The sequence below is a fragment of the Astyanax mexicanus genome, chromosome 2, assembly GCF_023375975.1.
Source record: "Astyanax mexicanus isolate ESR-SI-001 chromosome 2, AstMex3_surface, whole genome shotgun sequence".
Classification (NCBI taxonomy): Eukaryota; Metazoa; Chordata; class Actinopteri; order Characiformes; family Acestrorhamphidae; genus Astyanax; species Astyanax mexicanus.
Genome location: NC_064409.1, coordinates 38,172,948 through 38,317,126, shown reverse-complemented (window position 1 = coordinate 38,317,126; position 144,179 = coordinate 38,172,948). Strand labels below are relative to the sequence as shown.

At 38.4% G+C, this 144,179-nt stretch overlaps 3 protein-coding genes across 10 annotated transcripts; 2 read left to right on the top strand and 1 right to left on the bottom strand.

Moving 5' to 3' along the window:
• Window positions 1–40,235: 40,235 nt before the first annotated feature.
• Window positions 40,236–49,832, top strand: slc38a2 (solute carrier family 38 member 2). 2 transcript variants are annotated; one of them, XM_007237947.4, is made up of 16 exons: window positions 40,236–40,575; window positions 41,931–42,065; window positions 42,227–42,305; window positions 42,418–42,533; window positions 43,922–43,995; window positions 44,093–44,185; window positions 44,469–44,544; window positions 45,063–45,145; window positions 45,269–45,327; window positions 45,654–45,779; window positions 45,894–45,973; window positions 46,152–46,252; window positions 46,738–46,862; window positions 47,090–47,234; window positions 47,391–47,488; window positions 47,833–49,832. In XM_007237947.4, the coding sequence occupies exons 2-16, from the start codon at window positions 41,932–41,934 to the stop codon at window positions 47,944–47,946; spliced, it is 1,503 nt and encodes a 500-aa protein (XP_007238009.2). In that variant the 5' UTR covers window positions 40,236–40,575; window position 41,931; the 3' UTR covers window positions 47,947–49,832. The 2 variants fall into 2 exon arrangements, with proteins under 2 accessions (XP_007238009.2, XP_007238008.2); XM_007237946.4 differs by having other exon boundaries at window positions 42,224–42,305.
• A 9,087-nt stretch (window positions 49,833–58,919) lies between these two features.
• On the top strand, window positions 58,920–75,354 carry scaf11 (SR-related CTD-associated factor 11). 4 transcript variants are annotated; one of them, XM_049475166.1, is made up of 16 exons: window positions 58,921–59,110; window positions 63,443–63,505; window positions 66,224–66,369; window positions 66,659–66,736; window positions 66,836–66,909; window positions 67,026–67,093; window positions 67,217–67,251; window positions 67,375–67,475; window positions 67,711–67,821; window positions 68,008–68,105; window positions 68,227–68,816; window positions 68,847–70,911; window positions 71,156–71,472; window positions 71,644–71,814; window positions 71,897–72,016; window positions 74,296–75,354. In XM_049475166.1, exons 2-16 carry the CDS (start codon window positions 63,484–63,486, stop codon window positions 74,404–74,406), a joined length of 4,107 nt encoding a protein of 1,368 aa, XP_049331123.1. In that variant the 5' UTR covers window positions 58,921–59,110; window positions 63,443–63,483; the 3' UTR covers window positions 74,407–75,354. The 4 variants fall into 4 exon arrangements, with proteins under 4 accessions (XP_015458140.3, XP_049331123.1, XP_049331124.1 ...); XM_049475167.1 differs by having other exon boundaries at window positions 68,227–68,846; window positions 68,877–70,911; XM_015602654.3 differs by having other exon boundaries at window positions 58,920–59,110; window positions 68,227–70,911; window positions 71,900–72,016.
• Window positions 75,355–80,065: 4,711 nt separating this feature from the next.
• On the bottom strand, window positions 80,066–111,451 carry arid2 (AT rich interactive domain 2 (ARID, RFX-like)). 4 transcript variants are annotated; one of them, XM_015602656.3, is made up of 21 exons: window positions 110,350–111,451; window positions 110,130–110,223; window positions 109,236–109,333; window positions 100,175–100,308; window positions 95,505–95,723; window positions 95,293–95,360; window positions 95,140–95,209; window positions 94,801–95,069; window positions 94,456–94,552; window positions 93,955–94,164; window positions 93,209–93,373; window positions 92,006–92,081; window positions 91,052–91,186; window positions 90,705–90,919; window positions 88,101–90,592; window positions 86,993–87,156; window positions 85,280–85,418; window positions 84,288–84,370; window positions 83,459–83,585; window positions 82,807–82,898; window positions 80,066–81,635 (listed from the first exon to the last, which is right to left on the bottom strand). In XM_015602656.3, the coding sequence occupies exons 1-21, from the start codon at window positions 110,439–110,441 to the stop codon at window positions 81,524–81,526; spliced, it is 5,151 nt and encodes a 1,716-aa protein (XP_015458142.3). In that variant the 5' UTR covers window positions 110,442–111,451; the 3' UTR covers window positions 80,066–81,523. The 4 variants fall into 4 exon arrangements, with proteins under 4 accessions (XP_015458142.3, XP_007238010.3, XP_007238012.3 ...); XM_007237948.4 differs by having other exon boundaries at window positions 86,993–87,159; window positions 110,350–111,450; XM_007237950.4 differs by having other exon boundaries at window positions 94,801–95,051; window positions 110,350–111,450.
• Window positions 111,452–144,179: the final 32,728 nt, after the last annotated feature.

The window sequence follows — 144,179 nt, the reverse complement described above, 5'->3', positions numbered from 1 at the left end:
CCAGCAAACTGCATCAACAATGAACGTGGACGCCGCAGGTTCAACTACAATCTTTTTAATGCGATATGCAGTGCAGATGTCCCTGTAGTAAGTGGCGCTCTGCAGCGAGAGTGACGATCACTACATATGCCACAATCAGCAGCTGAGCTAGGATTATTTAGTAACTGTAGTAATACTGTGGTAATAAATCAGGTTAAACTGCATCTGAATAGCTTGAACCTGAGCAGTATATTTTCTAGTTGGGTCAGACTAAGGTCAGATCATGTTGTCATTACAAATAAACTGCGGAGCGTATTGGAACTGGGCCAAGACCACATCCTCAAATCAGAGTGCAATTACTGATTTCACACTCGCCCAAAAGAACAACACTATGAGCACAAACAAACCACTTTAGTCCACGAGTCCACTTTAACTGGACCTAATAGTGCTGGTGTGTATAACACCTAAAAAGCCCTGTTATCTGTGAATAAATTAATACTGCTCTAAAAATAAAAGAGGCAACAAAATATCACTCAAACAATGCAACAGAAAAAGCCTGTGGTGTCCTAAAGACAAGGCCGGCTATATTGCATCCAAGACAATATATAAGTCATGGCGACTCAAAACAGATGGATTTCAAATGAGTGAAAATCAAAGCAAGGTCCATATAAGAGTAAGAGAGAAAGACATAGAGAGAGAGAGAGAGAGAGAGAGAGAGAGAGAGAGATCAAAATAAGAAAAAACATACATGGCCTCAGCACACTTCCCACCATGACATGTTTGCACATACACAGCTGGTTATATAAAGCTTGTATGCAGGCACCCCAGTTGATCCTCTTCCACAGTCTCTGTACATCTACTGGAAATCTCTTGTTCTTGATAAACATAAACATATACAGATCTGAAAAAAAAGACCACTTCAGTTTCTGAATCAGTTTCTCTGATGTTGCTATTTATAGGTAAATGTTTGAGTAATATGAACATTGTTTTATTCTTTAAACTACGGAAAACATTTCTCCTACATTGTCATTTAGAGTGTTTATTTGCAGAAAATGTATATCATGGTGTAATTCACAAAGAAAGAAATGTTAAAACTTGATTAAATCATCGTGATTAAAATTGATAACAAAATTATAAAAAAAAAAATATTCAAAGTAATTTCAAAGCGTGTCTGTTGGTCCATGTATCATAAAACGTCGTACAACATAAAGAGCAGGCCTTTGGAAACCTAATTAAAAGATCCGTAATTTGAAGTTCATTATTTATTCAACAGAATTTATCAGCCCTGTGGTATTTAAGGTTTCCAGTAATAGAACCAATTCACTTAGTCTTGGTTGGATGGGTCTGGATATGGCAGTTACTTTGAATATGAGCTTAGGATCCAAATAAAAGAGAGACTGAAAGATTTAGTTTTTAGTGTAGTTTATTACTTTCTTGTTCGAATCGTTCCCAACAGCATAATACTTACATGCTGTGATGGCTCAGCAGTGAGAGCATCAGGATAATGATAACAGGGCTGTGGGTAAAATACCCATGTTTGGCAGGCTACCACCCCATTTTGGGAATTCCTTCTGTGTGTCCAACACAAGTACACTTGGTGAATATGGTTGTCGTGTCTTGTCTTGCTTTGTCTTGCTCCCCTCCAACATCCAAGGGCCCCAGTAATTGTCAGCGAAGCTCATCCACTCCCAGTGCCTTGCAACTCTTGACTTTTCCTACTACCTCTTGATTTTGGCTGGAGAAATAAATTCTTAAGCCATCAAAAAAAAAACACATGGTTATTGGGTTTGGAAGTTTCTTCAAGCATCTGACAATATCATTAATCAAGTTTGGGGATTCACTACCCCTACTGTGTACGTTACTCCCCTCTTGAACTTTTGCCAATGCCAAAGATACCCCCTGTTTTATCTTACAAACTCCATTAGCAGAAGAAGAAGTGTTCCAAGCCAGCCAAGCTCAAAAAGACTCTGTCATTTGCTTCAAAAGCCTCTTCATTCTGAGTTTCCACCAGTGGCTTCTTTGGTTGCCACTAACAGGCACCAACATACTTTTGACCACAGCAGTCTTCCGTCAGCCTCACCTAGTGGGCCCATACTTGTTTGGGCCGACCAGGTCTGTGTTTTTTCCCTCCCTGACTCAATTCACCACCAGATAGTGATCATTTGACAGCTCAGCACCCAATTGTCTTAAACTGGGTGTTTGAGACATATGGCTGTAGGTCACATGACAGAAGTTCTGATCAATTTAATCATTGACTTTTACCCCAAAGGTGCTCTGTTAACAAGTACACTTCTGAAGAACAATGTGTTTTAACATGGTGTTTGACAAACCATGAGAAACCAGCACAAAAGTCCAAAAACATCCCACTTAGATTAAGATCAGGCAGGCCATTCTCTACAATTACTCATCTCCAGGTTTTCCAGTCATTGCCCACGTGAGCATTTGAGTCCCTCAGCAGAACATCAAGTGATTAGATGTAGAATTGTGCATCTGCTCACATATTTGTATGTGGCTCTTTCCTTTCATGTATTATCTTCTCTCTACATATTTTGTTCATTTACTTTTCATCACTCCTGTCATCATGTTCACCCTGTCTCCTAGTGAAAAGGGGAATTATTATAACAGAAGCAGAAAATTATTCACTCTTAGTTGTAGTTTAAGCTTTTCCAATAGTTCTAATATTGGTTTTAACTCTCTGTGCAGGTCAGTGTTTAACACCCATACAGCCAGATTCACCTCAGGCCTGCCTCCTTTGGCAGACTTTACCAGAAGCCTTACAGCTTCCGATGACCTAGCCGTAATGATCTTTACATCACTAAGGCCTTTCCATCCACAACTAGGCCCCAATACAGAGATAAAGTAGCACAAGGCTTACTTAAGCACTATTTACACATGCATGATAACGCAGAGGATTTCCAGATATTGCCTGGAGGAGTTGTATGTGTATATGCAAATTTCATTTAATTTCACAGTGCGTCATATCAGCCCTCCTGAACACTTCACTAGTTGTGTTCCAAAGTTGAGACTGTATCCTAGGTGGGCTGCATTTCTCATCTGCTTGGTCTTTTAAGGTTGTTCCAAATAAAAAAAAAACTCTTATATACAGCTAAGAAATACAGCAGAGGTTCACAGTAATTTGAAGGACGCGACTGATGTATCCTTCGCAGCCCTCAGTTGCCCAAAATTCACTGTGCAGATTCAACATACAAGGGAAAAAAGAAAAACAGTACCAAGAGAATTGGGCACAAATGGAGGAAAACAAACACTTTGGTGCATTTTTGATTTATCAATTATCATTTATTTATGTGAAATTTGAATGTGACATCACCACAAAGGCTCATTAGACTCTTACGCCCGATCTGATTTCCTCGGGTTGCTATACAGTACTAGTCCAGAGTTTGGACACATCTTAAATTAGTTTTTTTTTCTTTATTTAAACATATTCGGCATTGAAGATTAATAATAAAGTCATCCGAACTATGAAGAAAACAAACCAGAATATGTTTTATACTTATTTTTGTTTTGGTTATTTAAACTATATACCTCTTACTTAGATGACAGCTTTGCACATCTTGGCTGAATTTTCTCAGTCAGTTTTATGAGGTAGAGTCACCAGGAATTGCTTTCAGTTAACAGCTGTGCTGAACTTGTCAGGAGTTAATTATTTGAATCTCTTATTATTTGAATCTCTCTTGTTTAAAAGCATCAGTTGTAAAGTTGTGAAGAGGTAGAGTTTGTAAACAGTGAACAGCTCTATTTGAGTAATGTTCTAATCCATATTATGGCAAGGACTGTTAAACTAAGTAAAGACAAAAATATTTTTAGAAATGAAGGTCAGTCACAAGTATCATCAAACACGTCCAGTTGATGCTCGTATCAAATTCAAAGCTCTTACAATCGCCTACAAGGTGATACAGAACAGCTCCTTCCTACCTGCACTCGCTCCTGAAGACTTACGCCACCTCCCGGCCGCTGCGCTCCTCCAATGAACGTCGCCTCGCTTTACCAAACACTCACACAAAGAAAACCAGACTGCTCTCATACAGAGTTCCCCAATGGTGGAACAAACTACCTTCCGCTACCAGATCAGGAGAATCTCTCACTATCTTTAAGAGACTCCTGAAGACAGAGCTCTTCAAAGAGCACTTACTCTCTTAACACCTCTAACACTCTAACACCCTCACTCCTCTATCCTATTATTTCCCTTCGACCACAAGAAACCACAAGTTAACAGCACCCCAGATAAGAGCCACCTAAACGTTTTAAAGAGTATTTCGCTTTGTTTACACTTTGAAATTGAATTGAGGAGGTGTGAAAGTTTCCAAAATAGCTCCAAATAATGTTCCTTTTAAATGTATCTACCATTCACCACTTTTTTGTTCATAAATAAACTAAATTTTAGGTATTAATTTGTGTGTATAGAACACACCTGAGCAGCTGGAACATTGAAGTGAACTGAGACGGCTTTTGGGCTGAAGTTCAGGGCAGTTAGTGGTGGATGCATGAAGCCGAGCCCCCCATAGCTGAGGTGAATATTAAAGTGAAGGGAGGAGATAAGATGGAGTAGAGTGAGGAGGGTTGGCCAATAAACACGTAAGTTACATACTTAACTTTAGTTACAATCCTCATTCTACAAATTTATTTTTCATGATTTAATTACATTAGTTGTAAACGCCTACAATAACTGTTTCCATTGGGTGGAAATCGGGGCTCAAAACAGGACAACGTTCTTCAACAGCTGTTGATTTGTCTATTGATGGTATAGAAACAAACACGTGAAATATGTGGGTCAGGGCTTTCAGCTCAGACTAGTTTACTGTGTATTCCAGCACTCATCAGGGTCACATAGTCAGGTGTGCGCTCTCTGTCCTCTTACTGGGGAAGACGTGCGGTCCCTGACGGAGCCGAAGTCCAGCTGTTCGCCCACACACTGCCTCTGTCTCTCTAGCTTTCTCTCTTCCCCTTCTACACGCTCTCCATGGAGTTCACATCAACCCTGGAGTTAGCAACAACGTGTCAGAAGCATCAGCCGGGCGTTAGAGCAGCCAGACTGTACGGTGAGGCCTCCACCACTGTGCTGACCTCCTGCTGCGTACTGTAATACACTGACCCAGACCCTCGCTGCCCTGCTGCTCGGGCCCCGCCGAGATCCGCCAGAGGCCCGTCTCAGAGGAAGCCTCGCTGAGTTCTCGCTCTTCCATAAACAAGCAGAGCACAGAAACACGATCCTTCAGTACACACCAGCTCAGCTGATCCTGTACTGACCCTGTCCTGCTCCGGTTCTCAGCCAGTTCTGACCACCGGTTTCCTGCACATCCCGCCCCTAATGAGCTGTTTACAGCTGTGATGCTGATTTTATAGAGGAGCAATCTACCAGTTTTATTTCAGTCTTTGAGACAGTGGCGGCTCCAGCCAAATCTCTGACGGGGAGGCAAATATTATAATGATATAATTATATGTGAACCTGTTCAATAGGTACATTAACAGCTATATACTGTATTTTTCACACTATAAGGCAGACCGGATTAAAAGGCGCACTCTCAATGAACGTCCATTTTCTGGTCAATTTTCATTCTATTTCCAATGTGGACCAGATTATAAAGCGCATTATGCGACACTAGTAAGAAACAGGGGTGTGGCCATGGTTCCCTTCTAATTCAGCAGGTCTCGCCGCTGCGTGGTGGTGGTGGGGTAACTAAGTTAAGTAAAGCTAAGCTAAGTAAACAAAACTGTATTTCTAAAAAAAAATAAAAATGTATTGAAGTTCAAATGAGCTGGATGTTAATCTACACAGATTTCTGAAAACTGTTTACAGTAATCTTCGATTTCCAGATTTCCACTAAGGCTGGGAGCGACAGTATTAGCATTAGCTGTATTAGCTAGTAGGGCGACATTAGCTAGTGGTTGGCCCCGCGTAGCTTGTTAAAACATGGTAAACATGCAGGCTACGGTTTGATATACTCGCCTTTGAACAACAAAAGGGCTAATACGGTTAGCGGCTAATGCTTCTATATTGATCCAGCATTGCTAGCCGGGGTTAGCAGCTGGGAACAGTCTGATAATACTCACCTCTGACACGGGAAAGAGCTAGCGCTTGGAACAGTTAGCAATTAATGCTAATACTGCTCCAGTCTTAGCGCTGAAGAACTAAATTGAAACTCCTGTATAACACTGTACTTCAGCAGACTGGCTTTACTGCTCCTTACAACCTGACCGGTAAAATTCATATAAAAAGTGCGCTGGAGGTAGCCTGGTGGCCACTGTGTTTATTTCGCTGTATAGACACAGGCAGGTTAGCTGTGCAATGCTAGATAACTGGATGAATGTGAAATCAGTTTAAGTCCTGATTTAAGTCAGAAAGAAACCTTAATATGTGTGACAGGTCTACTCCGCTCGGGTGTGGCAAGTGCAGCGAGGTACCTAGTAACCTTGGCAACAAAACTTGGCAATTCTAAAAAAAATGGGTTCACATGGAAGTTAACATTTGAGCAATGTGGGGCGATTTTTAAATCACCTAAAATCACCATAAAAGAGGCAGTTCTGCAGGGAATGCAATTCTGCGCTGATTGGTTTAGGTAATTTAGAGGCAGGACTGTCTGTCCAGAACAGTCACAGCTAGTTTAAAACTGGTTGAACTTGCTAGAAACATTTTCCTCCTTCTCACCCTTTGCTGGGGCGTCGTCCAATCGGCCTAATGAAGAAACCGTCACTGCTTTGAGATGTAAACAAAGTCATTCAGGCTATTTTTTTAGATTGTGTTAAGAATGTCTTAACTGATAGGGGAAGTGTTCAGTGTGTTGCTCACACAATTGTGTGTTCAGGAATGCTTTCAGGGAAACGAGTGCAGAGTGTTTTTTGGAAAAAGGTTAATCCCAGTGTAATCTACAGACTCTTAACAGTAGTGGTGACAGAAGTGGAACCAGAGACAATAATGTTTATACTGCAAATATATTCAAATAAGCTTTTGTTTTTAATGTTTGTGAGGGCAAAAGTGGTGAATTTTTGGGCAGAAATTTGCCTTAATCTTATAGATATCACTATTGTTCTTGAAACATATTTTATGGGGGAAAAAACTTTTCTTATTTATAGTTAAACTTCTTTTCAGGTGTTAGGAACAATATTTGTGTAACAATGTGTGGTATATTTTACAGCCACTAAACTCTTTAGATATATTTTTCCTATTAGTATTAATATAAAAAGAAATTTTTCCTAGAGCAGACAATATTACCTAAAACACATCAATCTTTCAAGTATGTATTTTTTTAACTTAAGTTAAGTATGATATAATCAAATGTTGGCTAGCAACATTTTTCAGAAATTAAGTACAAATAAATTGGAAAAACTCTTTATGGATAGAGCAAACTGATTTGTCTTTTTATTACATATTTTATATAATTATTATTATGTTTATTTTTACTACTACTACTTTTAAATCCTTTTTTATTAACTTAACTACACATGTTTATACCATTTATTTCCTTATTCTGTGCTCCATTTTATGTATAAAAACAATAGCATACAGAAATAAAGCTACTATTTCTAAAAGTTATTATCTATAGAAAGTTCCAGCTACAACACTGGTTATTCTGTCTTGTTTGACTGGTTATTCCAAGCTCACTCATACATAGACAATGTAGATAAGTTTCTGCTTTTTCTGTGCAGTGTATTATATACTGTACCAGTCAAAAGTGTGGACACACCTCTTCTCATTCCTGTGTTTTTTTCTTCCGTTTTATGATTTCTTTCATTGTAAATTTGAAATTGAAGACATTAAAGCTATACAGGAACACATGCAGAATTATTTTATAAACACAAGTTGTTAAAAAATCCAGAATATGTTTTATAGCTTTGAGGACAGATTTGCACTTTTTTCTTAGTGTCATTATGAGGCAGAGTTCCGTTTTTTGCTGTGGTCCATCTCCTTCCTATTTACCCTGTTGGGTTTAGGTCAGGGGATTGTGGAAGCCAAAACTTTTTTGGCAAAAGTTTTTATTATATAATTCCATGTGTAGAAACATTTGCAGGAAATAAATTACAAAAAAAAAATAAAAGGAAAATGGTAAATGAGAAAGTGTGTCCAAACTTTTAACTGGTACTTTACACTTACCTTGTCTTCACTGACCATGCAAAACAGGGTCATTTTGCTGGTTCTGGGAGCTCAGTGTTTGTTATTTGTTGTGTGCATGTTATGTATGAGTGTTTATGTATAAGATAAAGAGTTACTATAGTCACAGTAAAGCATCAGAAATGTAAGAGTGTAGGAAATGAGTAATGCCTTTAACCTCCCCACACTGGCACTGGACTCTGGCCACCACCCACATGGTCACTGGCTTTTTATCAAAGTGATGAGGTTCTGACACAGGGAGCAAAAGTGGTGCAATACTCCACTGTTCTCAGTATCCTTGAAAAAGTAGCCTTGAAAAAGTGACATAATGTATTTATGATGTTTATATAAACTCAGTTAAAACGCAATAAAAGTGTTTAGCCTGCACTTTCAGAAAATGAACCGCGTTTCACAGAATCAGAGGAGTCAAGTAACAACATATAAACACTTTGTTATGTTACTTAAGTTTTGGTTATCTATACTTTACTGGAGTCATTCTTTTACAGATTACTTTTACAGATTACTAATTATTTAATTTTTCTACTCTTTTTATTTAAAAAATAGCCTTGTTATTCCTATTTCATTTCAGCTCGTTTTCATTCAAAAAAAACAATCCAGATAAATCTCTTTACCAGGATACAGTAAACTTGATTGTGGTTGGATGAGAAGTATATAAACTCTATTGGTTTACACTCAATCCTTCACACCTGCACACGACACATCACACTCCAGCAGGAACAGAGCAGACGTATGTAGCCTAGTATGAAGTTGATCCATACAGAGACTGAAGAGAACTCGAGACAAATGTCCCAACTATGCTTTTTAAATATATTTGCATTGTACTAAAATGCATTCACTTCAACAGGGAGCCTAGTGCATCCCAAATTTTTTTAACATTAACATTTTAATATAATATTATAGGACCCTGTGGTTCAATTTTGTCATTAAGGGCATTCCTAAATTTCCTTTGGGATAAATAAAGTATCTATCTATCTATCTATCTATCTATCTATCTATCTATCTATCTATCTATCTATCTATCTATCTATCTATCTATCTATCTATCTATCTATCTATCTATCTATCTATGTTTTCCTTTACATTACTTTATACTGTAAGTAGTTTTATAACCAGTACTTTTAGACTTTTACTTGGGTAAACAAATTAACTTCTCCAGAAGTATTTAAACCCTAGTATCAATACTTCTACCTGAGTAATGAAAGTGAATACTTTGGAAACCTTTGCATAGAAAATATTTACAGGAACAACAAAAAGAAAAAAAAAAAGCAGAGGAAAAACATAGTAAAATTTGATTTGTAGTAATTCTACACAAAACCTCATAAATGCAAACAATAACCAAATCAGTCTTTCCTATATCTATGCGGGAGTCTCCTACACCTCTCCGCAGGAATTTTAAACTAATCTTCCTCAGATTTGATGGCTACCTCCTACCACCTTCACTTTTTTGAGATCTCTCCACAGGATTTAGATCTGGACTCATTGCTAATCACTTCTGAACTCCAGGGCTTTCTCTTAATCCATTACTGGGCTTCTCTTAAGTTCTACTTTGGGTCATTGTCCTGGATGACCGATGACCTCTGATGAAAACCCAGTTTTCTGCGCTAAGCTCTACATTAAACCTACAGTAACAGGGGGCGCCGAGTGGTCCAGCAGTCTAAAGCGCTGCCACTATGAGCAGGAGGTCGCAGGTTCAAACCCCCATCAAGCTGCCGGCGCTCAGAGGGAGCAAAATTGGCCCTGCTCCCTCTGGGTGGGTAAATAGCGCTCTCTCTCCACATCACTCCTACGGTGATGTCTGCAGCACGGGGCATCTGTGAGCTGATGTACCGGAACCGAGTCACTGCGCTTTCCTCCGAGTGACCTGCTCGGCAATGCTGCATCAGCAGCAGCTCGAAAAGAAGCGGTGGCTGACTTCACATGTATCGGAGGAAGCATGTGTTAGTCTTCACTCTCCTGGTGTGTTGGGGCATCACTAGTGATAGGGGGAGCCCTAGTGAGTGGGTTGGGTAATTGGCCTTGTAAATTGGGGAGAAAATGGGGAAAAATGTTAAATAAAATAAAATAAAAAAATAAAAAAATAAAAACCTACAGTAACAGCAAAGCAACCTCAAAACCTAGTTGAAGCTCCAACATGTTTCACCATAAAGACTGTATTTTTGGGGGAGACTCCAGTCTTGTGTTTTTTTTTTTCTTTGTGTGAACAGTAGGGTCATCCTGAACCATATTGTTCCATTTCATTTAGAAATGCGACAGACAGAGCGAGCACACAGTGTTCCTTGTGTCTGCAGGTTGGCTCAAAATTGCTCACCTTGTTGGAATCCTCTATCAGCTTTTCTCTTCCATCCACATCCAGGGAGGTCAGGTGCAGTGCCATTTGCTGTAACATTCTTAAGACGTTGCACAGAGTGGATACAGACACAATAATATTAGGGCCTCTAGAGACCCAGCCTTGATTTTTTGGTTAGTAGAACATTTTCTGAATGTTACAGTTAATGTTCTTAAATGTTCACACTTCTAACAACAGCATCTGTCTCTTGATTATTACCAGATGCTTCCTGATCTGGATCTGGATCTAAGTGGGAAAAGGAACCGTACCCTGTGAAACGGGTCCACTTCGGTCACCTCCGCTTGGGTGTGGTACCTATAGTAACCCTAGCAACCTAATTACAGTTAACATTCTTAGAACTTTCAATCTGTTTTTTTCTGGATGCTCTTAGAATGTTTTTAATGTAATGTAAACTTTCTGGTTATATCACTGCAACATCAGTGTTTAAATTTTAGTTTTTGGAATGTTACTTTTAACATTTCCATAATGTTAGTATTCATCAACATGTTAGGAATGTTATGTAAGAAACGTTCTAATAATGATTACGGTCACACAGTTTTAGAGCATTCCTAAAACATTATTTCTAAAGCATTACAGGCTAACCTTCCCGTAACCTTTTCAAAGCATCGCTAAATGTTAAACATTCTCTTTTAGGTGGAGATGGACTTTGGGAAAATTGGGCACTATTTTTTCACAATTTTGGTTTTCATATTCTTGGGCAACTCATTGCTCTTCCTTCTTTTGTCTTTTATCAGTGTTATACATAGACACAAAAAGTGGTGGGGGGGTTCATTGTAGTTTTATGTGAATGTGTTGGGTGTGTGGTGAGTGGGGTGGGGTTCAGCTTTGTCTCTGTGTGTTGAGGAGTCTGACTGCCTGGTGGATGAAGCTGTTGCAGAGTCTAGTAGTGGAGGCTCGGATGCTCATGTATCTTCTGCCGGACGGCATCAGAGTGAAGAGTCTGTGTGAGGGATGGGTAGGGTCGTCCACAATGCTGGTGGCTTTGCGGATGCAGCGTGTTTTGTAGATCTCGGTGATGGAGGGTAGAGAGATTCTGATGATCTTCTCGGCTGTCCTCACTATCCGCTGTAGGCTCTTGCGATCTGAGATGTTGCAGTTCCCAAGGTTGAGTCAATCTTCATTAAACTGATTAAATTTGATGAAGTTTGAGTTTTATATTGCTGACGCCTGTAACTTGCCACAAAATCAAATTTAAGAAACATCATATGATTGGAATTCAGTAATTTATTACAGACCATTTCTAGAGCTCTGTGTAGAATAATATCAGATTTGAATGTGTCTTCTTTTTTGTGTTGCTCCAGTGAAAACTAAATAAAACACATGAATACCACAGCAACTGTAACTGAACTGTAACTGAAAAAGATGCAGGGTTGCCAATACATTTTTTTTTTACAAAGACTTGTAGCACATATGTAATCCCAGTATAATACCTCGACTGTGTTGCATGGTCTAAGCCTGCCTTTAGGAAGGAATTCTGAACTCAGTGGCTGCTGTCCACTGTGAAGTTGGAATGGAAAAAACTCCATCCAGTTTGCACTCCTTAATCACTTCAGAAATGCCCCCACATGAAGGTCATATATTTCCTCCCAGTGTGGGAGTCTAAGCTTTTTTGTTTCTTCACTAAAACCACGATTAAACCTAAACACTTGATTTAAAAAGGAATATATGTATCTAATATTTAAACAAATCTACTGAAAGACATTTTCAGGACAATAAAGCAGATCATGTGAGTGATGGTGCAACACTGGCCAGCGCCCTCGTGGCAAAGTGATGTAAATTATTGGAGTTCAAGCAAAGGCTGATAGTGGGTGCCAGATATATTGGCACCTCACTCCGTTTCCAGAATTGTGCGGCATTTAACATTATTCTATCCACAAAGTCACATGTGTAGTGGGAATTCAGTACATCATAGAAGGTAAAAATTCACATCTACAGTACATTCAATGCAGGAGACCCAACAGGTCCCACAGGTCCCACAGGTCAGTGCAGCTTTCAATTTGATTCAACAGGAGATGGTTACAGTCATAGACACAATACTAGTTCCTGTCCTGACAAGTGACATGTAAGTATATATACTGTAGTACTGTGCAACTAAAGGAACCACCAAAATGATAAAAATAGTTCCTCGCTTGAGTAAATGGTTCTTTAGTTCAACTAAAAAAAAAGTTAATTGAGTTCAAGGTGTACCATACACAGAGCAATTTAATGACACACCCACACTATTCAGCCCAACATGCTTGTGTGAGGAGGTACGAAACCGGAACACCCGGATAAACCCACGCTGACATGAGCAGAACACATGAATCTTCTTTATTGTAACTGTTATTAACTTGGTTCCACACAGCATCAAATATGAATACACTATAGTTATGAATCAAATAACCATACACTGCAGAATCCATGTAAAAAGAGTGCTTTTTAAGGAAACATTTAAAAAAAGCATTCTACACGGTCCTGAAGGTTTCCACTAGTCTCATGGGTCAACCAACTTTTATTTGTGCTAAACAGAAATTAAAAATGTGGTTCAAACTGTACACCAACCAGTCATTACATTACATACACCACTGACAGGTACAAACATTGATTATCTTTATCTACAGTGGCCTCTATCAAATGGTGGGATATACCAATCTTTATTTCTTTATTTACTTTATTTCCTACATTGTGGATTAATATTACCAACATCAAAACAATTAAGGGACACATATGGAATTACGTAGAAAACAAAAAAGTGTTTTTCCTCCTCAATTCCCTGATCTAAACCCAACTGAGATGGTGAATTGAGGTGATTTGGGATGAGCTAGAGCTTCACAGCATGAAGTAAAAGCAGCAACTATTGTTCAGCACCTCCAGGAACTCCTTCCAGACGCTGAGAAAACTATTCCAGATGACCCTCCCTCATGAAGACCCTGAGATTAAAATACCAAGAGTGTACAGATCTGTCATGAAAGCTAAATGTGGTACTTAGAATCTAATCTAGAATTTAAAGATCATGTAAACAGGTTTTGTTCACAAAATAATTCCACATGTGTTCATGTATAGTTTTAATATAGTCATCAATATTAAACTTACAATGTAGTACTTACAATGTAAGGGATCTGAGGAATTACTGAGGATCAGGAACCCAAGCAGCAGCTGTGCATTGTATGTGTGTTATCTATAGCAAGGCCAACACTGTGCCAGGCTAATCAGGAGGGAGTAGATTTTCCTCTTAAGGCAACCCTGAGGACAAACCAAAGCAACTTGTGTCTAATGGCAAATGCCCATGCATGAGTTTTAATCCTTAAAAAAGGGGGGTTTATTAAAGAGAATCTTATCATCAGTTCTCACTACTATGGCAGATACAGCAGCTGGAAACACACTCTAGCTACTGAACAAGTAATCCTAATCAAATTCTTATTAAATTCTGAAATTCTGAGTGCTGGGTCACTTTAATAAATGGAGAATAGTTGAACAAAGACTACTTTCATGTTTAGCGCATGTTCTGTTCCTCCAGAAAGTGCTATAAAGGGCTTTTTTTCTGATAAATCTATTACTTTTCAACTATATCATCATTTTTAAGGCCTGGAAACACATGCTGAAGTTAATATTACCCCATTTGTTCTCTCTGATAAGTGATGAAGGCAGTCTAATAATAATTACCCTGATTGCACCATCGAGGGGGCAGTGGCCAACACCATGGAGGTGTGGGTTCACCAAAGCTTACTTTCAGGAGGCTTCTAGACTGGATTGTTGTTCGGCAGCAGCTGGGTCACTGACATCCTAGGACACACTTTATTACCAAATCAACATTTACCCAGCGATGCATCAAGGCCAGAACACTGTCACCACCAGCACCCTTCAGGTCAGCGGTCAACAACTGTAACAGAGAAAAACGTGGCTGGAAAGCCTACATTCTTCTACAAAGAGGCTTCAGACAGGATTCCTTAGGGTGGTCCTGTGTGGAGGAACTTTAAAGAAGGGTACCTGCTGAAGATGATAACCTTAGCAAAAGTGTCCAGGGCCATGCTTTCCTCAGATGATTTATTTATTACAAATTATTAAGATGTATTAATCAATAAATTATTATTTATGTATAACAAATCTGTATATTTATTTTCAAAGCATCTTAGTAGCTCATTCTAAAGAGCCAAATCTTTTTGTGAAGCTTACATCATATTTTATATCTAACTGTTCTCCAACTACCTGCCATTCCCAAAGCCCCCTAAATAAAATATAATTTCTGCCCCTTAAATGTAAAAAATGTCATTTTTATATTCAATTTAAAAACATTGGTAAAAAGGCATAAAACCTCAATTATAAAATGCCAGTGTTTGGTGCATTCTGGTGTGAATGGGAGAGACAGAAGTGCTTTTAGCGCCAGGCCTGACAGTGCCTAAAATTTGCTTTCAAAAATACTTAAAAAAAAAAAGGTAAAGTATGTTCATTGCAGGCTTTAATTATGTAAATAATTAAATATTCACATTCACATTAAAATATATTTCCATTGTATTATCAAGGTTTGTAAAGTTGTAGTGTGACATTTGATAGGCATGTTTAAACAGAATGACGATTTACATTTAGAGTATCATTTTTGCCATTTTAATATTACATAATGTTAATCAAATATTATGATCTAAATTTGCTTAGCTTAGTTTTAACACAGTAACCTTGCTATTTTTAGCTTAACATTTTCTCAAATGTATTACTTAAATCATAATACCATTAACCAGAGCTCTGTCTCAAGGGTTCTGATGTTAGCCAAAGAGCTAACCAAAGCTAACATTCAATTATGCCAAGCACGACACTCAGCCAGTGCTAACTTTACTTTGGGGAAATGATTTTGTTAGTCTAGTGAGAGATAATGAGGGAAAATGACAAAGTTATTTTTGAAGGTTATGATTTGAAAACATCCAGGGCTTGAGCCCCATAAGTCCCAGCCCCACTTCGCCAATGCTATACCTCTGACTCAAACCATAAACATAATCATAATTTTCTTTCCATTGATAAGCATGGCTTGTTCAAGGGTGCACAATGATAACAGCCGCTGGTTTATCACTTCTTTGTCGTGAAACAGAATACGCAGACTCATGACTAGAACAAAATGTAAAAATAAACAAAAACAACATTGCACCATTTATTACTCCGACAATATATTAACAAAGTTTATGGAGTTCAAGAGGTTATGTTTTCACACACTGACTGTAAGTGAGTTAAACTTGTTATTTTAATCATCATTACCCACTGTACTCACTGTAAAGCAAATTCAAAGTTTCCAAACATCATTGAATTGAACTAAATCTAGTGGAGGTTTAGTAATGATTATGATGCAACATAAGAGAGATTGCTGACAGATTAAATACGGAAGTTAATGTGCCAAATTTTCACATTGTAAAGCTGCCCACTGTTTAAAAATGCCACCATCAATGCACCTTTCTAAACAGATGTCCTGATTGTTGACTTATCCTTTTAATACAAATTATTTGACCGGAGAAAAACGTGTTTAAAAGTGTTTGCATATAAAAAATACTTGCGTATGTATGATATTATACACACAAACAGGCAAGTCATAGGATAGCAGTGAGTATATTGATCATGAAATGTTACTTCAGGTCAACGGCCTGGGAAGGCCCACACCTGTTGATGACGTCCACAGAGTAGACGGGCCAAAAGATTGTTCACTGGAAACAAGGTGCACAAGGAGACAGAAGTGTGGCGAGCAAATCATATTTGCTAAGGCCTGAACTCCTCCCTCCACAACCAGGTCCAGCATTACCCTCTGGTTTGGGAACTGCAACATCTCAGGTCCTACAGCAGACAGTAAGGACAGCTGAGAAGATCAATGGAATCTCTCTACCCTCAATCACAAACATCTACACCACCAGCATTGTGAATGATCCCAGCCATCCCTCACACATAGCCTTTGACTGATGCTGTCTGAGGTGAACTTTAACTTCAACCTAATATATTTATCCAATCAGAGAGCAGCTGTTTGCCTGATGTGTCCTCAGTGCAGTATCAAACGTTTTAGAGAAACTAATTATTGTGGTTTCAGGCTTCCCTGTCCTTTATGATCTATCTCTGCTGATTTACAGGAACTGTGATCAGCGTAGGAGAGCGTGGAGAAAGGCTGCTAAAATAGTTGGGGTATCTAGTAGGTTTTACAATGATTAATATATAATTTTATTTAAATGGAAAAGTTTGCTTTTGTTACCCTGTATGCTGCTCACTAGACAGTGTTATGTTTAGCTCAATCACACCTTTATATTTATGAATATACATTCAATTTTATTTATTGGTTTATAGGAAATAAAGCTTGTATAAAACCAATTCCTATTTATTAAAAAAGATTTAATTGGACAACACAGGGAACGCCTTTGCAATGCCCACGTGCGACCAGTTGGAGAGGGGGCAGTGTGTTCATGTGCGTTGATGTGACAGAGCAGTGTAAATGCACTGTTAGACTCTACATGGATTTTACAGTTGTGATTATAGAAGCAGTCTATTTTTCAGTCTATTCTTTAAAATACAATCAATATAACGCTAGATATTTGTTTGGTAGAAGAAAAAAGTGTAGATTCAATGTCCTCAGCTTGGCAACCCAAGTGAGCTTTGTGTCTGTGGATGGGACTGCTGTAGCCATTTCACACACTCACTCTCATTTCCTACTGATTTCTCCTTTAAGCATAAATAATGCTAGTAAAGCATTAGTTTATTCCATGGATTGCCGATCTCTGAAGTCACAGTGTGCACATGCATTTGAAAAGACTCCAAGCTGTCTCTTTACAGAGTGAAGAGACCGAAGAAGTACCAGTTCTGCAACAGCAGTGGCACAGATTAAAAACAAAAATTGCAGTGGAAGCAAACAAGCATCAAAACATTTTGAAGGGTGTGTTGTAAACAGTGTGTAAACCTGTTGTGTACATTACCTGAAACCTCACACTCCCTACTCCTCCCTGCTCAAACATTAGCATGATCCATATAAACATGCTACGCTGACATGACTCAGCAAGTCACTGGCCAGGAGTGAATTACGTACTAAATGCTGACTCACTCTGAGTAACTGTACTTCAGGGAGTTCCTCTGAGGACAGAGGCCTGTGAGCATCTGTTTACACACAGTACTCTGCTCAGTCACCACCACACACACCAGCTAGAACCATGACATGTTTCTGATTCTGGGGAGGAGCACAAAGACAGGTATCTGCTAAATGTTTGTAGATCCAACACCTTATGTTTTATGTTCAACATGTATCTCTTCACTATTGCCTAAAAGTTCATGTCTGCACAGGGATAGTATATTATGACAGGGTGGGATGAAATGACTGGATGATACATGCTGTTGCATGTTCCTTTAAGTGGAAACACAGAATCATTCCCACTTTGCGTAATCAGATAATATCGATATCTGAAATTACACGTTCAGTGAATATGTGCTTTTTAATTATCAGTGAGTAATAAAGTGTTCAATGATTGTCTTTCAGGAATGATGTTTGTATTAGAGTGATGTGATTATCATCATGAATGGCTGAGATGTTAAGTGTAGTATATGAGTCATTGTTTAGGTCAGTTACTATTCTGACTTTTAACCTAGTTGCGTAATTGAACACACCCTTCCACTCCTGATATCTGCTCCTGTAGCTCAGAGGGTTAAGGCCCTTGCCAAATCCTTAACCAGTGTTCTTAACCAGTGTTCTATGACTCAGTGTTCTATTGCCTAAAATAGTTCATTTTCTCCAAATGCAAAATAAATAGTTAAGTGATTTTAGACTGGGTATGACAAACACATATTGTGTTTATAGAGGAGACTATAATTACTGTTACGAATGGGGAAGGGATGGACGTAAGTGCAGATATATAACTTTATTAAACCAACAAGATAAAATAAAACAGTAAACAAAACACGGGTAACGCAAAAAACTTACAAAAAAACAAGGCTCTCTCCAGTCTTTTGATATCTATCTGCTTTCTGCTCCACATATTTGATTACAGATTTTTGAGATGAAGCTTATAGTATGAATAGTCCAAAGGTTTGATATTCTATTCATTTTGCTCTCTTTGCTCACACCTTCTACCTTTCTTTCAGATTGCCTTTGATGGAATCATGGATGGATTTGTAGCCTTTCCTTATCACTGTATACAGCCTACATGTTTAGCCTCTTGAGCTAAAACAATGTTTTGTTTTTATTTTCAATAATTAGTAATATTGTTAACTTTAAATTATTTCTCCTGTTCAGGAATTTTACAGTGTGTTTTATTGCTCAGTGTTCTTGGGTTCCTTGAACGGCACTTACAGATAAAATTATATTAATTTTATAATCAAAGCCAAAGCTTTAAAATGTGCTTACTTCAACTGAAGCACTGTACTTATGACTAAACACAACATGCTTAAGCACTTTACTAAACTACAAGGAAGAAACAGAACCAACATGACTCATTCAAAACCGGAAAGTAAAAAACTTGATGATTTAGTGTCACATTTGAATTGAGTAAAAAGTGCTAGATGCAAATGCAGGGTCTGGGTACAATTTCTGCTTGGGTTTTATATAAATCCAGCTTCCAGCATATTTCAAATAGAGTGGTACCAATAATTAGCAGGTTGCTAATGCAGAGAACAGGGGCTTGGAGGAGAGCAAGATGGTGCATCTGGTAAAAGGAGTTCCAGCCACTTGAAGCTTCACCTCCTCTATTGGCCAAACCCTGTGGACAGTTCTGCCATCAGTAGACCACTGTAACAGCTGAACTTGCCAGTATTTGTGCAGTAAATTGCCCAGTTCATGACTCACCCACTGTACTTCTCCATTGGACTGAGGTTGATATTCTGAGGTCAGACTTATTCTGAACCCCACCTTTTAAGTGAAAGCACTTTAATACAAATATGTACACTGCAGACACCAGTCAGCCATTATACCAAAAGGCCTACGGTAAATAAAACTTCAATAACATGGAACGTTGCGAGAATCCCTTTACATAAACCAACAATGCCGGGAAAATTTAATTCCATATTCCAGACAATGGATATGCAGGATCAGAGTCTAGCTGGAGTAGGTTTTGGCATGAATTTGCCTATGGGAGCATTATAGAGCTCTTCATGAGTGAGTGCACATACACACAGAAATACATGAAGGTATGGATGATCCTGTGGATAAATGTGGTAAAACATGTTTTTAGCATGGTGACAGCATTCTGTGTTCTCTCATTCCACCAAAGTTTCAAAGATTTTTAGGAGGGATAAGGAGGGAGTCTGCAACAGAGCTAAAGTACATTGTGATACCCTTTGAACTGATCACACATCCCGGAGATGTAACATGCTGCTGACAAAACGATTTCTTTGCTTTACTATAGAATTCATACTCTTGTTACTGAGTTGAAATAAATATAATCAATTTCTAGAATTATGGATTTACCCAGAATGTCCATAAACATTTGGGAGCATTAAAGAGACCAAATGGCATAACCAGGTATTCAAAGTAGCCCCATGTTGTGGACGTCCACAAGTTTCCTTCTTAATACATATGTTTACACTATGGAGATCAGGTGGGTAAAGACAAAGGAGATAAAAGCAATTTAAAGGATGTTGGTGCAAAAGGAACTGCAGCTGGTGGTATTTAACCAAACAGGTATTCTGTGGTACCTTAGTTCTTATCTTTAAAATCTCAGTGAGGTTGTGGCATTCTGGAGAAATAGGTGCTTTGGGTGGTAGGAAGCTCTTAATTGATGAGACGGAAAAATATATCTTAGTACATGGGATAAAACTTATACTCAGACCAAGCTGTGATATCTAATGTATGGTAGCGTTTCCAACTAGTTTAGGATCAAGAAGATCTGTTGCCAGTGTGCTTCTTTATCTATAATGTTCCTGAGCTGTGAATGCTAAAAAATATAGATAGACAAGAGTAACAGAAACAGGACATTATTTCTTATCCAAAAAAAAACAACTTTAAAGCAGGGGTCGGCAATAGGCAATAATAATAAAAATAATAAAATAAAATGCTTCTCTTCTCATTTTTTCCCTTATTCTTGGGCTTCCTATCTCCTTATAGGGGTGTTTTCTCCCGACTTTGTCCCAATTCACTAGCCAGGGCAGAAGTAGTGTATTGGACCACGACCCTGGCGACACGGGTTCGGTGCGTAAGGAGCTGTGTGTTTATTTTTTTTCTTCTATCAACTGTTCTGCAATGGGGTTCAACAACCCCTGGGCTGGAGAGCTACTAGTCTGTAGCACCATGTCTTTGGGCATAACAATTCTCAATCAATGGGACATTAATCAATAAAATTGTCATCTTTTGTACCATAGTACAAATATGATTCCCTCTATTGACTTCTTCATCTCCCTATGTATTCCAAAGGCATGCTCTTATGGTGGGGACATTTGATTTGATATCTGATTAGCCATGGTAGGATTTCAAGGCTTTTTACTTCTCAATGTGCATGACCCTTGATAGCTTTTTACCTAAGTCTTTTCTTTGGGGGCATTGGCCTATGGTCGACGTTTTTCTGTCCATAATTCATTTTACTCATTAAAATCAATCTAAACTTAGCACATTTTCATACTCACCACACACAAATATATGTCAACACCATCTCAGAATGCTGTGAAGGTCCACTACTCTAAGCTTCTAAACTGAAAGCAGAAGCATTTCTGAATGGAGAAGTGATCAAATATTGTGTTTAATTGTACCAGTGTGCTGGAATGACAATCCCTGCTAAGCTTTACGTCTTTAAGTAATTACGTCACATGCACAGCCTCTAAAAGAGGACCCGGCTTAGTTTTACTGAACGAGACTGGCTGGTGGAGCAATGGAGACTTCAGAAGGGCTCATTTATCCATAGTAAAAACAAAGAAACAAAGGAGTGAAGCAAGCTCTGAAGCCAAAAAGGAAACCAGAATTAATATCAGATTGGCGATTGAACAGTGGAGAAAGCGTTGTGACTGCTCTTTCTGACTGAATAAAACCTGGAATCGGATACTTATTTGAGTTTACTTCTGTGGAGCACAGGGCATTGTCATTTATGCTACACCAAAAGACTGAAACAAAATACGTAATTACTCACTCATTTGTCTCAAGCGGTTTCAGTGGATATGGGATTTTGCGGTATGTGACTGAGGCTCAATCCAGTCTTTAGTATCATTGTCAAATTCCAGTCTATGAGGGAATCATTACATAACTGTCCAATTGAACCCAGGCCACTCGACCAGACGTCTGGTGCCAGCGCCAAGCCAGTGCCATGCCAACAGTGAGCGAATAGTTATACTCTGACATTTCTTACTATCTTTTTATCTCTGTTGGCCTGGACAGTAAATATATTATTTAACAATGGCACAATTCAGAGCTGCACTGCACACTGTTTCTTGATAATAAGTTAGTTATATAGGCCTTTGCAATATTGATATCTCAGAGGTTTGCAATATGTTAATTAGCTGCCTTGGTTATCAGAGGTTTTTGTTGTTATTGTTTGCTGTGAGCTTCTTCATCCAACCACAGATGTACCGATCAGTAGCAGTGCAAGGATTGTCGTTTTGGGGACACAACAAATTTGCAGGTGGCTCAAATCTCAAATTTCACTCAGACAAGGGAACACAGGCTACCAAAAAGTGTGCATAAAACATAACACCAAAAAACTGCAGCAGGACACAGATATAGTTTCTCTTGCTTTGCTCACAAAAGCCACAGTGACTTGCATTAATTTAATTTGCTTGTGATTTCTGCCATACACACCTTCATTGTGATTATGCTGTGGTTATGTTTGGAGAACTGTGTCTCCTGTTTGTGTGATGTTCTAAAGCACCTAATTAGTTGTGCTTAAGACAAAATCGAATTTTTATTATTGTGTCTATCCTCAAATATATCTCCCCAGTGCAGATCATATTGTTGTAGCTATGGTACTCGATCAACTCATAAATACCAGTACCAGCCTAATGAGGCTCAAAGCTTAAGGGCCCTATCATTGCAATGCACTTTGCTACCTTACACCTTCTCAACAGTCTATTTAGCATTAAAAATAGTGTTGGATTTTAGAAATAAATCTACGCCAATGAGTGTGGTGTTCTGGAATTGAGGTGCGTTCAGCTAAATTTCTATCATGTTTCTATCTTGGCGGCAGGAAACATAGGTGTACCACTGACTGACTAAAACCCTGACAACAGTCAACAGTCAGCCTTCAATGCCTATCATAGCTACCAAGGTGCATGAGGTACTGCTCAGTGAGTGTACCAGTCTGTTGCTTATACACACACGGATGGGCTTCAATGCGCAAATCCAGCTTTTACATCAACAATAAACAGAACACAAAATAAAATAACACTGCTGTTTCCATAAGTTACCTGCTCACACACCTTCTCAGCGTGAACAAGCTGGTCAGTTCCCTCTTCTGAGACTCACAAAAGCGATGGGCTGTTAAGATATCAACGGGCCAAAGTCAGAGCCCACCAGGCTCTTAAAGGGAATTACAAGTGAAGCACTGAGTGATTTCTTTCCCGTTACACCCCTGAGATTGTTCTGTGAGTATATTGATGAACTCATGCTCACTTATGTGGTCCATAACCCATAAATAACTTTGCACACCCTTCTTTATACCTGTGATCAACAGCTGCATTTCAATTTCCAAGTTGCATTCGAGGAAGGACTGGTCCTTAGCAGATTTGTCCTGTGACTCATTTTCAGCAGTAGCCTGTAAATCACACATATGGAACAGTCTATTATGTGAATGTAATGTAATGATATTGGAGTGCAAAACTCTTTTCTTAATCTCTTCCAAATATTTAATTTTTAAATAGTTTTAAAACGATTAAAAAATCAACTCTGCTGAATTTTTGGCCAGTTTTTGTGGTGGCTTTTTTCCCTTTGTGTTGTACATGCACAGTAAAGGGAAATAAAACTACTTTATTATGTCAGAAAACTCCTATATTACTTTAACCAAAATGCATATGTCGAATAACTTTTGTCTCAATCTGCCTACACTGCCTGTCACATTTCAGAATAGTTATTCAGGTAAAAAAAATCTGGGTAAACCTCAGTAAAAATCACTTTCTCAGTATTTTTCAGTTTATACATTTTTACAATACACCAGTGAAGTTATAAATACATAATGCAGATGATTTGCAACCAAACTTATTGCCATTTACCAGTGCTGTAACCGTACTTGTGGTCATACTATATTGTCACAGTACAGATATCACATTTTAGTGAATGCAGTCCAACTGAAAAAAAGCAATTGATAAAGCTGAACAGAGATTGATGAACATAATGCAGAACCAAAGTTTACCAAAAAAAATCTGTCAGTGATGAGCAAGGAAACCTTGGATTTATATTGTATTGTGAAAAACAGATTTACAGGCATGTTTTTCTTTATTCTTTATGACTCACTGTTATTATTATTTTTTTCAATTAAATTGAAACATCTAAAAAAAGGAAAGAAAAAGAATTTGATCGATTGATGAAAAGAAACCAAATTAGTATTAGATGGATGGATGGATTTAGGAAATTTATTATCTTTTATTCAGATGTTTTGCTGCGCTATACCAAACTGTGTCCACATCATGGAGAGAGCCAAACTATAAAAGTTGTATAGTGTCTCACTGCTACCATCCACTCATGTCAGAACTATCTCACACCACAAAGTAACACCACTCAGTACAAAGAGGTTGCTGAGTTCTTGTTTTTTTTAGACCAAAGTCACGGTCGGAGATCTCAGTTTGAACATTTGAAACATATCCATCCAGCTTCTCACATTCAGGTGTAAAATTAAAACACCTCCCTTTAGTAACTGACAAGCCCTTCTCGTGCTGACTCACATCATCCACTCCAACAGGTGTCCTATGGTGTCTTAGCTACAAATATGTCAAAAATCTTCACATTCTTTACTCAGGTAGAAATATAGATACTAGGAGTAAAATACTTGTAGGCCTGTAGAATTTGAAGTATGAACTCAAGCTTTACAGTTATGTTAGTGTGTAAGGGGAAAAAAGCCATTGAGAAAAAGCTTAGCCTATACATATATAAAGAGGTTATATTGAAACAGTCTTCTAGTAGAGTCTTTGGCGTAGGCCCCGTCATCGGCCCAAGACTTAATACATCTGGACTCTGCAGATCCTGTCGTACGTTGGAGACAGGGGCGGAGCCAACCCCCGGGCAACCAAACGGGACCAACCTGGAGGCGGTGGGGAAGGAGGAGGGTAAGAACGACCATCAGCGTCTGAAAGGCAGCAAAGGTACTGAATGAGTGATCTTATTTAAAGGCAGAGGGAACAGCTGATTGGATAGGTAATTAGGTGACGTAGCATTGGAGTCTTTAGTAGAACTTTCGCTGCGCTTTCATTTGGGACATTTCGCTTCTGCTATGTTCTTGCTGAAATGTGTAGGCATGATGTGTGCAGGTATAATGGTATATGCTTATAATTCTCATACAACCACAATCAGATTCATTCTATCTGGATGGAGAGATTTATCTGGATAGAGTTTTTTTTTTTAATGAAGAGAAGCTGAAATCAAAACAAGCTGAAATTGAATATTTCATCTATTTTTAAAATGTAAGGAATCGAAAGTACAGATAATTGTGTGAAAATATAAGATATTATATAAAATATTTCACGCCAGTAAAATATAAATAATCAAAATTTATACTTAAGTAACATGACAAAGTATTTGTACTTAATTATGTGACATATCTTGAATACTGTTGCACTTGACGGCTTTTTTCGCTGAATTAAAAAAAAAATATGAACCCTAACAATTTAACTGAGTTGCAGTGACCAGTCTGAAAACCACAGCTCTTAAAAAGAGGCAGTTACTCAAAATGATATGTCATAAAGAAGATCGATGTGGGATATCGCTGCTCTCAAATTTGGAATGAGGTGCTTAACTACAAAGAGCCGTGATTATAGGCTAGGCTCCACCATGAACAAGAACAAAAGGCAACAGGTCCTACAATAGGACACTCTGATGCTGTAATAAGCGATTCATACACATATATACACATAAGCAATTGAATATAAGTGAATATGTGTTCATGATATGACCAAACAAACGTAGTAAATAAACATAGTGATTATACCTGTATCACTTCAGTCTCTAAAACTCTCTGGTTTCCTTTGTCAGAGAGGAGCTGCGCTCTTTGCTTTTATCTGTTTTCATCTTGCTGGTGTTTTGAACTGACTTCTTCGTGATGTTAAAGCTTCTGGACACGGAGTAAAGTGGATCCAGGTTTGTGTCAGATCAGTGCAGCGCGATCACTACCAGCATAAACCTCTGATCTGGGCTTTCGGGTCTTTAGCCTAAATTATTGGAGAGAAAGAGACAGAGAAAGAGCTCCTCCTTCTATCCTAAATAATAGGCTTAGAGACAGAGGAACGCATCTCTGAAATTTGCTTCACATGTTTGTGTTTTTATTAGTACCTTTGCAAAAAGGCAAGACATTTATTTTATTGATTAATTTATTTCATAGCAGATAGAATGTTTTGTTTGGTTAAAATACATTTTATTTGCATTTACATCCATTCCTGCATATCAGGCCTGCACTGCATTCCAAAAAAAAAAAAAAACATTTACTGAATCAGAATTTACGGGAGAGCATTTTACAATTTGTTATACTTTTCTCATCATTACAACAGCAAGGACACACTAATACACCCTTAATCAAGCAGTGCGCGGTCAACGACTCGTCTATAGATGGATAAAAAAGGGCACTTAGCCTTTTGTGGATTGTGCATTTGTATCAAAAAATTATTTACATCACGTGTTTACAAGCAAATAATTTATTTACCCTTAATACTAGCCATCAACTGCCCCTGAGTTTTTATTTGCATTTTTCATAGTGCTGTTATGTTTGGTGTTTTGAGTTTTATCTAAGTGTATGCCTTGAGTGCAAAATCAAGCTACTAGACAAAATATATATTTTTTCATCTTCACCACGGGTACCAATCATTGGGCTTGAAAGGTCAGCAGTCTGTGACATTGTGGGACCTTGAGGATCGTCCCAATGTAAACCCAAACTGCACTGTTAAGAAAAAGCAAAGAAAAAAGTGCTGAGAGATAGGCTCTCTGTCACGCTGTGAAAGTGACCTTGGAAAAAACATGACGGAGCATGGAAATATTCACTGCTCTTTTAAAGAGCAAGAACAAATCAGTAGAGTGTATTTTTGATCCCCAAGTCTTCAATAAACTCATGTCTACTGCAAGTGATATATGGGAGCTCATGTGTTATTGGCCATTTTGAAGATGATATGAATATGATCATCAGTGTCCACCACAGATATACAGTAATTATATTTAGCTAGATTGTTAATGACTGTAAATGAAATGAATGTACATCTTCCAAACACCACTGTAATCCTGATTCTGAGTTTATTCTTATTATGTGTACTTTCAAACCATAATGATTTTACTACAGCTTAAATATATGAGGGGAGTGCTCTCATTTTACCACTTGTTCTGAGTTTGTTTTGGATCTCTCTATTCTGTTTGAAATGTATGTTGGTGAAAGCACCTGGACGACTCTACTTTTAATCACTTCTCTCATTTTGAACCTCATGGTTTGTATTTTAGGCCAAATGGATCTAAAACAGAAGAATAAAAACTAACACACTTTAGTTTCTGTGCTGGCAGATGCTGCATCTACTAAGACGACATTCTAGTGCAGTCAGGACTTAAGTAGTAGCAGTTTTTATCAGCTACTTTTAAACTTATTTTATTTAACAATAAATTGTGCACTCCAGCCACCTCTAGGAACGCTTTCAAGAATCTTGGGCACCATGAAATTATACTGACATGCCAAATGTCACAGAAAAGGAACTGGTGTCGTGTCATTGTGGACTGTGGAAAGTACAAACATTCAAACTGTTGAATATCCCACCTCCATTCACTGCCAGCATTCTGAAATACAGTGCTTTTAGCCAGTGCTCCCAATAGGATTACAATGCTAATAGGGGCACAGTGTTTCCCATGCAAAGAAATCACTATTTTTTTACACCATTAACAAGCTCAAAGTAGCTCCACACTTCATTGGAATTTTAAACGAGGCACTAAGAACTCTGAAAGCGCACAGGTAGTTTATTCATCTTCATATTCTTTTTAAAAATGCAGTCATGTTAAGTCGACTGACAAATATGAACAAATAAATAGGATAAGGAAACCGATTGCAAAATGAATTTGGTAGAAATGCATGATTATTATAGAGATATTTTTCAGCAACAGCTGGAGTTTATGCCTGAGAGCGTCCTCAAGACAAAGTGTTTTTTAATGAACTTTTTTAGTGCCTCGTTTTAAATATCAGGGCTCTCAAAATTCTACCAATAAAGTGTGGAGCTACTTTGAGCTTGGTAATGGTGTATAAATAGTGATTTTTGCATGTGCAATGCTATATAAGTCTGTTGGGAGCATCAGCTAAAAGCGCTGTATTTTAGAATGTTTGGGGTAAACGAAGGTGGGATATTTGACAAAAGTTCGTACTCATTATCATGTTTCACTACACCCCAAGTTCATTTCACACCAGACTTCCCCTTTAACACTGCGGTGAGCTGCGTTGAAAATTGTTTGTGTGGCGACTTCCTGGGTTTAATTCTGTCTCTTCTCTGCACAGACGATTCTAGCCTGATGTTGCATGTCAAGATCATTATCAAGCACTAAGCCACACTAAAGCTGCTAAAAACCTGAAAGAAATGCCTGATGTCAGCTAATTGAGGAGTAAAATATGAACAACTTTTCTCTCTCTGACTCCCTGTTTACTTTCTTTGCAATGTCTGGGATCAGATTTTTCTATTAAATGCACCCTGGTGCTTCAATCTCAACTTGCAGTGCACTGCTTACACAGTTCACACCTTTTTTAAAAAAATAAACCATTTCATGTAAATAAAAGGGAGGTTCATATCAAGAAATGTGGAATCTTTTTGTGAAACAAAAGAAATACAATATTTAAATAAAATATTTTATGATTTATGAAAGTTTACTAGTATAATGTTTATTTTTTTTATAGTGTTTAATAGTTTTAAATATTAAAAAACATACTTTTGGAATTGTCCTAACATCCCCTCATAATGCACCTCTGCTATCTCAAATCTTCCAGCAATTATCTGTGGTAAAAATCTCATTTACAAATGTGAAAGTTCTTTCAGATTCTTTATGATATGATGATAATTTCAGATCAAAGCTAGCACACTAGTTTGTATATCATATACTTGATTTTATAATTAAAAATTTCTATTCTAGAAATTCCATTTGGGTTAGCTGAACTGTGAGTGAGCAAAAATCACGTGTTTTCATACAAAATAATAGAATTTTTATTGTTCTGACGTGGCAGCATTCCATAATAGAGAGCTGGACTTTTAAAGGAATGTTATTTTTCCTGTTTGAGCTCTCAGGGTTGGCAGAGTGAGTCTCTGCAGGAGCGACATCACTTCCCCTCACATCATGCTGTTGATGGTAAATGACCATGCACAGGAAATAGCTGCTGCTTTTATAACTGACTTCCTGCTGACATCATGTGACCTGTTTGGTGTTTATCGGCCATCATGTTGTGCAGCATGTACAGACGAGTTCTGTGGAATTTAAAAGACAGTGGTCTTTAAACTCTGGCTGAGAAAGACATGCATTTATGTTATTTAAGTGAGCACCAACTTTTCACAAACATATAAGCTGAAGCCAAAGTGTAAATGTGCAAGTATATGGATTGATTAGTTTTAATAAATAAAATATATACAATTTAGCATAAATATGGTGAATTAAGGGTGATTGCGACATGAAACCAAATGGGACAGTTTAGGTATGCAAACTAACAAACATTTTAGCTGAGTCCTAGCTGTGAAACCACAAAATCATAATGAACATGATTATTATTCAGAGCCATTAAGTTGCAAATAATACAATAATAATAAAACAAATCACCAAATTTGATTTCAATATTTAACACCAATTAAGTAGTTGATTAGTGGTCTGTTAAACTAACATTAATGATCATTTTTTTGTAATTTTTTTACAAAATGTTTTACAATTTACACGGCCAATTACCCAACCCACTCATTTGGACTCCCCCCATCACTAGTGATGCCCCAACACACCAGGAGGGTGAAGACCAGCACACGCCTCCTCCAATACATGTAAAGTCAGTCACTTTTTGAACTGCTGCTGATGCAGCATTGCCGAATAGCATCACAGCACACTCGGAGGAATGTGCAGCGACTCATTTCTGATACATCAGCTCACAGACGTCTTGTGCTGATCAACATCACCCTTTGGAGTGATGTGGGGAGAGTGCGCCATCTACCCACCCCGAGAGAGCAAGGCCAATTGTGCTCTCTCAGGACTCTGGTAGTCCTTGTTTATTTAATACCTGGAAAAAAATATGTTAAAAATAGATGCCCCAGTTTGATTCCAAGTTAGTGACAAAATAAGGCTGTTTTTTTTACTTTTTAGAGGCACTCGTGTCAGACTCCAAGTCATGTGACTCGAGTTAATACATCTGTCATTTGTCAATCGGTCATTTGTTTGGCAATTTCTCTTTCATCTAGAAAGTTCTAAACTGTCCCAATTGCCCTTAATTCACCCTGTGTGATTTTTTTTAATACTGTTCCTCTGTCATCATTACTCTCACCATCTGCTGACATCAAAGTCTACTGGTTGTGTTTGACTGGAACCAGGCCAGAGTACAGCGTGTCTGTGGTCCTCCTGTTGAGGCTCCTGTCTGGGGGCTTGATTACAGTGTATTTGTCTGCTTCTATCTCATCTACATTAATCCTGCTGCTCTTTACCGGCTCAGCCCCTCACTCTGCTCCCGCGGCGCCCACTCCACTGTCCGCGATGAACCCCTCTTACACACACAAAGTCAGCGGGTTCATACGCTCTGCATCCAGGCTGCCCCTATATGAAAATCTTTCATGGAAAGTTTTGGAGAAGATCTGAGGGTGTGGCCTTCTCTCCCTCACCCTGATCTCCTCATGTGTCCGTGGCTCCTGGAATGTGGCACTAAAACCACTTTCCCACCAGTAAGCGGATTACAACCCTAAAGCTTCATATCAAAAGATGCTCATGCCCATCTCTGTTCCCACCAGCTAACTTCAGCCCCTCAGACGGAAAATCTGTGAGATCCAAGGCCCCCAACAGTGAAAAAATTTATACATTGACTTAACTTGATTTAACTGTCTGTATCCTTTTTTACACTAATTAAAGATATTACATTGGCACAGCTTTGATTTCAGTTCAGTATATTTTGATAGTACTTGTGTTGGTGTGGTTTCAAGTTGGGACAGTATGAAAAATGGTAATGCAATATTTAAACAGTAAATTGTATCTTACATTTACTTTGCAAACAGAATAAGCGAATATCTTTATTGTGTTGTCTCCAGTCAAATAAATTTATTAAAGGCAGTGTATGTTGTCTTAAGATCTTAATGTAATTTTTCTGCTTTAATACTGCATCACAGAAGAAGTATAAAATACTGAAATACTGATTCATCTGACCACAATACACATTTATATGATGTGATGGTCAATCCCATGCCTCTGAGCCCCAAAAGAATTAAGGCCAATTCTGGAATTGGTTAACATAAGGATTCTTTTATGCACAGTGTCAATTCAAAGGGGGTTTGTGAATTTAATACCATATTTTTGTGCTAAACAAAGTTTTGCCAAGGTAATTCCATGCTATACTATGATTTTATCAGCTATCATGATGGTTTTGTTACAATGCAATTGTAGATCTCAGGTGTTGTCTCAGTCTCAAGCACTAAAATTCCTTAAAAACGCTGCACTAATATTATATGTACACTCTTTGAGAAACATGTTTTAAATGTTTTTAAACATTTTAATAATCTATAATAATTGCTCCTCAAAGACTCAGTATTTCATAGCTTTTATCTTTTTACCAAATTATGAATCACCTATTGACATCTGTTTGAAACCACGTAATACTAGTTTATTTTTTAAATGTTTTGTAGGTTGCAAATGTTGACCGGACAAAATATGAAATATTTCTGCAATCTGTCTGCAATCAACTAATAGTTTGTGTAAACATAGAAGTTGCAATTGGTACTCATTTAAATGTGGTGGACAGCTTTTGCTCATGGATTTTTTTCCTTTAATTATATTTTATTGATTTATTGTTTGTGTGTACTAATGTATCTACCTGTATTATAATTAACATATTTGATACTGTATGTGTTTTATTTATCTTCTCTCCAAGAGAGAATTGTAAAATTTGGGGAAAAAAGTAGGGATTTCCAAACCATCACAATTTTTTTCTGATTTGGGTTGGTAGAAAATATATACGTTTGAATTAAGAAAGTTTAGTACTTTTTTTGCTGACACCAAACAGCTTTGAAATCATGTCACAGCTTTGATGTTAAATGACTCACCGTTGTTTCCGGAAAACTAAAGCAAAAACAATGACAATAAATTATAAAGGTCCTGTTGTTGACTCTTACAAAGAGTTTAATTGGTTCAATAGAGCATCAAAAATGTCTAATAACCCTTTTTCAGATACAGACTTAAGCAATGTTTAAACATCCTTGTAGTGAACAAAACTAATCAAACTATAAATAAAATTTTAGCAAACCTGGAAGAAATCACAGGTTTCATGCATTTTCTTTAGCAACTGAAAGTATTTTGTTTTTTGGATTTTCTTTTTCCAGTATTTTCTGCAGAAGGCTTTAAGGTCCAAGATATTCTAGGGTGGTGTTGTTTGTTCAGCTTGTTTAGGTCAGGGGAGTCTGTGGGATATTCCAAAAGCCTCAGTTTGTGTCGCTTTAGAAAACCCATAATAGATTTTGAGGTGTAGTTTTTGGATCATTACCTGTTGTAAAAGCCGCCATCTTTTAAGTTTTAGCGTTTTTTGGAGAGGGTTTGATATTTGCATCCAGTATTTGTTGACATTGATCGAATTCATTCATCCATCCCCTTGTTAAGTATTGCCAATGCCACTTTTTTAACAAACAATAATAGCGCCTCCACCATGCTTCACAGTTGGGATTTTTTTTAATGTGGAATGTGATTCTGTTTTCCCCAAAACATAAATATGCTGGTTGTTGCCTTTATCTTATCTGTCTTCTGTAAATGTTCTGTAGCATACTTGAAACATTAGGTTTTCTAATATGGTTGCCATATTAGATATGGTTTCCATGTAGATTATGTTTGCAAAGCTGCAGTGTAGAACAGTGCACCGACATCTAGCCTAAGATTACCTTTCATGCAGGTTTATAGCAGTCATGTGGGTTTGTTATGATGATCTGAGACGTTTGTGGTCTTCCAAACCACACCTAAACCCCCACAGTTCCCCAGAATTTATATTCACAAACTAAAAATGTTTGGCCAGTATCGGTAGACCTAAAATAAATGTGTATGTTCTAAAATAATCAAAACTTAAATCAACACTATGCTTTTCAAATTAAAATTAAGCAAAATTCTAATTTAATGAATAATAATTTGTTCATATGGAAATGAACTTCTCTCGCCTATATTGAGTCTTTTGGTGTACCAGACTACTCTAAACTCAGATTTACAGCACATAATGTATGTCTGTGCAAAATATATAGGCTACCGGATATGTGTGTGTGTGTGTGTGTGTGTGTGTGAGTTCTCACTTTCTTTGTGTATAGTACTGAGTGACTGATAGCGATCTGTTCAGTGTGTGACTGACTGTCACTTCCTTCCCTCTTGTGACATGTTTGTCTTTCAGTCTGATGGTGATTCTCCTCTAAGTTCAGCAGGCACAGCAGCACCCACACAGGTTTCCCAATGGCCCCATATACTGACAGAAAATGTTCTGATGCAACTTGTTGGGGTAATTACTATTTGCCTACTTAGTGCAGTGCATAGCCAATTAATCTCCCCAATACCTGCTCTGCTCATACAGAACATTCACCCTGACATTTACTCAGTGATGAACCGTGACTACCAGAGCTAGACCTTTAATTTGTTCTATTTATTGGCACAGTAAGTCTGTGCTAAGCTTATGATTGTGCCTGATAAAATACAACTAGTTCCAGGTAAAATACTGAAATGTGATGCTTGTAAAATACATTACTTATTTTTTTTCTTGCAAGAGATATTAACATACAGTTTATTACTGTATTTTTTACACTATAAGATGCGCTAGATTATAAGACATAATAAGTCAATAAACAAAATAAGTCAATAAACATATTTTTTCTGGTCTGTTTTCATACACAAGGTGCACCGGATTATAAGGCACATTTTATGCGACACTAGTAACTAGTAGTAGGAAGAGGTAGGGTGTTTTTTTTCCTAAATTCAGCAGGTTAAATAAGTTAAATAAACAAAACTGTAATTATTAAAAAAAACAAAAAAACATTTCAGACGAGTCAAACAAGTCAAACAAGGGCTGGATATACTAAAACTGTTTATTTTGAACTTTTTAATATTAATTCACAATGTAGTAAATTATACAAATAAAGAACAAATATTAATGTGTTGTCATGAGCATTAAAATAAGTAAGGGGTCATTTTCCTAAACCGGGATTAAGCCTAGTCTTACAATACACAGAATTCTGAGCATCTTTGAGCAGATTTGGAAATAACCATTCATGTGTAAGTTGTGAGGTGTTATCTTGTGAGTGAAGGCACAGTGGGCAGCGCAGCCGGTGGTAATGATCGTGACCAGATCATTCAATGCACGAGACCCATTTCAATGCAATTTTTCCTCCAATTTATTTACTTGTAAAAATATTGTGCTGAGGCAAAATATTTGATTCATATAGAAAGGAACTGCACATTTGAATTACATTCTGGTTCTAATTCATAGAATCAGACAGTGTAATACTGACTGAAACTACTGTTCCCAGAATCCACCACACAGAGCTGCACATGGAAAGATTTAAAGTAATACAAAGTACAATGAGAAAAAAAAAAGTTGGACCACATCGGCCGGATCTGCTGACTTTAATACCTTCCCATGACTTTAAGACCAAAGACACGCTTTACCTAGAATTTAATAGAGGTTTGAAGAAGATTGAGTTAAAGCACACCAGCAAATACTCAGAAAGACAGTGGGTGTGTGTTTAATTTACTGTTATTAGAGTGTAATAATGTACAGGATCTGAGGCTGTGCAGAGTTCCCATGGTTCAGGTCATGGCTGCAGTTTGCAGGCCTCCAGGCCGCTGTTTGTTTAATACAGGGAAGATAGAAAAAGGTTATATAATGTCAGGCATGAGGCCAGGGGAAGATGAGATGCCCTGGGCCTGACGCAGTGGGAGACAAGGTGGAGATTCACACTCTCACAGACCTTTGGACTAGAAGAATGATTAAACACACACAGTTTCTTTATTTTATTTTCTTTTTCGTGTACAAGACAGTCTAATCAGGTTTCACTCTTTTGCGTCTTTGAAATTCTAACCATTGCCTGTTCTGTCTTGGTTTGATATTATGTAGCCTTGCTGTGGCAAAAATGGGAAAAAGTCATTTTAAATGTGTTTTTTGATCCACAAATATAGAAAATGTAATAAATGCATTTAGGCCATGTTTTAGAAAAGATATTTTTAACCTAATAAAAACACAGGTACACCTCATACTCTCAAAGCATGTAAACCCCTGCTCGTTATGCGAAAAAATCAACTTTTACATCAACAGTAAACAGAATATAAAACAAGGACACTGCTGCATATCCTTTTGAGTGTAACAAGTGGGGGTGTACACATGCTGAATGTGCCTGGCGTACCTGCATTGCCAAGATAGCAATGAACATCTGACTGTTGACTGTTGTCAGGGTTCAAATCAGTCAGTGGCCTACCTGTGTCTTCTGTTGCCAAGGTAACAATACACCAGAAATGTACCTGAACACAAATGAAGCTTATTCTTTGCTACGTAAGCAACGCTGGCACAAAACTGTTAATGGGGTGTAAGATGCGCCTTGCATAGGGTGTAAGATAGTACCCTTAAAGTGATTCAATGTAAAATATTTTGCTATAGCAATAATAACCAAATAAAAAGAACAGAAAACAACAAAGAGTAAAAAAACATAAAAAACATAAAAAAAAGATAAGACATTTACAGCCTGTTGATTGAGGTATTATCTCAATAAACTGGACCTAAGATAAGTACCACTTTTGACATGTCGTAAACTGAAAATGACGACATTAACAGGGTTTAACATTTGCAGAATCAAATTATTAAGATTAAATGTATTATATTCTATTGTTTGGCACTTGATGCAGAGTAGGCTACAGCATAGGTCAGAGATGAATACAAAAACATTCTTAGCTTTTAATGATTTAATAATTAAAGTTAGAGTAAAGTTGGAGTATATCTGTGTATCCATTACTGCTAGAATGTTTCCACAATAAGTAAAGAGCAGCTGCTGTGTGACTGACAGTAAAGAAATGTTATTGCTTTGAAACCACATGCAAACTAAACTTTCATTACAACACATATATTAAAGTGTGTTGTATTCTGGTGTTTAAAGAAGGAACTGTAATTATGTCACCACAAGGAATGCAAAGTGGTGTTTACCGAACCTCAAAATACAGGTTTTAATTCACTTTTTACATTATTTCAATGTACCATAGACATCAAGCCCTCTGAGATATAGCTGTAGCTGGTTTGCATTTTCCCCGTATGCAAGCCCCATATGTGCCAAAGAATATGCATTTGGGTGCATATTCAGTACATTTTACAGCTGCTAATTCCAAAGAAAGCAGCTGTCTTTCCTGATTTGTGAGTGCTTATTACCTTTATCACATGACCTGAAGCTTTAACTGTAACTGATGAACAGACAAGCAAGTACAAAACACAGAACCATTCAATAAACACAGAAATATGTACGCGTGTTCTTACGTTCTGAGTTAGTTACAGTTTAGGAGACTTGCCGCACGGCCCTAGCATTGAACACTAAATGTAGTTCGGGTGCTGGAGCTAGGCAGTCCAACTGTTGTAATGTTCCTGATCCTGACTAAACAGTTAAACTGCATCATACCTTGTCGAGTGCCTTATTCCCCACACCTCCACCATCGCACGCAGCGGCAGGCCCACATATCCACGCCGGACAAGCGGCAAGCGCAGCGGCCAGGTGAGCCGACCCTCCCCGATAGCAGGTGGCTAATGCTAGCGGCAGAGCGAGTGCGATAACAAGAGAAAAACACAACAGTATTACAAAATATTCAGTACTTATTCTTAATACTCAATACTAAAAAAAAATGAAGTATCTCCCATGGATTACTCAGTAACTATTTAATACTTAGTAACATAACTTACTTAGTACCTATCAGTAAGTAAACAGTGTCAACTATGAACACAATTCTACTATGAATTATTCAGTAACATATGAATTGTTAAGAAACTACTAGAAGTTATTCATTAAATTATGAATTATTATTAGTTTTGTAATATAATTGTAAATCAAGTTTTTTTAAATACTCTCTAATATTTTCTAGGGAATATTAATAACATACAGTCACACTGATATAATACAGTAAAAGCAAGAAAGGGAACTGCCTGAAACTACAGGAGTTCCTTGGAACAGGGGTTTATAGAAACACGAAACACACATTTGTTCTGCTGGGCCTGTTTAATGCCCTCAACAGAAAGTGTGAATCATCATAAATATGCATGATATTTCGTTTTGAATTTAGTTTACAGCTAAGCATTTCAGTGTTCTTATAATGTGTTTTTCTTTCAAATAATTACAAAAATCTGTACAGTAATTTCTATCCAACAGATCTCTCTGTCTTCTCTTACAGTCCTTTCAGTCTTTCAGCTGCACAACACGCACTTTAGTTTCACTTTACATGCATGACAGCTTTTTTAACAGGAAGAGGTAAATGCAAATATATCTGGCTATCTAACCTCTGACACACACACCACACGATGCAAGTCCAGCAGCATCACGACAAATGCTTCAAATGGCTTCCATGTGAAGTGCTTTCTAAACACAGTGTGCAGTGAAAGGCCTTCTGATTTTACAAAAAGGAGTTTTTATAGATGTGTTACACCTTTCAGTGTAAAAGTGTTTAAATGTCTAAAAAGGCTCTTGTTTAGTGTTGGAAATGAACTTGAGTTACATTTTGTGTGTGTACAGGATTTGCAGTTCCTGTACTAACAGAGCTGATGAAAATGACCTTTCTAGTGTACCATTCATATCAGAACCCTATCACCAAATTGGCATTATCAGAGGAAACATATTATTTATTTTAAAGCTTTTGAACTAGAAGTAGCACATAACTTTCGCTCACGCTAAAAACTCCAAAACAGCTTTTGTAGTTCTCTGTTGTGGTGCTGTGGCTTTTTTGAATTCCACTAAACAAAGAAATCATAGTATTTTTTAAAATATGTTTAACGCTGTTGTTCTTAAAGCTGATATTTAACTTCTTTAATCACATTGTCAGTTGCCTGCAATTAAGACTTAATATTAGACTATATAAACTGTCCCATATTCTGCAAAAATCATATTATGTGGCATCTACACTGCAAAACTGAAAACTTAAAAAACATACTTAATGTGGTAAAAATCTATTAAACTGGGTTTATTCTGTTCAAATGAATTCCTTGTACTAAATATATTTCACTTGAGGCATTAAAGCATTGAAGAGTTGAATTAACTCAGTTCAACTTTTTGTAGGTTTTTTTAGGTTTAATGAATAAGCCACTTTTTTTGTTTTTACAGTGTATATTTCATATTTATGTCCCATATTTATTGAAAACAAAAAAAAAATACTGTTCTATTGTCACTAAAAATATTTACAATAACTAATCATGCACATCTTCTCCCCATCAGGTCCATGTTGTGAACACAGCATGCTAAATATTTCCAGGGAAGAGACAGAGGTCCATTCACTTTTTTTCACACACTGTAGAGGCAGAAAAAAAGTTTGTGTTGATCCAGGTCTACGTATGGAGTCAGTGCGCAGCCTGGGGCCCCTGGCCCAGTTCAATAGGTCAGACATTCTCTCTGTGGCTCCTCTATTGTCCCCTGAGCCACGCTGCCCTGCCTGGCCTGTGAACTGACGCAGGGCATGAAAGCCAGCAGTAGCCCTTAAGCCTTGTGTAATGCAGGCCTGAGCAGAGTCCCCCTCTGTGCGCCACCACTTCCAGCGGGTGGATTTGGGCTCAGGCAGCGAGTGAGGTTGGCTCTCTGTCTGGAGGTGCTCACGCGAATGATACGTTTAAACAAAAGGAAAACCAGGTCAAACTCAACCTCGCTGACTCCCCTGGTCCATTTCTCCCAGCGGGCCACATGCGACAAGCGGCATACATACACATCCAAACACATTTAAACACACATGTCAGAATCAGTTCATGCACAGCCTTCAGTGAAATTCCCCAACCCAACTTTAGTCCTCTAGTCCACCTGATTCAGATCCAGAAGGGCTTAATGAATACAGGGCAGGTAAACAGCAGTACCGCAGCTAAAAAAAACTCTGGCAAAGAAAGCATAAATACCTGTGCAAACTATAAAGTAGACATTAACACTCAGGGCTTGGCAGCAGTTAACGTCTTAACATCTTTTAATAACAGATGAAAACATTAGTCTGATTTGCCTAGCTTTACCCTCTTAGTCTCAACTCCCAAACATAGACATTAATTTGCTCTATGCTGTTTTCAACACTAGATACCTTTAGCTAAACTCATCACGATGATTCTGCTTTTAGGAATTTCCTGCAGAGTCTATTCACTGTTCTAGTTAACTCCTCCTCTCCCTCCCCCTCCAAACCCCTTCCTCGCTCCCTCCTTCCCTCCCATATCTGATGAGGGGCTGACTTATAAAGTTTTAATCTGGACGTCTGACAATTCAATTCATCACGTGAGCTCAGCTATGAATGTATGTGTTAATCTATGTTGATCTTAATACTTCATGAGATTACCTCAGTAATGCAACACAGGCTTATTTAGATCATGTGGGATTGGGTGTGAATGAGAATTCCTTTGATGATGTACAGGCTGTGCGTGGTTTAAAATTGGTCTTGAACGTACTCTCCTCCTGAAAAACATTCCTATGAGACTATTTAAAGTTTCTGACGCTTTTAGTGTATAATAATGGTTTAGAATCGTCCCTAAAGGTGTTTTGAGTTTCTCTGATGAGGTGAACACAATGTAGATTTTTCAAATGGTAAAACATACCCAGCAAAAATATGGTCTTCAACATTGTCACAATGCTGAAATGCCCTGGAATGTTTTCAAATATATGATGTGTCCCTCACATTAAAAAAATGAAGAATGGAGCATGATCAGAATTTATGTTTTAAAAAGCAATGTTATGTACTGATAAGGTTTGTGATAATGTTGTGACTAAGTTGCAGGGCAAAATTAAATGCGTAACATTTTTACAACATTGTAGCAACATTGTAAGAAGGTAGATAACATTGTAACAATAATAATTAAGCTGGTTTAAGACAGATTTGTTGGTTTTCTTACGATTTTTAATTCTAATGGTTCTCAGTGGTGGCAAATACATACAACAAGGTGTGAAGAAATAAGTAGCGAGGGTTTGATCCGATTTTGGATCACTTTTGGGAATGTTGGGAGTCTGTGAGGGTGTTTGGTTCTTATTAAAACAATAGGACTCATCAAACAATAGGAAATAAAACAATAGTACAATCAACAGTACCATCAAATGAACCAGGTTGTGGTCGAAAGTCACTAGGAGACACTGTCCCATTTTAATCTGATCCAGGATTAGTTAAGTTAAATTTCACTGAATTCTGTTATACAGCTGGTGAGAGCTGATCTCAGATCAGCACCTTTACTCTGAGATCTTAGCGAGGCCCAGTGTTTGTATACAAAGCTACGTCAGTGCCGGGGGCGGGGCGAGCGCGGAGACTCCTCCCCCTCCCCCCTAACGGCCGGACCTGAAGCTGATGCAACCTCCTGAATATAAACCGGAGCCGGTTACTCACCATCTTACTGACTGACTGCGGACCAGGAGCACAGTGTTATACCATCTCTCTGTATTTCTGCCCGTCTGGCCTGTTTTAATCTTTCTGTCGTGTCGTGTTTTTTATTTATTGTATTCGTGGTTTTCGGTTAGAGCTGTAGAAACGGTTATTTTATTCAGTTTCGAGCTGCTGCTGGTGTGATAAAGGATAAATCCCATTAATTTCTCCACTGATTCCTGGAACTGAACAGAGGACGAAGAAGCGCGTAACCAGATATATTTCACAACCGCGAGCGAAGAACCCGCGAGGACCAGGGTTTTAGATCCAGTTTCAGAGGTAAGACTAAAGCCTTTACTCACTTCCCCTCTGGTGGAGCTGGGAAACCACAACCTGGTTAAACAAAAACTCAAGATAAATTAGTAACTATAGTTTACCTGGCGTTTTCTGGCTTTTTTTGTGTGAGACATAGCTATTGTAAATACTAATATATTAAACCAGCTAAAATGCTAACCTAACTAGCGCTAGTTTAGTTAAGCTGTCCTAGTTAGCTAACCTTAGTTAATTGGTTTTAAGGTGGGGGCGCATTCCAGTCTCATCTCAGACCGCACTGACTCCATTAAACACTGATATTCCATCTTATACAAGATTTAAGAAACAGAACCAAATATACTTTTACGCTTATATATGCATTTTAAAGTTTTTTTTTTTTTTTTTTTAATATTGATACATTTTGTGTTGAATATCCATCCGCCTCGTCTAGCTTCAAACGAAACCGGCTGAGCCGCAGATCGCAGGTCTCAGATCAGCTCTCTGAGATGAATTAATTAATGATTAGAGCGGCGGCTGCTGGTGCCGCAGTCTCCTGACGTCCTCTTACATAAAATTTGGAAATAAAGGTTAAATAAAACGTATGTTAGGTAAATAAAGGTGCTCGGTAGGGGGTTTAAATGCTGATTTATCGTTTGAGCGCGCTCCCTCCACAGTTGTGGTTTTTCTTCTTTGGGCGGGGAAAGGCTCAGTGATGATGCTGCTGCGCAAACGGGGCCTGGATTCACTCATGCCTTTGTTTCCGGTAATCTCTCGCTCTCTAGCTCTATGAATTATTACATTATTACCATATTAAATCGTGTTGTGTTATATGACAAAAAACATTTAACCCTTTTTTGTCCTGAGAGAATTCTCTATCTATCTTTATGGTATATATTAACCTGACTGACATCTCAAATACAGTGCAAAGTGTGTAGTTAATATATATTAACACATATTTACACATATAACGCGTGTGTTATTAGGCTATAGAATGAGTTTTATGTTATGGGGGCGTGTGTGTGACTGTGTGAGCAGGGCTGAGTGTGACTGGTCAGTTATTCTGAGACACACGCGGGGCTGTGTGTGTATTTGGTCAGCCTGCTGTCTGCTGCTGTAGCCGGCTCGGAAATTTCCACTGCTCGGCTGCGTGACGTAGACTCCCTGCCCCCCCTCCTCCCTCACCAAACAGGCGCGGCAAGTCACGTGACCTGATCCTTGAAGCAGCGTTGCTGTGTATCGATCACCCCTCCATCTCTCCCTCCCTCTGCCTGAGGGCTAGACAGACAGTGGATGAGTGTGATTGCTGCTACTGCTGCTGCTGTACAATAAATTAATGGTTGGTTGCTGATTTGTTTTGTTCTCTTCCTGCTGGGATTTTACAGAATGAGCAAAACCCCTGGCCAACCAGAGATGAGTCGCTTCAATATTTCACCAGATGAAGACAGCAGCTGCAGTTCCAACAGCAACGATTACCAGGGTTATCAAGATTGCACTGGCAAGAAAGGCCCCATCGGCAGGTACTTAACTATTTTAAAGCATTTTTCACTGGAAACCAAACTGAGGTGTGACAACAGTCTTTTCCACACTGTGCTGCACCTCTCTCGAATGCCAAGTATTGAATTATTCATGCAAGCATGCAGTCAAATAACGAACAAAATTTTTGTTCCTCTAATAGCAGTCAGTATGCGGACATGGACGCAGAGAATCAGAACTTCCTCCCACATTATGCAGCAAAGAAGAAATATGAAGAAGAATATGTAAGTATCGCATCCAGTAAGACTATCAGTGTGTTAAGTTCCTTATGTTTAGAAATTTGTTTAATTTATTTGAAGGTTTTAATTAATTTTTTTTCTCTTATGTGCCTTTTAGCACCCTGGCACAGCCTCCTTCGGGATGTCTGTATTTAACCTGGGCAATGCCATCATGGGCAGTGGAATCCTGGGCCTGTCGTATGCCATGGCTAACACTGGGATCGCCTTGTTTGTGTGAGTACCCTTTCAGATTGATAGAGGTGTGTGTGTTGGCTGACATTAAGGCAGTGCTTTTCCAGCTGGAGTCTTATGTCTGAAATTCGAATGGGGTGAATGCTAGTACAGCTTAATTTAATACCAGATTTGCAGCACAGATCCCAGCCATTCCTGAAGGCTGCAGAGCTTTACTGTTCCGAATAGTCTCGTGGTGACATCATGCTAATCTTTAAATTGGTTGTGAAAGTCAGCTTTAGCTTTTTGGAAATTGTATTTTGCTATTTTTTCTTATTTGCCTGTGTCATGTGATATATTTCACTTTATGCTATGCTTAATAGAATGTGGTGTTAATTAGGGCTGTTAATGAATGCTGCAGCTTGCCCCAGTTTCATAGCTTTTCAGAGTTCAGCTTGAATGTGAGCAGCTTATCTTCATTAGTTGACTTAGCTTAAGAAGAGTGAAAGAGTGTGTGGCACTCCTGGAACATAGCCATACCTTAATGTGTGTTTACAAACAGTTGTATTCTTTTGTGAGTGAGTGTGTGTGTGTAATGAGGCAGCGAGAGTGTGTTTAAAGCTCGCACGCCGAGTCACTTGCAGGCAGGCCAAGCCTCTTAGTGATCACGCTAATACCCCTGTAGACAGGCCAGGGCTTCCGCTGGTTATATAAAGGGCGTGGGTGTGCTTTTTGACATTTGACGTGCATCTTGACGGCATTAACTGAACAGTGATTGTTGAATGGGCTGTCTGAAATGAACTGAGATATTATTGACAGATTGAACTATTGACAGGGTAAATTATATATTTTTTTCTCATGAAAATATAATGTAAACTCAGTATCTCCTGTAAATGTGATGCATTCAAATATTAAAAACCAGTACATGAACTGTGCCCTGTATTAATAGTGAAGGTCATGTAGGTATTGGAATCAGACATGGGCTTGAGACCGAGAACAGATTAGTCCTTGAAGCTTATTCACCATATAATCTCTAATCAAATCTCAGATGCCTGAGTATGTTGGATGCATGTTTAAAACGTGATAGCAGTGAGAAGGTGGATGATAATCCAGCTGTAATAGGGTTATTGTGACTGGCTCAGACATGTTCGCTAGTGCAGTGTAGGATTGTGACGATTGAGCTTTCACCTTTTCGCCTCTCGTCTGCTGCGGGTGTCTCATAACCACACTGCACCTTTCTCACACACACACACACACACACACACACAAAACAGCAGCATGTGCCTACTCATCAAGCTTCCTGGAAATGGTGCATTCGCTTCATTTTAGCCCATTCAGAGAACTCAGCTGCCCTTGGCAATAAATAACAACAGTAATATGAGTGACACAGCAACATGAGCTTAATAATTTATACTGTGTTTCTCTGCTCTCTCTCTCTCTCTCTTCACTAGTATTCTGCTTGTAGCCGTGTCCATCTTCTCCCTCTACTCTGTTCATCTGCTGCTCAAGACTGCCAATGAAGGAGGTCAGCAACAAATCCTTTATCCTCAGTTTTGGTTTTGGAGCAATTATATCCCATCCGATTGTGAAGTTTTAATGGTGTATTTCTTTTCCATTTTTAGGTTCTTTGGTCTATGAGCAGTTGGGCTACAAGGCTTTTGGCATGCCAGGAAAGCTGGCAGCATCTTGCTCCATCACCATGCAGAACATTGGAGGTAAAACAACAGAGTTTCCACTATGTCTGCTATAATTTATGCATGAGTTGTGATACAAACAGTCGTTGTGTAATATTTAATTAATATTTAATATTAACATTAATAAGGATTATATGTGACTTTGTTGTTGTGATCTAAATTAATATTTGAATACCCTACTATTCATTTTAGTGAATAGTAGTTCACTAAACAGTTTTTTTCTAATAATTTCTAGCAGTCTAAAAAAAACTCTTTAGTGTGATTTAGTGTGAACTAAATTGGTATTTTTTTGCTTCTGTTCCAGCCATGTCCAGCTACCTCTATATTGTGAAGTACGAGTTACCAATAGTCATCAAAGCATTTGTTGAAAACAGTGATGGGTAAGATACTCAGCATTACTATTTTATTATCTGACTGTAAGAGGAAGTCTGTATAAACATTTTCTGCAGGGCTCCTTTCGTAGCACATGCCTTTTGTGCGTTGCTGTTGCAGTACACTTCCGTAATTATTGGTTGCCCTGAGTGCTTTTTGGGGTGAAGTGTTCCATTGTACTGCAGGCAGGCTGGAAGGAGATGTATTTCGAGTGCTCAGTCAAAGAGGCCTTTTTAGAAAGCCTTGTGCCGCACAGAGCTGCAACTTGCGATGACCTAATGCATGAAAGCTATCTCATGAAACATTCAGAACTCCCAGTTAATTCAATTCGGCCTGCCATCTCCGAGTGCACTGCATGTTCTCGCTTTGGTAAACAGATTCAGCTCACTGGTTAAGGGCGATTTGTAGATAGGAGCATTCATGTTAATAAATGATTGTGTTTGAGATGAGTTTTGTGCTTTAATATCAACCCAGATGGTTAAGTCCTGTAAACACTCATCATGTTTTTATTCATGTTTTCTTTCAGGATGTGGTACACTAATGGAGACTATCTGGTGATGCTTGTGTCTCTCATCATTATTTTACCTTTGTCGCTGCTAAAAAATCTGGGTAAGTGTTTTTTTTTTTTTTTAGCATTACAGGGAAGATTCAGGGAATGTGCTACGTGGGTTTAAACTGAAATGAAAATAAGCTAACATTGTATTTTAACCTGTATTTTAAATCTTACCACAGGCTACCTCGGATACACAAGTGGATTTTCGTTACTGTGCATGGTCTTCTTCGTAATTGTGGTAAGTTTATAAACAACTTTACATCTCATTTATTCATTTTTTCATGTTTCTCAATCATGAAATCCATAGAGACTGTTAAAACATTAAATGTTAATGTGCATAGCAGATACAAAGAACTGGAAAACAAAAGAACTGTTGAAATGTTCGGCTGTTTTGAATGAGCTCAGACAGCTGATTTACATCTGTTTTAGCTGGGACCAATGAGATTGTATACATGTTCAGAGGTTTTAAAGATGGAAATGAGATGGCCACAGTTGTAGTTGTTGTAACAGCCTTTGTTCATAAAAGTACTTGAGCACTCAGACTAACTGGTTTTTGTTCTTCAGGTGATCTACAAGACCTTCCAGATCCCCTGCCCGCTGCCCAACGACATCATCAACATGACACTGAACCACACAGTGGCACACAACAGCTCAGTCTGCACACCCAAATACTTTGTCTTCAATTCACAGGTATATACCCTTACAGGGATCACTGCCTATCTGTTGTCTGGAAAAGCATTGTCTATGACTTCCCAACTTTTGATTTTAATGTTTAACTATGATTTTTGTATCTCTTTTCTCCAGACCGTGTATGCTGTTCCCATTCTCACCTTCGCTTTTGTGTGTCACCCTGCCATTTTGCCCATGTACGAGGAGCTCAAAGAGTAAGTGCACTTAAACCCTCTGGAAGAAGAAAAATACGTTTGATTGTAGAGAGGATGTGCATAAGCAATCATAGGGTGGACAAATGACTAAAAAAGTGTGTAGTATAGATTTTAAAGTTGAGTATATTCACATGTCCACAATATATATGATTTTCTAAGTGTCTGTCTTTCTCCACAGTCGTTCTCGCAAGAAGATGCAGGGTGTAGCCAATGTGTCATTTCTGGCGATGTTCATCATGTACCTGCTGGCTGCTCTCTTTGGATACCTGACCTTCAATGGTGAGCTCATGATAACCATTTTAAACACCCCGAACTTTCTCTTAAAAATCAGAAAAACACATTTTGGTAAAAATTACAGTTAAAAACACTAAGCATTTTAGAATCAGCCAGATCCTCCAGTTTTAGCAGATCAAAGGGTACTAAATGCTCGCTACATCCACTGGGCTGAGCTCCAGAACCTCTTATGTAAGGTTTGGGTTTGGGAAAGAAAAAAGCCTGCACAGCTGTCCCCTGTGCTGTTTGTCATGGCAGGAACATAACATCACATGTTTGCAGATGTTTTTGACCTGCTTTCATGAGCTGGAAAAAGCTTGCGCAAACAAGGACCCCCCGCCTATTCTCTCCTCCCAGTATAGAATTCAGTTGTGTAAGACTCAGAGCAGAATATTTGAATAGTGAAACGTGTAACTGGAGATGCTATTTCAGGCCAAGGTTGCTTCTAATCATCTGATCATGAATAATGAACTGTTGTTTGTCTTTTGCAGATGCCGTCGAGTCTGAGCTTCTGCACACATATTCCAAGGTTTACAAATTTGATGTCGTGCTGCTGATTGTGCGTCTGGCTGTGTTGACTGCCGTCACTCTTACTGTCCCTGTGGTTCTTTTTCCTGTGAGTATGACTACTTACAATCTACACACTAACAGACATATCAACATACATAGCCACATCTTACCAACTAGGTACTAAAGCATCAACAGGAAGAAAGAAATCTGTGTAAAATTAAAAACTCAGGGAGTGGACACTAGTTAGAATTATGCAAAAATATGCTTGATGCACAAAAGCTGATGTGACTCACAGAAGTCTAAAACAAAGAAATCTTTTCTCTGGTGTTTCAGATCCGTACCTCAGTCAACCAGCTGCTGTGTGCTTCTAAAGAGTTCAGCTGGATCCGACACACCATCATCACTGTCATCCTGCTGGCCTGCGTCAACGTGCTTGTCATCTTTGTCCCCACCATCAGGGATATCTTTGGATTTATTGGTAAGTTTACATCTAGAGCACACCCACAGTGCATTGTTAGTTTACAGCAACAATGACAGATCCCCAACTGTTTCAGTTGTGGAATAAATCTAATCTGTCCTTAGAAGACAAATCTGAATCACACTAGAGTCATTAAGTGATCTTTTTCTTTTAAAGGTGCTTCTGCTGCTGCTATGCTGATCTTCATCCTGCCCTCTGCTTTCTACATCAAGTTAGTGAAGAAGGAGCCTATGATGTCTGTCCAGAAGATTGGGGTAAGAAAAATATAATGTAATCTCCCTAAAGATAATTAACATGACAAGATGAATGTTCTTTGTAATTACAGTGTGTCAGTCTGGAGAAGTTCATATAATTTCCACACAATTTAAATGTAGTTTGTCCAATCAAACATTTAGGAGAGTAAAATTTTAAGAAAGTAGCAAGTTGATAACAAAGAAATCGGAGGTGTTCAAGCATTTAGCTTGTATGGAAAAAGCCAGAAATCAATGTTACGTTATCTGTAAGACCTTTAAAGGGTGTGTTAAGTTTGCTCGGTATGCTTGTTGACGTCATTAAATAGGATGTTGGATTAAACCCGTCTTCTTTGTGTGTATTACAGGCATGCGTGTTCCTTGCCAGTGGATTCCTTGTCATGTTTGGTTCCATGACTCTGATTGTCCTGGACTGGATTCACAATGCTGGTGCTTCAGAGGCCCATGGTGACGGTCACTGAGGGGTGTGGTCCCAGCTCAAGCGGCAGGCAGGCAGGTTGCTGCCTCTGTCCAGCCCGTCAATACTGAGATCACTAAAACTGCAAAAACTGAATGAAAAAAAAAATGCTCTCTTTCCAGCTCAGAGCAAAGACCTACATACCATTCTGAGAGAATGTGCTGAACTTTGTACAGTATGCTGTTAGGCCACAAAGATGGTGATTTTTCTTATTTTTATGTTGCTGTGATCAGTTTTTCAGTTGTGTTCTGCTCTTCTGATCGTTTTTTTATTCATTTTTTTTATTTCATTTAAAAAATTTTTGTAGTTCTGGTGCAGTTGAAACACATTGTTTCACGCGATTGTTTCACAGGAACTGTGAGCGTCTTGCAGTTGAAATATCAGCTCAGCACGAGATTGCTTCACAGCGTTCAGGTTTAGCTATTCTGTCTTGCAACCAAAACCCGACCAGCTCCGAGCCGCAACACACAAAGCAGTGGCAACAAGAACTCGCTTTACTTAAGGCTACGGGCCTTAGCTTTTGACTTGTCTTTTTACCTTTGCCAAAAACTATTTCCTACTGGTTTGTATATTTAAAAGCACTTAATATTCAGCACACACGTGAACGTCGTCAGCTCAAAACATTACTACACTGCTTTGAGAGTATTTGTTAAAATGCCATTTTGACTGTACTGCTTTTAGTGAACTTGTAAAAAACTTGCTTAGACTTGCTACTAACAAACAAAAGAAAACGCTTATTCATAGTTGTTGTTCACCCGAGGTCATGGTTAGTGAAACAGCCGAATGAACTTACTGTAACACACTGTAATCTTATTTGAGAACTAGGCAACATCTTTTTAACAGCAATAACTTCTTTGCTCAAAAGGCAAGACTGAAAGTTTGATCGCTGTCCTTCTATCTGTTAGAAGGAGCACCAAAGTTTTTCTTTAGGAAAGAATGCAATTTTATTTTGACCACATACAGTGGTTGCTCAGTATTAATGAGCCATACAATATTGTGTATGCTTTTTGATGGCAGAGCCTCATGTTGCTGAAAAACAAACGGTACAATAAGACTTCCCAGAGGAGTGGAGAAAGGGGAAGAGGTTTTCAGTGTTTGTACGACTTGACTTGCCATCTGTGTTAGCCATCGGCAGCTTAATGTTACTTTGCTCGTTCACCTGGGATAAGTGAGATTTATGGATAAGAGCAGAGAAGGAAAAAGGACAAGAGAACTGATAAGACATCCGTCACGTCCACTGGTCAGTCTGTCACGAGCCCTTTGAGTGAAATGGTTGCCTGGGTGCAGCCTTCACATACACACTAGTAAAACCTCACTGTGCTTCCAATCGCTAACCTCATATGTCATCTAAGATGTTATTGTCCAACACTTATTTATGGAAGAACATCAATGTAATTTAATCTATTTTACTATATTTATATATTGTAAATATTTGTATATACCAACCAGTTGAAGTGTGTGTATATATATATATATATATGCGTTTTTTTGTTTTGTTTTTTGGTCAGTTTTGCTCAGTATATGGCAACTATGAAATCAACTGTTGAACTGAGTAGTCTTGTACATGTATTGCCCACTGGTTTGGGGTATGGACTTTCTGTTGATCAGTGATAGGCTTTCCTCCACTACTGGCTGGAAGTGAGTGTGCATTCGGAGGGGTTTCCTGAAGAGAGCACAAGAGATGGTCCCCCCCACCCCCCAGCTTTAGCAACTTGTGGGTTGGCTGTGGCGCACATTTCCTTTACACTACTACTAGACTGATGTAGTTCAACAAAAGAGGGCTAAGAGAACGACCCTCGAGGCCAAATCCTACAAGTGCTACACTCTTGTTTCAATGAAACACTATGTATATCCTGTAATTAATGATCATTAAAGTATAATGATAACCCAGCCTGAGTCTGCTTTGTCTCTTTTGTTTTATGGAAACTCGACAAGCTGAGATAACACACGGCTCCTCACTGTGTAAACATTGTAAAGCTACAGTCTCAGGGAACCAGATGGCTGAAGAAAAAATGCTTCTCACAGGAATTCAAAATAACCCGGCTGAAGTCTGGTCCTTTATCACTTTGGACAACACTCACATGAATACTGAGTTATTCCCATCTTGGAGCTGCATTCATTGGCCTATACAATTTACACTGAATAGTTAATTGCATTGGGACACTTGATTATTTATTGTTTGCTCTGAATTTAAAGGTATTAAAAATGGTTTATCTGGTACTTTTAAATGTACTGTTCTGGGACAGTAGTTTAGAACATTGCTGTAAGGATTTAATTGCATTGAGTGAGCAGAGTTTTAATGATTAACTCCCCAATTCATGCCTTAATTGTGGGATGGAGCACCATCATTCCAGAGAACATAGTTTAACAGCTTCAAGCTTAAGAGGACTTTGTACCCCACCAGCCCACCACACCAGTACATTAATGTTTAGTCCTAATTAATTTACAATATTTTCCTACAGGGACTGGATATGATGTCTATCTGTGTCAGCACTGGTTGCAAATTAAAGTAGTTGAATGCATTTATTAGAAGGGGTGCCCACAAACATTTGGACATGTGTAGTTAGACTGTGTCTAACAAAGAACAAAAAGGTACATTTACTCTGAGCTGTATTTTTTATGTTGTGTAATTTCACTCATATAACTACACGCCCTTCAAATGTGAGGAAATCATGAGTTTAAATCCCAGCAAGAGCTCAGTGCTCTATTTTTAAAGGCCTCCCAGTCTGAGGACGTCAAATGATGGGGGCATTGTAACCTGGAGAAGGGAATAGGAATAAACTGTACAGAAATTGGAAAGTATAACACAGACTTAAACTGTTCCAAGATTTAGTGGCAGTTCATTTACTAATATTTTTGAGGTTCAACTTAAAATGTATTGCTGACTTTGATCAGTGTTGTGATCAGTGGAAAGAGGTGAGATACGATATAAGTGGTGGAACATTCTCAGCACAGCAGTGACATGTGTATCAGTAGGTATTAGGATCAGTAGCATTGCCGGGGTTTTGACGCTATGTACAATTCCAGCACACTGTATTAGACACACCTTGAAAGGTGACACATCAATTCTAGGAAATGACAATGAGGTGTTGAAAGATCTCTTGTAGCACCCAGTGCTGGGTACACTTTCCTGCAGCATTCCATTTACCTTGGATGCCGGATGTTAGAGCTTGGAATGATGTCACACCTCAGTTGAATGTGTTCCTGTTCTTCCAATATGAGCTATCATTGTTAGCACTGTCCCAAGTTAATATTTATAGCGATACCAGTTGATAACAACTGTTGATAACAGGATTACGTTTATTCAAACAGCATGAAACATTTAGTAGAAACAAGCAGTTGGACAGTACTGTGTATATGACTGACTTAATGACATACAAATAGATAATAAGTGATAATAAACTGTATAATACCACTGCTTTTACTGCTGTTGATATAGGGGCAGCCATCTTGGATTCTGAACATGAGGTTGATGAGGCTCTCCTGAAATATGGGAGCATTCCAGTTCAAATTTCCTACTTAGAACTAGGAAATCTGATATTAGTGCTCAAATGAAACACAACATTAGAACTTTCTAACACCCAAATATAATATAATATAGTAATATCTGGTCATTAGTGGTACTGGGGTGGCCAGTTTGCACTGATGGATGTTGGGGTAACAGGGGGCTGTTGACTTGTAGGGTACCCTAACAACATGCTCATGTGCCTAGCCAACATGCTAATGTGGGGTTCACATGGATAAAAACTGTACACGTGTTTTTTATTGGCACCCAGGTGGGCTTCCCAAATTGGCCCTTTCAATAAAGATTACAGAATGTTGTCTATAAATGTGGATGTTTTAAATTTATTTGAACAATTCTTGAGACCTACAACAGAAAGAAAAGGGCTTTAATAAAAGAGGAACAAATTTGGTTACATAAAACTATTAGTTGAAATTGTTTCAACAAATGTTTTTACTGTGGTTTCATAAAAAAACTTTTAAAACAACAGTTTAATGTGATTCGCTCTTTGTTGTATTGTTTGGTTCTGTATTTGACATTTATGGATCTATCCTGGTTCCGTCACTGACCCTGATTGGTCCCATTACTTACAGTGATTTACAAAAGTATTTATACCCCTTGAACTGTTTTACATTTTGTCACCTTACAACCACAAATGTAAATGTATTTAACTGATATTTTAAGTGATGAAAGAACACAAAACACATAATTGTAAAATGGAAAGAAAATGAAACATGGTTTTCAAAATTCTGATGTCACTTAATTACTTGATAGAGTCCAGCTGGTTGTAATTTAGTCTCAGTATAAATACAGATGCTCTGTGAAGGCCTCAGTGGTTTGTTAGAGAGCACTAATGAACATGAAGACCAAGAAACTCACCAGACCGTTCAAATTCATCATCTAAAAATGGAAAAAATATTCTACAACTGCAATCCTACCAAGACATGGAGGTTTACCCAAACAGATCAAGCAAGGAAAGCATTAATCACAGAAGCAGCCAAATGGTCCATGGTCACTCTGGAGGAGCTGCACTCTACAAATCTGGCCATTATGTAAGAGTGACAAGACTTAAATCATTGTTAAAGGGAAAAACATAAGTGTTGTTTGCAGTTTGCCACAAGCTATGTAGGGACACAGCAAACATGTGAACATGAGATGAGACCAAATTAAACCTTTGGCCTAAATGGAAAACTCTATGTGTGGTGGAAATTTAGAACTGCTCATCATCCTGAACACACCATCCCTTGCTTTTCTTCCGCAGGGACAGAGAAGCTGGTCAGAATTGATGATTCAAGACTTGAGATTCACCTTCCAGCAAGACAACAACCCTAAACATACAGCCAGACCTACAGAAGAAAGGTTTTGATAAAATAATATTAATGTGTTAGAATGGCCAGGTCAAAGTTCTGACCTAAATCCCATTAAGCATCTGTGGCAAGACATGAAAATTGCTGTTTACAGACGGCCTCCATCCATCCTGGCTGAGAAGAATGGGCAAATATCTCAGTCTGTAGATGTGCGAAGCTGGTAGAGATATACCCCTTGCAGCTGTAATTGCAGTGAAAAGTGGCTCTACTAAGTATTGACATAAAGGGGCGTATACTTTTGCACTTTTCCAGTTTAAAATTTAATTAAAAATTTGAAATAATTTTTGTTCCACTTCACAATTATGTGCTACGTTTTTTACGTTGTGTCTATTACTTAAAATCTCAATAAAACACAATTAAGTTTGTGGTTGTAAGATGATAAAATGTGCCACTGTACACAGCACGTTAAAAAGTGAATGTCAAATAAAAGAAGCTGCTCATGAGCCAGGATGTTCTGGTTTGAGGCAGTGTCTTTTACTGAGAGTGAGTTTCAGTGTGTTTTCACTTTCTCTGCCGTACCAATTTTGAAATTCGTCACTGCGGTTAGGGCAGCCAACCCAGGCCAGGAATGGCAGACGTGATGACATTTTTGATGAAGGCTTTATAAAACCATACTGGTCTGGTCTGGTTTGTTGAGCAGCTAATAGCCTAGAGGAATGTAAACAGATCCACCGTAGCAGGAGTGACGTTAGGGTGTGTTTTTGATGATGTTGCCAGGAGATAATTAGCATTTCCGCTCTCTGAGCCTGGTTCAGTTCTGGTATGAGAACAATGTCTACTCTAGTGCTTGTAAGAACGTGGGTGATGCTCATAAAACTAGACTAAGCTTTGTCTGTAAAAGTTTTAGCCACTATTATTTGCAGTTACACTGTAAGAACAGTAAATTGCTCGCTATCAATGTGGTATTTTATGTGTCTCTTTATTCATTTGTGCTTCACAGATTTATTTCCACAATGTGTCAGGTGAAACAGTGTATGATTTTCCTCAATTCAACATAGTAAATATCAAAGTAAATTAAAGAAAAGAAATAGAAATTTGTTTTAATGTGTGGCCTTCTTTGCCTTTTTTTCACATAATGCACCACAAAGAAGAAAAAAAAAAACAGGTACAACTTGAGACTGTCATATATTGATGTTAATAAGTTTGGAAACCTTTAAATTTAGTGTTTGTTCTGCATTGTAGATTAATACTAAAGTCATCTAAACTATGAAGTAAAACATATGGACTTGTTTATTAAAAAGTGTTACATAAACCAAATTATGTTTTTTATTTTAGATTCTTTAAAATAGCACCTCTTGCTTAGATGACAGTTTTGCACATCTTGGCATTTTACTTAAATTTCTTGTTCTCTTAACGTGTTTGAGAGCATCAGCTCTGGTGTGAAGAAGTAGAGTTGATATACAGATAATAGAGCTATTTGATTACTGTTCTAATTCATATTATGCCAAGAACTACAAGAACTAGTAGTAAAGAAAGTAAAGAAAAAAAAATACTTAAAGAAATAAAAGTTAGTCAATCTGAATAATCTGACTAAGTGGCTAAAATAATCAATACAATCATTATGTGTTCCTTTGTATGTAATTTAAATACATTAATAAAAACTACTGGCAGTAAACACTGACATAAAAAATGCATTTGTTAGCTATCCTTTAGAGATTTTTTTTAAAAATATATTTTTTCCTAATTGGTTGATAATATTTAGCTTAAAATACACATTTTATTTGTGTCCCTGGGTTTTTACTCATTCCTGTTACCGTTACACATTACACCATCTGACAAATCTGGAACATTCTACAAGTCACATCTACAACAGGAAGTTACATCAGTTGGCTCTTCAGAAGATCACACGAAGACCAAAATTAAAGTTCCCTCATATGTTTTTTCTGTATATTTGATTTTATTGTAACTCTGACTGAGGATGTCAATTCAACATTATTATTATTACTAATATTTTTTGTCATAAATATCAATTATTTGAACATGCAGTCAACCATTTCTTTAAAATAAAGACTTTCTTGAAGGAAAATAAAAGGAATTAGTGGACTTGCTTTTAAACATGCTTTTTAAATGTCCTATGAGTATTCAGCTTAGAAACCTTGTAAAAAAATTAATTAAAGCTGCCTGAGGTTGCCTCAGAATTGAAAAAAGATTTTTAAAAAAAGTTTCATTTGAAAGAGTTACAACAAGAAAATAGCATCCATTCAGTGGAATGGCCCATATACATATATATACACTCACTGATGGTCAAAGGTTTTAGAAGCATATGTCAGCACATTTTTAAATAAAGAACTTCTAATAATAATAATAATAATAATAATAATAATAATAATAATAATAATAATAATAATAATAATAATAATTAATAAATCATAATAAAGACTGTAAGTGAAACTAACATCCCTATTTTTATTATTTTATTTTTTATTATTATTATTGCCATATTTTATTATTATGTAATTATTATGTATACAATGGAAAAGTGTATATATGTCAGTGTGTTAAATTCACTTAATAAATAGAAACCAAAATGTGCAAACAAAAATTTAAGCTTGTTTCCTGTTCAGTACTTGTTAAATGGTGTACTTAGAAAAAATACTGTACATTTCTCGCAATTAGTCTGAAGTCTCTATAAAACTGTTCTAAAATGAGAAGTATCATTAAGCTGTGTGAGTCGGTCAGCTGATCCTGCTCATTTTTAACCTGAACATAAGAGCCCCCTGCTGTCATAAAGTCATAATGCTAAAAGGGGAAAATCTTGTTTCCTAATTATTCTCATTTATTTAAGCAGAGTATAAATACAGCACCTAATTGTTATTAAGGTAGAATTTTACTATTAAAACTAACTGAACTAAACAATAAATAATATAACATTTACAACAAAGACACAGCTTTTTGGAAGCAAATACATAACGGCATAAATTAATTAATTTAACCAAGATAGTTTATTAAATACTACTAGTAACACAATAATTACAAATTATGAATTGATGTTTAGCCAAATTAGTGAGCAACTTACCTACTCATAAATGGTGGTAATGTCTCATTGAACACATTTACAATGTGACATTTAAAAAATGTATTTTCTATTTATAGAAATCTTTCTGCCATTTTACACATCACATAATAAAAATTTGTTTATTGATTTTCAGTGACAGGAGCCAATCAGATTATAATAAATAATTACAATTACATTTGTTTTAATTTGTCTTTACAGATTTTTTTGGACAGAGAAATACTTCATATACTGAAGAAAAGTATACTCATGAATCAATAAAGTATCTATCTATCTATGTATGAAAAAGTAAACTCAGGAATCCTTTCCACAAGCAAACTGGCCAATGTTCTACCTCCCTCACAAGCAACCACCTCACAATTTACACAGGTGTGGAAATTACAAAGCTGCCCCCACTTTGTGATCAATTTATATCATGCTTTTCCTTGACTTGGCATGTTGCTGAATGCCAAACATCAAAAGGTGCATATTATGGGGGGAAAAATGAATGGTGTCTTAATTGAAATGGCCTAACATGGCATCACATGAACTAACAAGTGAAAGGAATATACTGACACTATATATAGTGTGACACCAACATTTATCTGGACAGCTGGGTCACACTGGTGCTGTCAGGTAATCGCATCATCTGCACCAAGCTCCCAGACCTGCAGACACTACAGCAAGTAGTGATGGAGGCCAAGAAGAATATGAAGAACCATAACCATTCCAACAATGGATTCTTCTCTCTGCTGCAGTCAGGGATGAGCTTTCACTCCCTGAAGTCAAACACAGAGATTATTGGAGGATACGTGCATTTTAAAGGACTATGCACAGGTCATTTAATAATAGTAAAGCTTTTTTTTCCTACCCTATTATACACTATACACAAAAATATTGGGACACTGCTTATTTATTGTTTCTTTCAAAATAAAGGGTCTTAAAAATATCCTGTATTTTTTGGAGTAACTGTCTCTACAGTCCAGGGGAGGTTTTCTGCTAGAATTAAAAGCACTGCTAAGAGGACTGTATGCATTCAGTCACCAGAGTCTTAGTGAGGTGAAAGGTTCACGTTTTTCTTCTTCATAGAGTCCTATTCTACTACTATTACTTCTCACTATAGAAGTTTTGTGCAGGCATTTGCGCATATGTGTCAGCACTGGATGCAACTTTAAGTAGCTAAATAGATTAATTAGAAGATGTGTCCACAAACTACATCCGTATAGCTTTGATTATTATGTCACCAGACAGTTATCTGCATTTATATACATAGATTATAAGCATTTCTATACCATTTGTACCATATATGACTATATATGTGATTTAGTTTAATTTAACACCAATGTTTACTTCTATAGCTGCCACACATTTTATTTGGGTCAATGACGTATAAGGATTTTCAACATGCCAATTTTAAAATACAAAAAATAAGAGTATCTGTTGCAATTGTTCAAAAATGTTAAATGTTGTGAATACATAAACTCATATTAAAATTTTAGATTGAGTGATTTTAATGTATTTTCATTAAAAAGAATTGGCCTTGGCCTTACAAAATGTCATGTGGTGCGACTGTGATTCATGTTAAATTGAATACATTTCATTAATACACTTTATTTTTGTTTTACAAATTCCCACTAATATAAAGTGTCTAGAAATAAAGTATATGCAGCATTTTTTAGTTTTTGTAATTAATGATCTCAATTGTGTTCTCTAGTGTCAAGTTTGTGAACCCCTTAGATTTTTCTATTTTTTTTGCATAAATATGGCCTAAAACATCATCAGATTTTTAAACATGTCAAACAATACCATTTACAATATTACATATTTGTAAATGGTAAAAGTATGTGAACCTTTGCTTTCAGTATCTTGTATGACCCATACTAAACTAAACTAAACTAAACTAAATGTTTCTGGTAATTGCTGATCAGTATACAGAACAGGTTCAATTCCGGGATGTTGGTGGGAAAGTCCTGTCATTTCCCATTAGAATTCTCCAATATAATTCAGAATTCATGGTTCCATCAATGAAGGCAAGCTGTTGTGTCTTAGATGTAGCAAAACAGGCCCAAACTATGATACTGCCACCGTGTTTTATAGATGAGATAAGATCCTTGTGCTGAAATCCAAACATTATGCTTTTTATTTAAACCAAAAAGTTATATCCACATGTCCACATGATCTTTAGCAAACTGCAGATGAGCAGCAACATTTTTCTTGTAACCCTGCCCTGCACACAATTAGTGCTCTCCTGATGGTCAACCCACATTAGCCAGTGTGAGAGAGGCCTAATTGCTGAAGTTACACTGGGTTCCTTTGAGACCTCCCTGACTGTTACACCCCTTGCTCTTGGAATGATCTTTGTTGGTCACCCACTCCTGGGGAGGGCAACAATGATCTTGATTTCCCCATTTGTACAGAATCTGTCTGTATGTGGATTGGTCCAAACTCTTTAAAGATGGTTTTGTAACCTTTTCCAGCCTGATGAGCATCAACAACCTGAGGTCCTGTCCCTGTTCTTTAAATAAGACAGTGTTTTTACTTACACCTGTTTGCCATCCCATTAAAATAAAAAATCACCTGACTATAATTTCACTTTCAAACTGCTAATCCTAGAGGTTCACACACAGTGCCTGTCAGAACAGGAGATTTTTATGGCATCTGGCTATATTTATATAATATTTTATTAATATTATAGCGCCACCCTGAAACAAGCCCCCAGCCAGGTTTAGGATTGGCCAGATAAGAATCCAAAAACCAGACCCAGTTTTTACAGCTAATCAGTACCACACCCCCAGCTACAGAAGTTTTGTATGTTGTCATATGATGTGTGAATTTGTAAAATATTCTTTTAAAATTGTTACATTCCCTCTGGCTTTATTTATTTTTATTTGTTCGTTAAATTTTATTTAGTTTTTTATTTAGCCGTTTCTGCCTTTTATTTATATAAAATCGTATTTTAGTGTGTGAATCAAAAAAATATGTAAAAGCCTTAATAATAAAAATTAACAATAACAACAACAGAAACCCGTAAGGGTCATACCGGTCCTGGCGTGATGACGCACCGCTCTCCCGTGGCCCCCCGCTGCGGCCTGCAGCGCCCCCCGCGGCGGAGGCGCGCAGCTACAGCTACCTGACCCACATGTGGCTGTAGGAAGGTTTTAAACCCGGAGCCGCTGACCGCTCTGTCCCGCGCGCTGAGGTGGACGCTGGTCCGGTGTAGCGGGTTGTATGCTGCTGTAACGGAGCCGGGCCGCTGCTGGAGCTGCACGGTGACCGGCGGGTCCTGAGGCGGAGGAGAGCTACCGAGGTAAGACGCACCGAGCGAGCGGGAGCTGCTGCTACTGCTGGAGCTGCTGACGCGGAGGCGCCGCTGCTGCTGCGAGCACACGGACTCGGAGAGCCACCTCTGAAGTTAGCGAGCTAAGCTGGCTAACTCACTCTAACCTGGGGCGGCCGAGGCCCGCTATAACCGCCGCGGCTCTCCGGTCCCGGCTGCGCGGACCGCGAACCTGCGGGTTAACTTACCGCCGAGTGACACCCGCTCCCGCACTGAGCCTCACACCGAGCCCGGTCGGCCAACACACAGCCCGCAGAACCCGCACTCAGCCCGTTCACCAGCGCAGGCCGACGCGCTTTAGCCGACTGAGTTAGCATTAGCCGCTATCCCGCTCCACACACACACAGGGCTAAGCTAAGCTACATGTCGGAGTTTCCTCCGGGACTTTCCGCAGTGTGAGACAGATTCCGCGGGCTCTGCTGTGAGACCGCTGTCGGTAATCTGTCGGTATTGCCGTTACAGCGCGTTTAGCTTAGCCGGGCTCGTCTCGCTGCGGAGCGGGCTGTTTAGCTATAGCCGCAGCTAGCGGAGCTCGCGGTGCGGTCTGGGCCTACCCGCCGAGGTAAAAGGTCATGTTGATATGTGGCAGGAGGTGCAAAGACTAAACACGACTCCGGGATTCAAATAGCTAAAAATGTACTGCTAAACTTACAATAAACAGGAAAAATACTTATAATAAAATAAACACTGTGAGCTCAGACAGTCTGCCCTGTAATCATCACAATAATCACCATCAGAGAGGCTCGTACTGCGGGTTAAACACACTCTCATCCAGCTCAGCTCAGTGTGTCTGGGACTCTAGATTGTTTAAACAAATAAATCACATCACTTATAATAAGAACCAGAGCTAGGCAGTATTGACAAAAATATTTTAAAATGACATTTAAAATATTCATTTCAAATAATTATTTATGCAGAATACAGTGACTTCTATTATATTTCTGTTGCACATCATCCATTTAAACAGGATTTCTGTCTTTTTCTTCATTTATTAAAAAAAAACTGAATTGGTGTGCTTATTTATTTACCTATAAGTTTATGCTTGTAGTGTAAATATAAGGAATAATAAGAAAAAAAATAAACTATTGTATACATTGTTCAAATTGCAAATATAATAAAATGTCCATTCTATTCTCTAAACAGTATAGCAAATAAAGTGCTTTGTAAACATTCAGTGGGCAATATGTATAACATGACAAAATGCATTCTGTCTGCAATGGCAGAAGAGTGAAAAATTAATGAAGTGAAAGAAATTTAGGAAGTGTCAAATGTTTCATTTCGCTGATGTCAGATGAGGGATTTGTTTCTGCCCATGTCTTAAGTAAATTATATGACAAACATACATATATATGTATATATATATATATATATATATATATATATATATATATATATATATATATATATATGCAAACTTCATGATTTAACACATTTTTTTTGAAACATGACACAAAGCACTTCCCATTAATGGTAATTCCAAATCACATCAGTCAAAAAGTTAATTAAATAATAAATAATGATAGTTTCAGTTACTAGTCAAGAGATATTTTGTCCCACTGTTAGTCACGTGGTGCTTTCTGGACCAAATCTGATTTCAATACATTTTTGCACATTTTTTAAAAATAATGTATTATTGTGTTCTTCAAATAAATGTTTTCAAAAAGTTGCTTTTACACCTACTTTAGTTGCTCACTCTCCAAATACTCTCCAAACTACATCCAAGTGTATATGAACTCTAACTCTAACTGCTTCTACTTCTGCTGTTGCTATTCACATGAATATATTAGACCTGTGTGGATGTATAATGACTTTTAACATTTCATTTAAAAGCTGTCTGACCAGTGAGGATGGCCCCCTCTCATATGTGAGCCTTGGTTTCTTCCACCTCCAGCTCAGAGTTTTTCCATGCCTCTGCGCTCACTGGGGGTTCTGTATTGTATGTTAAATACTAAAATCCACTTTTTCATGTTCTTTGTGAAATACTATAGGTCTCTTTGAGTTGTATATGATGCTGCATATGAAACTGGGTCTAAGCCTCCACTGTCTGCAGTAGCTAGTAAAAGAAAATCCTCGGAAATACGAGTTGATCAGAGAGATGTTGGTGTCTATGTCAACCAGTGAGTTCATGGCCTCTCCCACCTCGGCTCAAGACCGCCCACAGACGGAGCTTACAGCAGCTAGTTAGCGTTAGCTATCGTGTGTAACTATAGGTTTGAATCAGATCTCTTGAAGATTCCACGTTTTACTGAGACCATAAATGTACACTATAGAAGCACAGTTTGACAAGGTAGCACAATTTGACAGGACACTGATCAAAGCAGGCACAGTACGCATCAGATTTTATGATATAAAGCTGACTCTGGGGCTTTGATGTGGTGAAACTGTCCAAACACAGAGTCTCTAAGTCTGAGGTAAGAATTTAGTAGCCGCCAGAGTTGTCTGGGCTCTGCTTGCGACGTTGATAACATTTCACGTCTGTAGGGAGAGAGAGCGCTGTCTGGGCTGGACTTGAGGTGATAATAAAGTTTCTCAGCCATGGGGCTGCTGGAGTCTGAGGTTAAGTGAAGTTTAAGGTTTAACTTTACTTAACACTCAGAGTGCTGTATCTTTTATAACTAAGGCTGTATCTCTGAAAACATTTTGTCCTTTGAGTTTTAGAGCTGTAAAAATTGACTGTGGGGAAGGCTGGTAGGTGTTCTATGCTGTAAAAATCAGAGGCAATATATTTGCATGTAGTGCTCGATGATATGGCCAAAATTTAGATCACGATATATACCTTAATTTCGGTCGATAAGATATAATTTCGAAATCAATATAAATATTTACATTTATAAATGGAGTGAAATCTGTACCTACAACTGTACCTACAAAAATATAATTTAAGTCTTCGAAGCCTCCTCTCACAAAAACTATATAATACTTTAGAAAAAAAAAGTAAAATCAATGCTTACTTTTATTTGCATATAGCAAAATAAAAACATGACATCCCTGTCAAACATAAACCTATTAACATATTACTAATATAAAGTACTTTGAATTACAACAGAGGCTTCTTTTGTTAACACATTTAACAAATCAAAACAAAAGTGCTTCAACAATTATAAAGAATGCAAAAAGCCTTCATATACATAAAGGGAACATGATATCCCTGTCAAATAAACAAACCTACATGCTTTATCAACTATAAATAAGTTAGTTACAACATAAACTACAAAATCGCTTCAGCCAGAATAAGGAAAATATTGTATGTGGTGGAACTGCTTGAGTTGGATTATATGTATTACCGCTTCTGGTCGACTCCACTCTCCGGCACAATTTGGAGCAAACTGAAATTTGTCAGACCTTTTTAAAAGCCGAACAATTTCCACAACACAGAATTAATCCTCTCTAAACTATGTATTCTGCTTCTGCTTATGGAAGCTTCAGGTGCACTCATTCCACATCTAAAATGTTCTGCGCTGAACCCGAGCCTAACCGAGGAACTCAGGCCCCAAGTTCCGCTTGGTTAGGGTCGGTTTGACTTCATCTCTGGACATTTTAGATGTGGAGTGGACCCAAGCCTAGCCTAGCCTATCTGGCTACGAGCCTGTGTGATTGTCATCACGCACTGACATAGCCCCGGCTACGGAGGCTGATTGTGTTCAGCTCTGCAGAGAAATGACGCCAGTAAAAACGCCTGTCTGTGTCAGATTCTGTAAATAATACATATTGATATAGCACAAAAATGATATCACCATTATTAAAACATTTTATATAGCGATAAATACTGATATCAGATTATTGTCCAGGCCTATTTGCATGTATGAATATAACTGCATGGCGCACATGCTCACAAAGTAAAGTTGGATTCTGACAGAGAGGCAAAGCAACTTGAAAATTATAATATTCTACAAATCAATTAATATGAAGTACAGAGAGATGCAGCTCACGTAGCTGATGACACCAGCATGTAGTAAATTTGGACCTGGGTGTGGATTCTGGTTCAGACTTTCAGGTGTAAAAAAATGACCTAAATATTTACAGTGTATTAAAGGCTTCAGCCATGGCGCAGACTCTGGTCCGGAATTTCAGGTGGGAAAATGCCGTCTTCATTGACAGTGCAGTGCATGGTAATATATCCCACATGTTAGTACAGTAACTTCCATGGCATGTGGCAACAGTCTTAGGACTCTATACTAGTTCCTATCCTTTAACGTGTCATGTAGGTGTATAATTTATGGCTTAGTCTGGAATTAAAAATAAAGATATTGTGACTATAAAGTTAATGTCTGCTCTTTTTATTTTTATTTGGTATCATTACAGAGCAAACTGAGCCTGGGAGCAGCTAACACACTGAGCCAAAGATGCCCACAGGATCCAAAAATGGTAAGTTTGTTGACCTTTTTATTATGAAAGAGACCCAGAAAACCCAGCAGTTCTAAAGCAATGTTCTTATCTATATTAGATCATTTCACACTCAGAACCAGGTACATTATTGGTAAAATATTTTTAGATAAAATTAGAACATTGTGTTGTTCAGACTCCAGCATTTTGCTGGTTGCATGTTCTTGCCATTAGTCCTATTGAAGTAGTTTTTACCTCTAACAGATAAACTATTTATACATTAAAGGAGAACTCTGGTGTAAAATGGACTTTTGCTGTAGTAAAACATGATAAAGTACTTAGCTTTGATGAATAGCACACCTCCGTTCTCCCACAGCGTTCCGAGATCCAGAAATTTTAACAGTTTGTCCAAACACCCATCAGACTGGGTGATACGGGCCATAATTTGCCCCATTAAATCACTTTTTTCACCGTTATCCAGCTTAAAGTAGCTCCACACCTCCTTGCTGAAATCTGGAGAGCCCTGACATTTAAAACGAGGCGTTAATAACTTTAAAAGTGCACAAGAAGCTTATTAAAAAGCTCTGTTTACATCCTATAAGTGTATTTTACACTGGAGTGTACACTGAGTAACAGGTTAAATTGCAGTTATTCCTTCAAACATTTAAACTATTTTACAGATTAAATCACTGAGTTACAGGTTAATCTACAGTTAAACCTTTTGGACAGCTGCCTAATGCGTGCCAGCAGGGTTTAGCTTAGCATGCCAGCGGGGGTTAGTTAAGCGCGGCAGCCGCGTTTGGTACACAGAAATCGAGCTAACACGTTTATCCTAACAGCTGAATTGGCTACGGTCTAAAATGTACTAGATAGATAAACACATGCATATTTCTTGTGGAAATACATAAGAAAATGACTAACGTTTGTACAGAAACTCCCCCACACTGCTGACTCCTGAGCCCCGTCACTCATGCTCCAACCATGCTTAAGGCCCAGATCAGACTACACTATTTTTTTGTACAAAAGCACTACCATCACACAAAGGGCTTCTGTAGCCATGATGGTCTGATTCTATGCTTCTTTCCTGCGATGACCTACGAACTCATGCGAGGACACGGACAATGATTGGTCGCTGACTAAAATGTAGTGTTGCCAGTCCCCCGAGAACAACACAAAACGAAGATAACTGCTTAATCTGACATGGTGAACATCATCAAGAGAGACAAAAATGTTGTGCAGTCTGAGCTTGGCATAACTGATCACCCCAGCCAGAGGGCAGTGTTTTAAAAAAAAATAAAAAGGATAGTCCTACTAGATAAAATGAGAGATGTTTTCATATGTTGTAAAATTCTAAGGATCTTTCTTGGTTTATATAAATCGATATCACATCATTCAAATGAAGGTCGATTTGGGTCGAAAATTGTTAGTGTTCCTGTAATGGTGGACCTGTGAACGTTAACACTAGCCAAGCCAAGTGAGAGGCCTTCAGTTGCTTAGAAGTTACCCTGGGGTCCTTTGTGGCCTTGCTGACAATTACAAGCCTTGTTTTAGGAGCAATGTTTGTTGGTCCACCCCAAAGATAGTGGTCTTGAAGTTCCACCATTTGTACATAATCTGTCTGACTGTGGATGGGTGGAGTTTAAACTCTTTTTAGAGATGGTTTTGTAACCTTTCCAGCCTGATGAGCATCAACAACCCCCATGATACAATTGAATAAATGTTTTTTGTGAAGAGCAGCCTTTGATAGAATCCTGTTCTTTAAATAGAACTGGCTCTGCCTACTGACACCTGATTGTCATTTTATTGATTGAAAACACCTGATTAATTTCACCTTCAAATTAACTGCCAATTTTAGAGGTTTAAATACTTTTACCACTCACTCAATATATATATAATTGGTTCATTTTTCTTAAAAAATAAATGACCAAGTATATATATTTTTTCTCATTTGTTTAACTGGGTTCTCTTTATCTACTTTGTCTGTAGATCTGATGTTATTTAATTTATGCATAAAAATAAAACATTCTGAACAAACTTTCACACACCATTATGCACCACTGTACCTTAGTCACATGCTAATAGTTGCCAGTGTTTACATTTTGGAAAACTTTAATTGGTTTGCAGCTCAAGGGTTTTTGAATGAAGACTATGATAAAAGAGCAATATGAAATCTTTTTGCAATCACATAACTTTTTTATGTGTTAATGTTTTCTCCAAGAGCTAATTGGCCAAAGTTTGTTATTGAGTAATTCATCTGTGCATTACTCATTTAAATAAGACTGTTTAGGATGAGCTGTTCCTCAAATTCAAACATATTCTCAGAAGACAAATTATAGTAATGCATGAATGTGTCCAGGCGTGAATTAGGAATGTTTTTATCTAACATTTAGAAAAAAGGACATGGATATTTGCAGCTGTTCAACATATTTTTTGCTGAGACTGACCCAATAACACTGACATCTACAAATTAATCCTTGTAGACATTGAAATAGTTGCTTTATTAGTCAGCTGTATTTTTAGACAGGAGCCATCAGATGCAAAAAAATGTTCCAAAATGAATATTGAAGGGTTTCTGATTGTGTGGTTTACTGTATTGGTTGTGTTATGTCTGATGTAGGAAATGGTTCCTTTCCATGTTTTTTTTTTTTTTGTTTTTTTTCCTTCGGAGATCAGTATGCCTTATTAATCATATGATATTATGAATAGAAAAGAACATTGAAGCTGTGGAGAGCTTTAACCTGCTGTACTGTGCCTTGTTAGGTGTGCAGGGCGTAGACAATGGGTCAGAAGATGAGGAAAACCAGCGCTGTCCTATTTGTCTGAACACCCCCAGCCCTTCAGAGCGAGCTGTGCCTGATGGCTGCAGCCACTTCTACTGTTTTAACTGCATCCTGCGCTGGGCTCAGGTCTGTCTCACTCATAAAAGCGTACAGCATCTGTTTATAAAGGTTACATTAAATGCAGTTAGCAGGAAATTGGAGTATGATTAGTTGGGCACCTTGTACATGATGATAATAAAATTGGAAGTATGGGCACAGATGTTCTATCTGTGGTTGCCTGCATCCAGCTCTAGTTAGCATAAAGTAAATGTAAAAAGCAAGATGTTTAGGTATAGTGTTTCTGTATTGCTTCATTTCTCACTACAAAGCAAATGATCAGTCTTTTGCTGCTCTTACTATGTCTGATGTGGCGCAGATGGTGCAAGTCTGCCCAGTGGACCGGAGGCCATTTAGCGCAATCTGCAAGCAGAACCCTTTGCTGGGTTACATCAAGGTCAGGCATGGTCCTTTGTGTACATCTCTGTCTCTACCAAAGAGTTCCTTTCATTTTTAGTGCTTTTTATGACCCAATGGGACTGTGCTGTTTTTACAGATCCCTGTGAACACACCAAGCAAAGTAAACACTGATGTATGCAACAACAAAGAAACAGTGAAGGCGTTCTTAAAGTAAGTCATTTTTTGTGGGATTTATTCATGTTTTTCTTTTGTGCTGCTGTGTGCCTTAACTTATGCACACAACTGTCCTTTTGTAGAGTAATCCTGCATAATTATTGATTTTACAGGGAGGAGACAACAGAAACAGATGTAAATTACCGGAAAAGACCCCTTCCTGAACTGAAATGTCAAAGACGTATGTACCAGTTTTAATTCAGTGGCAGTTTATTGTATTTCCATTGTTCTTATGAAATATTTAATTAAATATACTACAAGTATGTTTGCTTCAATTTGTTATTTTGTGTTTTATTTCCAACAGGTGAAACTGATTGTTTGGCCCAGAAGAAGAAAAAGGTTTGTTATGCTCATGATTGTGATATTTTCTTTTTTTTCTTATTCTTTTTCTTCCCCCAGTTTAATGGTATTTCTGTTCACAAACACATGTTGCTAAATAGCCCTGTTTTGTTCCCTCTACAGGTGAGAAGAGAAACATGCCGCTCACAGCTGCTTTCTTCACAAACTCAGCCTGGGCTGTCAGTCCAGCAGGGGGAGACACTCGGCATGCTGACCCACGTTGTGTAAGTGGCTCATGAAACGTTTTCAGTGACAGCGGCAGTGCTTCTGTGGCAGTGGCTACAAAGATATTTTTTGTTTAATTACGCAAAAAAAATCTATAACCAGTTTGAGGTGCATAGAAATAATTTGGGACTAAAATGTGAAAGACAAACTGTTTGTGTATTTTATGCTTAATTTGGTTTTACAGAATCAGTTATAAATAGTGTGATAATAGTTGCTGCTGATCTTGTTGTGCAGCACAGAGTCTGTAGATCCTGAGGAGGAACCAGTAGATGAGGAATGGAGACAGTGTCGGAGAAATGTGGCGGAAAACCAGTGGTTGCCTTCATCTACACACATGACAACAAGGTGGTCAATCATTCAGGGTTTTTTTTTGTGAGGCTTCACATTGATGGGGTCATTAGTTCACCGAAGTTTAGTATTATACTTTTGTAATTAATGGATGTTTATTGATGTTTATGTAATTTTGCATTTACTTTACTTGTTTACAGTTAATATCGAATTACTAACCTTTGTATTGTTTTCTGAAATTAGCATTCTTTCCAGACGCTGTCCTCGTGCTCCTGTTCTTCCTCAGACACCCCAGTTTACACAGTCACTCTCACCATGTCCACTGAGATCTGGATTTTCTGGTGAGTACATTAAAACCTGATATATTTCCTGCACATCACTGCAGAGCAGAAGCGGTCACTTAATTTTACTAAGCTGTTTAGTAACATTGAGGCTAATTTGTTATTTGCTTTGTATTTCCAGTTCTTTATGGAAAGGCTTGTGCGGTAACGTGCCCCAAAGGTGAGGGTAGAAAGAGCACCCGAGGGTCTGCATCCAAAAACTCTGTGAGTCAAGAACAGAACGTTACATCTCGCCGCTCTTCCAGGCGTAGAAAAAGTGGGAATGAGGAACCAGTATCCACTAAGCCTCAGCATTTGGACTCTGACTCTTCCTCGCCTGCTGGCAGTGCATCAAGTGACATGCGTGCTTCTACAAGCAAAGGAAGGCAGGCTGGGAAGCAGAAACCTGGTAACAGAAGGAAAGGGGGTGCAAAAAAGAAGACTGCCCGAAAGACATTGGTGGAAAGTGAAGATGAGGGCAATGAGGAAGAACCAGAAGCTGGACAGGGGAGTCAGGAAGAAATGGGAATTGATATGGAGGAGTCAACACAGGAATTGAGGACAGATGGGGAGGCAAAAGAAGAGAGGGAAACAGATGAAGAGGCTAAAGAAAATCACGACACAGATGATGACACAGATGATGAGACAAATGCAGATCAGGGGACACATGATGCAAAAGCTGATGAGGGGACAGATGAAGAGGCAAGGGAAGATCAGGGGACAGATGAGGAGGCAAAGGAAGATCAGGGGACAGATGAGGAGGCAAAGGAAGATCAGGGGACAGATGATGAGGTAAACGCTGATCATGGGACAGATGATGAGGCCAACGAAGATCAGAGAACAGATGAAGACGCAAAATCTGATCATGGGACAGATGTGGAGGCACATGCAGATCTGGAGTCTGAGGAGGGGGAAAAAGTAGATACAGAGTCTGATGAGGAGGCACATGCAGATCCAGATGAGGAGGCACATGCAGATCCGGAGTCTGATGAGGAGGAAAAAGCAGATCAGAGTCCATATCAAAAAGATGTAGGTGTTGATATGGATGCAAGTTTAAGTTCTGTAGATTCTGATGGAAGTGCACCTAAAATGGACACTGAAGAGTGTGAACAAGCTTCCCCTCTCAGTGAAAAACAGCAAGATGAAGAAATGGAGGAAGATGACACACTCAAGACAGAGGACAATCAGGCTTGTTTTCAAGAGAGGTTGGATTCTTCTGATGATGATGAATCTGAGGAAGAGCCAGCAGCGCCTGAGGGAGAACAGTCTATTGAAAAGAAAAAGCAACTGTCTCCTCCCTGTGCAGAGCAGGTAAAAGTAGAGGGTACTACTGACACCTCTGCCATTTCAACTGTCCAACCTCAGGATACTGCAGCAGAGATATCTTTAGACAAGACAACTGATGATGACAGAATAACAGAATCTGAAACTCCAGTTGAGGCTGATGAGTGTAAAAGTGAAACAAGTGAAGTCTCCAAGCCACCTGTGTCTAACAGCAGCTCACCTCAACATACAAGTGAAAACTCTTTGCCAAAAGACTCTGATGACCTTGCTGTGAATCTGGGGACAAAGCCAGATGAATCCCTGGGTGCCAGTGGTCATCAGGATAACACTGAATCCATTCCTATGGATTGTGACTCACCTGGCTCAGATGATGCTTCTCTTCCTTTTGAGACAGTCTCTGAGAATAATAGTGCTGTTCCTGCACCAGAGATCTCTTCTGTTAATCAGATCCCCAGTCAGGAGGGAGAGCAGAAGAGCAAGGAGCAGGAGCCTAGCTCTGACTCTTCAAAAGACCAGAGATCCTCGGACAGGAGAGAAAGAAGCCACCGAAAGTCTCGTTTCCACTCACCCACAACCACCTGGTCCCCTAAGAGGGAATCAAGAGGGGAGGGATCAAGAAGATCCCGGTCAAGGGATCGAGATCGTGACCGGGATCGAGATCGTGATCGCAGTCGTAATGCTGGGTCACCGTCCAGGGGTCGAGGCCGTGATCATGAAGAGGAGCGCGGCAGCTCCAGGCGGAACCGCAGTAGAGACAGACGAAGCAGGAGGCGTTCTCGCAGTCGTTCTAGAAGCCGCTCGAGGTCACGCTCGAGATCAAGGAACAGGCAGAACCGAAGAAGTCCTTCTCCAGAACGTAATGATCAAGGAGGGCAGTCGCCACGAAAGAGAGACTCTTGGGGAGGCGAAAGCTGGCGAGGTGCACGCAACGCCCGCAACTCTAGCTGGAGGAACAATCCAGAGAGACAGAATCACTTTTCATCAAGAGAGGGTTTCAACTCTTCAGGCAATGGCAGCTTTCATGAAACATCACCAGACAGAGGTCAGTCAGATGTTCCATCCTGGGTGAAGGAAAGGTCGTGGGGAGCTGGTGATGGCAGGCAGCGTGAACAGGAGAATTTGGATGACGCTCCTGCAGACTCTTGGCCTCGTGGTGGCTGGGGTTCTGAACGCGGCCGTGGTGGAGGTGGTCGTGGTCGGGGTGGGCAGCAGCGGCCCTTTGGTATGCAAGGGGAGCCTGGAGCAGATAACTGGCGGCAGCAGCGTAACTCTTTCTCAGGGACGACAAATAACGCAGGGAGTGACTCCTATAGTCGCTTCAATGAGAACAGACCTGGAGGAAAGAGGAAAGAGTCAGACTCCTCCGATACACCCTTGGATCGGTCTGGATGGTCTTCTGCTTCCAGCTGGGCAGTACGGCGAACCCTCCCTGCTGATGTACAGAGCTACTACTCGCGAAGAGAACGAGGTCCTGGGACAGGTGGGAGCATCTGGAACAAACAAGAAGACGAACAGCCTGCAGCCGGTTTCTCCAAACAAACAGGTGCGCCTTTGCTTAAAAGTAATTTATTTTTTGATTGAATTGGTCTTGCAGTATCTGTGCTCCAGCTTTCTTGAATTTTAGTTCTAATATGACAATAATCACTTTTCTAAATATTATGTATCTTTAAGTAAAAACAGTTTGGAACTAAATGTTCAGTTGATGCTCATCTTAAAGTGGTGGCTTAGTTATTTTCTTGGTCCGTAATTTTATGTAGGTAAACATGTCCATCTTTTTTGCTCTGCAGACCTTCCACAGAGTGAGCCAAGTACCCATCTACCTAATGAAGCAGTACCAGCCCCACCTGCTGTTGTACCCCAGCCGCTCAATGTCCTAGGGGTTCTGCGCTACCCTCTAGGGCCTATGGTACCCAGAGCCCCTTCTGTCGGCCCCCAGCCTGCTTTGTTTACCATGCCACCACAGATACCGGTACACATGCATCCTCCAGGCCCTCCTCTCCCTTTGCCCACCATGGCTGTACAGGGTCTGCCACCACCCCCTCCACCACCTCCACCTGTACAGCAAGGCAGCATCACAGTCCTTCCAGCTGACAACCTCCCTCAGGTTAGTAGTCAGCGTGACGTATTGTTCTTCACATCTACACTTTTTATTTTCCTTCTTTAGCATCATGATTTTTCTGGTGCTATGTTTGTGGGGCTGATATTCAGCTCTCCTGAAATTATATGGCTATTAATAATTGTGTCGGATTTTAAACTGTGTTCATCTTTTTCCCAGGTCATTACAAGCTTCCCTATGCCAGCAAAGCCCCCTCTGAAAGTGATACCAAACAAGGCAGTGCCACTGCAAGTTCATCCTACCAGCACTCCCAGTGTAGCCCAGCCGTCATCCACTACACAGCCCCCTTCTCACAGCAAAGCCCATGCAGACAGCTCCAAGAAAGAGAAGGTATGTGGGAAGGAAACCCTTTTTTATGTATTACCTGTATAATATGTGGTGATCCTTCAAAATAATTTAACTTTTGTCTCAGAAGTTACAGATTCAGGAACGAGCAGTCAGTGAGGTGAAGGCAGCCATCAAGCCATACTATCAGAAGAAGGACATCACCAAGGATGAGTACAAGGAGATTGTACGCAAAGCTGTGGAAAAAGTAAGTGTGCCGTTTGTTTTTCCAGCTCCTATCATACAGTGTCTTGCAAAAGTATTCATACCTCTTCACATTTTACCACCTAATAACCACAAACTTTTATTGAGATTTTAAGTGATAGACCAACACAAAGTAGCACAAGTGTAAAGTGGAACAAAAATAATACATGGCTTTCAAATTTTGTTATTAAATAATGATGGCTCAATACTTAGAGTAGAGTCACATTTCACTGCAATTACAGCTGCAAGTATTTTGGGGTATGTCTCAACCAGCTTTGCACATCTACAGACTGAGATTTTTGCCCATGTTTTAACACTATGAATATTCTTTGATCTCACCTGTTCCACTGTAGCTCTGACTGATGCAGAACAGCGAGGATAATTGTAATAGAAGTACTAATAATACGTAATAGTGCAGCTATACTTATGAATTTGGGAGTGTTCTGAAGGTGCCGTGTAACGATTGTTAGATTTGAACATATTGGTCACACTTTTAGCTAATGTTAACTAGCTTTGCCCATCTTTTGTCTCTGAGTCAAATAGTGGCAGCTTCACTCCATGCAGTCATTTTTTCACAAATTAGGAGATAAATCGAACACTGAAGAAGTCCAGACATATCAAGTTTTAGTTTATTTCTTTTTCTTTTCTTTAGACAAAAGGGTATTGAGACAGGCTATTTTGTGTTAAAGCTGTTTAAAGATAGAGTGAACTGTATTTTCCATATTTTACACACTGACCCCAAATAGAGGGTGTGGCCTAAATGTGCTCTGTTTCTATGAGCAGTGGAGCATCTTGGATCATCTTTGTGTCTCCAGACTAAGCGAGCGCACAGTGTTGTGCCAGATGGTCCTTTCTTTTTTTAATTGTGGTACAAGGCAGGCAGACCTGTGTGTTCTAGCATTAAAATGGGCTAAATGGTTAACTGTGAATGTTGCATGTTGGGTGACGCCAAGATTACCATCTCCCAACGGCAGTCGTTGCTTTACGTGCACGACCACTTCACTGAGACTAGTGTAAAAGAAAAAAGAAAAAAAAAACCTCAGAATTCAGAGAAGAAAAATTTTCAAAAAAGGGACATAAATCCTAGCTGAATTCAACAACACTGAAAATTGTCATGTCAAGACAAGTCATCTAAACTTTCCGTTAGCAGCTGAAAATGTGTTGCCTGATGTTAATAGTCAAGAACAGTCTTCTAAATGTAAAAGTTTAAACAAAATCACTCTTCTTTTTTACCATGTGGATTAAAGCATCAATATTTGGCACAAGCTTCTAGAGCAGCGTTCTTCAATCCTAACACCACATAACATATTTTAGGATTGCATGCTTTACCGCACCCACTCTGAAAAGACTTGTTAATGAGCTGATTCATTTATTCAGTTGTATAGGGGAGTAGGGGTGGACGATATGGCCCTAAAATAATATCCCAGGTGTTTTTTTGCGGTAACGATATTCTTGGTTATCTGACAAAACTAGGACTGCAACTAATGGTTCATTTGGTAGTCGACTAGTCTGACTATTGTTTCTGCCATGTCCTCCTTTTAAAACAATTATAAAACTGCTAAAGATGAGATTTAAATGGCATTTAAATGTCTAGATGTTGTTTAAATGTGTAAAGTACTGATATTTAGTAAGTAAATATGTTTGGGCACTTTTGTAGACACAGACAGAGTTTAGTGTAACCTGTGTGAGAGCCATTTACCCATCTCCCATTGCGCTTTTGTCCCCAGCACTTTGTTAATTTGTTACAGTATGGCATTACACAATTAGCCAACAATGAAATTTGTAGTCGACAAATTTAAATTATCAACATTATATCGACTAATCGTTGCAGCCCTAGACAAAAGATTTTTTTAAGAAGAATTATTGGTAACTAAAAAAAATATTCTGATTTTGTCAGTCAGTCAGAATGTGCTGCCACCTGATTTGCTGGAACTGTGTAACTTTAACAAATGAACCACAATATCTATTCCATCAGAATATTCTTCTGAATTCATTTTCATGATTTCTCACTTCCACAATAAGACATGGGGCAGTGGTGGTTCAGCAGTTCGAGCACTGGGTCATTGGTGAAAAGGTTGTGGGTTCGATACTGGAGTTTGGCGGGCTGCCAGCGTTTGGCAAGGCCTTTAACCCTCACTGCTTCCTGGGTGTCAAAATACAGTTTTCCATTTTGAAACCTATTCTGTTTGTGTAAATTTGTCAATTTCTTCTTATGTTGTAACAAATTGGTGGTTTTGTTTGATTGTGTTTTTGTGGGAATTAAATTCTTTTGCTTTATTTTAGGTCTGCCACAGCAAGAGTGGAGAAGTTAACGCTGATAAGGTGGCCAACCTCGTCAAAGCATACGTTGACAAATACAAGCACGCTCGCAAGAACAAAACGGACAAAATCTGAGGGAAACTGAGTTCTGCCGCCCGCACAAGTGCAATTTCTCCAAATGTGGCCTGGGTCCCACAGGCTGAGGTGACTGGAGCTTCTTTTCATATTTGCAGAAAATAATAAAGATTTTCTATAGATTGCATATTTTGTTTAATTTGGATTTCTTATAGTGCATCGGCCCTTTAATTGCTTTTTTCTTTGGGGGGAATTCTGGGGGAGGGACTGCTGTAAACATGAGCAGATGTGTACTTGAGGGGTAGAACGGGGATCACTCTTTCTCTTAAGATCTCTAGCCGTGTTTGATTACATTGCAATCTGTGGAGTAGCTGTAAGTGGTTAATCAAATCAACAGAGTGGTATGCATTCTCTCTTTTCTTCTTCCTCTCTCTCTCTCTCTCTCTCTCTCTCTCTCTCTGTTTTTGTCCCATGGACCTTAATGAACTAACGACTTCATTTTCCTTTTTTATGCATCAGAATGTTGTCCTGAATAAATGTGCATTGACTGTTTTTCCTGTCCGTGTGGCTGGATGAGCTGGATCTGTGCGTATGTGAATAATGAACTTTAGTTGTAGGGAGGATGTGGACAGCTTGTCAGTGAAACTGAGATTCTGATATTGACCTATGGAGTAACTGCTGTACTGCACAACCAATGTATTTATTTACCTCCCAGAGCAATGTAATAAACAAGCTGTCTTTTACCCTTCTTCATTTCGACCAGCTTTCCCCCCCTCCAGTTGTTTTTAGGTGCACAGGACAAAGTAATGTTTTTAGTATGTTTCAGTTTGTTTAGAGCTTCTGTTCAGGTATAATGAGGATGACCGTCTGCTATGTCTGCCAGAAATGTATAAACTGTACAATCATGAATACGTGTTGGTGTTTATTATGTACTGTTTAGCACTGTCCCAAGAAAATGTAGGGATTGAACTTTTCCTTGCAAGAATAAAATACATATTTTGAACATGATGATGTGCACAATGAAATTGACTGTTTATTTAAATATGTATACACTGGTGTTGCATTTGTGTGTGATTTAATATTGTTAAAATATTTTTAAAAACATCTTGTGTTTTTTATAGTGGACAAATTCGCCTTTTAAAAGAGTTTCAATGAAATAATGCAAACAATATAAATTTCGAGAGCAGAGTGCTGAGGTATACTTATTAATATGAATGTCATTGAAATACTGGGCATTTGTTGTCGAATGTGTTTATTTGCAGAGGCAATAAAAAAAATTCAACACATCTTTAGTATAGAGGATCTGAAATCAACACAAGTGTTAAAAGTATTCCCATGTATTACTGGGTTAGAAGTATAGATACTAGGGATTAAAATACTTATGTAGAAGTAAAATTATTAATCTGATCTTGGTAAAGTAAGTTTGATATTCGACATTCAGCAGAGATTCACGTTTTGGCAGTTCTAGCTTGTAATCTGCGATAGACTCCCTGTTTCCGCTGCATACATGCCCATTGAAAATGAAGGATTTAAGTACAATGCAAAAATATGAAAGAATCTTAGTTATGACATTTTGCTCAAGTTTTTGCCATAGATCATTTTCATACTAGATTACATACATCTGGAATGTTCTTGCTGGAGTGTGATGTGTAAAGGTTTAAAACATGTGTTTCATATAAATGTTCCAGATTTTGCACAAGGTGACTGTTCAACAGTGTATATAGCTAAAGAATGTAAACAACATACCTTAAAAATAGATACACTAACAAATTTAACACGGCTCACTTTACAAAGTTAAATAGTTCCATAAACTAAAATCAAACCTAAAATACTCAATGTTTAAGTATTCAAAGAGATATTTCTCAAAAGTTCTATTACACAAGTTTGAGACAAGTTTAATATTAATTTACAACATGTTATTCCTGAAGCCATTATAGGCATTACAGTATTTAAATCAGCTACAATTCCCTTTTTTCTTCAGTTAACAAATACATTCAAATCATACTTCAAGCTACAGTATTAATATATTTAAAAGGGCTGTAGTTACTGCTCTCTGTTTTTATCCCCCCAGTAAAACAGTCATACAGTAGAAACAGAAGCAGGAGGTGTTTCTGATTTCTCTACAGGACAGAGCTAGAACAGCGTTTGACTCTTCTTTGACGGTTCTGTTCCGCACGGCGCTCCGCAGCGCCCTCTAGCGGTGTGGCGGTACGAGAGAAACACATACCGGCTCATGTTCACCCCGCGGTATAACAAATGAACCGGTATACCGCCCAGCACTACTGAAATGTTCAACATGATGGGAGATGTCCTCTCACTCCATACTTTAAAAAAGGGTCGATTGGAAACTTAATTTAAACATGGTAAGTATGATTTGGGATTCAGGGAAGGGAAGGGAGTCGTTTGCTCCAGAAGAAATGACCCGGTGTATCCGGCGGTTTATCAGAATGAGAGCAGGGCGGTTCTCTAGGTCAGGCTGTGTTAACATGTGTCCAACAAACTGCTTTATATCTTTCCAGCCTTAAGTTACCTTTTATTCAGAACTCCTGGACAAATACATTAAATTATGGCCCCCAGAGTTTCTGCTCCTGATATCTGTGCTACAAGTGCCTCTGTGGTTGTTCCCTATCCAACATCTTTGCTGATTATGGGGACAAGTCTGTCACACTCATACAGAACTCGTCCAAATCTTAGAGTTAGAGTGGGATTTCATCGATGGCATCTACCCTCTTATCTTTATTCTTACAGGCTGTTAGTCATTTCTGAGATTTCTGAGGCACCACACCAGCATTGCTCTGGGGTTCTGCACTGTGGACCTCTGTGTCTGTGTGCGTGTGTGTTCTTGCTATTGTGCATGGGGGTCACTTCGGCATAGTCAGGCTCAAACTATGGTGCAGTGGGCAGGCATTGACAGGGAAACTGAGTCCTTAGTTAGATCTGCAACAGTCAATTAGTCATCTGAACTTCAAGAGCATCAACAACTTTTCAACAATGGCCTCACCACCAACGGTACAGCAGTAGATCACTTTTGTAAGTACTGTCCTGGTTAATTATGCACTATAACTTTAATTTGGGTTCCTTTATACATCACCTCTGATGAATTATTTAAACTATTTTAAAGTAAAATCATAAGCCAAGACACAAGACAGTTATTTTCCTTCCTACATGTCTTCAGCTGGTGTCGGCAAGGCAGTTGGTCGACTGTTATATTAAGTCCTTTGTCAATGCAGCGTCTACCAGGACATTTTAGAGCACTTCACCTTTCCCTTTGCCGAGGAGCTTTATGGAGACATACTAGTGCTGGTCAACGAATTAGAATAATTTGAAATAGTGCAATCATGAAATTCTTTGAATGCATTTTTTGTGCAGAAAGCAAATCAGGTGTTCACCGCACCTGTCCTACTCGTTAGACTAATCACAGAACTCGTTACCTGGAAAAAAATTTGCTCAGCTGAGCTTTCCAAAAGGCCCATTTAGGCCATTTAACTGTGACACTGTTGTTTTATTGAATTAGAATAATTTTTATTATAATTACAATCATCACTTTCTCAGTATTTTGTGGCTGCCCCCTTGGCTTGTATGACTGCCTGAAGTCTCCGCGGCATCGATTTGACCAGCTTGTCGCAAGTTTCCGCACTCACAGCTTCCCAGGCAGTGGCGATGTTCTGCTTCAGTTGGTCCAGCGTAGTAGGCTTTCTGTCGCGAATTTTCCGCTTGACGATGGCCCAAAGGTTTTCAATGTCATTGAGGTCAGGCGAGTTGGCCGGCCATGCCAAAACTTCAAGCTGTTTTTTAGTGAACCAATCTTTGGTCGACTTTGCCGCATGAGCCGGTGCAAGATCCTGTTGAAATATGAAGTCTTCTTCGCCGAACTGTTCCTCAGTCGGAATCAGGAACGTTTCCAGAACATCTTGATATACGGCAGCATTGACAGTCTTCTTGAGGAAGCAGAGTTTCCCTACACCTCGAGCGGACATGCATCCCCAGACCATAACGCTCTGGGGAAACTTGACGGATCTTTTCACGCACTCGTGGTTGTAGGTTTCGCCACCACGACGCCAGACACGAGGACCTTGGTCACCGAAGGAGATGCAGAAGCGTGATTCGTCACTGAAGACCACTTTCTGCCAGTCTTCAGCAGTCCACTCGCCGTGTTCTTTGGCCCACTTCAGCCGTTTCTCCATTTGTTTCTTGTTCAGCATCGGTTTTACTGCTGGAACGCGAGATTTGAAGCAGAGTTCGCACAGACGACGGTAAGTGGTTGATCTGGAGACGTCAGCGCCGGTCTGCTTGTTCCACAAGTCAGTGAGCTCGGAAGTGGACTTGAACCGGTTGCTGACTGCGATCTTTCTCAGCTGCTTGTTGTCGCGAGCAGAAGTTTTTCGGACGCTGGAACAGTTGGTGCGCTTGCTGCAGTTTTTCTTGAGAGCTTTGCAGACGGAAGACTGGCTGATGCCGAGCTGCTCAGCAATTTTAGTTTGGGTCAAGCCTTGTTGGCGAAGGGCTTGAATTTGAGCCACTATTCCGGTTGAGAGGTCGTGCTGCTTACCCATGATTGATTTTACAACTTAGAAATTCTACTCAACCCTGACTTTATACTGCACAGTGAACACTCTTCACAGAAAACAAAAATTCGAGCATTTATTCTAATTCAATGAAACGGTTTCTCCATTATTCTAATTCAATAAAACAACAGTGTCACAGTTAAATGGCCTAAATGGGCCTTTTGGAAAGCTCAGCTGAGCAAATTTTTTTCCAGGTAACGAGTTCTGTGATTAGTCTAACGAGTAGGACAGGTGCGGTGAACACCTGATTTGCTTTCTGCACAAAAAATGCATTCAAAGAATTTCATGATTGCACTATTTCAAATTATTCTAATTCGTTGACCAGCACCTGTAGATGTCATTTTCCAGCAGGACTTAGCACCTGCACACACTGCTAAAAGTACCAACTGGACATTTATAATATTCTTTTGGGTTTTTATGGGCTTTTCTTAGGTCATAATCATCATTTACAAAAAAAAAGACACAGAAACCTAATCACAGACCACACTGTGTGTTATGAATATATACGTGATTTACTTTTTGAATTAAATTGCTAAAATATATTAACATTTCAACAATATTCTGTTTGTTTTAGATGTACCTGTACTAATTAGCTCATTAACAAGCCCTTTCTAAACGCAGGGGTACGTTAAGCAGAGCAGGGTGGCATCAGGGTCCAGGACTGAGAAACATTCATGGACAAATTTATTCTCTAGTACTTGCATATAAGTACACACATAAATTACGTTAATTTTAGGAAACTACATTTATTTGTTTGTCTAGTTATCATCATATGTGAACGAACGGACCAGAAATAAAACAAGGATTTATTCTTGTCCTTTTCTTGCGTTATTTGTTCTGGTGTCTATCCGGTGTAGACCTGAAGAGGATGGGCTCCCTCTTTTAAGTCTTGCTTTCTTTAATTAGTTTTCCCTTCTTCTTCTTTTTTTTTTTTTTTTTGAGTACTTTCTCATCACAGTCCTTGGTCAAAAGAGGCTCGGCCCCAGGTCTCTGTAAAGATGATTTGTGACAACATTAATTGTTAATTGTTTCTTTTATTATGGACTATATAAATGTAAAAAGTGAAAACTGAAGCGGAAAGTGCGTTTTTTTCTTCAGAAAGTAAAACACACACAAACTCAGGAATAGCAAAAAAAACCTCGTCTCAAACAATGGCAAAAAATGTTCAGTCTTTTATTTAAAAACTATAAACAGTCACCCAAGTAAATTAAGCCAACCTAGAACAGACTGTTAGGTATATGTATATATCGCACACCCTACTGACACTGCAGAAATGGTGAGGGGGAGAGCCCCTGCTCGGATGCTAACACAACAGGCAGTTATAAATGTTACACGACACACTGTAGGGAGGACAGCCCGGGAAGCAGGGAGCCGGAATGTGGCATGGTATTAAGAATGAAAAAATAGTACGATAAAATTCCACACTATATTAAGATAGAAAAAAGGTAGGGAGGAAAATATCATATGCACAGAAAGCAAATAACACAGGAGAAAACCTGTATAAAACTCCATGTATTTAAACCAATTTACAAATACAAAAAGAATTGAGTACGGGCAGAGGGCTCGTACAGTGACGCTTATAGTGGATACATGTCAGAGGGGGGGAAAATACCTTCAATATTTGTGTATTTTTTTGTGATTTTTTTTTGCTCTTCTACAAAATAACATGAGATATATTATTCCATACTCTTTCAGCCAGCAAAATGAGTTCTACAAGTTATAATAGTACAAAAATGGAAAAGAAAAAAAAAGGAAAGAAAAAAAAAATATCACAGTTCCACAAAAAACCTGTTCCCCATCCCCCTCCCTAAACTTTACAGCATCAGTACCTTTGTAGAATATTTACACGTTTTTAAGTACATTCATCCACTGCTGAGTATAGAATCACATCTTATACAAGTAACCAGGGATCCAAAAAAATAATAAGAAAAAAAAAAGAAACTACCAAGATAATGCTTCTGATACTCCACAGAGTGAACTCTCCAGTGGCTGCAGCGGCATGAAAGATGATATCTTTTTTTTCTTTTTTTACTTTATATTTATTCACAAATATTTACAAGATTTTTTTTTTCTCATTTAATCATATTGGTATTTATTTCAATAATAAATAAGTGAAAATATAATCGGCTCAAGTAAGAAAACCAAAGCTATCAAGTTCTAAAGAAAAAACAAAAACAATCTAGCCACACCTGTTTGCCCCTGCTCCACCCCCTCATCCACAGACCCCCCCCACACCTCCTCTCACCCGATCCGAATCCCCCGCCCCAACCACCTTTCCTCCAGGACCAGAAATAAAAATGTGCTCATTCGGGCTGGGGGCGGAGAGGCGGCTTGTTCTCGGGGTGGGGGTGGAGAGGTGGCTCGTTTAGAAAGTTGAGCGTGCGCTGGTTTCTGAGTGGCTGGTGGAAGACCCGTGGCAGTTTGTAAGTGAGGGGGTGAGGGGGATTGAGTGGTGGTGCAGAAATCCCAACGCACAGAGAATGGAATGGAGGGAGTGGTGTGAGGGGAGGAGAGGCATCGCCCGCGTCTGTGAACGCCAAGCACCTTGCGTGCCGGCGGAGGACGAAATTTCTTTTTTTCCATTTGAATGTTTTTTTTGGGTTCAGCTGGGATCAAGCCTGTAGAGAGCGTGAGAGTTCGTAAAGGCATTTAGCAAGTGTGGTGGAAACCTCCATACTGCTGAGTGCCAGAACAGAGAGGTGGTTCTCATGCCGCTTTACCAACCTGCAAACACACAAACCAGAGACAACAAACACCATTAGGCACATCAACTCATCCCTATCTAAACCCCTGTTTACTTCATGTGTCTGGACAAGGCCAAGCCTTATTAACACGCAAAAGAAACAAAGACACAGACACAAATCTGAGATATTTGAGCTCCATTATATTAGTGTAAACACATTTGTTTCTCTCATATGAAGTGAAGTCATAAAAGGCATTAGTCTGGTCTCTTAGAACCAGGCCAGCATTCAGGGGGAAGAAACTAAATGAAACTAAATGTGCATTTGTGTAATTTTTACCCTATGTAAAATATAAGATTTAAAGCTCTATTTAAACTTGATGAATCTGTCAAAAAGACATTTGTAAGCATGCTTTTTGTGATTTCTTCAGTACCTAAAAAGTATTTTTTGGAATACAAAGGTTCAAGAGCTTTTTGGTTAAATTTTTTAGTTCTGTGTTTGTTGGGTTTGGGCAGATCACAGAGATCTACAGATCAGAGCAGATTTCAGTTTATTAAGAAGGGCAAGAAAAAAAAAAGTCTCAGTTGAGGAAGCCATCTCTACGATGGCTGAATTTCACGCTTTCTAAATTCACCTTATTTCACCACGCCCACTTTCAACAGTTTGAACATGGACATTCTAATGAAGTAAACAAACATCTTCCACTGCGGTCATGGAAGATGAGGTGAACACGGCTAATGATATTAAAGACAAATCGAGGATGGATTAAGCAGGTATGAATGAATATAAGTCAGAGATGTCAAAGTATACAGTCAGTCCAACTACAGCGCTACTGATCACCAATTTGTGATGTTGCGATTTTAATTAATATGCTCTATGCTTTATTTATTGTTTTCTTTCTTTTTTTACATTATTTTACTCCCCTGTTTATGCATGCGTGCGTATAGATAGATAGATAGATAGATAGATAGATAGATAGATGGATAGATAGATACTTTATTGATCCCCGGGGGGAAATTCTTGGAAAAATGTATATGTATTTTGATTGCATACCTTATTCAATAAATTAAGCTATTTACAGAGGAGAGCCCGTACAGGAGAACAGGGCTATTGCTTTTCATAAAGTAGTAAGTCAAAATCATATTCATGAATCTTTAGCCTCAAAATGCATGAACTACTGTTTGGCTGTGTTGAAGCAGTGTGTTTTTACTTACTTTCGTCCACAGTCTGAATACTTGGCGATGTTCTTTAACGATAAGGCAGCAGTTAATCTAATATGTTTGGTCATTGGTCCCTCTTTATCATCCTATAAAAAAAGAGAAACAAATTAAGGGTTTAATGGTGCATCAACACAGACATTGCAGTTAACAGACATTAACAAGTTAACTTTTTACAAAAAAATAAATAGAATCAGTAATTCAAAGCTGTTTGTTCTGAAAAGTCAAATAAAGAAAGCAGTGCTGAAGTCTCTATAGAAAAATATTTGTGTAGCTCTGTTACTCATTCTGAGCATATGCATTACTGTTTATTAAAAAAAGACGTCATTAATTGCATTTGCATTTGTTCTTAATTGACAAATATGGTCTATATAATATATACTATGTCAACTGCAGATAAATGTATAAAATTCTAATACACTGTGTCCAAATGTTTAAGAACACCCCTTATAGAGAAATCAGAAGTATTAAGTCTAAAATCAGGAAGAAAGACTAAAGACAGTTACAGCATAAAATAAATATTACCCTTAACCTGGGAGAAAGGATAAAATAGCCCCAATACATTTGTCTGTATTACAAGTAACTTTAAAATCACCTTTAAAAACCAGTGAAAGTATTAAGTAGATTTGCTGTATGGTGAGTTACTCACAGTGAAGTCCCTGAACACCAGGTTGCGTGAGCCGCGGCGCAGGGCCATTAGAGCCGCACTGGGGTGATTGACTATAGCTTTTTGCGGCCTGGGAGGAGCTGGACTACCGCCCGCCAGTGGAGGAGACCTAAACACAACACAAAGCCAGTCAGTCATTTAATATCTATATAAGAACCAAGTACTGTGGTCATAAGGAAATCTTTAATCTCCATTTCAGACAAGATAACTGTCATCACTTGAACACTGTTTTGACATTGTATTACAATTTGATCATGATTGGACCAATAGAAAAGCTCCAAAAAGATTTTAAATATATCTTTTTACATTTTCCAATGAAGTTTTTTCCTTCTCCTGGGAAGTTACTATTTTGCAGATATGCTTTTCTTTGGACAGCAAATATGTGCACGTCTTATTTAAAAAAATGACAATTTTATGCATATATCCACTTATTTCTACAGCTAAAAACAAATTAGCCATTATAAAATCTATGAAAATGCATGTGTAGTAAATGTAAAATCACACCAGGGATCACAGTTTCACATCAGATAACATTTGAACTTTACTATCATGAAGTAAAAAACACACAGAGACTAGGCTTGGAATGTTACATATAACAGCAGCAACTAAATACAGTTTATTAATCTTTTGACTTAATATTATAAAAAAAAAAAAATAAATAAATAATGCAACAACCAAACACTATTACACTCATTTCTGGTACTCTGATCATTGTTTGTAGCCCGCATCTATTGGTTTCATGAAATCAGAAGGGCCTGGTTGTTTTTGCGTGAATAGCAAAGACTGATAGACAACATGACTGAGTACGCACTTGGAAGTATTGGGATTGCTGCCTTGTGTTTGTTCCTCCAGCTTAAGTCCAGCTAAAAGGGCTTCCCTCGAGCAGTGCTTGTCCTGCAGAAATCAAACAAGAACACACGTTGATTCCACAAATACTTCAATAACATGATAGAAGGGTTAAAGCATTCTTGCTCCTACTGAACATTTTTGAACAAATCTGGTTTTTAGGTGGCTTCACATGGTAAAGGAATAAAAGAGCTATTATTAGTTATAGAAGTATTGGGTCTTTCATTAAACAGTCAAAAGTTTAAACACATTCATATTTATTTTTTTCTCTTTTTGCTTTTACATTAATACTGAAGTCATCCAGACTATGAAGGAGCACAGGAATCATTTCACAGTATTTTGGTTTGTTTATCTGGGGTGCTGTTAACTTGTGGTTTCTGAAGCTGGTAACTCTGATAAACTTAGCCTGTGCTGCAGAGGTATTTTTGGTCTTTCTTTTTTCCGGGTGATCCTATTGAGAGCCAGTTTAATCATAACATTTTGATGATCTTTTTGACTGAAGTTCTCAATTTTTTTCAGACTGACCTTAATTTCCTAAAGTAATTTTTTTCTTTACTTAGTTAAGTAGTTCTTACCATTTTATGATTAGAACATTACTCAAATAGAACTGTTCACTGTATACCAACTCTACCTCTTCTCAACACAACTCTTAATGTGCGAGAGCATCTTTGTAAACAAACAAACAAAAAAAAGTGTTAAATCAAAATATGTTTTTTGTTATAGTTTGGATGACTCCAGAATTGATTTACAATGAAGAATATTTTTAAATAATAAAACCACTGAATTTAAGTTGTGTCCAAACTTTTGTTCGGTACTGTATGTAAATATTATATTAACCTTACAGCATCAGCAATAAATTAAACCGTAAACAGAAGCCAAACAGGTCTTAAACAATTAGCGAGATGTGTTTTACAAATGAAAGTGCTATAATACAGGTAACAAGATTCTGAGTCTTGCCTGTAAATGCGTGATGAAGGAAAGTCTCTGCCGTGGAAAGGGTTCACAGCCTTCCCACTGGCATTGTCCGGGGTAAACGTCTTTGCTGCCGTGCAGTGTAGCCGCATGATAGAACACCTGCGAAGGTGTTTCAAACCACCTAAGAGATAAAAAAAAAAAAAAAATTGTGAATACTTCAGAAGATAACAGTGATTCTGCCAAAGTAGCACATGAAGGAAAACTTATTTGTCAGACTTCTACAAGTAAAAAAATATTGCCTTTGAAATTTGACAGTATTTAGATGACTCTCTTTAAAAATGAATGAGGGAAGTACACCTTTTTTTTTGCCAAAATACAACCTGTGTATCTTCATTCTGAATGATGGCTGATGCCAATCTAATCTGATATTTTTATTTCTGTAAGTAATACAGCCCCACACCTTAAGTAAGATGTGCTGTTAATTAACACTATTAAATTCACATCAACACATTTTAAAATTGCTCTATAAAAACATTTATACAAACAACTTGTTAAATTCCTGTTTTATTGTAATATTCTATAATACAGTCGTCTGATTTACCCTCCCTACCATTCTGCTCCTAGCTTCATTCACACGCTGCATAGAGGATGCCAGTTAATGTGCCAAAATGACGCCAGAGGGCGCTCTTCTACAACAAAACTAAGTACCTTCTTTAGGTCATCTATTGACCAAAGTTTTAAACCAATAATAGATTAAATGCTTCTCTTATTGGCAGCAAACATTAAGCTAGCTTTCCATCTTTGGAGCTTTTAGGTTGTGAGGCCAATACAAAGCAAAGTCACAAAAAGTCTCACCAATGGAGCAACTATTCTGTGCTTACTTCAATAACTACTTTTGTCATGCTTTACTTTATACTGCAACTAATAGTTTAAGAGTGTTTTTTGGTCCTGACATCCCCCCTCCCAGCAAACATTTAGTGTTGTTCCTACTCCCAACATACCTGATTCAACTCAATGGCTCATTAACCAGTCCTTTTAGAGCTGCAGGTGGTGTGTTAAAGCAGGGAATCATCAAAAATGCGCAGAGCAAGGGGCGCAAGGACCAGCATTGAGAAATACTGGTTTGAGAAAAATCCCTATATAAATACATTTACTACAGCTAATGCTGCAGCTACTACTACAGCTTGGTAAGTCATCTCAATTACTATATTTGTCAAGTTTGACATATTGGCTTCAGTTTCATCTGATTGATTGGCATCTAAACATCACACTTTTCCTACTACATAAGTTAGAAATTACAGCGCACACTCAGCCCAAATTATTGGTAAAATGTTTATTCCGACTATGTTCACATTAGAAACACTGCATGGCTGCCATGTTTTCCTTTAACTTTGCAGGTATTTTTCTCCTTGACATAAAAGTACCATTTCCACAAATAGGATCGAATTTCAATACCACATATTGAAGTGTCCCACTCGGAACTGAAACAGATTCAATGAGTTTTTTGCCGTTCACACAGCCACACCCATGACCCATTTGGACCACATTTACCTGCTGTGTGAATGTAGCCTTTGTTTCAAGAACATCTGCAATATTTTTATTTTTAGATTTTTGCAAAATGGTGCTGTATACTGACATATAGAGAATAAATACATTACTAAATCACACTGAATTTTAAATGGACTGTTTAACACAAGAACAATTGACGCAACAGCAATTAAGCACTAAGTATGGGTTGCTAGAAGTGGAACTTACCGTTTACAGGCCTGCCATAGGCATTTGAAATTCTGCCCAGGTTTGCGAGTGTGTTCTGGAGGGAGCGCTGCTGCTTGAGGGCCCTCAGCAGAAGGAGCTGGACTCTGATTGGCTGCCTGTGTAGATGGAACTGCTGGGGGTGGGGACTGTGTTGATACAGGCGGCTGCTGAGAGAAGAGAGGAACTCTTGAAACAATCTAGCAAATCTCAATAAACAAGTAACGTTGCTTAAACAGCCTACCAAAATGATAGTCGTCGAACAAATAGGACACATTTTATTTATCTTATTATACCAGGAGGACAGACAGCATCACAATGTTACAGTTAACAGTTATATAAAAAAAAATGGCATGAGTGTTTGTGTACACGAGGGTACAGGTATACTACACTTTAAATTGACGGTTTCTTTCAACTGTGAGAACTCCGAGCACTCAGAGCTCCAGTGGCCCTATCTTTAGTAAACAGGACAATGCCTATCCTCATTATGTTGCTCTCTCTCATGCACTTGCCTTGAAGACGCAGACGCTGTGCCTTGGCCAGACCCATTGCTAGTCCTATCCCTGATTAAAATCCCACATTAAAAATGAGTGGGGTGCAACAGATTGAAAATGTGTGTGACACTGTTGGATGTGCTATCAACACCCTAACCTTACTGCAGAATCTCCGGGAACTGTGTGAGAATATTCAAATTGCATGGGATGAACAATAAAAGGACAAAGTTATAGTAGAACCACTACAACTCCACGCAGAGACCTCTTGCATGTAGAATTGCACATGCCTTACACTTCTGTGCAAGCAGCATTATAAACACTGGCCATATACGTCTAAAGGTTTAATCATTTATTGTCATTTATTGTTTCTAGTCACCAGCATCTTCTTTACTGAATATCTCTCACACACACACACACACACACACACACACATCAGGTATACTACTACTGACATCTTGTCATGTTGTAAGAATTAGTGATCGAGTAAAACACTCAACAGCAATGTTGCACTACTTACACAAATCCTGTCAGACAAGACATGAGTAAGTTTTCATGAGATAAAATCAGATTAAGGTTTCTATTTCTGATTCTATTCTGAAAAAGGACAGAAATCTTACCGGAGTGGTTGTTTCAGGAAGGGTGTTGGGAACACTGGGCCTCTGCTGCGCTGCATTTTCTATTGCTACTTTTGCTACTGTGCTTGGGTCTGCACCTGCCGGGACTGCCACCATCGTAGAACTGTTGCCAGCGTTGTTGGGATCACTGATGGTCACTATCCGCACGCCCATCTTGCTGGGAATCCCAGAGGCTGCTGCACCCCGGTCGCAGTCCTCTGCAGGCCTCTTCAGGGCTCTGCCCTCAGATGTGCCGTTGGTGGGGGGCTCTGTTCCAGGGGGGTTCTGCGTACTGGGTGAAGATACAGGGGGCGGCGAGGAGTGGTTGTGAGGTGGGTGCTGCTGTTTCAGGGCCGGCAAGTCTGAGTTCTGGGCTGAGGGGCCATTGGAAATCTCAGCACCATGACTTGAGCTTTTGGGCCCGTTGGCCAGGCGTTCTGGCTGCTCTGCTTTGGCAGTGCCCTGCTGAGGTGAAAGAGAGTCATGTACTTTCTGAGGCAGCAGCACCTCCCCATTGCCCATATATTTGGAAGCTTTATGATTTGGAATGTTTTTGCTTGGATGGGCACCAGTTGTAGCATCTCGTTCAAAGTCACAGACACCATTTACCAAGAGCTTCCTTGGTTCAGAGGGTGAGCCTCCTGATGTCTGCTTTACCGTACTGTCACTGCCCTGTACCGTAGGGCCGTTGAGCGCCTGTGTGCCCTGCAGGGCTTCTTGTTGGTTGTTCCCTGAGTGGTACGGAGGTAGACTCGAGTTCTTTCCATTTACCAGCTTGACCCCAGGTTCATCCACTTCCATAGGTTGTCCATTGCTGGCTTTGGTGGAGCCCTCCGTTACCATGGAGTTCTCCATCACCTCAATCTTTCGTTCGTGGATGTGGAGACCTGTGGCGTCCTTTGCCTCCTCCTCCTTTTGGCAGATAATTTTGTCACCTATAAAAGGTGGAACAGGCGATGTGCAGGTAGCTACTGAAGGTGGCAGGGGTGGGGTCAGCTGCAGACCATGTGCAGGGGGTGATGTGTTGATGGTCAGACCAGTCGGAGAGACCAGAGACGATGGTGCTCCCTGGTTGTTAGCAGCAGCGTTGGGGAAGCTAGAGTTTGGCACTACTGTGAAGGTGACCTGGTTGCTGGGTGTGGCCTGTAAGATCGTGGCAGAGTTGGAGGTGGAGAGGATTTGCCCAGGCAGGATCGAGATGGGCACAGTCTGTACGGCACCTGCACCTGACAAGGAGCCTTGCAGCAGTTGCACACTAAGTTGTGGTGCCTGGGGCGCTCCCTGGCCACTGTTCGTTACCTGGTACATTACCTGTGGACTAGGCGCCCTGGTGCTGGCAGGTGAAGGGACCTGGGGGGCTGGGAGAATAAGCTTCCCTCCAGGCGTGGTAGGGCCACGCTTTGGAAGCAATAACTGTTTGATCAGACTGGACTCTGTAGATGCAGGCTGTGGGGGGACTGTAGGAGGAGGCAGTGGAGGAGGTGGTGGGGGAGGAGGAGAAGTATTAATCTGAAACTGCTGCTGTTGCCGTTTAACAGATAGCATCTGACCAACAGTGGGAGGTGGGCCCTGTCCCTGGACAGGAGTTGAAGGAGGAGCCAGCACCTGTGGACCAGGACAGGACGCAGACTGTCCAGGTGAAGAAGCAGGTTGAGGAGAGGAAGTGGGCTGCCCTGACAGCTGGATGGTCTGGGCATTTTGCATGCCTGAGGGATTAGCAAGCACAATCTGGTGAATGGCTGGGGCGAAAGCAGGGCTGGGTGGTGGGTTAGGGCTAACAATGACTAAGCTTTGTTGCTGTTGCTGCTGCGTCTGTTGGTGCGGTTGTTGGTGCTGCTGAGGTTGCTGTGCCTGTGGGGCAGGTTTGGGAGCAATGTTCTGGAAGGTCACACGAGGCCCTTGAGTATTTTGTACACCTGTTACGGTGAACACCTGTCCTCCTGCCACCAACGGCGTGCCAGGAGCACTCGCGTACTGAGGAGAGGCTAGCATAACAGCTTCCTGTGTCGTGGCACTCAGCTGGCCCTGTGGGGCAGGAAGGCGTTGCTGGCCCAAGGGAGAACAAGGTCCCTGTACTCTGCCTGTAAATATGTGTCCCTGTGGCATCCCCTGCTGGATTAATGTGACCGGAGCATGGTGTAGCAGGGCCTGCTGAGGTGTGGAGGCTGTAGGGACAGTGCTATGGTTAGGTGCAGCTGGGGCTGTGGGGATGGAGCTCTGCATCATGGCTGTCTTCAGGATATCATTGGGCCGTGGAGATGGAGCAGCTGGACATGAGGGTGGGGGAGCTTCTGGGCATGGAGGTGTCGGAGCTTGTACCGGTGGGTTCAGTGGGAGCCGTGGACCAGCATGAGCTGGCACAGGAGCGTTGGGAGCATGATGAGGAATATGTGGTGCTCCGTGCATGTTGAAGGCCACCGGTGGTGCTGCCTGACCGGCAGTAAGGCTTGGTGCTGGTGCCCGGACAAACTGCCCACCCACGCTAGAGGGCAAGCCTGACAAACAGCAGAAAAAGAGAGACATTAGGTGAGCACAAAAAAAAAAAAAAAACTACTGCACTGGCAGCCAAATAGTGGACACAGAGGATAGTGTTTATCAGTGGTTTACCTGAGTGGGCATGTTGTGAAGGCTCTGTTGGAGCCTCTGTCTTGGGCCCTGGTGTAGGACTAGCCTGTTGCTGCTGTTGCTGCTGGTGTTGCTGGTAATACAGTTGAACAGGAAGAGGAATTGCCCTCTTTCTTATACCAGCTACATGGATCTGAGCCTGGCCATTCACCCTAGAGTCCTCAACACGCTTTACCGTATGATTAGGGAATATTGTCCTATTTTCATATAAAAAAGAAAAAAAGGTTTTATTTTATGTAAAGTGGTGTATGGTATTTTTAGACAAGCTTGTTTATTGATTAAAGTATGCCAATAATAAAACTAATAAAAAAAATAAAAAAAGTACACACCTCAAGCATTTGTAAAAACCATTGGAGGTTAAAACACCACCACGTGCCATCTTGCTGCAGGTTGCCAAGTAGTCAGAGTACATTTCAGAACGAGAGACGGAGCCTTCTGCATGCACCTCATAATGAGCACTCAGCCTGGAGAGAGATTAAAGACTTAGCACACAACCAAAACCCAACCAGTAGTGGCCCAAGGGAAATTTCATTAAGTAGTATCAAAGTAAATCCTGCACAATTTTTCAAATTAGCTTTTTTAGTAAATTCAGCATTTCTTCATTATGTGCAGCAAGTTTACTAGATGGTAGGTGTTTCAAGTAATAATAATAATAATAATAATAATAATAATAATAATAATAAAGGAAGAAGAAAATTAGTTTTACTTTAATCTATTTTATCTATATTAATATAGCACTTTTCATACATTAATTCATGCAACTTAACAAGCCCTGTCCAGAACATACCCAACAATCATATCACTAAAATATAGTGGAGCAAGGCAATTAAGACTTTTAAAAAACATTACTGATGCCTTAAAATCTATTCTAAATCTAGCAGGTGCGACCAGTGCAATAAACGGAGGGCAGGTGTAATATGATCACTTTCTTCTACGAGACAGAACCCTGTTAGCAGTGTTCTGGACTCACTGAAGATTTGCAATATAGCTTTTTGGGAGAGCAGATAAAACAGCATTGAAATTATATAATTTAAAAGTAATAAATGCATGAACAAGCTTCTGTAAGTGTTTTGATTTTTGACACATTCCAGAATTTTTTTTTTTTACATCAAGATGTTTTTACAATTATACAACAATAAAAAACAAAAAAGTTACCCTGCTCTATAAATCAAAGGCATTGGCCTACAATACCCTATAATAGGAAGATGCACAGACAACATAATTTGCTTATGCATTGTAACCAAAATAAGGCAGACTAAAAACACACACAAAAAGAGGCTTACCACTGAGTTGTAAACTTTTCTCCATCTACCTCCACAATCCCTGGAGGAGGGGTAGACTGAACAGGTACTCTTGTCACTATAAAACAAAACAGCATGTTAAGATATAAATTTAGAGCTACATTAACAGCCTTCTAGTGTACCACAGTTGGCATACTTCATTCTGCATTCTTATTCAAATCATAATATAAGTCAACAACTGCCATCATTCTTTCTGAACATTAGAGGGCAGTGCCGAGCTGTAATATGTAAACACAACCCAGTTATTACTGCTGCTAATTATTTCCTGTCTGATCAGGGAGTAAGATGCACGTGTCTTGAAACACTGATCAGGCCACAGACTGAACTGGCTCCATACACAGTCTGACTCTGCAGAAGAAAAACCAAGATGCACCTTGCATGGTTTAATAAACCACAATATAAACTATATGAATATGAAATACTAATATGAAGAATACTTATTTAAAAAAAAAAAAAAAAAGGAAAAATGAAACCGATTAATCGCAACAATATTCTGAGATGAACCGCATTTGTTCTTCTTAAGGTGCAAGTTTTTACAATGGATATTAAATGTAAATAAAAAATGAATGTAAGTAATGTAAAATGCAATTATTGATAGTTTGTTTACTTAAAGTGTTTTCTCCCTCTGTTTGGTTTCACACAGGCATAAACCTAAATGAGCACCAATAAACCATGCATGCGCATCGACTTCTGTGATTGGTCAGAGCTGTCTGGCTTGGGATCAAGAAAGTAAATATAGTGAGAAGACTCTGTTTCAGCGCGTATATATCTTTGCAGTGTGAAGCTGCTTTATCACAGAACCCTGAAAATTTGTTGCTGTGCTTTTCAAACAGTGTTTTCACTGAACGCTGCACGTTATTGTGCGTGTAAACAGCATGTAGAAGCAGACCGCATTTATTCACAGCAGTATATTATCTGACTAATATATCAGAAAAAAACTGAGCCTTACTAGCAGTTTAGCTTAATTAAATAGAAGTATATTTGATAGCTGGGTCAAAGAGAGACCAGATTATGTTTTCATCACAAGCGAAAATCCGCATTAATTGAGTTTAAAAAATTAAATAACGCATTACCGACTTCAAATAAATCACATGCGTTGATGCTTTAACGTTGATGGTTAAAACACGTATTTTTCCTATTTCATTTCATTTTACATGCTTAGTACATGTGTAGAGAGGGTCTTACCTGGAACAGGTGTGCCTTGCATGGGAGGAGGTACCTGCTCTACGAGCTGTGGTCGTACCTCTGCAGCCTGGCTACTTGCACTCTGATGCTCAATCAGCTTAATGGCAGTCAGAGCATCAGGCCCAAATGTGTGCAAGTCCACAGACACTAACCGAACCAGCAGATCTACACATACACAAAACACAATGGATGAGCTTGATAGTTTCAGAAAAAAAATATACATACATACACATACATATATGATTACACAATCATTTTTCTCTTAAAGAGACAATTAACCCTACACCATATTTTTTCATTAATAGCTGAAATGTGTTCCTTTACATTATGATGTCAACTATCTGCATCTAACCGCGATCAGAGCCACACTGCTCAGCCCAATTAGCTCTCCCAATTAGTGCTCCTTGGGATTGGAATATATTTTTATTTTGTTTTTATTACCTAACCCTGCATTAAACGTCTCCACAACTTTATCTCTGACCTGTCCAGTGAGTTCCAGTCTTTATGATGCTGTTTGTTTACCAGTGTTCTCTAAAAAAAACACTAAGGTCTTCATAGAACAAGTGTGTTTATTCTGAAACTAAATTACTACTTTTAGTTGGTCTTTCACTTAAAATCCCAATAAAATACACTTAAGTGTGAGGTTGTAAGGTGACAAAATATGTAACAGTTTAAGAGGTATAAATACTTTTGCAAGCCACTGTATGTTGCTGTGCAAGTAAGTCTGGACTGTTAAGAGTGCCTACCTATGCTCCTCTCCACAGAAGCGATTTTGGAGCAGGTGATTTCGCCAAGCTCGGTGAGCTGGTAAAGCACTTCCAGGGAAGCGATCACAAGCATGATGTCTGGCAAGGTTAGCAGGGCGATCACCTCCCGATAGGAGTCCTGGTCCACATACTCGCAGATTAGTACTCCATTATCTTCTGCCTTGCTTAAGTTGCCCAGGATCTCCATCGCTACAAGACAAGAGACGATGATATTAGAACCAAATTTTAACTCAAAGACAGTGTGTATAAAATTCAAAATGAAAAACCTTCAAATCTCCAAAATAGCAACCTTATGGGTGAAACTTGCTTTCATTTGAAAAGATATTATTGAAAGCCATTTGGGAGCATTTCTATTGCTTATTAAAACTTTAAATCTAGCATCTTTTTTATGACTGATAATAAAACACGAAAAAAGGCGGGAGGACAAATAAATGTAACAGACCACAAAAAAAATAAAAAACTACTACTATAATATCTTACCTCTCATTTTCAAAAAGCGGTCCCTTGACATTAGACACGTTGTAATTGTGTGGAACATTAGGTGAGTTGTTCGAAAATCCACTGGATCTAGCTGAAGCTGTTTTTTGGGAAAAAGAAAACAACTTGGATTGGCACCTGAGCTCAGGAAAGATGCATCAAAGTAAAGAGTCCTCAAACAGTACATTCCTCAAAAGTCTTCTGAGAATCTGAGACACCCATTTAAAGCACTAGATGCAAAGATACTCAAATGCAGCAAAGAAGATCCAAATCAGCTTGACAGACCACAGTGACAGCACTGCTGATGGCACTGACTATCTTACACATAAGAACAGCCCTCACGCTCACCTCTCCTGCTACGTTTCCCAGCGTATCAAGGCCCAGTTGCCGTAGCGAGACGAATGTGCAGTGCGCACAGAGGAGGAGGAAGCGCAGACAGGTGCGATTAGCTGCCAGCAGTTTGACGTTGGCCTCCTCAAAGGACAGGTTCCTTAGGATGATGGCCACCTGGAGCACACGCTGGCCCTCCACATCACTGATCCCCATGTTACGCGGAGGGCGGAAAAGCAACGCCCGCACATCACTGTACTCTGACGTATCTGAAGAGAAGAATGAAACTATACTGAGACTCAAGCGATCGCCACAACAAAGAGACTGAAAGTGTAATGACTGCCAGGGTCCACCCACCTTGTGGTGTGCAGCTCTTGTCTGAGATGAGATCTTTTACTTCATTGTCTTCCACTACATCTTTCCAAAACTGTAAACACAGGACAAAGACACTTATGACAAACAAACCAGGTAAAACTTCTAATAAAATTTATCTAATGAATTCCTTTTTACCTTTGCAAAATCTCTGGAAGTTTTCTCCCTCCAGTCCATGCCAAATACAGCAGAGAAGCTACCTAATGCTGCAAAGCCACATCAACAGAGAAGTTAAGTGTAAAACTGAACTCAAGTTTATATTCATTACAGCTGAATTTAGACAGTATAAGACATTTGTTTCTGTTCTACTAGTGCTATCAAAACTGCATAAAAATAAAGCATGTACATACAGTCATCAAAAACCCCTGCGTGCGCCAGCAGCAACGTGATGAGTTTGGGCTCTTTCTCCAGCTGCATGGTGTGCTTGCTCTCATTGGACAGCAGCGTACACACATTGATGGCGAAGTCCACCTCATTAGGAAGCCCTGACAGCAGGGACAGCACCAGTTTGTTGTAGTCGCATGGAGGGACGAAATCAGTCGACAGTCCATAGCTTTGGCGGAGATAGTCTGAAGAAAAGAAAAGGAAAAATGAACATCATTTAATCTAGATCTAGAGCAATTTAAAACCTGCATTTACAGAATTAAAAAAAAAGCTTTGACTTATTACACAGAACAGTATTATACAGAACATTATTAATCAAAATTATTTAACTACCTACTGCTCAGTTGTACAGATATAGCCGCTACAGGGGTTGGACAATGAAACTGAAAACACCTGGTTTAGACCACAACCATTTATTGTCCCGACGGACAGTTCAGGTGGAAAGAGGAGAGTTGAGGTGCACATTGAATTCTGCCGTGATTTGGGCAGACGTTGTTTTATGTTTTTTTGTTGGATGTGGTTGGTCCTTCTTTGTGGTATGCTGACGTTACCCTGGTTACCGTGGCTCTTGATACATCACGAAGACTTGCTGTCTTTGTCACAGATGCGGCAGCAAGACGTGCACCAACAATTTGTCCTTTTTTGAACTCTGGTATGTCACCCATAATGTTATGTGCATTGCAATATTTTGAGCAGAACTGTGCTCTTACCCTGCTAATTGAACCTTCACACTCTGCTCTTACTGGTGCAATAATGTGCAATTAATGAAGATTGGCCACCAGGCTGCTCCAATTTGGCCATGAAACCTCCCACACTAAAATGACAGGTGTTTCAGTTTCATTGTCCAACCCCTGTAGATTTCAGTGTATATTCTGTTTGTATGACAATGTTGTCCATATCTAGTGTTACTCATTTTTTAGTCTTCTGTACCTTATCTTTCATGTTAGACAACTTTACATTAGCTTTTTAATTAAAATATTCTACATGTACATTTTATAATATTTGTATATTTTGTCATTAACGCATTTTACTGGTAGTTGTTCGTGTATAACTATACTGTATCATGCACAAGTAAAATCTCTCGAATAGAAAAGTAAGGGTCTGTCTCTACATGCTGTGGGCTTCTGTTTTGTATTTTTCTTTGTAACGAAAAACATGATTCAACAGTAGTTTGTAAGTCACAAAGTAAAAATACTGCAATTTTGTAATTCAAAAAAATTAAAGGACGCAAAAGAAACATGTAGAAGCCATTTAAGCAAAGCTGGGTGACGTGATCATATCCTAATTTAATCACAATAAAACAAGTTTAATTTAGTTGTTAGTTTACAAATAGAATGTTACTTTATGATAGAGCAACATCTCTCAAACCTGTCGGCAGCAAAACATTGTAAATATCAACCAGGCTTGTAAAATTAACTGTTTATTAACTTCGGGAAACAAAATATGTTATGATCAATAATTTTGCTGATCTTAATATTGCCTCATTTCATTTACTTCATGACAAAATTGATTGCCCTTGAAACAGTGTAATTCCATTGTTATACCCTAATTTATGACTATATTAGTATAATTGCATGAATGCCAATAACAAGAATAACAATAATCACAATTACTTCTGGTACAATACACCGTCCTAAAGCCCTATCTAGACGGGATAAGTTTTTCAGGGGGACGTCTGTGAAAAATATTTCCCACTTCTACTCAGTGATAAAACTCTTGCGTCCAGACTGCAATTTAAAAAAAACAGGAAGACCAGTGAGTTTTTTGGCTTTCTCTGTCACATGACAAGAGTTCAGTAGCTCCTCCATTTTCACTCGCTGTTGTGTTTACATGGTGCCCAAAGTGTAATTACGGTGCGTGGCAGTGGACAAATAGCTATTTTATAAAATGCGTATCTGGACGTGATTTAAAATTACCAAAGGACCAGAGTTCAGCGAAAAACAGTAGGTAATTCAGCCTGTTATTTTCTCAGAGGATGTCTGAGAACCACATGCATGGTTGTTCTGGATGGGAACAAAAATCACAGAGGTCCCCCTGTAAAAAAGAAAATTACCCCAGGAGACCCTGAGAAACTAATTCTGTCTGAATAGGGCTAAAGACAATAGCTTGCATATACATATACAGTAAGAACATACAACCCTAGTACAGTTCTGGTTCAAATATTGGGGGTGATTGTTGCTTTGGTGGCCCATATAGTTAGCATCACTCCCTGGCCAATACTTTAAGATTACGGTCAACAAAATTTTGACTACCATGTTCTACTATTTTTCCCTAATGGAAAAAAAAAAAAAAAAACCAAAACATTTAAATAAGAAAAAAAAAGAATTAAAATACAAATACAACAGCAGCACTGGATATGGAACTGTTTTTGATTCCTGGTAGCAAACAATTGGAAAACCTTTAGTATAGACAGTGTCACCCAGTGGGTTTAAGCAAAATACTGACGACACCTATTTTCACACATTCCCTCTCTCACAATGAGAAGAAAGAGAATAATTTGAGAAAAAAAGGGTAAAGGCATATTCCTTGTTCCGATCTGGAACACCTTCAAAAGACTAGATCTCTGCCTCCCACACAGCACAAACAGCAGACCTGTCTAGTATTGACAAGACAAACCTGCTATAGAGATCAGTCTCCAATCTCTGCAGAGACGATCACTTAAAGGATGTTTAGTGGTATGAGTCTATACAATGCAAGTACACTGTAACTTAATATATATTAGCTCTCCTAAACACTAAAGCAACTGTCTGAGTAAAAGTGGAACCTATTTGATGTTCTCACTCATACACTGGTGAGTAAAACAAGCAGCCGACGCAGTGCACAACCAGCTGACCTTTGATTTATTTAGTGTGTATTTACACCTATAGTTCATTTACTCTGATCCAAATCAGTTACAGTGTTGTTAACTGTTTGTGTGAGTGTTTTTCCTCAGTTCCATTCAGGCTTATAAGAACCGTGGTGTTTTTCAGCAAACCAGCCCTGGTTTCCAGCAGTTTTAGGGTAACCTCAAAATGTTACATCATACGTCATGAACAGAGGGCAGAATACTGCGGTGGTAATAAGATGCGGTCAGAGGTCACGCTGAAGAACCTAGTATTCATTCCCCGCTGCGAGCAAACGTTGCAGAACCTACTTTTGTTGGTGGAAACAAAAATCAGGTTCATGAACCGATTCCACAACGGTGGAAAAGCACTAACAGGGTAAAACCTAAGTGCACCACACGAACATTCTTTTTGCTCATTGGTCAGAGCTGTGTGGTGCAGATTTTAAAAAGTAAATACAATACGATCTTGGGTTCCTGGCTAGTGCAAATTTTCAACGACGTTATTAATGCAGAGACCAGATCAACAAGTGCCAATCAGCTTGCTGATTATGCAGAGAATAGAGGCATGCTACTGGGGATTCCTCTGTAAAAACACGGTAGCCATAACAAACCGAAAAAAAAAAAAACTAATTTTTGTAGTGCAATATTCAACCAAACGCCACAAACTGTTTTTTTTTTCTTTTTTCAATTAAAAATATGTTCTTAATTGGTCAATTGATCTTCAGTAGTTTGGTCTTTGTCTATTCAAAGAGATGGAAGAGGCTTGCGTGTTCCTAGGTAGGCCAACAACCGGCTAATGTTGCCTACTAGTAAACTCACTTGCCTAAAAGGAGATTAATATTTCTCCCGGGGTAAACGTAGAGCAACAGCAGAAATAGCATTTGCTCGTAGTTGTAGAAATTGTGGGCAATAAACAAGGCTAAATGCACATCTGACTACAGGAGCCACTGACCTCAAACCTGTGGATTACACCCGATATTTGGGTCAGATCAGTTTCAAACCACAAATTAACCGCTCCAGAGTTTGTTTGGAACAGAACCAGGAACCTCCTATCAAGAGTCTAGGTGATATTGTTGGGTCTACAAGTATAAGTACTGTATTCATACCTACCCAAACAATTCGCATCAAGACTGAGGCCAATTGGTCTAAGAGCCCAAATCTTCTCAACTGAAGAAATAACTTTATTTCCAATAATAAACTCTCAGCATGAGTGCATTAACAGAATTCAAACAGCTGGTCTATTATGCAGGTCATGTGACCAGACTCACTCCCCTGTAACTGGTAATGAATGGCACACACATACTGAACTTCATTCTTCATTCTTGAGATTTTTTAAGCATGCCATTAAGGTTCATTAGCTACTGTATGACAAAAACTCTGCCCTGCAAATTATTTACCTTTTCTGAACAACAGCATGTGTCCATCCATGAGGGTAGCCTCAAATTATAAAAACAACTGCTAACAGAGGTTTCAGATAACAGACCCTATTTGACCTTCTAAAAGCAATAGATAGTGTCCTATTCTATAGGCAACATTCAGTCAGACACAAACAGGCTGGTAAATGCATGTATAATTAGTACACTGATGTACTAATGATTTGACTGACATATATAAAAACACCATTTTAGTCATTTCTGACTTGTCCTACACACTAATTAAAACTTTTGCAATTAATAAATCACAGCAGTGTAGCTCAACTCACAACAGTCAAGAGCAGCACTGTCAGAAAAACAAACCAAGTTCAAAAGAACTATCAGTCAAGCGAGAAGCAAACTTCACCCGTTACTATCGCTTATATGAATAGTATATTACCTGACACACTGTGTTGCTGGTAGTTGTACGAGCAGGGTATTGCACCGATTGGAAGCGATGGTTTGGGGTTCCCAGGCTGCACCTCCTCGTCATCTTCTCCAAAGTGATAGACCTTCTCGTACTTCTCTAAATAGCTAAAAAGAGGAGAGGAAAAGGAGGAGAGAATAAGCACATGCACTCCTGAGCACAAAATCTGCCACATCAATAACAGTCTACTGAAAAGGCGGGCAACAAGGATAACATTTTATTCGCACTAAATAATGTAAAGCCAAAACACAAACATGTGGAAATGGTTCTACTGCTGACTGAAATAACTGAGCACTGTAGATCACGCTTCACTGGTGTTTGCAGCTGAAATCGGCCTGACTTATGTCAGTGTGTCCGTTTGTGTTATCAGATGAACAACTGTAGTAGGACTACAGAGAGGGAACCCACACACACACACTCTGCCAGCAGTCTGTCACTGGTAACAAGCCTTCAGCAGCCTTATGCTGAGCATTCACAACATTCTAATACCCTTAAGCCGGAGTGAGATAGCGTGTGATATTCATGTTTTATAATGTATTGATATCCGAGCGGGAAATAAGCAGACTTCCTTCGGGCTCTGAATGGTAGGCACGGCTCACATTTGCATTGAGCACTTTCACATGATCAGCAGATGGTGTAAACGTGTGGTTAATTTTGAGTGCACTTCTCAGCAGCACCTGCCAGCCCTGCTAGACTGTTTAGTGAGATATTCTTTAAAAAGAGCATTCAAAACAGTGCATCCCCCTCTGCACAGTACTTTTCCGTTAGCAAACACATTTTTCACCCCTTTCTTTTTGAAGTCGCAAGCAGAAGGTCCGTCTCAAATACATGAATGAAGTCAGGAATCTGTATGCCCTGGACTTTAGGCAACATTCGTACTGGTTCCAAGGAACGTAACAATACTCTGCCCACAACTTCGGTAGTTTCGGTTTACGAAACTGATTTCACAGTTCCATATTTACACAGAAGCAAAAAATCAGGATGGAAATGACTGCATGCTATATACTCTACTTACTACAAAACATTAGAGGTAATGCGTAACTAACAGATAGCCTAGCCAGCCCATTAAAATCACCACAACACCACTGTGTGCATTTAAATTCAAATACCTTAATATTTAAATGCATTATTACACTCCTATTTTTTCCTGTGACAAAATAAATGTGTTACAGATGATGTTAGAGTTTGGTGTTCCTAGCTTTACTCATATCTTTAACAAAACAATGGTAACAGCTATTGGTGGGTGGGTGGTATACCAATCCATTAGTCCTACAGTCTGCTTTTTTACATACCAAAATACTTCAATATTCAACCACATAAAAAGTGTAGAATAAACATTTTGTACCCCTACTCCTTGGTTTTTGGTGTAACCAAGGGAGTCCCAATTCTTTAAGCACCCAATTCAGATATAAATATCAGTGGAGCGTTTAAGTTTAGCAACCTAGATGCTTCAGAAAGGGGGCAGGTAATGAAACAATTAATTAATTAATGTCAATTACATTATCATTCCTGAACTTTTTCTTTCATTTTTCCATTGCAAATTAAATGCTGCAGCCTCTGACATCTGTTGCACCATTTAAGGTGGAATGAGAAAGTTGAGGTAAACTACTAACTATTTTATGTTTTTTTTTTAAATAAGAAAATGGCCATACAACATTGAAACTACACATTACACTATGGCAATATATTGGTTATTATAACGTTTAACAAGGAAAATACTCAAATTGTGGGCTTTTTTGATCGCTTGTGCTACCATCTTGCCAGTGATTCTCAGTCCTCTGTTTTGAGTGAGCCTCTGAAATATCTCTGTTTGAAGGGACATGTAACTCTAAAACTTCTCCCTACCCCCTCAGCCTATCAAGAATTTGGTCACCCTATACCTAGGCGTGCACACACAAAACATAGGGGTAGGACTAAGTGGTAGGGCCCAGGGTTGAAATGGGACTGACCTTTAGAGTGGCCTCAATTACATAGATTACAAACAGTACAAATTCTTAGCAATACTATGTTTCCAACATTAAAGGAGCACACACATGCCCACTTAGAGGTCTCTGGGCACCTCTTGCTTTCACCCGATTTAAAATAAACGCACAGCTACTGTCTGCAGAATCTGAAAAAATGATTGACGTTAGCAGTCATTTCATGCACATCAATTCCTTGACACTATTTTTGGAAATAAACAGAGCCCTATTAACACTATCAGTGCTAGTGGTGTGACAATGCATCAAAAGCTAGGCATTTTGATATGCAAAGCATAACATGCATTATGTAGAACAAGAAGTATTCTATTGATTATGATATGTAATGCAGTGGCACTGTTTAAAAACAGCACCAATGAACAACCCACTATAGCTCTCTGCTCATTAGTAGATTGTATATAAAAAAAAAAAGAAAATAATTTTTCTTACTTCAGATTTTGTTCACAACACTGTAAGTGTTCCTATAACAGTCATCATTTTCTATTTAAAACAAAAAAACTCTATATCTGTTCAGGCTTTAAATTCACACGTGCTACCTGAGACTGTGTCCTATTGATTTTGAAAGTGAAGCTCGGAACACAAGCACCACAAAGTTCATGCATAGACCTTGATTAAAAGAGCAAGAAAGCAGTGGAGAAAGAACACTAAAGATCACAAAGCCCACACTTTTCGTTCAGGCACAGGTGTTTATGCTTTTCTTTAAGACCACTTCCTACAGAGCTGTGTCGTTACAGTCTCACGCCAGTTAATGCTGATTTTATTTCATTTTTTTTAACACCAATTTGGCCACTGAAAAACAAATAACTGTAGAGTAAAGCTAAGTAAACGTGCTAGCGCATTTTGTTTGTTCATATATCCCACACATTAAAATAATAATAATAATAATCAGTCCAACCAACAGGGTATTTCAAACACTTAACCAAGTAACATTAAGCTGAAGGTTAAATCTGTTCAGTAAGTGAAGTCAGAAATGTTTCAACTTTAAATGTTTCAATTTAAACTTTGAGCTTATCCTGCTTTGGTGAATTCATGCTGGAGTGATTGGACTCAAAGCACCAGCGGCAAAGCCACCTCATTTAACTTTTGCACAGCGTGCAGTTGGAGAAGTCTAGAGCGAGAACACAGAGGGAGCAACGGCGAGCTCAAGGAATTCCTGAGGAGTAACTGTAGGACTAGCGTCGATTACATCATCAGCAGAGTTCAAGTTCAGGTCACAACTCCAATAAAATATCAACCTGAGGTGACTAAGAACTGTAGTTAGCACTAAAACCTGAGCATCAATGAAGCCTTCCTCACAGCACAACACAGGTAGCTGAAATGCCTTGCAGCAATAGTTACTCTGTTTCTATAAATCTAAGGTTTGTGGCTAGAAGAGCAGGAGTGGCAAAGCTCTTCCTTTAGCTGCAGATCTGCAGCCTCTAAATGCCCGTCAGTGAAGTGCTAATGCAAATCATGCACATATTAAATATCGAAACGAGATCATCTTCTCAGTGCCTGTTAGAGGAACAACATACACACCAACAAATACATAGAATGCCTACCAATGACACTGGGCCTGTATGGGGATGTGTGCGTGTTTGTATCCAGAAGTCAGTCTCCTGACTGAGGTGCTCCTCATCTGTGCAGCTGAGGTAATCCCGGGCACGCGCGCACGCACACACAGACACAAACATACACACAAGCGCACAAACTATAAATACTGCTCCTCACACACTCAACACTAAGGTCTCACTATAAATACTCTCCCAGCTTCACATCACATACCCATGCCGTCTAACCCGGGAGGGCGGAACCTAGACGGCTGCAGCTGTGCGTTTTACACATCACACAGAGATGTGACTGATCACACACTCATCATCAGGTCACACACACACGCCACTGTCCTCGAATACAACCCCAAGACCAACAGCTCTCTTTCATCAGCAGCACAGCCATGTAAATGTTGCCTGCTCCTGTAGCTGCAAGCCCAACATGTAAGCACACCATGCGTCCAGTGGTCTGAAGGCAATGTATGCAAATTGTCTGGGTCCAATCTTCTGCAACATTCAAAGCCTGCTTTGCTGAGCAACATACCTTAGAGAAAGATTTGATTAAAAAACGAAGGGCCAACTAGACGAGTAAATAAAGCCATCCGAATCACCCAGTCATCAGTACTGGAAAACAAGTTTTACCACAACGCCTGCAGCAGCAAAGAGGCTACGCCTGACTGATGTGGGTTAACTGCTGTCCAAAGCAGTTCCCCCTTTTGAACAGCAGAATGCCATTACCAGGCACATCCCCTTAACAAATGAACTTACATGCACATACTACTAAGGAAGTAAATAGCACACACTTGCTGCCCCCTTCTGGAGTCTTACAGAGTTTGCTTTTACTGAACATGTGGTCAAAAACGACCCAATGACACTAAAAACTCTCCTTCTAAGAGCCCAGCTGGAAAGATCCCAATTGTATTGAAATCAGCAGCCATGTCCTTTTAAAAGACAAACACATTTATCAAATGAATTGGTGAGAGATCAGACATTTAGTTGTATTCTTTCCAAAAGTTAAATGAACAACCAGGGAATGAATGTAAACTATAGTGTCAGAAAATTGATATTGAAAACTGATTTCTTCCTTTTATCTTTTTTTGTGACTCAGTAAAATCTGGGTCAGTGGTGGCTCAGTGGTTAGAGCACTGGGTTACTGATCACAGATATTGGGTTCAATACAGGCATCTACCAAGCTGCCACTGTTTGTTCCTTAAGCAAAGCACTACAAGAGGTGTACCCTGAAAAGGATTTCACGGTCCTTTAAAAGGTATAAATGCACTTAACCTTAAAGGAACAGAACATCAGAATGTATAGACCATGTCCACACATATCAAGATCTTTTAAATAGAAAGTCCCTCCCTGCTTTTTTGTTTTAGATATCTTCATCCACACAGAGGCAAAAATACGTGCATGAGCATGGTAGCCATACCTGGGATGATAGAGAGAACACTGAAGTTCAACCTCAAAATTTAACACTACTTCCTACGCAATTCACAAAAATGTGGACTCAGCAGTATATGTATATATTTGCAATAGAACATTCCCTTAAATCTATGATTATATATAGTGGTATAGTGATATACAGCCTGAAACATGAATGTTATGTGACGTCAAATGTTTAATAAAGCTCAATTTCCCGGTTCACGAGACAAGAGTTTACAAAAATCTCCACCATGGAAGTATTTATGAAAAGCTCAGTTTTCAGTGAGTTTACTTTTTGTCTGCGTTAAGGTCTCCCATCCACACAAAACACTATTCCACGTTTACAACATAAAATATTACATACATAAACGGGCCAAAAGTTTCACAACACTTGCCCTGGAGTATCCCAGCCAAGTACATTTTAGTGTCTTCCCTGCTGCAACAGCTCCCACTGCAGTTAATGAGCTGAGCCCTAATTTTCAAAAGCATCTTAGAGCTAAGATCATGTGCTAGAAATGGTAATGCTCGCTCGCCCATTTTAGAAACCTTCTGTTAAGATGCTTTTAGGAAACCCAGACCAGATTAGATGCATCAAATTTGTTGGGAGGCAGGGGATGCCCAAAGTACTGTGTTGGAAGCCACAGTGCTGGAGCAAGAACATACATTTTAACACACTGACATGCTAATGGTCATAGGACAGGAACAAGTGCTTCCATTTGAACACAGCACTAACCTGTGGTATGTTTCTAGAGTCACTGCATTGCATGTGGAAGTGATTTCTGCAAGTTAATCATCTTTTCACAAAGACAATTTTAGCCAGATGCCGCCAGACACGATCATTACCAAGCACTGCGCTTTTTACTGTGAGTGGCATTGCCTTTTATCATGTATTCCCAGTAAACGCTAAATGCCTGTACAACTCTGGAAAAGGAATGTCTCATCCATCTGGCACCTACTACGAAGCCTCACTCAAACTCAGATAATTCACATTGTCTTACTATGAGCATGTTGGCCAACAATGATCAACCTCACTCACTAGATATTCCCTCACATTTTGTACATGTGTGGGCATTCCCAAATCTACCCTACCTAAGGTCACACAATCAGTTTACAAACTGCTCTGCCAAAAGACATGGAAATGTCCATATACATGATCAACAATGACGAGGGATGTCCCAAGGGACTGCGTCTCTCATAATTAGCAAGAGCTTTAAAAAAGCAGCATTCCACAAAATCGTATAATTCCATGCCCAAAGACAAACACAAAAGTAACTTTCTCTAACTGATGAACAGAATGAAGATTATTATTACCTGTATCTAAATCCAAACCATATCTTACAAAAGTTCTGCACAAACATAACAATCCCGGAGCTAAACCCAGAACTCTAAATCTGCTGAGGGGACAGAAAAGTGCAGTGACAGTGGCAACATATCCTTAAAAGATGACCAGAAAGATAAAATAGAGGCCAAATGATGATTGTATCAGTAAGTTCTACTCCTAGCACACATTACACTGCATCAATCAGTGTGAGCGTTTTAAAAGGTGAAGGCTGCACCATGGCACAATTTCATGAGAATGGATATCCAGTTACCATTTAGACTAATTGTTTAAAGCCTTCACAATGCATATAATGAGCACATTCTGCATACAAATCACTACAAGCGAACCAATTAATATTTTGAGTACAATTTTGTCTCTGTTATCTGCCAAGAACATAAAGCTCCTTGCAGAGTGCAACCGTAAAGACTTAGGCTAGAGAGAGACACTGTAGAAAAAGAGAAGTGCAAGTGGACAGACTGCCCACAGCACAGCATATCACACACTCAGAGATAAATAGTCATACTTAAGACAGTTTCAGCACCAAAATATCTTTAAGTCATAAAAAAAACATTTTTTTTGTAATGTCAATCATTTGCTTGAGGTTATAGAGGTTTTGTTTACCAAGGTTTGTGGTCTACCTGACAACTTCCACGTAAACTTAAGCATGTAACAGAAAGAGACCAAATATTTCTGTTTTCAAACAACTAGACAACTATAGAATATGCACAATTCTGATAAAGGAAGCTTCCTTTAATCCAAAAAAACTGCACTAACAAAAAACACTTGAAAATATCAGTCCTTTTACCTCATATATGGAAGAGGGTCTTTTAACAGATGAATCTATGAACTACCCCACAATTTACAGGTTCCATGACCACCTGTAAAATAAATTCTGCAGAAAGGCCAAGCCCACATGCATCCCGCATTAAAGGCAATTAACCCACTTTTTCCACTACAAGCCCAGCACAGAAACGGCAGCAGAGATAACTGTAGCAGTTGTGCTTGTTAACACACTGTTCAGCCAATGCTCTGTGAATGTCAAAGCACAACTCAAACATTTTGAGCCTCTGTTGAAGTATTATTGCACTTTTTGCACCAACTATGTGCTCTTGTTTCATCATCGCTATTGCAGTCTTGTAACGGCTTGGAGTTTGTCCACAGGTCTCCTCTCTTTTGTACATCAAAAATGACAGGGCACAGACACAGACATTTGATTTCCTCTGAGCCTCTCTGACCACCGACTCTTAACAGCTGTAAGCCTGTGTTTAGAAGTCTCAGAGTTCCAGCTACAACTCTGCAAAAGCGCACACCCTCACAGAATGAGCGGTACCTTGCCGTGCCTATCTTAAAACAATCTAGGAGTTCCACAAAAACACCTCACACATCACAATCTAATGGAGCCAAAATATTCTGATGAGGAGGATCATTTCCAAAAGCCTGCGCTCAAACTGTGTGACGGGATGCTGTAATTGATTCTGGTCCAAGCTCCTGACATGATTAAACAAAAACACTCTCTTATAGAGCTTTCGCAGTCCCTGGCTCTGGTGCTATCTTCACATAAACTGTCGAGATAAGATGAGGATAAGATGGAATGGTTCTTGCTGCTGTAGGATGCAGCTCTTATAGACAGTAAAATTCCTATGCATCCCTCACTTTACTTGCCTTAATGCATTGAAATCCTCTCCCAGATCTCAACAGAGCTTTTCTGAAACATTTGAAAAACAAATGCAGACAGAGGAACAGAACGTGTTCTGTGCTGAAGGGTAATTATACTGTAACCCCGCTGCATGGCAGGTGTAGCACAACTCCTGCGCTGCCAGCACACTTTCAGCTCTCCACTGCCAAGTCCCTCTCACTCGTAACCTACTCAAACTGGAGAGCGCTGAGAGCCGCACGATGGAAGACACAGAAACAGCCTTATTTTTGGCGGGTGCCAGCCTTTGAGCTGGTCAGTGTACTACACTCCTATGTTGTGAAGCAGTTTCAGTCCTTTATTCTGCACGTGCAAAAATGCAGAATACCGGTATAGGTACAAAAATAACAGAGCTAAATACTTTTTCACCTTTTGTTTTTGAAACGGTGCAAGTATAACATCTCCCCTCTGAACCACTAAAAGCACATCACAGTAATAACACTTGCATTACTATATCTATTTAAAAGGTCAGGGGGAAAAATGCCTCACCTACTACTCACATTACAACATATACTAAAAAGATGGAGAAATGAATTACAATTAATTGGCCACATGTAAGACACAGCACCCACATTACTGCATACAGACACTTTAAATAAGAAAAAAGGAGGAAACAGTAGTTTTAATTTTTTTTACTCACTTAAGGACTTTTGTAGTCTAATTTCTCAGCAGTAAAAAACATACTTTTTTTATTAAACACTGCAGTGCTTGTGTACTTAAAAACCTGGATGTTTGAAATGACCAAAAACATCAGGGAGATGTTCTGATGTGTGAGAATTGGACTGTTGGTGTTGCTCTTATACTGTAAACAAAGCCACAACAGACCATATGCTAAAGTTTCAGGCTCCTAAAACTCCCACCGGCTGTAGGAGACCAAAGAGCACACGGAGAGAGTGAGACAAAGGCCTGAGCTGAGCCTCGTGAACACAACACAAAAACTTTCCTGGAGCCGAAAAGATAAAAGTTGTAATGAGTGAGTTTTATCCGAGGTGTGAAGCTGAGAGCGCCGGTGGCCCGCTGAGCGGCTGGAGTGTGTGTGAGTGAGTGAGTGTGTGTACACATGGCTGAGGAGGGAAACACGCTGACTTACCGAAGGTAGTACTGTTTTAAAACAAAAGCAGCGTTGGAGCAACTCCTCGGGAAATTAAACTCTTCGCCAAGTTCAGACCACTGGTTTTTGTCAGAGACCTACAAAAGAGGGAGATAAACAAAACAAACACGCGTCCATGAGTCTGTGGACATCCACAGGATATAAAAGCTCGTGATAAAGTCGGCATTTCTTCGATTTGACAAGCACATGCGAGCTGATGAGCCGACCGTGCTCGCCTGCCTGCCGCCCGGTCACCAGCTACAGCAGTTTGAATCAGGCAGCCTGCTAACCACCGTTAGCAGTCCGGCTAACCGCACTTTTTAAACAACAAAAAATCCCGAGCCGCGACAGCGAGGCTCCCCCAGCCCGAACCCGTCCCCGCGGTGGAGAGCCGCGGCGGCGGAGGGCATTTGGGCTCGTGTGATGTTGTATTTACAGTGCTGAATAAAACAGGCCTGTCTGTGAGGCCTACGGTTTAGCTGAGCCACGAAGCCAAACACAGGCTATGGCGAGTTACTAGCTTCCTCCAAGCGAGCGCGGTGGAAAAGCGCGGCCGAAAGCCGAGCCCGCGGTGCTGCCCGCCGGTAATCGATGTTTAGCCTCCGCCGCTGGTTTGGAGTCGCTCAAACTGCACTCGCACTCCCCGGCGGAGCAGCGGAGCCGCTAACATCCCGGACTTTCAATTCATACCCGCTCTCTCTCTCCCCCTCTCCCTCGCTCTCGCTCACACACAGGCTTCACCACACAAGGCCATTTTATAGCCCCAAACTCGGGCTGGAAATCGGTTAAATACGCCAGAACCTCCAGGCCGAGCCGGCGGCCACAGGAGCCGGCAAGAAGCCCCGCCGAGAGCTCCGGAGAGAGGCATTTATGAGCACTTTTGGTCGCACTAACCTTAGCGAATCCACCTAAAGAGACGACTCTCGAGTAGAGAGCGCCCAGGTCCAGCTCCTTTCCACCCACCAGCGGGACCTTCTTAAACGGCGACCTGGAGAAAGAGAAAGAAGCACACGGTTAACCGAGGACGGACTGGACGCTCCGGCCGCTCCGGACGACTTTAAGCAGCTTGAAGTTTAACATTTGGACGAATAAAAGGCATCCCCCCTCCTCTCACCCTCTGCTTTGGTGAAATTGCCGCAGCTCGTCCAGGAAAGCTAGTCCTTTCCTCCGCTGCTCGGGCAGGCTTTTTCCCGTCGAATTTGCCATCGTTTCGGATCCTCAAAAGCGGTCAAAACCCGGACTGCTTCGCTTCCTACGACGCCGGGGATCCCATGCTCCGGCGGCGCTCAGTCATTCGCGAGGCTGAGTGTTTAAAAAGTTAAAGAAACGGCGAAGGGAGAGCAGAGCGCCAGCTCTCAGCTAATGAGGACTGTTGAGAGGAGCCGCACAGAAAACAGACCTGATCCGAGCCCGCTCTAACTTCGGCCAAAACATCGGAATAGCGCTCGGATTCAACGGCACACCAGCGTTGCCATGGCGCGAGATGTAAAAATGAAGACCGTGCTGGCTGCTGGACGTGTTGGTTTTGGAGTGGTTTTGACAGTGTGCTACAGACGCGGCGGCATACACACTCTCTCACACACACACTGTGAAGCGGGATCCAGTTCTCAAACAAAAAGACCCGAGCGAGGCCGCGGGCCCTGGCCGCTCTGCAGCGCCCCCGCGCCGCCCGCACAGGTAGTGCACCGGCCGAGGCGCCTCGGCGGAACAATAGACAGACAGTGTTTTCAGTTTTTTCCTTTTTTTATTTCTTTTTTTAAGGGCTCATCTGAAACTTCCGAGATCCGTTAAAACTGAACAGAGCGGAGAGCGTCTGTGGGGGAGGGGGGAGACACCAAATTCACCAGACGAGTAAAAATACATCAGCCCCCGGCAGGTTACAGCGCTGCTGCCTGACCAAAACAGGTCTTATAGTTTACATACATCTCTGTGGGGAAAAAAAATATTTTCACTGACAGGGACAAAATAAATAATAAATAAAATATATAACTAAATAAAAGTTGATTAGTTTGCTAAATGAGAATGGAAATAATAATAATTGTTGCTGTTATTGTTATTCATTTTTACAAACTTGTAAAAACAATTGCATGAAAACAAAAAAATAAATTATAGAGATTAAACAGTTTTGAATAATTTACAACAATATGTATTGTTATTTAACCCTAACCTGTTTGTCATTAAGAGTCTGACTCAACTGGGTTTAAAATAAAGACCTCATCAACTCGCCTCTGCTCGTCTTACTTTTATGTAATTAATTTAATATTTTGGGCTACAGTTCATCTGGGCAGCCCTACAAAAACATGAGTGCATGTATTTTAAACATACAGGTACAGGTAGAAACACCTGAGTAGTGGGGAGTTTTGGGCTCCGCGCTGTGGTGTTTGTTCTTGAACAGTGTGTGTTCAGTGGTGAGCAGTGAGTGCTGTCTGTTGGTGTAAGTGTAAATTGCCGCTGATCCCTGGTATCTCCTCCTCCTCGCTGCCAGGCGTGTATCTCTCTAACTGACGGCTTTACTACATTCAACCATTACACGCTCCCCTTTGAGCGGAGCGCGCTCTGTCACAAAATGGCGGAGCTCAACACCAAAGACCCCATTTTGTCACACTGACACGGAGGAGGACTGAACTGAAACGGCTTTCGGCAATGGGAAAATCTGTCGTTAAACGGCTTTTTTCTAACGCGAATTGGCTGCGTTACACCGGGGAACATTAGCTAGCACCGGCGAGCCGCGCCGCAGCTCCGCGGAAACAGCAGCTCCACTGGAGACGGCAGCTAATGAACTAACTTCACCTGCCCGCAGCTCTTCAATTCCACCTTAAATATCGCATCGGTTACATTAATATGTTGCTCCTTCAGTAGCTACATGTGTCTAAAGTGTAACTGTTACTTTATTTAAGGTGGAGTGGAAACATTGAATACGATTCTCTACATGATCCGACTACTGCTCGGCTACAGATCCGCTGTAACCTGTCCGCTGCTGTCTCAGCTCTCACACACACTTACACACACATATTGTGTCACACACACCGCCGAAAACCCATCCTCTGACATCCAGCCCGCCGCTGTGTTTAGTTTAAGAGGCGCTGTGGGATAAACCGGTTTAGATATCGGCGTGTTTGGTTTGGTTTTCGGTGTAAAACCGCGTTTAAACCGCCGACCTTCACCCGCGACGGTTAGCTCACTAGCATTTCTTAAGCTAAGCTAGTTGGCGTTAGCCGCTTAGCTTAATATGTCAGTCAGGTCTGTAGCTAATTCAGTTGCTGCGCGGCTCTCTGGGCATTTACTGCTTTGTTATCTCAGTCATTAAGCTTCTGAGGTAAACATACTTCTTATTATTCGAGTGTGCGGCGGGTTATAGCCGTCCTGCGTTTATCTGTGTAGTCTGAAACCCGAGCGGGAGGCTGAACTCAGTGACCCGCCGCCACCATTAGACTGCTGCTGCTGTTAACTGTGAACCAGCGTTAGATTTATAATACATTACAGCAGCCCGAGCACAGCTACTGCACCCCGCCACCACAGATCATTACAGGCTTTCACATTCGGCCAGTGTAACGTTTATTAATTACATTTACTGACCATTTGAGGTAAAATGCAAAAATATTAAATTGGATGTAAAAACTCATTATTTTTTAAAAATGAAGTGCGGTGTACAATAAATAAGTTTTCATCCATTTTTCCAATTGTAGTTTTTTTTTTATCTCTGCCCCTTACTATATATATATATATATATATATATATATATATATATATATATATATATATATATATATATATATATATATATATATATGATTATTTTGCAAGTTCAGATCTGTATTGAAAGATACAAAAATTGACAAATCTGAAAATTGAGAGAAGATTCAGCTTCGAGATTCGACCACATTCACCCTACTGTGCTTTTTTTTATTCAGAAATATACATAAATAACCAATAAACAAACATTCATTAATTTATACTGTGTGTGTTTGTTTTGGCTTTTGTTTCTAGCTAACCCGTTTTTGCCCACCAGCTTCTTTAGTCCATAAATACTACGGACCTCATAAGTCGTTTAAAACGTGTATAATAAAAATACATTTAATAGGTTATAAATGTTCTTTATTTCTGTCTATGCAGATGTTGATGCATAATGTATTGGCTTATTCCATATCTATGTAACTAGTGTAGCTATGATTAGTGTGTTAGTTAAATTTCGATTATTAATTTGGTTTAAAAACCGCATTTCTTCAAATTTGAGTATCAGTATAAATTATTTTTATTGCTCTTCATTGATTAAAGTGTCATTCTGACTTTCAGACAGTGCACAGAGTGACTGTCCTGAATGAATGGACAGAGAAAGACAGTTGAGCAGAGTGCTGATCGTCCTCCGGGGAGTCATTAAGCCGCGGTGAACAGCGCCCTCTATCGCCAACACCACCGCAGTACACACTGACTCCTCTCTACAGCACTACAGCACAACATGACTCGACTGACCTCCAGTTATACACCGGTATTCTCAAGGATCTGCTGGAGGTAAAACAGATCCGGATCCGAGTCGCCTGCTGTCTGGGTACAGTCAAATATCAAAATATAGAAAATAGTGAAACAGAGCAACAACAACAAAAAAAGAGGCGACGACAATTTTAACTGTAATGTTTAAGAAAAAAAGTCATTTCGTAAAAATGGCAAAATCACATGAAAATCCTGAAAGAATCCAATCCCGCATCACAAATATTTTTTATTGTAGTCTCAAGATAATACAAAATGCTTTTATAAGATAACAGGGTTGTTTTTTTTAAGATAATTTGACCTTTCGCGTTAAGGCACAAATAATTAAGTTGTAAGTCTAAGATCTGGTTTCCACATACTAAATTGTGGCCACAACTTAATCATCTCCTCTCCATGTCTTATTAAGTCATGCTCATTGCCCACAAAATAATTATCTGATTCCCATGCCTTACTAAGTCATACCCATGATTTAACTATTTTATATCTTTCTTTCAAAGTCATGCCCACAATTTAATTATCTCGTTCCCATGCCTTACTAATTCTTGCCCATGACTTAATTATTTTGTTCCTATGCCTTACTAAGTCATGCCCACAACTTAGTTATCTATTTTTTGTGTGTTACTAATTCACGCCCATGACTTAATTACTGCAGTCCCATGCCACACTAAGTCATGCCCACAACTTAACTATTTTATATCTATGCCCTACTTAGTCATGCCAATGATTTAACTATTTCATATCTGTGTTTCAAAGTCATGCCCACAAATTAATTATCTCATATCTCTGCCTTACTAAGCCATACCCATGACTTTGTCTTTTTCCCATGCCCACAAAATAATTATCTAATTCCCATGCCTTACTATGTCATGCCCATGATTTAACTATTTCATATCTGTCTTTCAAAGTCATGCCCACACATTAATTATCTCATATCTCTGCCTTACTAAGCCAAGCCCATGACTTCATTATTTTATTTGTTTCTTATTAAGCCATGCCCACAACTTACTTATCTCTTTCCAGTGCTTTACTAAGCCAAGCCCATGACTTCATTATTAGGGTTCAAGCACCGAAGGTGCGTAGAACCCTATTGTTTTTGCTAAGATTTTTCTTCTTCTTCTTCTTCTTCTTCTTCTTCTTCTTATTATTATTCTTTTTCTCCTGAAAAAACAGTTGTGCAGCCTAAACCGTAAGTCATAGAGAAATTAAACTTGGTAGGTAGATCTCGGTGGACAACAAAAATGGCACCGATTGGTCAAGTGGTGGCGCTATAAACAAGGAAATTCATTTTTCACAATTTTCTGAATAACTCAAAAACCATAAGACCTACATTCAAAATTCTTTTTTTGATGGATTCCTTGGGTCAATACCAACAACTTTCCAATTTGGACCATGCACTTCCGTCTATATAGATTTTTTGCTAATTTGCATAATATGCAAAACCTACTTTTGCAAACTAGTCCTAGGAATTTTGACCAATCCTGGCATGTTTGGTATCAAAACACTCGTGAGAGCATGCGCTTCAATATTCATTAAGAAAAAGTTGAAATATGTAAACAATATGGCCGCCATATGCAAATTAGTCCTTCCGGATATATGCCCCATTCACTTCAAGAGGTAAATTTGGAGCACTGTTTCTCAGCAACCGTGCAACCTAGCAAGTTGAAACTTTGCATGCAGAATCTATCATACAGCCTCTAAAGGATGTTCAAAGGGCAACTTAATCAATCAACATGGCTGAACACCATCAGCCAATCAGCATTCAGCAGACATTTTGGCAGGCTGAATGTTGCCCAATCTGGATTATATTTGGCAGTTATGTTCAGGTGGAGACACTGTAGTGACCTGCAAAGTGCTGAAACAATCCGCCCACTGGGGGGCGCTGTTCCAAAAAAACGAGTATATGTCAATCATGCTGTACTATTTTGACATCTAATTGTTTTTGCCATATTTAGTACAGTGGCTCTGACAAATTTCTCAATACAACTATGTTTAAAAAGTGCTTTGTTCATTCATAATTGCTAATTGTTTGAAAATAGCTATATTGAAACTACTCTCTGGATATTTGGCCTATCACCTCCATTTCAGTCTTGCTGCACACTGTAGAGTCTCTAGGTAAATGTTCATTAAAAACATTTGTGAAAATTTCACATACAATACTCTCCAGGCATCAAGCAATCTGTGCGTCCTTGGAATTTCTAACCTAAATTGCTGTAACTCTGCAGTATTTGCTGTAATCTCACAATGTTAAAGACCTCTGTACAATATCACTCTGATGAAGCGCCATTTAATACAGAACTAGATTAAGAATAACTTGACATTACATGTCATATCAGAACATTCACTCCTTTGTGTTAATTTAAACTTGTTTGGTCAAACATTTCAGCTTGTTCTGCAAAGGTTCAAAGGTCAATCTGAATACCACTTTGTGAACATTCTGGTTGAAGCCACCTGATCAATACCAATAACATGTAGACACCTTTTGACTAGTTCTAACTCACTTAATGAATATCCTACAAAGTTCACTAGATTTACATGTGAATTTAAGCACTGATCAGGTTGAAAGGCCTCTGCTCAACATTAATAACAGGTGAAAAACTTGATAATTTCTAAATGTGACAGGGCATCTCCAATCATATTAGACCTTCTTACACATCACCATTCAATGCTCCAGTAGGCACCATTGTGCAAGTTGGTGCTTGAACCCGATGATTGCCGCTTGCGGCTATATTTTTTTCTTGTTATTATTTTATGCCTCATAAAATTTTAATAATATATTTATTATTATTATAAATATTATAAATATTATTATTATTATTTATTAAGATATATATGGTAATGCCATCTAGTGACTTTTTTTGGTAGCAACAGTGTGCACTATTAAAACAAGCAGTTTATCAGAGCTGTGTGTGGATGGCTGGTGAAACTGCTCACTTACATGAAGCTGCAGTTCTTCATCCAACCACTAGTCGGAGCTGCAGCAGCAGCACAAGCCCCGCTCTCTTCACTCAGTCACTACTTCAGTACAGCCCAGCCACGGGCTACAGGGCTCAGCCAGTCCGTTTTTACTGTTTCTGTAAACAAATAAAGGTTTTAACCCCACTAACCGGATAATACAGTTCATCTTTCAGCCCAAGCAGCTAACAGCAGCAGGTTAGAACAGCCGACACGGAGTCACTGCTCGGATTACATTATAAACAGGTCAGTTAGCGCGCTGCTAACCTCAGGATGTTTATAACTACGGAGTTTAGTGGACACACCACGGCCGCCAGGTAAGTCTTTTAAAGGCTACTGAAGACTATTAAAGGCTATTAGAGGTTATTGAAAGCATTATTGGGGGGCAGAAATCAGTACATGCTGGTTAAATAAGTGATGTGGTGAAACTGACTAGCGCAGTCACAGTGATGTTTATTAACGTCATTAAAACAGATTTTGTCAGGTATTGTCTTAAAATATTTACACATAACTTATATCTCTCCTGAAAAGCTTTTATTTTAGTCAGAAACACGCTTGTGTTTACTTTATCTGAGAGAAAGATGTTTTTTTAATTCAATGGAAAGCAACAGGTGTAGTCAATTATAAGTTTAAGATTTTTAATCCACCTCACTGTGATCTATAGTCAGTGTTCTCAAGTCACACTGACACACGCATTTCAGCGAGTTCACACGCTCTCACCTGCGCGCACCCACCCCTCCGTTAGATACAGATACAAAAAGGTGTTTGTGTGGCAGTTGGTGGTTTGGTCCTGGAACAGTACCGGTCCAAACGGAGCTTAGAGCTCGTACCTTATAGTTCGGGGGTCCTGGAGCAGTACCTCGACCACAGAACCTGGCTATAAGAGTAGTGTATACCAATATTGTCGTAGTCGCGACGTTTTTTCGTCTTGCATGATCCTTATCTCCCAAGTGTTCAAAGGTGGTGCACCACCACAGCAGATTAGGAGAGGATGAGATCTTACCATCAGATGAGGTAGAGAAATATACCAATATTATATATGGCGCCAAATATAGATTAGATTAGGTAGTGTGAGGCTATGTAAGGGAAAGTAAAGTAAACACAGTTGCAGAAAAGGATTCTTCATTTGGTCATGGTAGTTGTGGTCTTTGTGTCTATGGTCGTTTTAATCCCAGTTCTATCGATTATTTGGTAAAATTAATGTATAAAGGTTTTCAGCATTACAGAAGACCTGTTGATCTGAGCAAGAGAGTCTGTGTGTGTCCTGTCTGTATGGAGGCTGTGTGTGTGTGGGTTTAATTCTGGAACTGAGGTACATTGCAATCATTTTTAAATCAGTTTTGGACCCGACACCATTTCTTCTCTCCGGAAACCTGTGGGAGGTGGTGAGTTGCCTCAGTAATTTCTATAAAATGTTTAAAAATGATATACATCTTAATATTTTATCATCCTATATATCCTAAAGGTGGTGATGGAATTTTAATTTTTGGCAAGATTTATTTTTGTAATGATGGCTAAACTTCTTTACACAATTTTGAAACACATATTTTGGGAAATTCAGCTCAGTTTTGCCCACTTTAGGACCACATCACTAGATTTCTTTTAGACCGATCTAGTGAATTATTTAAAATATACACATGTATTAAAAGAAATAAAAATAAGTTGGCAGCACTAATTCTGGTTTTAGACGTGCCTAAGTTGATAGGCAGAAATAGCACAAAATGGTTCAAAAAGTTTACTCTGTTACTCCTTAACATGTCTTGTCCCATATATGGGCTACAGGGTTTTGTACCACCTACATGTTACTTGGAGAAGCTGGTTGTTTTCTCTCTACTTCACTAAATAATTCCAGATCAGTAACAGTAATCAACCCAAATTTTGCATGTTTGCAAATAGATAAAAAAAAATAGATAAACATAACAAAACTAAAGCTTTGGAGGACATGAACTGTTTGGTTTTTATTCAGGAAAAGCCAATTTTATGATTTTATTCATTATATTTTGACATTATCAGATTTACTTAAATTTTTTTTATATGTTCTATTAAAATTGCAATTATGCTTTTCAGTAATGCCCCTCATCAAACATGAAAGCTTATGTAATTCTTATATAGAAATCCTCAAGATTTAGTGGTGTAATGTAAAAAGTCCTGGCCTGTTAGAGTTAAACAGGTAAACAATAGCAGAGTTGACTATGAATGAAACCTTGCTATACCTTGAGATGTTGTAATGAACCTGCAGTTCTAGAATGGAAAATGTGTGTGTGTGTGTGCGCACGCGCGTTTATGTAGTGCTGTTCAAAAGTTTGGAATCGTTAGCATATAAACGCAATATACATATATTAAAGTAGGGCAGAATATTGAGCCATGCTGGTACTGTTCAATGTAACATGTTTCATTATCTTTATGGAGAATGCTGTAGAATTCTGAGGATGACAGTTTAGTGAATATGTGAGACTGCTTCATGTTTGAGTAGTAGTGATGAGTACAAATGTCCACATTGTGAAAGTCATCCCTGATTGAAACAGGTAAAGAGATGAGGATTCCAGGCTTTTGAGACAGTGTGTGTGTGTGTGTTTCTGCGTGTGTTGAATGAAGCAGTGAGAGAGATAGACAAAACATCTCTTCTCTGCTATCTTCTATCACATTTGGGGTGTGTGTGTGTGTGCGTGTGTGTAAGTGGGTATGTTTCTAACATTTGTCTTACTCTGATATTCTATAAGCTAATCTAATGATGAATATAATGTGTGTGTGGCTGTGTCAGAATCGCTCCCTATTCCAGAAATAGTGCACTTGTTGCACTATTTGTGCAATTGTTGCAGTGTGTAAACCATTTTTGCAGTACTGTTTAAAACCCCAGCAGTACATTATATTCCCTATATAGTTCACTATGAAACAACCTAATGCATCACAACATTTAGAAATTTCAAAATATACTATAATGCAATGCAGTGCTGTTGTATCAGACGTCCTCAGAGCAGGACAAACATGGTTTATTGTTTGGTTGTTCCATAATTCGTTTAGTAAATAGAAAATGCTACATAGTGAAAGAGTTAATGAGTGAGCCATTCTGAACACAGCTTCTGTCTTCATGTGGTTTAGGCCTTTTCTATTCTTATTCTTTTCTTATTGAGACTGATTTCAGCTTAGTCTCAGCTGAATGAGATTTAAAGAATACACATATCTAATTTCTCTAGTGGTTCTCATGCATCTCAGTCGATGCTGGTCTTTTGATTCTCTTAATGAGGATAGTAGATTTTAGAAACCAGTAAGGAAAGACCTTACTTTCTTTGGACAGGTGTAATTTGACAAACTTAGTATTGGATCTATTAAGAGCTGCAGTGAATTGGGTCTCTCTTTCTGACTTTTAAACAAGGAGACATCAGATGTCTTTAAAAAAAACAGAGCTTTCTGTTTTGCTTTCCATATGTTTTCTATTTCTCGCAATGAAGAACTTGCTTGCATTCTGGCAATGAAGAACTTGCTTGCATATTCTTGGCTATATTTTGAGTCCCCATCAGAGCACAACAATATAATGACAATGTTTATACAGTTTAGGAATATCAAGCATCATTTGGCTGGAAATAATTTTTGTTTTAGTTATTTCATGAGGCTAAACAATTTTTAACCATATTATAGAATTCCTTTCAGGATTTCTTTTTTATTATTTTTTTTTCTTTTGAGTTTTTTTTTTTTTGGAGGGATTATTCTCTTTTGACTGAATGTTGCTCAGTGCTGTTTTCTGGGTGTTTGAGAAGGCGGGGGTGGTGCTCATCACAGGAGTTTTGACCCTCAGAGACAGGGTCCTCTGCAACAGTACTGTGAACATCATCTGAACCAGAGCACTTCATGAGGAGAGTCTCAGATGAGAGACTGTGTTTGGTCCAGCTGTCGGTCGATGGCTGGACTGCGTCTTCACCGGACCTGCTCTGATTGAAATGTTACAGCACTGGTCCAGGAAACTGGTTTCAGATCTGGAAGAACTGACCGCTTCAGACAGCACCTGCTCAACCATCAACACCTCCCACCCCCATCAGCCAATCAGCCCAGTGGATCCACCCCTCAGCCTGAGCCTGTAACGGAGACGTGAGACCAGATTTTTTATTTTTTATTTTTATGCCCGTTTACCTTTTTTTTTTTCATTAAAAGGAGTGATTTTATTTAATTTTTGATGTTTATGCCTCATGTAGAAAATGTTTGGTTAAACTTTAAATCTGGTGGTGACTCAAATTATGACTGTTTTGTCTTTCTTTTTAAGAAAAAAAGTATATATATATATATATATATATATATATATATATATATATATATATATATATATATATATATGTATATATATATATATATATATATATATATATATATATATATATATATATATATATATATATAAAAATTAATTGTAAATAGTAGCCAAACATGGTTGCTGGGCAGATTAATACATTAGAGGCCTATCGCACACTGGCCCTCAATTTTCACTGAAAAGTTTTTTTAGGTTTACATTATGTAATTTATGTTGCCTAATGACTATGATTTGTATAAAACATTTTTTTAATAACAATCATCTCCATTAAGGCTTATGTAAGGGAAGTTGTTTACTGGCTTTTGACAAAATTAATACATATAAACTTAGATGTAGTTGTAACTAGCTAAAGTAACCAAGCATGCTGGCTTAAATAAAAATCAACCATTTAAAATCTTATTAATACATCAATGTAGACTATCAACTACAAAAAGAGCTTTGTTTGCTCTAAAAACTTTAATAAAAATACGATAAGAGAGAAATATTTCTCTTAAATGTGCATTAATATTAATGCTAAATTAATTATATATATATATATATATATATATATATATATATATATATATATATATATATATATATATATATATATATATATATATATATATTGGAACTGAACAAGAAAAATAAATATTAGGCCAATGACTTCTAACAGGACCACTGCAGCTCATAGCTTCAAAATCACTGTCATAGGAACTAGTTAGCCGAAACTTAGGTGGACCATCCCTACAACAGCTTGTGGACACAACTCCACACACATTTATATTCTAACATCAGCCAAATGTTTTTAGACTCAGGTTAACAGACGGAAAATAAGTTTACATAGTATTTAGAGGAAATGCACTGACTGCATCATACTCATCAGAGTTTTTGGAGGAACTGAAATCTCTACTTAATAACTAAAATAAAAAAGGGGTGTTTTATGCTCTTTGTGTGTTCTCCCTCAAATAACAGCACTAATCAGACTAAATATTCTGAACAATGCTTTAAGGATTTCTGAGTATGTGTAAAGTTGAGGATTGTTTGTCTACAGATTGGCATTAAGAATTTTGGCACATAACAAACTATTTTAAAATAAATAAAACTAAGATTAATCTGAAGTGCACAAATAAGTTTTAGATGTGCTTCAAAGGAAGAACTAGGTGATCCCTGATGGATATAAACTGATAGAGAGTTACAAATCTTTGGTGCATAAATACAAAAGGCAACGTTAAATGTTCTCAACAAATGAGCTGGAATTGTCGATCTGTCAGGAGTCCTGATATATACTTAGCTGCTAAGCCATTAAGAGATTTTTACACTTTTTACACTAAATTAATATTAAAATCCAATCTAAATAATCTTCTCTCTTTTTTGGGTGTGAGTTAGAACTGTAGCTGCAGCATTCTGAGCAATATGTTATTTGTAAATTGAAGATTCTGGTAATCCAGAGAATAATGCTTTACAATAGTCTAATCAAAACAAAGGTGTAGATCAGCTTCTCAGCATCTTGTAGTGTAAGAAAATGTCTAATTAATGTATAAAAAATATATTATGGTTGATGGTTAAATTAGACAATGTGAAAGGTTAAAAGAAAATAAGAAGGTATTTGATAAATAAATGTTGAGACTATGTATTCTATAGTCTAGAGCAAAAACAGTGACAATGTTGAAAAACATTGACTTGATTTTAACACTTTTATAATTTTATGTTGTAATTCTGAAAAAAAAGAGAAAGTTAATGTAGTAAACATTTGTTTATGAATCTTCTCAGATCCATGGTGGGCATAACGAGGCAGGGAGAGTCCGGCGTGGGGACTGGTGTGCAATAGGCCCCAGCATGTCCACAGCTGAGATGAAGAAACACTTGTTCTCATACTCTGTATGCGGACACTTGTCATTACTCCCGGGGCTTCTTAGGCGTTATGTAGACCATCATGGAATCTTGGATGATTCCATTTGGTCTAGAAGGGGGGAGTGAAGGGTGTGATTGGAGATAACCACACCTTCACACTCTTATTCTTAAATGTCACAATGACACAAGGCTTTGGAGGTTGTTTTTACTTTTTCAGGAATCAGGAAGGTCAGAGTGTTTTCATCAACAATGAGAGCTGTGAGGAGAACGTGACCCTGAGCGGCAGAGAAGCTTCACTTCTGTTCTGCTGTTCTGGGACCAGTGCATATGAACTAGGAGACAACAAGCTATCTGAGTGAAGTGCTGGGAACCTCTCCTCAGACAGCCAGCGCTTGCCTGTTCTACACGACGTAAAGTCACACACAGGCCAGAAGATCTTTCCATCCACTCTTTTCCTCCGTTTCATCTTCTCACAGACTTTAGGACACTTAAGGACTGTCTGCTGTTTTCATGAAGGACACAGCGCTGAACAACATCATGATAAGAACAGACAGGCTGGAGCGGATCACGTCATTAAAACTGGACAACATGCTGTTAACTGGACTTTGCTGACGTAATCATATTGATAAGTTCTGTTCAATCACGTCATTTGCATAAATGTATAACTGCTTGGATGAAGTCTGAGGAGTTCTCTCTGGCCCTCGACTGGCTTTAGTTTCTTTCTCTTTCTTTCTCTCTCTCTCTTTCTCTCTCTCTCTCTCTCTCTCTCTCTCTCTCTCTCTCTCTCTCTTTCTCTCTGGGTTGTGAATGTGTTGATCTTTCGAGATTTTATTACACATGTGTTGACTTGTTGATGTACTTTTACTCTTTTTTAATATATATCTATTAATTTTAACTTTTATATCTGTAATGCTGAAACTATTTTTCAAGTAAACTTTAATATATTTTAAATTCTAAGCTCTTACTCATTGGTCATCATTTCATGTTCTGAGATTTCTCACATCTGAGTTTTATCTAAGTCATGCTGTGGTAAATTACCCTACAGGTCAAAAATTGAAAAGTGCTTTTTGTCACATTTCTGAGCAAAATTTGGTCCAATTTACCATGTCCATGCATTTTCCCACTCATTTGAGTCATTTTTCATGGAAAAAACAAGGTTTCATGAATGGTCAAAATTTTCACCAAAATGACATACCGCGGGTCTACGTTTTTTTTCTGATTTGGGTCAAAAATTGAAAAGTGCTTTTTTCACATTTCTGAGCAAAATTTGGTCCCATTTACCATGCCCATGCATTTTCCCACTCATTTGAGTCATTTTTCATGAAAAAAACAAGTTATCATGAATGGTCAAAATTTTCACCAAAATGACTACGTTTTTTTCTGATTTGTGTCAAAAATTTAAAAGTGCTTTTTTCACATTTCTGAGCAAAATTTGGTCCAATTTACCATGCCCATGCATTTTCCCACTCATTTGAGTCATTTTTCATGGAAAAACAAGGTTTTATGAATGGTCAAAATTTTCACCAAAATGACATACCGCGGGTCTACGTGTTTTTCTGATTTGGGTCAAAAATTGAAAAGTGCTTTTTTTTCACATTTCTGAGCAAAATTTGGTCCCATTTACCATGCCCATGCATTTTCCCACTCATTTGAGTCATTTTTCATGGAAAAAACAAGGTTTCATGAATGGTCAAAATTTTCACCAAAATGACATACCGCGGGTCTACGTTTTTTTCTGATTTCGGTCAAAAATTGAAAAGTGCTTTTTGTCACATTTCTGAGCAAAATTTTTCCAAATTTACCATGCCCCCATGCATTTTCCCACTCATTTGAGTCATTTTTCATGAAAAAAACAAGTTTTCATGAATGGTCAAAATTTTCGCCAAAATGACATACTGCGGGTCTACGTGTTTTTCTGATTTGGGTCAAAAATTTAAAAGTGCTTTTTTCACATTTCTGAGCAAAATTTGGTCCAATTTGCCATGCCCATGCATTTTCCCACTCATTTTAGTCATTTTTCATGGAAAAAACAAGTTTTCATGAATGGTCAAAATTTTCACCAAAATGACATACCGCGGGTCTACGTTTCTTTCTGATTTGGGTCAAAAATTGAAAAGTGCCTTTTGACACATTTCTGAGCAAAATTTGTCCCAATTTACCATGCCCATGCATTTTCCCACTCATTTGAGTCATTTTTCATGGAAAAAACAAGGTTTCATGAATGGTCAAAATTTTCTCCAAAATGACATACCGCGGGTCTACGTTTTTTTCTGATTTGGGTCAAAAATTGAAAAGTGCCTTTTGTCACATTTCTGAGCAAAATTTGTCCCAATTTACCATGCCAATGCATTTTCCCACTCATTTGAGTCATTTTTCATGGAAAAAACAAGGTTTCATGAATGGTCAAAATTTTCACCAAAATGACATACCGCGGGTCTACGTGTTTTTCTGATTTGGGTCAAAAATTGAAAAGTGCTTTTTTTTTCACATTTCTGAGCAAAATTTGGTCCCATTTACCATGCCCATGCATTTTCCCACTCATTTGAGTCATTTTTCATGGAAAAACAAGGTTTCATGAATGGTCAAAATTTTCACCAAAATGACATACCGCGGGTCTACAAGTTTTTCTGATTTGGGTCAAAAATTGAAAAGTGCTTTTTTTCTCATTTCTGAGCAAAATTTGGTCCAATTTACCATGCCCATGCATTTTCCCACTCATTTGAGTCATTTTTCATGGAAAAAACAAGGTTTCATGAATGGTCAAAATTTTCGCCAAAATGACATACCGCGGGTCTACGTTTTTTTCTGATTTGGGTCAAAAATTGAAAAGTGCCTTTTGACACATTTCTGAGCAAAATTTGTCCCAATTTACCATGCCCCCATGCATTTTCCCACTCATTTGAGTCATTTTTCATGAAAAAAACAAGTTTTCATTAATGGTCAAAATTTTCGCCAAAATGACATACCGCGGGTCTACGTGTTTTTCTGATTTGGGTCAAAAATTTAAAAGTGCTTTTTTCACATTTCTGAGCAAAATTTGGTCCAATTTACCATGCCCATGCATTTTCCCACTCATTTTAGTCATTTTTCATGGAAAAAACAAGTTTTCATGAATGGTCAAAATTTTCACCAAAATGACATACCGCGGGTCTACGTTTCTTTCTGATTTGGGTCAAAAATTGAAAAGTGCCTTTTGACACATTTCTGAGCAAAATTTGTCCCAATTTACCATGCCCATGCATTTTCCCACTCATTTGAGTCATTTTTCATGGAAAAAACAAGGTTTCATGAATGGTCAAAATTTTCTCCAAAATGACATACCGCGGGTCTACGTTTTTTTCTGATTTGGGTCAAAAATTGAAAAGTGCCTTTTGTCACATTTCTGAGCAAAATTTGTCCCAATTTACCATGCCAATGCATTTTCCCACTCATTTGAATCATTTTTCATGGAAAAAACAAGGTTTCATGAATGGTCAAAATTTTCACCAAAATGACATACCGCGTGTCTACGTTTTTTTCTGATTTGGGTCAAAAATTGAAAAGTGCTTTTTGTCACATTTCTGAGCAAAATTTGTCCCAATTTACCATGCCCATGCATTTTCCCACTCATTTGAGTCATTTTTCATGGAAAAAACAAGTTTTCATGAATGGTCAAAATTTTCGCCAAAATGACATACCGCGGGTCTACGTGTTTTTCTGATTTGGGTCAAAAATTTAAAAGTGCTTTTTTCACATTTCTGAGCAAAATTTGGTCCAATTTACCATGCCCATGTATTTTCCCACTCATTTTAGTCATTTTTCATGGAAAAAACAAGTTTTCATGAATGGTCAAAATTTTCGCCAAAATGACATACCGCGGGTCTACGTGTTTTTCTGATTTGGGTCAAAAATTGAAAAGTGCCTTTTGACACATTTCTGAGCAAAATTTGGTCCAATTTTCCATGCCCATGCTTTTTCCCACTCATTTCAGTCATTTTTCATGGAAAAAACAAGGATTTATGAATGGTCAAAATTTTCGCCAAAATGACATACCGCGGGTCTACGTTTTTTTCTGATTTGGGTCAAAAATTGAAAAGTGCTTTTTTCACATTTCTGAGCAAAATTTGTCCCAATTTACCATGCCCCCATGCATTTTCCCACTCATTTGAGTCATTTTTCATGGAAAAAACAAGTTTTCATGAATGGTCAAAATTTTCGCCAAAATGACATACCGCGGGTCTACGTTTTTTTCTGATTTGTGTCAAAAATTTAAAAGTGCTTTTTTCACATTTCTGAGCAAAATTTGGTCCAATTTACCATGCCCATGCATTTTCCCACTCATTTGAGTCATTTTTCATGGAAAAAACAAGTTTTCATGAATGGTCAAAATTTTCGCCAAAATGACATACCGCAGGTCTACGTTTTTTTCTGATTTGGGTCAAAAATTGAAAAGTGCCTTTTGACACATTTCTGAGCAAAATTTGTCCCAATTTACCATGCCCATGCATTTTCCCACTCATTTGAGTCATTTTTCATGGAAAAAACAAGGTTTGGTCAAAATTTTCACCAAAATGACATACCGTGGGTCTACATTTTTTTCTGATTTGGGTCAAAAATTGAAAAGTGCCTTTTGTCACATTTCTGAGCAAAATTTGTCCCAATTTACCATGCCAATGCATTTTCCCACTCATTTGAGTCATTTTTCATGGAAAAAACAAGGTTTCATGAATGGTCAAAATTTTCACCAAAATGACATACCGCGGGTCTACGTTTTTTTCTGATTTGGGTCAAAAATTGAAAAGTGCTTTTTTTCACATTTCTGAGCAAAATTTGTCCCAATTTACCATGCCCGTGCATTTTCCCACTCGTTTAAGTCATTTTTCATGGAAAAAACAATGTTTCATGAATGGTCAAAATTTTCACCAAAATGACATACCGCTGGTCTACGTTTTTTTCTGATTTGGGTCAAAAATTGAAAAGTGCTTTTTGTCACATTTCTGAGCAAAATTTTTCCAAATTTACCATGCCCGTGCATTTTCCCACTCATTTGAGTCATTTTTCATGGGAAAAACAAGGTTTCATGAATGGTCAAAATTTTCAACAAAATGACATACCGCGGGTCTACGTTTTTTTCTGATTTGTGTCAAAAATTTAAAAGTGCTTTTTTCACATTTCTGAGCAAAATTTGGTCCAATTTACCATGCCCATGCATTTTCCCACTCATTTGAGTCATTTTTCATGGAAAAAACAAGGTTTCATGAATGGTCAAAATTTTCACCAAAATGACATACGTTTTTTTCTGATTTGGGTCAAAAATTTAAAAGTGCCTTTTGACACATTTCTGAGCAAAATTTGGTCCAATTTACCATGCCCATGCATTTTCCCACTCATTTGAGTCATTTTTCATGGAAAAAACAAGGTTTCATGAATGGTCAAAATTTTCACCAAAATGACATACCGCGGGTCTACGTGTTTTTCTGATTTGGGTCAAAAATTGAAAAGTGCTTTTTTTCTCATTTCTGAGCAAAATTTGTCCCAATTTACCATGCCAATGCATTTTCCCACTCATTTGAGTCATTTTTCATGGAAAAAACAAGGTTTCATGAATGGTCAAAATTTTCGCCAAAATGACATACCGCGGGTCTACGTTTTTTTCTGATTTGGGTCAAAAATTGAAAAGTGCCTTTTGACACATTTCTGAGCAAAATTTGTCCCAATTTACCATGCCCCCATGCATTTTCCCACTCATTTGAGTCATTTTTCATGAAAAAAACAAGTTTTCATTAATGGTCAAAATTTTCGCCAAAATGACATACCGCGGGTCTACGTGTTTTTCTGATTTGGGTCAAAAATTTAAAAGTGCTTTTTTCACATTTCTGAGCAAAATTTGGTCCAATTTACCATGCCCATGCATTTTCCCACTCATTTTAGTCATTTTTCATGGAAAAAACAAGTTTTCATGAATGGTCAAAATTTTCACCAAAATGACATACCGCGGGTCTACGTTTCTTTCTGATTTGGGTCAAAAATTGAAAAGTGCCTTTTGACACATTTCTGAGCAAAATTTGTCCCAATTTACCATGCCCATGCATTTTCCCACTCATTTGAGTCATTTTTCATGGAAAAAACAAGGTTTCATGAATGGTCAAAATTTTCTCCAAAATGACATACCGCGGGTCTACGTTTTTTTCTGATTTGGGTCAAAAATTGAAAAGTGCCTTTTGTCACATTTCTGAGCAAAATTTGTCCCAATTTACCATGCCAATGCATTTTCCCACTCATTTGAATCATTTTTCATGGAAAAAACAAGGTTTCATGAATGGTCAAAATTTTCACCAAAATGACATACCGCGTGTCTACGTTTTTTTCTGATTTGGGTCAAAAATTGAAAAGTGCTTTTTGTCACATTTCTGAGCAAAATTTGTCCCAATTTACCATGCCCATGCATTTTCCCACTCATTTGAGTCATTTTTCATGGAAAAAACAAGTTTTCATGAATGGTCAAAATTTTCGCCAAAATGACATACCGCGGGTCTACGTGTTTTTCTGATTTGGGTCAAAAATTTAAAAGTGCTTTTTTCACATTTCTGAGCAAAATTTGGTCCAATTTACCATGCCCATGTATTTTCCCACTCATTTTAGTCATTTTTCATGAAAAAAACAAGTTTTCATGAATGGTCAAAATTTTCGCCAAAATGACATACCGCGGGTCTACGTGTTTTTCTGATTTGGGTCAAAAATTGAAAAGTGCCTTTTGACACATTTCTGAGCAAAATTTGGTCCAATTTTCCATGCCCATGCTTTTTCCCACTCATTTCAGTCATTTTTCATGGAAAAAACAAGGATTTATGAATGGTCAAAATTTTCGCCAAAATGACATACCGCGGGTCTACGTTTTTTTCTGATTTGGGTCAAAAATTGAAAAGTGCTTTTTTCACATTTCTGAGCAAAATTTGTCCCAATTTACCATGCCCCCATGCATTTTCCCACTCATTTGAGTCATTTTTCATGGAAAAAACAAGTTTTCATGAATGGTCAAAATTTTCGCCAAAATGACATACCGCGGGTCTACGTTTTTTTCTGATTTGTGTCAAAAATTTAAAAGTGCTTTTTTCACATTTCTGAGCAAAATTTGGTCCAATTTACCATGCCCATGCATTTTCCCACTCATTTGAGTCATTTTTCATGGAAAAAACAAGTTTTCATGAATGGTCAAAATTTTCGCCAAAATGACATACCGCAGGTCTACGTTTTTTTCTGATTTGGGTCAAAAATTGAAAAGTGCCTTTTGACACATTTCTGAGCAAAATTTGTCCCAATTTACCATGCCCATGCATTTTCCCACTCATTTGAGTCATTTTTCATGGAAAAAACAAGGTTTGGTCAAAATTTTCACCAAAATGACATACCGTGGGTCTACATTTTTTTCTGATTTGGGTCAAAAATTGAAAAGTGCCTTTTGTCACATTTCTGAGCAAAATTTGTCCCAATTTACCATGCCAATGCATTTTCCCACTCATTTGAGTCATTTTTCATGGAAAAAACAAGGTTTCATGAATGGTCAAAATTTTCACCAAAATGACATACCGCGGGTCTACGTTTTTTTCTGATTTGGGTCAAAAATTGAAAAGTGCTTTTTTTCACATTTCTGAGCAAAATTTGTCCCAATTTACCATGCCCGTGCATTTTCCCACTCGTTTAAGTCATTTTTCATGGAAAAAACAATGTTTCATGAATGGTCAAAATTTTCACCAAAATGACATACCGCTGGTCTACGTTTTTTTCTGATTTGGGTCAAAAATTGAAAAGTGCTTTTTGTCACATTTCTGAGCAAAATTTTTCCAAATTTACCATGCCCGTGCATTTTCCCACTCATTTGAGTCATTTTTCATGGGAAAAACAAGGTTTCATGAATGGTCAAAATTTTCAACAAAATGACATACCGCGGGTCTACGTTTTTTTCTGATTTGTGTCAAAAATTTAAAAGTGCTTTTTTCACATTTCTGAGCAAAATTTGGTCCAATTTACCATGCCCATGCATTTTCCCACTCATTTGAGTCATTTTTCATGGAAAAAACAAGGTTTCATGAATGGTCAAAATTTTCACCAAAATGACATACGTTTTTTTCTGATTTGGGTCAAAAATTTAAAAGTGCCTTTTGACACATTTCTGAGCAAAATTTGGTCCAATTTACCATGCCCATGCATTTTCCCACTCATTTGAGTCATTTTTCATGGAAAAAACAAGGTTTCATGAATGGTCAAAATTTTCACCAAAATGACATACCGCGGGTCTACGTGTTTTTCTGATTTGGGTCAAAAATTGAAAAGTGCTTTTTTTTCACATTTCTGAGCAAAATTTGGTCCCATTTACCATGCCCATGCATTTTCCCACTCATTTCAGTAATTTTTCATGGAAAAAACAAGGTTTCATGAATGGTCAAAATTTTCACCAAAATGACATACCGCGGGTCTACGTGTTTTTCTGATTTCGGTCAAAAATTGAAAAGTGCTTTTTGTCACATTTCTGAGCAAAATTTGTTCCAATTTACCATGCCCATGCATTTTCCCACTCATTTGAGTCATTTTTCATGGAAAAAACAAGGTTTCATGAATGGTCAAAATTTTCACCAAAATGACATACCGCGGGTCTACGTGTTTTTCTGATTTGGGTCAAAAATTGAAAAGTGCTTTTTTTTCACATTTCTGAGCAAAATTTGGTCCCATTTACCATGCCCATGCATTTTCCCACTCATTTGAGTCATTTTTCATGGAAAAAACAAGGTTTCATGAATGGTCAAAATTTTCGCCAAAATGACATACCGCGGGTCTACGTTTTTTTCTGATTTGTGTCAAAAATTTAAAAGTGCTTTTTTCACATTTCTGAGCAAAATTTGGTCCAATTTACCATGCCCATGCATTTTCCCACTCATTTGAGTCATTTTTCATGGAAAAAACAAGGTTTCATGAATGGTCAAAATTTTCACCAAAATGACATACCGCGGGGTCTACGTGTTTTTCTGATTTGGGTCAAAAATTGAAAAGTGCTTTTTTTCACATTTCTGAGCAAAATTTGGTCCCATTTACCATGCCCATGCATTTTCCCACTCATTTCAGTCATTTTTCATGGAAAAAAAAACAAGGTTTTATGAATGGTCAAAATTTTCACCAAAATGACATACTGCGGGTCTACGTGTTTTTCTGATTTGGGTCAAAAATTGAAAAGTGCTTTTTGTCACATTTCTGAGCAAAATTTGTTCCAATTTACCATGCCCATGCATTTTCCCACTCATTTGAGTCATTTTTCATGGAAAGAACAATGTTTCATGAATGGTCAAAATTTTCACCAAAATGACATACCTTGGGTCTACGTTTTTTTTCTGATTTGGGTCAAAAATTGAAAAGTGCCTTTTGACACATTTCTGAGCAAAATTTGTCCCAATTTACCATGCCAATGCATTTTCCCACTCATTTGAGTCATTTTTCATGGAAAAAACAAGGTTTCATGAATGGTAAAAATTTTCACCAAAATGACATACCGCGGGTCTACGTTTTTTTCTGATTTGGGTCAAAAATTGAAAAGTGCTTTTTTTCACATTTCTGAGCAAAATTTGTCCCAATTTACCATGCCCGTGCATTTTCCCACTCATTTGAGTCATTTTTCATGGAAAAAACAAGTTTTCATGAATGGTCAAAATTTTCACCAAAATGACATACCGCGGGTCTACGTTTTTTTCTGATTTGGGTCAAAAATTGAAAAGTGCCTTTTGACACATTTCTGAGCAAAATTTGTCCCAATTTACCATGCCCATGCATTTTCCCACTCATTTGAGTCATTTTTCATGGAAAAAACAAGGTTTGGTCAAAATTTTCACCAAAATGACATACCGCGTTTCTGATTTGGGTCAAAAATTGAAAAGTGCCTTTTGTCACATTTTTGAGCAAAATTTGTCCCAATTTACCATGCCAATGCATTTTCCCACTCATTTGAGTCATTTTTCATGGAAAAAACAAGGTTTCATGAATGGTCAAAATTTTCACCAAAATGACATACCGCGGGTCTACGTTTTTTTCTGATTTGGGTCAAAAATTGAAAAGTGCTTTTTTTTCACATTTCTGAGCAAAATTTGTCCCAATTTACCATGCCCGTGCATTTTCCCACTCGTTTAAGTCATTTTTCATGGAAAAAACAATGTTTCATGAATGGTCAAAATTTTCACCAAAATGACATACCGCGGGTCTACGTTTTTTTCTGATTTGGGTCAACAATTGAAAAGTGCCTTTTGACACATTTCTGAGCAAAATTTGTCCCAATTTACCATGCCCATGCATTTTCCCACTCATTTGAGTCATTTTTCATGGAAAAAACAAGGTTTCATGAATGGTCAAAATTTTCACCAAAATGACATACCGCGGGTCTACGTTTTTTTCTGATTTGTGTCAAAAATTTAAAAGTGCTTTTTTCACATTTCTGAGCAAAATTTGGTCCAATTTACCATGCCCATGCATTTTCCCACTCATTTGAGTCATTTTTCATGGAAAAAACAAGGTTTCATGAATGGTCAAAATTTTCACCAAAATGACATACCGCGGGTCTACGTTTTTTTCTGATTTGGGTCAAAAATTGAAAAGTGCCTTTTGACACATTTCTGAGCAAAATTTGTCCCAATTTACCATGCCCATGCATTTTCCCACTCATTTGAGTCATTTTTCATGGAAAAAACAAGGTTTCATGAATGGTCAAAATTTTCACCAAAATGACATACCGCGGGTCTACGTTTTTTTCTGATTTGGGTCAAAAATTTAAAAGTGCTTTTTTCACATTTCTGAGCAAAATTTGGTCCAATTTACCATGCCCATGCATTTTCCCACTCATTTGAGTCATTTTTCATGGAAAAAACAATGTTTCATGAATGGTCAAAATTTTCACCAAAATGACATACCGCGGGTCTACGTTTTTTTCTGATTTGGGTCAAAAATTGAAAAGTGCTTTTTGTCACATTTCTGAGCAAAATTTGGTCCAATTTACCATGCCCATGCATTTTCCCACTCATTTGAGTCATTTTTCATGGAAAAAACAAGGTTTCATGAATGGTCAAAATTTTCACCAAAAATGACATACCGCGGGTCTACGTTTTTTTCTGATTTGGGTCAAAAATTGAAAAGTGCTTTTTTTTTCACGTTTCTGAGCAAAATTTGTCCCAATTTACCATGCCCGTGCATTTTCCCACTCATTTGAGTCATTTTTCATGGAAAAAACAAGTTTTCATGAATGGTCAAAATTTTCACCAAAATGACATACCGCGGGTCTACGTTTTTTTCTGATTTGGGTCAAAAATTGAAAAGTGCTTTTTTTTCACATTTCTGAGCAAAATTTGTCCCAATTTACCATGCCCGTGCATTTTCCCACTCATTTGAGTCATTTTTCATGGAAAAAACAATGTTTCATGAATGGTCAAAATTTTCACCAAAATGACATACCGCGGGTCTACGTGTTTTTCTGATTTGGGTCAAAAATTGAAAAGTGCCTTTTGACACATTTCTGAGCAAAATTTGTCCCAATTTACCATGCCCATGCATTTTCCCACTCATTTGAGTCATTTTTCATGGAAAAAACAAGGTTTCATGAATGGTCAAAATTTTCACCAAAATGACATACCGCGGGTCTACGTTTTTTTCTGATTTGTGTCAAAAATTTAAAAGTGCTTTTTTCACATTTCTGAGCAAAATTTGGTCCAATTTACCATGCCCATGCATTTTCCCACTCATTTGAGTCATTTTTCATGGAAAAAACAAGGTTTCATGAATGGTCAAAATTTTCACCAAAATGACATACCGCGGGTCTACGTTTTTTTCTGATTTGGGTCAAAAATTGAAAAGTGCCTTTTGACACATTTCTGAGCAAAATTTGTCCCAATTTACCATGCCCATGCATTTTCCCACTCATTTGAGTCATTTTTCATGGAAAAAACAAGGTTTCATGAATGGTCAAAATTTTCACCAAAATGACATACCGCGGGTCTACGTTTTTTTCTGATTTGGGTCAAAAATTTAAAAGTGCTTTTTTCACATTTCTGAGCAAAATTTGGTCCAATTTACCATGCCCATGCATTTTCCCACTCATTTGAGTCATTTTTCATGGAAAAAACAATGTTTCATGAATGGTCAAAATTTTCACCAAAATGACATACCGCGGGTCTACGTTTTTTTCTGATTTGGGTCAAAAATTGAAAAGTGCCTTTTGACACATTTCTGAGCAAAATTTGTCCCAATTTACCATGCCCATGCATTTTCCCACTCATTTGAGTCATTTTTCATGGAAAAAACAAGGTTTCATGAATGGTCAAAATTTTCACCAAAATGACATACCGCGGGTCTACGTTTTTTTCTGATTTGGGTCAAAAATTGAAAAGTGCCTTTTGTCACATTTCTGAGCAAAATTTGTCCCAATTTACCATGCCAATACATTTTCCCACTCATTTGAGTCATTTTTCATGGAAAAAACAAGGTTTCATGAATGGTCAAAATTTTCACCAAAATGACATACTGCGGGTCTACGTGTTTTTCTGATTTGGGTCAAAAATTGAAAAGTGCTTTTTTTTTCACATTTCTGAGCAAAATTTGGTCCCATTTACCATGCCCATGCATTTTCCCACTCATTTGAGTCATTTTTCATGGAAAGAACAATGTTTCATGAATGGTCAAAATTTTCACCAAAATGACATACCGCGGGTCTACGTTTTTTCTGATTTGGGTCAAATATTGAAAAGTGCTTTTTTTTCACATTTCTGAGCAAAATTTGTCCGACTTTACCATGCCCGTGCATTTTCCCACTCGTTTAAGTCATTTTTCATAGAAAAAACTATGTTTCATGAATGGTCAAAATTTTCACCAAAATGACATACCGCGGGTCTACGTTTTTTTCTGATTTGGGTCAAAAATTGAAAAGTGCTTTTTGTCACATTTCTGAGCAAAATTTGTCCAAATTTACCATGCCCATGCATTTTCCCACTCATTTGAGTCATTTTTCATGGAAAAAACAAGGTTTCATGAATGGTCAAAATTTTCACCAAAATGACATACTGCGGGTCTACGTTTTTTACTGATTTGGGTCAAAAATTGAAAAGTGCCTTTTGTCACATTTCTGAGCAAAATTTGTCCCAATTTACCATGCCCATGCATTTTCCCACTCATTTGAGTCATTTTATATGGAAAAAACAAGTTTTCATGAATGGTCAACATTTTCGCCAAAATGACATACCGCGGGTCTACGTTTTTTTCTGATTTGGGTCAAAAATTGAAAAGTGATTTTTTCACATTTCTGAGCAAAATTTGGTCCAATTTACCATGCCCATGCATTTTCCCACTCATTTGAGTCATTTTTCATGGAAAAAACAAGGTTTCATGAATGGTCAAAATTTTCACCAAAATGACATACCGCGGGTCTACGTGTTTTTCTGATTTGGGTCAAAAATTGAAAAGTGCCTTTTGACACATTTCTGAGCAAAATTTGTCCCAATTTACCATGCCCATGCATTTTCCCACTCATTTGAGTCATTTTTCATGGAAAAAACAAGGTTTCATGAATGGTCAAAATTTTCACCAAAATGACATACCGCGGGTCTACGTTTTTTTCTGATTTGGGTAAAAAATTGAAAAGTGCCTTTTGTCACATTTCTGAGCAAAATTTGTCCAAATTTACCATGCCCATGCATTTTCCCACTCATTTGAGTCATTTTTCATGGAAAAAACAAGGTTTCATGAATGGTCAAAATTTTCGCCAAAATGACATACCGCGGGTCTACGTTTTTTTCTGATTTGTGTCAAAAATTTAAAAGTGCTTTTTTCACATTTCTGAGCAAAAGTTGGTCCAATTTACCATGCCCATGCATTTTCCCACTCATTTGAGTCATTTTTCATGGAAAAAACAAGGTTTCATGAATGGTCAAAATTTTCACCAAAATGACATACGTTTTTTTCTGATTTGGGTCAAAAATTTAAAAGTGCCTTTTGACACATTTCTGAGCAAAATTTGGTCCAATTTACCATGCCCATGCATTTTCCCACTCATTTGAGTCATTTTTCATGGAAAAAACAAGGTTTCATGAATGGTCAAAATTTTCACCAAAATGACATACCGCGGGTCTACGTGTTTTTCTGATTTGGGTCAAAAATTGAAAAGTGCTTTTTTTTCACATTTCTGAGCAAAATTTGGTCCCATTTACCATGCCCATGCATTTTCTCACTCATTTCAGTAATTTTTCATGGAAAAAACAAGGTTTCATGAATGGTCAAAATTTTCACCAAAATGACATACCGCGGGTCTACGTGTTTTTCTGATTTCGGTCAAAAATTGAAAAGTGCTTTTTGTCACATTTCTGAGCAAAATTTGTTCCAATTTACCATGCCCATGCATTTTCCCACTCATTTGAGTCATTTTTCATGGAAAAAACAAGGTTTCATGAATGGTCAAAATTTTCGCCAAAATGACATACCGCGGGTCTACGTTTTTTTCTGATTTGTGTCAAAAATTTAAAAGTGCTTTTTTCACATTTCTGAGCAAAATTTGGTCCAATTTACCATGCCCATGCATTTTCCCACTCATTTGAGTCATTTTTCATGGAAAAAACAAGGTTTCATGAATGGTCAAAATTTTCACCAAAATGACATACCGCGGGGTCTACGTGTTTTTCTGATTTGGGTCAAAAATTGAAAAGTGCTTTTTTTCACATTTCTGAGCAAAATTTGTCCCAATTTACCATGCCCATGCTTTTTCCCACTCATTTCAGTCATTTTTCATGGAAAAAAACAAGGATTTATGAATGGTCAAAATTTTCACCAAAATGACATACCGCGGGTCTACGTGTTTTTCTGATTTGGGTCAAAAATTGAAAAGTGCTTTTTTTCACATTTCTGAGCAAAATTTGGTTCCATTTACCATGCCCATGCATTTTCCCACTCATTTGAGTCATTTTTCATGGAAAGAACAATGTTTCATGAATGGTCAAAATTTTCACCAAAATGACATACCGCGGGTCTACGTTTTTTTCTGATTTGGGTCAAAAATTGAAAAGTGCCTTTTGACACATTTCTGAGCAAAATTTGTCCCAATTTACCATGCCCATGCATTTTCCCACTCATTTGAGTCATTTTTCATGGAAAAAACAAGGTTTCATGAATGGTCAAAATTTTCACCAAAATGACATACCGCGGGTCTACGTTTTTTTCTGATTTGGGTCAAAAATTGAAAAGTGCCTTTTGTCACATTTCTGAGCAAAATTTGTCCCAATTTACCATGCCCATGCATTTTCCCACTCATTTGAGTCATTTTATATGGAAAAAACAAGTTTTCATGAATGGTCAACATTTTCGCCAAAATGACATACCGCGGGTCTACGTTTTTTTCTGATTTGGGTCAAAAATTGAAAAGTGATTTTTTCACATTTCTGAGCAAAATTTGGTCCAATTTACCATGCCCATGCATTTTCCCACTCATTTGAGTCATTTTTCATGGAAAAAACAAGGTTTCATGAATGGTCAAAATTTTCACCAAAATGACATACCGCGGGTCTACGTGTTTTTCTGATTTGGGTCAAAAATTGAAAAGTGCCTTTTGACACATTTCTGAGCAAAATTTGTCCCAATTTACCATGCCCATGCATTTTCCCACTCATTTGAGTCATTTTTCATGGAAAAAACAAGGTTTCATGAATGGTCAAAATTTTCACCAAAATGACATACCGCGGGTCTACGTTTTTTTCTGATTTGGGTAAAAAATTGAAAAGTGCCTTTTGTCACATTTCTGAGCAAAATTTGTCCAAATTTACCATGCCCATGCATTTTCCCACTCATTTGAGTCATTTTTCATGGAAAAAACAAGGTTTCATGAATGGTCAAAATTTTCGCCAAAATGACATACCGCGGGTCTACGTTTTTTTCTGATTTGTGTCAAAAATTTAAAAGTGCTTTTTTCACATTTCTGAGCAAAATGTGGTCCAATTTACCATGCCCATGAATTTTCCCACTCATTTGAGTCATTTTTCATGGAAAAAACAAGGTTTCATGAATGGTCAAAATTTTCACCAAAATGACATACCGCGGGTCTACGTTTTTTTCTGATTTGGGTCAAAAATTGAAAAGTGCCTTTTGACACATTTCTGAGCAAAATTTGTCCCAATTTACCATGCCCATGCATTTTCCCACTCATTTGAGTCATTTTTCATGGAAAAAACAAGTTTTCATGAATGGTCAAAATTTTCGCCAAAATGACATACTGCGGGGTCTACGTTTTTTTCTGATTTGTGTCAGAATTTTAAAAGTGCTTTTTTCACATTTCTGAGCAAAATTTGGTCCAATTTACCATGCCCATGCATTTTCCCACTCATTTGAGTCATTTTTCATGGAAAAAACAAGTTTTCATGAATGGTCAAAATTTTCACCAAAATGACATACCGCGGGTCTACGTTTTTTTCTGATTTGGGTCAAAAATTGAAAAGTGCCTTTTGACACATTTCTGAGCAAAATTTGTCCCAATTTACCATGCCCGTGCATTTTCCCACTCGTGTAAGTCATTTTTCATGGAAAAAACAATGTTTCATGAATGGTCAAAATTTTCACCAAAATGACATACCGCGGGTCTACGTTTTTTTTCTGATTTGGGTCAAAAATTGAAAAGTGCTTTTTGTCACATTTCTGAGCAAAATTTGTCCAAATTTACCATGCCCATGCATTTTCCCACTCATTTGAGTCATTTTTCATGGAAAAAACAAGGTTTCATGAATGGTCAAAATTTTCACCAAAATGACATACCGCGGGTCTACGTTTTTTTCTGATTTGAGTCAAAAATTGAAAAGTGCCTTTTGACACATTTCTGAGCAAAATTTGTCCCAATATACCGTGCCCATGCATTTTCCCACTCATTTGAGTCATTTTTCATGGAAAAAACAAGTTTTCATGAATGGTCAAAATTTTCACCAAAATGACATACCGCGGGTCTACGTTTTTTTCTGATTTGGGTCAAAAATTGAAAAGTGCTTTTTGTCACATTTCTGAGCAAAATTTGTCCAAATTTACCATGCCCATGCATTTTCCCACTCATTTGAGTCATTTTTCATGGAAAAAACAAGGTTTCATGAATGGTCAAAATTTTCACCAAAATGATATACCGCGGGTCTACGTTTTTTTCTGATTTGGGTCAAAAATTGAAAAGTGCCTTTTGACACATTTCTGAGCAAAATTTGTCCCAATTTACCATGCCCATGCATTTTCCCACTCATTTGAGTCATTTTTCATGGAAAAAACAAGTTTTCATGAATGGTCAAAATTTTCGCCAAAATGACATACTGCGGGGTCTACGTTTTTTTCTGATTTGTGTCAGAATTTTAAAAGTGCTTTTTTCACATTTCTGAGCAAAATTTGGTCCAATTTACCATGCCCATGCATTTTCCCACTCATTTGAGTCATTTTTCATGGAAAAAACAAGTTTTCATGAATGGTCAAAATTTTCACCAAAATGACATACCGCGGGTCTACGTTTTTTTCTGATTTGGGTCAAAAATTGAAAAGTGCCTTTTGACACATTTCTGAGCAAAATTTGTCCCAATTTACCATGCCCGTGCATTTTCCCACTCGTGTAAGTCATTTTTCATGGAAAAAACAATGTTTCATGAATGGTCAAAATTTTCACCAAAATGACATACCGCGGGTCTACGTTTTTTTTCTGATTTGGGTCAAAAATTGAAAAGTGCTTTTTGTCACATTTCTGAGCAAAATTTGTCCAAATTTACCATGCCCATGCATTTTCCCACTCATTTGAGTCATTTTTCATGGAAAAAACAAGGTTTCATGAATGGTCAAAATTTTCACCAAAATGACATACCGCGGGTCTACGTTTTTTTCTGATTTGAGTCAAAAATTGAAAAGTGCCTTTTGACACATTTCTGAGCAAAATTTGTCCCAATATACCGTGCCCATGCATTTTCCCACTCATTTGAGTCATTTTTCATGGAAAAAACAAGTTTTCATGAATGGTCAAAATTTTCGCCAAAATGACATACCGCGGGTCTACGTTTTTTTCTGATTTGTGTCAAAAATTTAAAAGTGCTTTTTTCACATTTCTGAGCAAAATTTGGTCCAATTTACCATGCCCATGCATTTTCCCACTCATTTGAGTCATTTTTCATGAAAAAAACAAGGTTTCATGAATGATCAAAATTTTCACCAATATGACATACCGCGGGTCTACGTGTTTTTCTGATTTGGGTCAAAAATTGAAAAGTGCTTTTTTTCACATTTCTGAGCAAAATTTGGTCCAATATTCCATGCCCATGCATTTTCCCACTCATTTGAGTCATTTTTCATGGAAAAAACAAGTTTTCATGAATGGTCAAAATTTTCACCAAAATGACATACCGCGGGTCTACGTTTTTTTCTGATTTGGGTCAAAAATTGAAAAGTGCCTTTTGACACATTTCTGAGCAAAATTTGGTCCAATTCACCATGCCCATGCATTTTCCCACTCATTTGAGTCATTTTTCATGGAAAAAACAAGGTTTGGTCAAAATTTTCACCAAAATGACATACCGCGGGTCTACGTTTTTTTCTGATTTGGGTCAAAAATTGAAAAGTGCCTTTTGACACATTTCTGAGCAAAATTTGTCCCAATTTACCATGCCCATGCATTTTCCCACTCATTTGAGTCATTTTCATGGAAAAAACAAGGTTTCATGAATGGTCAAAATTTTCACCAAAATGATATACCGCGGGTCTACGTTTTTTTCTGATTTGGGTCAAAAATTGAAAAGTGCTTTTTTTTCACATTTCTGAGCAAAATTTGTCCCAATTTACCATGCCCGTGCATTTTCCCACTCGTTTAAGTCATTTTTCATGGAAAAAACAATGTTTCATGAATGGTCAAAATTTTCACCAAAATATCATACCGCGGGGTCTACGTTTTTTTCTGATTTGGGTCAAAAATTGAAAAGTGCTTTTTGTCACATTTCTGAGCAAAATTTTTCCAAATTTACCATGCCCATGCATTTTCCCACTCATTTGAGTAATTTTTCATGGAAAAAACAAGGTTTCATGAATGGTCAAAATTTTCACCAAAATGACATACCGCGGGTCTACGTTTTTTCTGATTTGTGTCAAAAATTTAAAAGTGCTTTTTTCACATTTCTGAGCAAAATTTGGTCCAATTTACCATGCCCATGCATTTTCCCACTCATTTGAGTCATTTTTCATGGAAAAAACAAGGTTTCATGAATGGTCAAAATTTTCACCAAAATGACATACCGCGGGTCTACGTTTTTTTCTGATTTGTGTCAAAAATTTAAAAGTGCTTTTTTCACATTTCTGAGCAAAATTTGGTCCAATTTACCATGCCCATGCATTTTCCCACTCATTTAAGTCATTTTTCATGGAAAAAACAAGGTTTCATGAATGGTCAAAATTTTCACCAAAATGACATACCGCGGGTCTACGTTTTTTTCTGATTTGGGTCAAAAATTGAAAAGTGCCTTTTGACACATTTCTGAGCAAAATTTGTCCCAATTTACCATGCCCATGCATTTTCCCACTCATTTGAGTCATTTTTCATGGAAAAAACAAGGTTTCATGAATGGTCAAAATTTTCACCAAAATGACATACCGCGGGTCTACGTTTTTTTCTGATTTGGGTCAAAAATTTAAAAGTGCTTTTTTCACATTTCTGAGCAAAATTTGGTCCAATTTACCATGCCCATGCATTTTCCCACTCATTTGAGTCATTTTTCATGGAAAAAACAAGGTTTCATGAATGCTAAAAATTTTCACCAAAATGACATACCGCGGGTCTACGTGTTTTTCTGATTTGGGTCAAAAATTGAAAAGTGCTTTTTTCACATTTCTGAGCAAAATTTGGTCCAATTTACCATGCCCATGCATTTTCCCACTCATTTGAGTCATTTTTCATGGAAAAAACAAGGTTTCATGAATGGTCAAAATTTTCACCAAAATGACATACCGCGGGTCTACGTTTTTTTCTGATTTGTGTCAAAAATTTAAAAGTGCTTTTTTCACATTTCTGAGCAAAATTTGGTCCAATTTACCATGCCCATGCATTTTCCCACTCATTTAAGTCATTTTTCATGGAAAAAACAAGGTTTCATGAATGGTCAAAATTTTCACCAAAATGACATACCGCGGGTCTACGTTTTTTTCTGATTTGGGTCAAAAATTGAAAAGTGCCTTTTGACACATTTCTGAGCAAAATTTGTCCCAATTTACCATGCCCATGCATTTTCCCACTCATTTGAGTCATTTTTCATGGAAAAAACAAGGTTTCATGAATGGTCAAAATTTTCACCAACATGACATACCGCGGGTCTACGTTTTTTTCTGATTTGTGTCAAAAATTTAAAAGTGCTTTTTTCACATTTCTGAGCAAAATTTGGTCCAATTTACCATGCCCATGCATTTTCCCACTCATTTGAGTCATTTTTCATGGAAAAAACAAGGTTTGGTCCAAATTTTCACCAAAATGACATACCGCGGGTCTACGTTTTTTTCTGATTTGGGTCAAAAATTGAAAAGTGCCTTTTGTCACATTTCTGAGCAAAATTTGTCCCAATTTACCATGCCAATGCATTTTCCCTCTCATTTGAGTCATTTTTCATGGAAAAAACAAGGTTTCATGAATGGTCAAAATTTTCACCAAAATGATATACCGCGGGTCTACGTTTTTTTCTGATTTGGGTCAAAAATTGAAAAGTGCTTTTTTTTCACATTTCTGAGCAAAATTTGTCCCAATTTACCATGCCCGTGCATTTTCCCACTCGTTTAAGTCATTTTTCATGGAAAAAACAATGTTTCATGAATGGTCAAAATTTTCACCAAAATATCATACCGCGGGTCTACGTTTTTTTCTGATTTGGGTCAAAAATTGAAAAGTGCTTTTTGTCACATTTCTGAGCAAAATTTTTCCAAATTTACCATGCCCATGCATTTTCCCACTCATTTGAGTCATTTTTCATGGAAAAAACAAGGTTTCATGAATGGTCAAAATTTTCACCAAAATGACATACCGCGGGTCTACGTTTTTTCTGATTTGTGTCAAAAATTTAAAAGTGCTTTTTTCACATTTCTGAGCAAAATTTGGTCCAATTTACCATGCCCATGCATTTTCCCACTCATTTGAGTCATTTTTCATGGAAAAAACAAGGTTTCATGAATGGTCAAAATTTTCACCAAAATGACATACCGCAGGTCTACGTTTTTTTCTGATTTGTGTCAAAAATTTAAAAGTGCTTTTTTCACATTTCTGAGCAAAATTTGGTCCAATTTACCATGCCCATGCATTTTCCCACTCATTTAAGTCATTTTTCATGGAAAAAACAAGGTTTCATGAATGGTCAAAA

What these genes read in the sequence shown, in the direction of transcription:
- slc38a2 (XM_007237946.4), top strand. Translation starts at nt 41,932, where the DNA reads ATGAGCAAAACCCCTGGCCAACCAGAGATGAGTCGCTTCAATATTTCA. An exon ending in TCCCTGTGGTTCTTTTTCCT is followed by an intron (nt 46,863 to 47,089) that starts GTGAGTATGACT and finishes CTGGTGTTTCAG; the next exon opens with ATCCGTACCTCAGTCAACCA. An exon ending in TGTCTGTCCAGAAGATTGGG is followed by an intron (nt 47,489 to 47,832) that starts GTAAGAAAAATA and finishes TGTGTATTACAG; the next exon opens with GCATGCGTGTTCCTTGCCAG.
- scaf11 (XM_007237951.4), top strand. Translation starts at nt 63,484, where the DNA reads ATGCCCACAGGATCCAAAAATG. An exon ending in ACAGCTCCAAGAAAGAGAAG is followed by an intron (nt 71,815 to 71,896) that starts GTATGTGGGAAG and finishes CTTTTGTCTCAG; the next exon opens with AAGTTACAGATTCAGGAACG. An exon ending in TACGCAAAGCTGTGGAAAAA is followed by an intron (nt 72,017 to 74,295) that starts GTAAGTGTGCCG and finishes GCTTTATTTTAG; the next exon opens with GTCTGCCACAGCAAGAGTGG.
- arid2 (XM_007237948.4), bottom strand. Translation starts at nt 110,441, where the DNA reads ATGGCAAATTCGACGGGAAAAAGCCTGCCCGAGCAGCGGAGGAAAGGA. An exon ending in CTTCCAGAGATTTTGCAAAG is followed by an intron (nt 95,210 to 95,292) that starts GTAAAAAGGAAT and finishes CTGTGTTTACAG; the next exon opens with TTTTGGAAAGATGTAGTGGA. An exon ending in TGGGAAACGTAGCAGGAGAG is followed by an intron (nt 94,553 to 94,800) that starts GTGAGCGTGAGG and finishes CCCAAAAAACAG; the next exon opens with CTTCAGCTAGATCCAGTGGA.